Source organism: Trachypithecus francoisi, unplaced genomic scaffold (assembly GCF_009764315.1).
Source record: "Trachypithecus francoisi isolate TF-2019V2 unplaced genomic scaffold, Tfra_2.0 Lachesis_group2, whole genome shotgun sequence".
Lineage (NCBI taxonomy): Eukaryota > Metazoa > Chordata > Mammalia > Primates > Cercopithecidae > Trachypithecus > Trachypithecus francoisi.
Window position 1 is genome coordinate 119764919 of NW_022681465.1, and position 142235 is coordinate 119907153.

Consider the following 142235-nt stretch of genomic DNA (forward strand, 5'->3'; position numbering starts at 1 on the left):
CATGTGGCTGATCTGTGGACCACATTTTGAGGAGGGAGGATGCGAGATCACAGATCCATCATTGCATGGTTTCTTCCCACACAGGGCCAACGAATGGCTATTTGGAAGCAGTGGCTACTCAAGGCCCCTTAACTCTCCCTGCTGCCACTAGGTTTCCAGTTCAGGCTGAGATTTCCTTCTCTCCCCCAACAGTGTCAGACCACTGACACTGAATGAATGAAGGAAGGAAGGAAGGAATGAATGAAAAGAGAACGCAGAGATCAGGTCCGGCATATGCTCCAGGGGAAGGGTTTGGTTCATCACACCACCCTACCCCAGACCCTGTGCTGGTGCTGTCCCTTCTGAATCCTCCTGGAGGAACCGGCACTGCGGTTCCCCTCTATTTACACAGCAGGAAACTCCATTGACTCTGCTTTTTGAACCCGAGTCCTCACCATTCTCCCCCGGGTTTTTTCAAGCCCTGTGCCACCACAACCTTGGAGAAAGGGCCAGTGACAGAACCTGGGGGAAGTTCAGAGTGAGTTTCCCCTACTCAGGTCTTATGTGACCTCAACTACCATCTCCTTTAATCCAGCAGCCACGGAGGCAGTTGCTCTGTATTCCTGAGGAGGAAACTGAGGCTTTAAGAAGGAGACAATCAGCACAGTCCACGTTGGCCAAGTCACAGTGCAGGCCCCATCTGCCTCTGCCACAACCCTGCATGTTCCGGAGGGACCTGGCTCAGAGCAGGTGCTCTATGAATACCCACTGAAGTGAACCACAGGGGCAGATGGAAGCAGGGACAGCCACCGCCAGCCTCAGTAGTTTCAGATGCCTGGCACTGTGCTAAGCCAGTCTCCTGTTTCTCAGCTGATCCCCAGGAAAACGCCCTCAAGTAGGTGTCACCGTCCTCTTTGTGCAGATGTGCAAAAGGGGCGGGGGCTCTGAGAAGCCCAGTGGCTTTCCCAGAGAGGCACAGCAGGGGCAGAGGTGGGTCCACCTTATTAGGCTAGGATGCTCGACCTCTTCCCTTCCCCAACAGTATTAGGCCCTCACTCAGAGCTAGACGCTGTGCACAGCCAAAGTCTGTATCACCCCCCACTCAATCACAGCTTCAGTGAAACTGTTTACAAATGCGAAAAAAGGGGCTCGGAGAAGCAGAGAATTTGTCCGAGGTCATCCAAAGAGACGGAGAAGAAATCTAAGCGGGAGGCTTGAAGGAACGAGTACTGAAGTCGTTAGTGGACTCCCTTCCCTTCCGACAGCCTCGACTCTCCGCCCCTTCCCTGCCGGCCCTCAGGCCCCTTTAACCGGGTGGCGGAAGGGGCGGCCGGGCGGGCGGCGCCCAATGGGCTGCGCGGAGCGTCACTTCCCGGCAGCGGGAGGCGAGTGGCGAGTGGCGAGTGTCAGGGGGACGGTCGGCGGGGGCGGGGCGGCCGGAGGAGGCGTTGGCAGCGGGCTCGGACCCACGCGGCGCCGTGGCCCGCCTGGCCTGCAGCGCTCTCACCCCCGGCGGCGGCGGCACGATGCCCTTTGACTTCAGGAGGTGAGTGTGGCGACCCCGGCCACTCGGGAGTTTCCTTCGCGGGCAGAGGGAGCGCCCCGGCACGCCGCGGACCCCTCCCGTCCTGTATGCAAAAGCGGCCCCCCGCCCTGTGCATGCCTCGGCAGGCCCCTAGGGACCCCAGGCGAGCCCCCTGCCGCACACGAAGCCAAGCCAGAGCCGCGGAGGCCCCCTCGTGCAGAGGGAGACAAATCCACCCACCTTCCCTCCGCCGAGCCCCCTCCCCAGCCTGCCCTGATACCTTGCATTCCCCTCCCCCACACTCGGAAAGAGATTTCCTCCCTCCCCCAAGATGGGAACAGCCCTTACACCCCAGCATCCCTCTCCTCCCTCTACGGAGACTCCTTGGTGGACCCCACCCCAGCTGACAGGTGGGGCAGGGCACCTGGAATGAGCCCAGAGGGGCCTGGGGCCCCCTGCAGCCTGCCGGCAGCTGGAGGGTTTTAGGTTTCTGTAGCCTGAGGCTCCCCCAGGCCGGGCAGATCTGGAGGCCTACCCCCGCCCCTCCCCCGCCGCCCTCAGCCCCAGCCCTGTCCTCTGGGTATGGGGGCACCATGGGAAGGGGAGGAGGCGCCTTGGGCAGGGCTCTGCAGAAGGGCCACCGGGGTCTGGCCTTGGCTTTCTGCAGTCACCACAATGGGCCCTTTGTGGGGTCCAGCTGCCTCATGGTCTAGGTTGCACGGGGCATTCTGGAAGCCTGCTGGGGAAGAGATCTCCACCAGAGGTTCCTTTGAGGTGTGGAGTCCCAAGGGATGTTCTGGCCTGAGGCAGCCACACTTGGTTTTTGGCTGGGAAAAGAGCAGGGCTTTAATGCAGGGAGGAGCTGGATTAGAATCCTGGCTCTGCCCTTTCTACTGAGCAGCTCGGTATATTCTAGAAGTTAGGGGCAAGGGCTCTGGGTTCAGAACTTGTCGCTGCTCGGCTGACTGACCTCAGCAAGTCTCTGAGCGTTCTCAGTTTCACCACCTGCAAGTTGGGGCTAAAAATAAGGTCTCCGCTGTGACGCCTAAGTGCATGCAACACCCTTAACAGAGTCTGGCATGATTTAGGGCTCAGAAATAGGGCATTAGTGGATGGGGGTGTTCTCCAGGAGGGGCTTTCCATATCCACAAAAGAGTGATTAAGATGCCTGTGCCACAGGAGGTATTTCTACCCCTCCTCTTACGTGTGAAGGCAGTGTAAAGTGACAGTCTACCCAGGGAGAAAGGCCCTTAGCCTGCCGTGACCCCCATAGCATGGGATATATTGGGGTTTCAGCCCAAAGAGGACACCGGCCTTGGACCTGTTGATTGGCTGACATGGTTTTCCGGCTTGTCCTGGTCACTGATACCAGTTAGCAAATGTTTGCCGGCTTATTGCCCCTGCCAGGCGGCCCTGAGGCTAGCCGACCCAGGCAGTTTTGAACAAGGAAAGCCCCTCTGATGGAATTCAAGGCCAGTCCTAGTAGCATCATAAGAGCTGTGGTCGGCACATCAATTCCTGGTTCCACAAAGCCTCCCCTTTCCCAGGCGGACCATAGAGATTCCTGCCTCCTCCTCCCTCACCCCTGTGTGATTCAGTAGGTTCTGGTGATTTTGAGCTTGTTGGAGAAATTGATGTTTTTGATCTTTTAATCCTTTCTCCCTGCACCTCACCCTTCCGTCTTTCTGAGGAGGAAATGAGGCTCCAGGAATGAGGGCCTTATCTTGGACTTTATGGGTGCTAAATGGGAAAGGTAGACTTGGGTCTCAGGTCACACATGGCTCCCAACCATGTGCTCCTTGAATTGGTGGCTTGTGGGGGCAGGTAAGGGAAGTAAGGAAAATGGGTGAGGCCAGCTCTAGCCTTTGGCCTTGATAGGGGCCTGTATCAGGCATTGATATTTAAAGAGAGAAACGCTCAGCTGTGAGAAGCTGGCTAGTCTGGGGCTCCCTTGGCGTACTTCAGGTCCCTGAGTGCCCAGATGCCAGGGGGCCCAGCTTAACTAGGAAATACTCCCAGGGCTTGGGCTCGCTGCGGAATGGTGAGAATGGATTCAGTGCTTCACATTTGCACCTTGGAGGATGAGCCATGTGTACCCAGCAAACCTGCACTCTTTAAGCTCTGTGAACTACAAGGCTCCAGGACCTGGGTTCTACAGAAGGTTCTACCATCCCCACGTGCCTTCTTGCTCTTCAGTGTACATTCATCGAGTGTCCACTCCATGCTCAGCCCTCTGCCACAGGCCCCACCTTGGGGAAGTGGGTGGCATGTGGCCTGGCTCTCTTTGCATTCCGAGAGAAGGGAGGAGGGCTTGATGGGGTCCCAGGAGTGGGGGTGTGTGTGAACTGGCACGCAAGGAGGATCTACCACTGTACACATACTTTGGGGTGCAGACATCGAGTCCCTTGTCACCTGAGGGAGGGAGGTTTTTTTTTTTTTTTTTTTTTTTGAGATGGAGTCTCGCTCTGTCACCCGGGCTGGAGTGCAGTGGCCGGATCTCAGCTCACTGCAAGCTCCGCCTCCCGGGTTCACGCCATTCTCCTGCCTCAGCCTCCGGAGTAGCTGGGACTACAGGCGCCCGCCACCTCGCCCGGCTAGCTTTTTGTATTTTTTTTAGTAGAGACGGGGTTTCACCGTGTTAGCCAGGATGGTCTCGATCTCCTGACCTCGTGATCCGCCCGCCTCGGCCTCCCAAAGTACTGGGATTACAGGCTTGAGCCACCGCGCCCGGCCGAGGGAGGGAGTTTTAATCTTCATTTTAAATCAAAGAAGAGGGGAACTCCACCAAGTGGAAGCCGTTTGCTCTGGCCATGCAGTGCATGAACTGGTGTAGCTGGGATTTGAACTCTGCGCTGTTAGCTCCAAAGCCTTAGATCTGGGAGAAAAGGGAGAGTTCGGAGGGGCCCACCATCCTGTCAGCTCTTTTAAGAATTGTGGGGAGTGGAGAGGGTTATACCATGATTAGACCTCCTCCCCCAGTTCAAGACCAGGGAGAAAACCAGTCTTCCTGCTCATGTTCCTCTTCTTAAAGTCAGAAGCAGGAAAAATAGTGCACTCTTGCCCTTCCCTACGGATATTTCTGATTTTCTTACTGCCTGTAGAGCCTGGTGCAACTGAGTTCTGTGTTGTCCTGTCTGTGAAATGGGAATGAGTAGAGTACCTACCTAAGTAGAACAGTTGAGGAATGAGGCGGTGCGGAAAGCATATAGACACAGAGTAAGCGCCCCATCCATTTTGGCCGCCATATTTATTTGTGTCATTTTATTTAAGCACCCATCATCTCCCAACACACTATATAATTCACTTAATTATCATGCTGCTTCTCTCTTCCTCCCATTAGTACATGAGCTCCTGAGGGCAGAATAAAAATCTGGCTTCTTCAAGGTTGCATCTCTAGCACCTAGAACTGTGCTTGAGCCAGTGTTGATCCTTGGAGATGCCTCTTGAAATCTGTCAAGGAAGCCATAGACATGGCGTGACTTGATATGCCAGCTTCAGTGGGCAGATTTTCAGCCATTAGTGGAGAAATCTCCCTTCTCCACCCTTGAATCTGCCCTTTCTAGATTGTTTTTGGGGTTAAGGAAGGAGGCAGAGCTCAGGGGAGGGAGGCTGAGCTTTCAATGATTTATTGTGTTTGCTTTGCTCTTGTTAAAGTGTTTCGTTAATGGCTGGATGTTGCAGTTGTGGAACTGACCTTGTGACCCACATCCGTGTGTGTTATTCCCAGTTCCGGCTGGCCTGGGGCCAGTAGCACCTGCTGCCTCCTGCACACCAGCCCAGGGTGGGTGAGGAGGGAAGATAACGGCATCCGGAAGCCCTGTACCCAGGCGCAGTGGTGCTTGAGCACTGCTTTCCGGGAGGTGCAGGTGGCTGCTGTCCCACAGTGATAGCCCCCACGTTGAAACCTCAAGACCTGGGGGGGTGCCGCTGTACTGGCACTGACCAGATGCGCCCTGGGACCATTGACTTCCCCTCCCGGAGCCTCCATTTCTTCATTTTAAGGAGGGAATGTAAACTTCACTGCCTCACCTGGTAGAGTAGATGGGGGCAAGTGCAATGTCCCTGCAGTGCAGGATCAGGCCGTGGGGCCCAGTGCAAAATGAAAATGTGGAGTCCCTTTTTGAAAAAGTATTAAGAATTTCAGGACGGCAGCAGCAGAGCATTCAGCCAAGCATGGACCCCTCTGAGTGTGTGACCCTGTGTGCCTGCACAGGTCCTGCGGCCCTGATGGGCTGGCCCTGCTGCAGGGCCTTGGTTTGGCCTCTACCACTTTTCAGTCTGGCCTTCCAAGTGGTGTCTCCCCCTCCGGGATAGCCCAGACCTCCGCAGGACTCCTAGTGAGCTTTCCAAAGTTGATCTGATATTTTCATGTCCTGATTTCAGCCTTCAAATGGGTCTCATTGCTCTGAGGATCCAGTGTGAATTTCCTTTTTTAAAAAAATTATATAGAGATGGGGTCTCGCTATGTTGGCCAAGTTGTTCTTGAACTCCTGGCCTCAAGTAATCCTCCTTCCTTAGCCTCCCAAAGTGCTAGGATCACAGGCATGAGCCACTGCACCTGGCCCAGTCTTAATTCCTTAGGCCCCAATAAGGAATGGGACCCTGGTAGCCCCATCAGTTCCTCCACGAAGCTAAGCCCCAGCCACCACAGGGGCCTCTGAGCACAGAGTTAACATTTAACAGAGAGTAGCTAACATGAATGCCTGTATTTCTACTTTGTTGTTTCTTCCAGAAAGAATTCCAAGGAAGCTGACAAGAACATATACTTTACAGCAAGTTTTAAAAAATATAAATAGGGGCCGGGTGCTGTGGCTCATGCCTGTAATCCCAGCACTTTGGGAGGCTAAGGCAGGCGGATTACCTGAGATCAGGAGTTCGAGACCAGCCTGGCCAACATGATAAAACCCTGTCTCTACTAAAAATACAAAAATTAGCCGGGTGTGGTGGCACACGCCTATAATCCCAGCTACTCAGGAGGTTGAGGCAGGAGAATTGCTTGAACCCAGGAGGCGGAGGTTGCAGTGGGCTGAGATCTTGCCTCTGTACTCCAGCCTGGCTGACAGAGCGAGACTCTTGTCTCAAAAAAAAAAAAAAAAAAGTGTAGGCCAGGCTCACACTTGTAATCCCAGCACTTTGGGAGGCTGAGGCGAGGGGGGAGGATTGCTTGAGGATTGCAGGAGTTCAGGACCAAGCTGGCCAACATAGCAAGACCCCATCTCTATGGAAAAAAAAAATAGCTGGGTGTGGTGGTGTGCACCTGTGGTCTCAGCTTCTTGGGAGGCTGAGGTGGAAGGATCATTTGAGCCCAGGAGGTGGAGGCTTCAGTGAGCCAGGTTCATGCCATTGCATTCCACACTGGGTAACAGAGCAAGACCCTGTCTCAAAACACACACACACACACACAGGCTTAAAAATCAGGGCAAAAAGAAGATAAAAATTCGACTAGAGAGAAAATTATGTGAAAAGGTCAGTATTTCGTGTTTATTGAACATTTGCTAGTGCCAGGCACTGTTGTGAGGATCTTACTGTATCAGCCCATTTAATTCCCCACAGTCCTACAAGGCAGGCACTGTTGTCACCCCACTTTACAGATGAGCCAGTGGAGGTGCGTCAGAGTTCGGAAACACGGTCGTTCCTGTTCCTGGAGCTGGGATTGGAACACTGCCTTTTGGCACCAGAGCTCCACTGTGTCCTGTAGGTTCATCTCTAAAGCTTTCTCTTCTCCATTCACTAAATTCAGAGAGAACTGAGAACTCTTCTAATTGGATTCATTGGATTTCTCTTCACTAATCTTCACCCAGCAGTGCTCATTAAGAAGCTTAAAGCCATCAACTTTTTCCCCTTTCCCCCCCAGCCTCGTGTAGCCTGACACCTGATTCTGAAATGGTCTTTAAAGACCCTCACACCAGCTAATGGCATCACCCTCGAGGGGCTCAGTTTTCCCGTGCGGGCCGCTGGGGTTTTCCAGCTTAGAGCATCATGTTTACCTGCTTGCTGGGATATGGAATAAGATGGAAGGTCCTCGCCTCCCAAAGACAGTTTGGATTCCTGACTATGGTGCTGTAGTAGCAGGAGACAGGGCTTTAGTCAGCTGTGTCCTGATTAAGTTACATTCCCCATCTGGTAATCCTTTCATATTTTATTTGGAGTTACTCCTAGCCAGTTTTCATCAGGCGTGGGAGAGACAGGGTGTGAAGAGGGCGTTTGGGGTGAGGCTTACCCGGTACATCTAAATTAGTGAGTCTCAACCCTGGCTGTACATTAAAGTCTCTCATGTGATTCTAATGTACAGCCAAGACTGAGGAGAATCGCCCTGAATTGGGAGAACCAATAGGAAGCAGTGCTGAGAGCACCAGGGAAGCCAGGTCGTAGGCGGTGGAGAGCCTTGCCTCGGGAGGCTGGGGCATGGAGTTCCGGTCCCACCCATCACTCCTGCATGACCTTCGGCAAATCTGTTACCCCGCCAGTAAAGTGGACAGTAAGGGGCCATAACTTTCTACTAATATCCTTGCTCTTCAAAGTGCAGTCCCAGATGCCAGCTTCAGCAGCACCTCGGAGCTTGTTGGAAGTGGAGAATCTCAATGCCCACCTGGAATCTGAATCTGTGTTTTAACAAGATCCCCAGGTGATTCATGTATTCATTAAAATGTATAAAGCCCTGGTCTGTATGATTGATTTGACTCAGCGTCCGCCAGTCTATGTCCCTCTATGCCACACTGGCTGCCTCACTAAGGGCTCTGAAGAGTCCAGCACGAACGAACCAGAGCTGTTTGGTTCGGCCCAGCATTACCACATGTATAGTCTCAGATGCCCTGTTGTTTATGGAGCAGCTAGTACCATTTCTCAAAACACAGTTTGGGAAACATAGCCCTAATTGATCCTTTAAGGAAGTGGCAATTAGCTTAATTGTCTGTTGTCAACTTTAACTTTTAGGTCTATTAACTTAATTACATTGATTATATATGTGGGAAAAGTACAGGACAGGAAAAAAACCTCCAACGCTTGGCTGTATTTGTTTTAAAAAAAAATCTTGACCCACGGAGAGGCAGGGTGAACTCAGGGTTCCCTATACAGCCAAGAGCCAGGGGACATATGGGGCCCTTTACAGATACCTCCTCTCCCTCTGAGTGGGCATGATCCTTCCTGTTTTATGTCCAGGGAGACCGACCCTCAGAAATACTGGGTCACAGCCGGTGCATCTGACAGGGTAATCCTCATGCCCTTGACAATTAGCCTTCCTCCTGGTACCTGCCAGGCAGCACAGCTACACAGGAAGGAAGATCTGCTTGAAATGGACAAACAAACCATTCTGTTTCTCCAAAAGGTAGGAACCCTATTTGAGATGAGAGGCCTGGCTGTAATTACAGTTAGTATAGTCAGAGGACCCGGATGTCCCTGATGTACTAAGGACTGGTGTTGTGATAGCCCCTCCATACATTAGCTTTCCTTTCCCAGATTCTGGTCTGGGTCTTGAATACCTTTGGAGGAGAAGTAATGCTTATCTTATTAGCAATGCCTTACAGCCCTTCAGCTTGTAATGTCTTGAGCAGTGGGCTAGGCATGTCATTGGACTTATAAAATCACACTGGCCTTACAGACAGACACAATGATTCATGATTTATTTTCTTTGTTTTATTTTTAAAGTTAGCATATGATAAAATTAATGTGTGTTTTTGCACTGTTCTATGACATTTAAGACTTACCATGTCACCACCACCACCATCCAGATACAGGACAGCTCCATCTCTATCACCCCTCACATCTCATGCTGTCATGCTGTAGTCACACCATTAATTTGGTTACTTTTTGTGTGGTAAGAATACCTAACATCAGAGCACCCTCTTTTTTGAGACAAATTTGTTCTTGTTGCTCAGGCTGGAGTGCAATGGTGTAGTCTCGGCTCACTGCAACCTCCGCCTCCCGGGTTCAAGCAATTCTCCTGCCTCAGACTCCCAAGTAGCTGGGATTACAGGCATGTACCATCATGCCCAGCTAATTTTGTATTTTTAGTGGTGATGGGGTTTCACCATATTTGCCTGTTTTAGATACTTCATGTAAGTGGAGTCATGCAGTATTTGTCATCCTGTGTCTGCCTTATTTCACATGACATAATGTCCACCAGGTTCATCAGTGGTGTCACAAATGACAAGATTTCCTTTTTTAAGGCTGAGTAATATTTCAGGGTGTATATATACCACATTTTCTTTGTTAATTTGTCCATTAATAGACATTTAGGTTGTTTCCACATCTTGGCAGTTATGAATAATGCAGCATTGAGCATGGGAGTGCAGATGTCTTTGAGATCCTGATTTCAGTTCTTTTGGATAAATACCCAAAAGTGGGACTGCTGGATCCTATGGTGGCTCTATTTTTAATTGGTTGAGAAATCTTCCTCCTGTTTTCCATAGTGGCTGCACTATCTTACCTTCCCACCAACGGTGTACAAGGGTTCCTTCTTCCCACATCTTGCCAACACGTCTTTGGTTTTTCTGGTAATAGCCATCCTAACAGGCATGGAGTTGCTATTTCATTGTGATTTTTATTTGCATTTCCCTGATGAATAGGGATGTTGAGCATCTTTTCAAGATCTTGGCCATTTATATGTCTTGTTTTGAGAACTATCCATTCACATTTTTTTGTGCTTTTTAAAATTGGGTTTTTTTTGCCCGGGCATGGGGACTTATGCCTGTAATCCCAGCACTTTGGGAGGCCAGGGTGGGTGGATCACCTGAGGTCAGGAGTTCGAGACCAACCTGGCCAACATGGAGAAACCACATCTCTACTAAAAATACAAAAATTAGCTGGGCGTGGTGGCATGCACCTGTAGTCCCAGCTACTTGGGAGACTGAGGCAGGAGAACTGCTTGAACCTCCGGGAGGCGGAGGTTGCTGTGAGCCGAGATTGTGCAACTGCACTCCAGCCTGGGTGACAGAGTGAAACTCCGTCTCAAAAATAAAATAAAATAGGGGTTTATTTTTGCCCCTGAGTTTAAGGAGGTGCTTACATATTCTGGATATTAGCCCCTTATCAGGTATATGGTTTGCAAATGTTTTCTTTATTAATTCAGTTCTTAAATGGGAAGCCAAGGCACGGAGCTGGAATGGGAATGGCCGGGGACACACAGCTGCTGAGGTGCGGGGCTGGGATCCCAGAGCCTGGCACCTCACACGGTGCTATCCTGCCTTGCTGATTTTTCTTCCTGTTGATTTTTATTATTCTTCACTAGATCTTCTCTCCCCTCCAACTTTCACACCAGGAGTTACCGACATATAGAATTTACGTAGAGTATCCTTTGAGAACTTTGGGAAACCCTGGTGATATTTGGCTGTGTTGATGTCTTGCGGGGTCCAAGAGTATGTTCATGGTGTGCAGAAAGTGTCTCCAAGTCTTCAGGGGAAAGTCGTATGTAGCGGTCCAGCCCTGGCCACCCTTTCCAAATGGCCTTCTACCTTGCACACCCCTCTGGGGACTGACCACAGGTCCCCTGGGGAACGCTGTCAAGTGCCTTTGGAACCGACCCTCACATTGCTCTCATTCGACAGAGCTCTCTGGATTGAAATCCCTTCCTCAGTGTTTACCAGCTGCGGGGCCCAGGACAAGACACTTTGCCTCTGCAAGCCTCAGTTTTCCTCATTTGCAAAGTAGGGTGTTCATACTTTCTTTGCAGGGATTTTGTGAGGGTGAGATGAGCTCATGTGGAATGTGAGACAAGTGTACTTGGAGGCGGGAGGACATTTCCCTCCTCTGCCTTTCCTGGCGGCACAGTCCTGTGCACCTCACTGAGCTGTGCTAGATGTCAGTGGTGGGTCTTCTGGTAGGTGGACGTGGTAAAACCAGGGCCCCCGGAGTTTGCAGGGCACAGATGCGATCACATGGGAACACCTGGGATGGTCAGACCCAGAGTTAGACCCCTCTCCCTTTGTGGTACCCACACGGCCGTAGACGTCCAACACCAATCTATGGTAAGGGAAAAAGTGGCCAGAGGGTCACACACTCAGGCGCCCCCCATGTATCAGCAGGTACCTCAGTAGGTGATTGGGCAAGATGTGGGCCATGGCCACCTGGAGCGCAAGGCCCTGTAGGGAAGGGACAGCTGTCCTGCAGCTCTGTTGCTTACTGCCTACAGATGCCCTGATTTTTCAAGAGACAGTGAAAATCTGATAAATTGTGTGAAAATGGTTGGCCACTGATCCCAATTTTATTTCTGTTAAACACCAAACAAATCCTTCTGAGGGCTGACGATGGCCTGTGACAGGCAGGGTGCTGCCTCGGTGTCGCACATGACAGTGTGACCAGGACAAGCTCAGGGTGGGCAGGACCTTGGGTTCCCGGGAGGTGGCCTGGTGGGTGGACGTGGACTTGAGGCTGGAGGCAGAGGAGTGAGGGACTCACAAGTCAATTGCTTTGGGCACAGGCAGTCTCGGGGGCCCATCCCACACTAAGCCCCATCCCACCCTGGACCTGGCCTGACCCTAGGACCTTGATTCCTTCAGGTGTCAGCTGGGGCTCCCCTCCTCTGATGGTGCAGGAGTGGCACCACCGGCCCCTGCCACTGGACCTGCTGGCCTCTTTGCTGGTCTGAGGGCTGGCCCAGGTCCCTTTAGAATGACACACCCTTTCTGCAGATCCTTCAATATCTTCAGCCCCCGGGGTGTCTGTCAGGTGACTTCCCAGAGCTATGCTGTGACAGCAGTAGGGCCTACAATAGTCCCTACTTATCGAGTGCTAGACTAAAGGCTTTTCTTGGATTCCCTCAGTCCATCCTCAAGTCAGGTAGGAGCCGTTTCCCATTCCCATTTTCCTGAGGAGGACGCAGAGGTATCACAAACAGCAGGTGATGCAGCTAAGACCCAAGTGCCTGTCTCTAGGCCGAAGCTGGCTTTCTTAGCCAGTTTCATGCCCCAGGAGGGGAGGGTTGTTGCCTTGATTTTCTTGCAACCCCTCCATGGATACCCCCCATCTACTCAGTTGTGTTTACAGTCTGTTGCCTTGGGAGCAACGCACTGTAGAAGTCGAAGCCTTGGGGGCCCTGGTTACTGGAGAGGAGGCCGGGCCTGGTGACCATTTCCTACCACCCTGTGCATCTGTGGGCAAGAGATTATGCTGAGCCCCTGCCGGGGGAGTCAGGAGGAAATGCAGCACTGCCTGTGGGCAGCGGGCAGGGCTGGTCATCTTGCCGGAGGACGCTCTGACCAGTCCCCAGGTCCCCTGTCCACAGACCAGGAGCAGGCTGGGCCATAGACTCATCTGTTGGTTGAACACATGGATCAAAGGCCTGTGTGCCAGGTGTCATTTTAGAAACTGGGGACATAGTGCTGAGCCAAACAATCCCAGCTCTTCAACTCATGATTTAAAATTCATGCTTTAATTCTGGTATTTTGCTTCTCTCTTTTAACTAAATACACTTTTTATTTTGGAATAGTTGAGATTTACAGAAAAGCTGCAAAGCTAGTACAGACACCCTACATCCATTCCGTGAGGGTCCCCACCTTCCATTACCACATTCTCACCACTCAGAAGCTGACCTTTGCTCATGAATATTCTCTAAATTCTGCGCTTTATTTGGATTTTGCCCATTTTCCACTGATGTCCTCGTGGCACCCCAGGATCCCATCCAAGGTCCCACATTTGCATTCAGAGCCCATGTGTCCCCAGGCTCCTCTAGGTGAGGGTAGTTTCTCAGTCGGTCCCTGTTTTCTATGACCTCGGCAGCCTTGAGGAAGATAGTCCAGGCATCCTGTAGAATGTCCCCAGCCTGGGTTTGTCTGATGTTTCTTCCTGATTGGACAGGGTTATGATTTTGGGGAAGCATCCCCAGAGGTGAAGTCCGCTTCTCAGCACATCCCATGGGGGTCCATGGCATGCACTTGACCTCTCTGGTGATGTCGGCCTTCAGTACCTGGTTAAGTCCTCATTTGGGTTGGTGGTCTTTCTCCCCCTCCCACAACCCCCCGCACCCGCCTTTCCTGTAAACTGACCCTCCTGGAGGCAAGTGGACTGACTGCCAGCATCTAAAATCCCTTGTGTGATGCTACGTGACTTAACAGTGCCTCTTTCCGCGCTGTCTGTGCAGGGCGCCCAGCACTGGGTACTTTCACTCACTTCTGAGCCCAGCAGCGTAAGATGGGGCAGGAGCAGGAGCAGGAGCTTGTAAGAACCCATTGTCCTGCCCGGCCTGCCCCTTGTGCCAGGCTGAGGTCAGGCGGTTTACAGTTCTGACCTCATTTCACCGTCATTACACACCTGCAGGGTGGGAGGAACTGTCTTGGCTCTGAGTCGGGAGAGGGCAGAGCTAGGGTTGCAGCTGGTCTGGGCCCCCACTCCACAGTCTTTGGGTTATGCCCTGTGCCCTTTGTAAGAAGAGCCAATAAGAAGAGCTATAGGAACCATGTCATAAGAGTAACCTTCAAAGGACTAGGAAGGTTTCTCCTGGCACAGGGAAGTGTTTTAAGAGGTGAGCATGAGACTTGACCCAGAGTCTTTCAGGCCCTTTACGTGTGGTGGGCCTGTCTGGAGCTCGTTGCTGTGGATTCAGGAGGTGACTCTTGACTGCCATGAGGACTACATAAGTTTGTCTCTGAAAAGCCGTTAGAACTGTGCCTGGCATCTGTTAGGTGCTTGCTATCTGTTCGTTACAGAAAAAAACACCATGATATCCAGGCTGTCAGAGAAGATTTATGGACGAGTAGGAAATTGGACTAGAGATGCTACCTTTGTGTTAGCCTAAGTCAGCTAATTCCTGTAAACAACCTGCAAATCTCAGTGTTGTAATGCAACATGCATTTATTTTTTGCTAAGTGTAACTTATGCTGGGACTTGATGACTGCTCGTGAAGTCCCAGCAGAAGATGGGGTGCTCTGCTCCCCCGGGTACTCAGAGGCCTTGACTCCTTCCGTCTTCTGGCTCTGTCCTCCTCTGGGGTGTGCTGGATCCTCTCCTTGGCCTGGCAGTGGTGGGGAGAGAAAGGAGGATGGGGACAATTGGGTGACAGGTCAAGATGTGGGGCCATCACTTCTGCTCACACTCCTTTATCCAGAACTCAGAGACCTCGTCACACCTAACTGCAGGAGAGGTCAGCAAATACAGCCTAGCATTGAGCCCAGGGGACGAGGAAAGAAAGGGCTTTCATGAGCATGTTAATAAGCATGTCTCTACCATGGTAACTGAAGTCAGTGGTTTTCACCCTTCCACTATTCTGCTACTATCATCATAATTTTTGGCAGATTCCTAAACAGCATGTGTGATATATATATATATATACACACACACACACATATATACACACACACACACACACACACACACACACATATATATATATATTTGTTGTTGTTGTTGTTTTGAGAGAGAGTCTTGCTCTGTTGCCAGGCTGGAGTGCAGTGGCATGATCTCGGCTCACTGCAACCTCTGCCTCTCGGGTTCAAGTGATTCTTCTGCCTCAGCCTCCCGCGTAGCTGGGACTATAGGTGCACACCACCACACCCAGCTAATTTTTGTATTTTTAGTAGAGACAGGGTTTTGCCATGTTGGCCAGGATTGTCTCGATCTCTTGACCTCGTGATCCGCCCACCTCAGCCTCCCGAAGTGCTGAGATTACAGGCATGCGCCACTGCACCCGGCCACATGTGTTATTTACTTAATAATTTTTCTTTGAATTAATCAGTTTTTGAACCTAACACTTTTATTGCTGAAAGGTGACCTTATAACATCTTTGAAAATGGAAAAGCAACATCACCTGCTGTAAATTGATACAAATAATTGCAATGTGTTTTGTTGTCACTAGCTTCTGGTGCCTGGTGAAGTTGCTGGGTCTGTTAAAAAGGAGATATTAGTGGGCTGGGCAGCGGTGGCTCACGCCTGTAATCCCAGCCCTTTGGGAGGCCGAGGGGGGCGGATCACGAGGTCAGGAGATCGAGACCATCCTGGCCAACACGGTGAAACCTCGTCACTACTAAAAATACAAAAAAAATTAGCCAGGCGTGGTGGTGGTCGCCTGTAGTCCCAGCTACTCGGGAGGCTGAGGCAGGAGAATGGTATGAACCGGGGAGGCGGAGCTTGCAGTGAGCCGAGATCGTACCACTGCACTCCAGCCTGGGTGACAGAGCGAGACTCCGTCTCAAACAATAAAAAAGGAGATATTAGCAAGTGCTAGAGAGAGGAGATGTTGAAGACATAGTAGTACTACCCTGAGACTTTCTCGTTGATATTCTGAGCATACTCAAAAGAGAGCTGAACAGGGAATAACTTCTCACGGTGAGATCTGATGTCATTTAACCACCAGGGAAGTGGGGTTCATTCCTTTTTTCCCTCCATCAAAAATTTATTGCAGGGATTCTGGGGAAAATAAGACAGACACTGTTTCCACCTTCCTGATGATTCCAGGCTGTTGGGGAAGATGGGCGGAACAGCAGGGAACAAATCATTGCACAGGTGGTTATTTTCCGTTGTGATGAGTGCTGAGGAGGAAGGAAAAGTAGATGCGGTGATAGAGAGTTTACAGAGAAGGAGCTAACTGGATTAGCTTGGCTAACTAGTACTCTTCCTCAAAAGAAGATCTTCCCAGACTGCCTCTTCAACCTAAGCTGGGTCACTTGCCACCCCTTTTCTGGCCGCACCTTTCTGTGACGCCTAGACAGGTCCTTCAGATCACTTGGCACAATTAGCACGGTTGCAGTGACTTGTTTACGCGGTTTGTCGTGTCTGTCTGCCTTGATGGAGTCTAAGCTCTCGAGAGCAGGGGCCATATCTATTTGTTCATCACTGGATCCTGGTGCTGAGCCAGGGTCTGCACACTGTGGGTGGTCAGTAAATATTGATTGAATGAAGTAGAGAGACAGGGAGGAAGGGTCCAGCTGAGACCCTCCTGCAGTGTGGCAGAGGGGTTCACCTCTGCAAGGATGGAGGACTTCATTGCCATAGCCCTTTGTGTTTGGAAAATGTTTCTAGTTTTCTCCTAAGTGCATGTGAAAGACGTTATTTTGACTGAGTCCCGAGGAATTGGGAAGTCAGACATTACTGAGGCCCTGCCTGAAGGAGGGGTGAGTGGCCCACTACCTGACCTGATGGGAGGCCACCACATGCCACCTCCCCTTGCTTGAAGCCATGTTAGTCCCCAGAACAGGAGTAAGGCAGTCGGGAGGGAGAAGACACCTGACATTCCACCTTCACTCCTGCCTGGGCATTAGGATTCATTGTAATTATTCCCATTTTGAGGAAATGGAGACCCAGAGAAGTTGCAGACCTGGCTCAGGGTCATACCTCTGGCAAAGTAACAGACCCAAGTCCTAGCTCTACTTTCTGATCCCCAGAAAGTGATGCTTTCAGTTAGAGCACCTAACCCTGGAAATCTTAGTTGCCTGTTTTTGAGCTGAGCAACTGTGCTCTCTCTAGCAAACTGGCCGGTTTGCCTTACCACCTGGGGCCCTGTGTGGATCCAAGAGAGTCAGATTCAGGTGGCCTGGGAATCTGCATTTTCACCAGTGTCCTCAGTGATTCTTAGGGTCAGGCAAGCTGGGGAGACCCTGAATAAGGGTTCCCCCATCATGTTCGCAGTGTAACTCTGGAACTGGGTACCACAAATCTTTGTTAACCTAGTAATGACCATCACAAAAGCGAGTGATGGGTCTAAGACTTCAGGAAACCTTTGAAGCTATGTGTGCATTAGGGAGCATTGTTTTCTCTGCAGATGAGGAGCTGAGGCTTCGGGGCGTTGAGAGTTATGGGTCACACCTGCGGGAACACAGCTCTTCTGAATTGGAATCCTATACCTTTTCCAGCTGATGGCAGGAGTCATATGTATCTTGGTGAATGTTAGGTCCTCACATACCCTCAGTGACAGCAGCTGTGGGTCTCCTGTCTGTCCTGGTGCGTAGCACAAGACCTCACCCACGCTGTCTGCACTCAACTTGTTTCTGGAAGGCAGGGAGGAAGGAAACTGCCAGTGCTAGACATTTGCAGGGGAACGGGGGTGGGTAGGTGGTGATAGTAGAAGGAAAAACATTCACTGAGCATCTCTAGGGTATCAGGAGCAGTGCTACAGACTATAAATATCATCTTCTTCAGTTCTTACCCATGAAGTTGGGGCTTTTATTTGTCTCATTTTACAGGTGAGAGAACCGAGGTGGAGTGATCTGATCTAGTGTTGGGTGTGTGTCAAAGACCTGGGCTGATTAGAATTAGTAAATACAGAGGCTGGAGGGGTCCCGGGATGGGTTCACTGTCATCCTGATGTGCCCAGCAAGCCAGGTGGCAGGAGCTGGTTCCACCTTTCGGGCCTGCCTGACTTTCCCCAGTTCAGCTTCCGTTGGCCAAGCTGCAAAACTGGGTCACACTCAGAGCCAGGTGATTGGTCAGAGCTAAGTTAACCCTGAGTCAAAGGAGGGCATGAGAAGGTTCGCCTACCCGCCTCCTCCCTGCCGCGCCCCACCCCACCCTGGGCCAGGCCCCTCACAGTGGAGCCACACAGGCACGTCACCCTGCTTGGGCCTCCGCCTGCCCCACACTCACCGGAGCATGACGAGTCAGCCACCTGGGATTTGGCTGTTCTAGAGGCACTGTTCCATGCTGCCAGGCAGACCTGGGACAGCTGGGCTGAGGGCTCAGGGGAGTAGAGGGAGGTGGGCACAGTGTAGTGCGGAGAGGCCTAGGGCTTTGGAGTCTGGTGGACCTGGGTGCTGGTCCTGGTGCTCCCACCCACTCGCTGTGTGTCCTTGGGCAGCTCACTTCACCTCTCTGAGTCTGTTTTCTGATCTACAAATGGGGATATAACCCTGACTCCAAGCGGTTGCTGTGTGGAGTTAACAAGAGCCTCCTATAGCCCTAGGTCTTATTTCGGTGTGGGGCCCCTCTTTTCTTCCTGCATTTATGAAACTTCCTGACACATTTGGTCTTCTAAAGAGGAGGATGCAAACTGGTGGCATCAGAGGTTGAGTTTTGCCCACAAATGTGATTATTTGGCCCTTTTAATTTAAAAAAATTGAATTTTATGCCAGCATTTTTGAATGAAAATATTTCACATAAAAATTTGGATTTCCAGCCAGGCGCAGTGGCTCACACTTGTAATCCCAGCACTTTAGGAGGCTGAGGCGAGCAGATCACTTGAGGCTGGGCGCTCGAGACCAGCCTGGCCAACACGGTGAAACTCCATCTCTACTAAAAATACAAAAATTAGCCGAGTGTGATGGCATGTGCGTGTAATCCCAGCTACTCAGGAGGCTGAGGCACAAAAATCACTTGAAACCGGGAGATGGAAGTTGCAGTGAGCCGAGATTGCGCCACTGTACTCCAACCTGGGCAACAGAGCAAGACTCCATCTCTAAAAATAAATTAAAAAGCCAGGCGCAGTGGCTCACATCTGTAATCCCAGCACTTTGGGAGGCCGAGGCAGGCGGATCACCTGAGGTCAGGAGTTCAAGACCAGCCTGAGCAATATGGTGAGACCTGTCTCTGTTAAAAATACAAAAATTAGCCGGGTGTGGTGGCGTGCACCAGTAGTCCCAGCTACTCAGGAGGCTGAGACCGGAGAACCGCTCGAACCCTGGAGGCAGAGGTTGTGGTGAGCTGAGATTGCGCCACTGCACTCCAGCCTGGGTGACAGAGCAAGACTCTGTTTCAATAAAAAATAAAAAAATTGGATTCCCAATGCATCTGGAAAAATGGACCTCAGTGGCCACATGGCAGCCCAGGGCTGTTGCGGGGCAGACCTCTTGGACCCTAAAACACAAGATGTGTGAGCCAGGATCAGGTTGCAGGGCCTAGCCAGGGAGTGGGGGTGTGGTCACCTCAGGGGCTTCAGGTGCCCGAGGACCCCTCTGAGACATGAGGACAGTCTTCCAGTGTGACTGACTTAATTTCACCTAGTGAGGAGGTGGCTGTTAGAGTCTGCATGCCCAAGACAGGCTCCCTGGGTAAAAGGGCTGCACTTACTGGCTCCTTGGGCCAGTCACTGACTTGTCTGTGCCACTTTTTCTCTTTTGCAAAACAAGAGTAATGGGTTGTTAGTGCGAGTGCCCCGACATATGGTCAGCACCCCACTCATGTCAGCAGCTCATATGAGTCCATCCCAAGTAGGAGATTTGTCTGAGATCTTTAAGAGATGTCTTCCTAAAAGTTCCTGGAGAGATAGGCCTGTGTCTGGAAATCCCAGGCTCTGACTGTGATCAGGCCTCCGCCTGCCGGTAGGTGAGCCAGCCGGCACGAGACCACCAAAGCATCGGGTACATTGCCAGGTGCATTGCCATCATTTGGTTAGGAGGGAGTGTCAGTGTTGCATTTTTTGTGCCCCCACTTTGGGCCCTGTGCTTAAAGACACCATCAAGGCCACCCCCTGATAGCCTTGGGAATGGATAGAGCTGCAAAGAGTGAGTCCCAGAGGCAGCTTTTTGTTTTCCAAAACCGGAGCAGGGTCTGCCCAGGTGCTTATTAGCCTGCAGGAGCTGGTTTCTGCTGGCTGATGTGAAGTCAGAGAGGTCTCCTGGTTCTCACTCAGATGCTTCCTCATACGGTCTTCTTAGTGGGCTTCATGCTGACAGTGGATGCCAGGGACCCAGGCAGGGAAGTCTCCCTTTTGAAAGGAGCCACTGGCCTTTGGGAAATAGTAGAGACCAGTGATTAAGAGCTTGATCTCCAGAGCCCCTCATTAGGCCATCAGTGACATGAGAACAGAGTTCGGCTCAGCCTTGTTCACTGCCAGGTCCCTAGGACCAAGGACACTGAGAGTCCTTTTTTAAAAAACGTGTTGAATAGTAAATGAGCAGGGTCTTCCTCTTGTGTCTGAACCTCAGCTCTCCTACTTGAAGCCTGTCTTGACTTGCCAACAACTTACTGTGTCATCAACGGGGACGGTAATGGTACCTTCCTCCTGGGGGGACAGTAGAGTGTCAGTGAGATAACGTGTACATCACAGCATGGCACTCAGCCATGGGACGTGCTCAGCACATGTGGCTGTGTTGACTTTGGTTTGCCCAGGTATTTCTATGTGTGGACCTTGACACAGGTCCACACAGGACTCTGGCCCCATGGGTGACGGTGTTACAGCTGTCCTTTTGGAATCTTCACCTCACCTAAGCTCCCTGGCAGTAATAGCCCAGAGGAGAGAGGGCATGTGGGTTTGGCCAAGGGAGAGAATCTCTGGGGAAAGTCACCCTGTTTGTCCAAGAAGCACCTGTGTGTACGTGTAGGTATCAGTGTGCAAATGTGTGAAACTGCGTGTTCTTGCCTTTGCTGTGGGCTCACGAGGTGGTTTGCCACATGCTGTTGTTGCCTGGAAAGGTATTCCGCAGGATGCCATGTGGTATGATGTCCCTGGCCCCAGCAGTCCCAGTGACTGGTGAGCGGCTCCTGGGTCCGCTCCTGCCTCCAGTAGAAGCAGCCACAGGAGTCCCTGCCGCAGCCCCCATTGTGCCGGGTGCTAGCTTTCAGAAATCCCTGCATACCCGCAAGGGCTCCTGTGCTGGGGATGGAGGTGGAGGAGCTGGTCAGGCCACCCAGAGGCATCTTCCTCAGTGGAGCCTTCTGCCAGGTACCTCTCAGCTGTTTTACAGGTGACTACTTCGCATTTCCCTGCCTCCGTTCCCGCAGCAGCCCTGTGGGGAAGGAGTGGCCCATTTCACAGATGAGAAACTCGAGGCTCACAGAGTCAGTCTGCACAACTGGGGCTGGGGGCAATGTGCTGGTTAAAATGCAGATTCCCGTCTGCCCCTCACTCCCCGACCCTGGAGGATGGGATGTGGGAATCAGGGCCCACGCCTTGGTGTTCTAAGCAGCCTCTCCAAGGAGCTGCGATGTCAGGAGAGTGGGAAACAGAAGCAGGAGCCTTGGGCCGGGCCTTACAGTTCGGGGAGCGTGCTCTGGCCCTGCTGTTTGCTCAGTTGGGGTAATAGAGTCAGCTGCCTGGGCTTCCTTCAGCCTCCTCAGCTGTGAGCTGGGGAGAGTAGGGCCCACCTGCGAAGGTCCTGGTGAAAATTCCATGCTCAGTTCGTTTATCTCACTTGGGATAGTGGAATGCCTGGAGAGGTCAGTAAAGTGATTTGTTGCTGTTATTCCACATGGGATTTACTACAAAAGCAATTTCAGAAACAACCAAAATCCATGTGCATAATTGACAGTAGTGTATCTGCTCATCTCCTTTGAAGTGGGAGTTTCACAGGATGGTGAATCCGGGTTGCTCTGCCCCCATTTTAGAGATAAAACTACAGCAGGCAGGGCAGGTGGCTCACGCCTGTAATCCCAGCACTTTGGGAGACCAAGACAGGAGGATCACCTGAGCCCAGGAGTTCGAGACCAGCCTGGGCAACATAGTGAGGCTCCATCTCTAAAAAAAAAATAATTAGCTGGGCATGGTGGCCTGCACCTGTGTTCTCAGCTACTCAGGAGGCTGAGGCGGGAGGATCGCTTGAGCCCGGGAGGTTGAGGCTGCAGGGAGCTGTGATCGTGCCATTTCCACTTCAGCCTGGACAACAGAATGAGACTGTCTCAAAAAACAACAAAAAAAGAAACTACAGCAGGCCCTCGAATAATGTTTTGTTATAAAACATTGATGAGAAAAAAAATTATTTCCTGGCTGGGGCCACTGTCTATGTGGGGTTTGCACATTCTACCCATGTCCGCGTGGGTCTTCTGCAGGCACCCCCACCCACCTACCCCTGGTTTCCTCCCACATCCCAAACCTGTGCCTGTCAGGTTCATCAGCACGTCCGCGTGGTCCCGGTGTGGATGTGTGAGTGGGTGGGTGTGTGGGCGTGTGGGTATGTGGGCGTGTGGGCATGTGTGCCCTGTGATGGGAGGGGGTGTGTGGGCGTGTGGGCGTGTGGACATGTGTGCCCTGTGATGGGAGGGGGTGTGTGGGCGTGTGGGCGTGTGGACATGTGTGCCCTGTGATGGGAGGGGGTGTGTGGGCGTGTGAGTATGTGTGCCCTGTGATGGGAGGGCGTCCTGGCCAGGGCTGGTTCCCGCCTTGTTCCTGAGCAGCTGGGATGGGCTCTGGCCACCCATGACTTGGAACTGGAATAAGTGAGTAAACAGTGATCTTACTTGTTTTGACAAATCTTAAGTGTATGTACAGCTCACATGTATTTTGATGTCTAAATACATCACTAGTAGAACACTAGTAGAAGTGTTTTGATCTTTATTTGGAAGTTTGGTGTTGTTTTTGTGACCAGACATATGCCTGAGGAACTTAACTCTTGATTATATCCATTAGCCTGTGGGGAAATTGTTTTTCATCTTATGCTGTTTCCCTCAAAGTCATGGTTTCCAAGAACCTACTGACAACCTTAAGTGAGGCCTTGCTGTGCTGAGGGGCCACTTGGGATTCACATGGGTGTTTAGCTACCATGGCTCTGGGGCTCCTGAGATGGACCCCTTCGGAGAGCTGCCTGGGCTGTGTTCCCCCAATGGACAGGGGTAGGTGTGGGTTCGGGTGTCACAGGTCACTGCACCACCTACCACCTCCCCGGAGTGGCATTTCCCAGAACACCAGGACACACTGCCGGATGGGAACGATGACACTGGTTTCCAGGAGAGCAGTGGGGGTGGGAGAGGAAGCATGCCTACCTGTCTCCCATACCTGATCTGGACCCAGAGAACACGGTCCTCAGGTGCTGCACGCCCCATACCTCTCTGCTAGGGGCTCTACCCACAGCCCTTCTGCTGAGACGATCTCAGGCCTAACCAGGACCTTGCTGGCCCATTTGCTCACTCAGTCGTGTAAGAGGTGTCTGTTGCATGTTTACTATGTGCTGCGCCCTGCGCTGAAGCTAGGGTATCCGGCTGACCCCACAGACATGGTACCCACTGACATGGGACTTACACTTAAACAGGGAAGATGGACAGTTGGAGGATCGAGAGTTTTCCCAGCAAGAATATCCAGGGAACTCTGGGGATGTTCTGATCCAGCCTTAGCTCGGAGCGCAAGGAGATCCTCCCCAGGATGCTCAATTCCAGGCCTTAGTGAGGAGCAGAGCTGGTTTGGTGCTGGGGCAGGGAGCCAGGCCCATCCAGCACATGGTGCACCAATGAGGGAATGCACCAGGCAGGCAGAGCCTTCGGGCGTGGCGAGGAGTATGCCCTGTCCTCAGCACACAGAGGCCAAGCCTTGTGTGGGGGAGCTGGATTCTGTGTGGGCTGTGAGTGGCCCACTCAGCCTGTGCTTCGGAGGCTGGCCTAGGTGCAGCCCGGTGGGGGCCGGGCCAGCGGCTGCCAGCTCCTGTGGCGTCCAGTCTTCTTGCCAAGAGGCCTCTTTAATTCACATTTTCCACATCGACTTGATGTTTTGAAAATGTTGACCTTTAGTTCATCAAATGTCACTTATTAAATCGTAAGTCACATCCCATTCAATTAAAAAAAGACAATGGACTGGTGACTCAATGCTTGGTCTCTTGGCAGGAAAGACCCTGAAGCATTGGAGGCCGGAAGAAGTCACGTGCCTTGTCAGTGATCCCTGCATCCCTGGGGTGGGCAGCATGTCATTTCTGTGAGAGGCTGGACTGGAGGGAGAGACTGGGTTGGCAGCCAGGCTGGAGAAGCTGTGACAAGACTGGAATACCAGGCCCAGGCAGGTGGACTTGAAACTTACTCAAAAGAGCCCTGTTGGAAAGGTGGGGTTTGGTCCGTCAGGCCAGTGAGGAGTCAAGGCCGTGTATGCAATAGTGCTTGACTGGAAAAGACGCAAATGGCAGAATGTATACAGGCAGGGAGTGAATCAGGGGGCTTGCTGGAGAAGGGCCACTTGAGAGATGAGTTGGAGTGAAGTCAGTAGAGGTGAAGGGATTCTAGCCAACGATTCTGCAGCCCGATGAGAGGCTGGGAGGTGGGAAAGAGCAGGGGGATACAATGGGCGGGTGAGATGGGGCTGCATGTGCTGCCTCAGGCACTGGGGAGCCCTAGCAGGTTCTTGAGCATGCGTGTTGCTCAGGAAGAAAAGTAAGATCAGGTGAATGTAAAAGCTCCCTACAGCTTGCGGGAAGAACTGAAAGTCTGTTGGTTTGGGTTAGAATGGTTCCCAAAGGCTGTGAGGGGAGGGTTCTCCCTGCTGAGATGACTACGCCTTATTCAGACCTTCATGGAGATGAAGATGAAAGACAGACCTGGAGGCCAACCTGAGACTGAATTGTAGCCTTGCGCTCCTACCCTTGCCCCTCAGTACCCCCATTTATGAGGTGGAGAAACAGTAATCTGCCTCAGGGTTGTGCGAAACATAATTAAGCCATGCGTACACAATGCCTGAAGCATGTTGCGGGTGTGTAGACAGCATTGGGGTAGCCAAGGGTTGGGGTCCCTGAAAACCCCACCACAAGAAATTCACAGTTGGGGAATTTAAGAGCTTTTTGAAAAAAACAGTGTTGAGGCCCCAAGGCCACCAGTAGACCTTAGGAACATGATGTATGCTGAAGTTCATTAAAATAACACAGTAAAGAGATTAGCTACCATCTTTTATGTATCTTAAATTAGGGATAAGGGGAAGTTCTTTAAGCTTCAGTTTCCTCATTTGTAAAATGGGGCTAGTGACTGCTTCACAGGGCTGTTGTGAGGATGAAATGAATGGGGCTGAGACACTTGGCATTGGACGTGGCTGGGGTAGGGTCTCAGGTGATGTCCCTGGGATGGTTCGATTCGTTGTCATGCACCATCCTTCCTCACTAGAGGAGTATGCGTTTCTGCTCCAGTAGTTTCAAGGAGATGCTTATAAATATGTGTTCCCTCCTTGCAGACATGCCTGGGCTAGGAGACTTCTCTTAAGCCTGGGACTCACTGCCTTGTGTGCAGCAATGAACGGTCACAGCTCTGGCCCCACCCTTTGCTGGCTTTGGGACCTTGGGCAGGTCCTTCATCACCCTGGGACTCAGTTTCCTCATCTGTAACAATGGGCTAATAATGATGCCCCCCACCCACCCTCAAGCATTGTGTGAGGCCAAAATGAGACTAGTGTACATGAATTGCCAATAAGGGCTCAACCATAGCCACGTGGTCATGGACCCCCTCCTCCTGGGGTCCCACGTAGCCCCAGGACCCCAGGCACCCCTCTAACATGCAACTCAGCTTCCTCCCCGGGTTCTTGTCTTACAGCTTATGTTATGGTTCCTGGAGTGAGAGGAGTAAAATTGGTCTCCCCATCTGCTCTCTGCTTTGCCTTCCTTTTCACTTTTCATCTCCCCAGGCTGTTCATTTGCTCATTCATTCATACGTTCACTCACTGACACATTTACAAATATTTATACTGGTCACTGTGCTAGGCACTGCGAGACCCGCTGGTGAACGGCAGAGATATGGCCCCTGCCCTCATGGAGTCCTGGGCTTCAGCAATTAAACATCCAATTAAATGTATAATTCTCAGTTAACATGAGACTATAAAGGAAAAAAGCAGGGGGCTGTGAGGCCTGCGTCTTCTAGGGGATCGGGGGAACCTGACTGCAGTGGTATTTGACGGCTGTCTGAAAGGTGCTTAGGGTTCACTGGGCCACTGAGAGACAGGGAGGCCCAGGTGGAGGGAGAGCATGGGCAAAGGCCCTGAGGTGGGAGGTCACAGGTTGGCTGACCGAAGTGACTGCCGGACAGAGAGCTGGGGAGTGCCAGGGCTGGAAGACTCAGCTGGCCGGGCTGTGTAAGCTGCATAAAACACCATAAGGAGTTCATCCTAAGAAGCTTCAGCCCTTACATGGTTGTGAGCAGATCCTCACAAACTCTTAATGGGAAGGGAAGAGTGGAGCCATTCGGAGTTTCAGGCGGTGTCCGAGCAAGGGGGCGGTGGTCTGCACATCCGCACACTAGGCCCTTCCTCTTCAGTCACATGCTAGAGGAACAACTCACGATTTGCACTTAGTCCTGAATCCTGGTGGTGACACAGAAGAAAGTCATAGACACTCGGGGTGGGGCAGAGGGGCCCTCATTGAGTCCTCTGCTGTCATCCAGCTCTGATAATTGATTCTAATCCAGGCCACTTCTGAGAATGCGAGGAAAAGGCTGTTAGCATAGGCCCTACTGTGCACCTGGCAGACCCAAGTTCTTCGTCTCAGCTGACCTTACCAGCCCCCCCGCAGGCATGGGTAGGGGTCCCCTGTTGTCCACAGAAAGAAAACAGGGCTGGGAGCTTGTGAGGGCCCTGCCCAAGATCCCGAGGCCCCTGCCAGCCAGGTGTTGGGGGCCAAAGTCAATGCTTCCCTGCCCTGTGGGTAACACAGGGGAGAGCATGTTACTGTTTCTGAAGTACTTTGGACAGTCACACCAGGTCAAAAGCTCTGTGTGGTCAAAAGCTACAAGGCCTGTGGCTAGGGGAGCCGCACCGAGGACATGATTTTGAGGCTTTCTTAGTCCAGACTTGCCTTCATAGCTTCCCGGGATCTCCCAGGTCTGGGTGGTCATCGGCGCCCTTACCGGGGAGGGCTCTGCTCCCCTAAATGCCCCTGTGCACCTGCCCCAGCCCCTTCCCTCCTCCTGGTGCTTGGGTCACGCCGTTCCCTGTGCATGCCAGTCCCCTTACATGCACATTTTTCCTCTATGATTTTTCCTGTTTTGATGAGACACTGCTCTTGGCCGTGCTGGTTCCCAAGAGGGGACGAGGCCCCAGCCCGGCCAGCCGGTCATTCAGGAACTTTGCTCCTAGGCCCAGCCCCACACCCAGCCGCATTCCACCAGGGCCAGAACCTTTGAGCTCCATGTGAATGGGGCCTGTCCCACCCACCCCCAACTCCCATGGCCACCTCCTTATCGCCCTTCCCAACGGATGGAAAAGGCTATATTCCAGCCTGGAATTAGCTTGCCCCCATTTCTCTTTTCTTCCAGACTGAAGGGTGGGGGAGTTTCCTAGAGTTCTTGGTCCCGCCGGCATCTGAGCCCATGGCGTCAGGACCTGCTTTACAGGCTGCTGTGAGGGAAGCAAAAGGAGTGGGGGTGCCTATCAAATACATTAGCTGCTTGGTTTGTTTATTCATTCATTTGACAGATGCACAGAGCACTTACTCTGTGCCAGGCATTGTTCTAGGCACCAGACATTAAAAGATTAGAAATTAAAAGTGTCCTGGAGCCAGGTGCAGTGGCTCATGCCTGTAATCCCAGCACTTTGGGAGGCCAAGGTGGGCGGATTACTTGAGGTCAGGAGTTCGAGACGAGTCTGGCCAACATGGTGAAACCCCATCTCTACTAAAAAATACAAGAATTAGCTGGGTGTGGTTGCGGGCGCCTGTAATCCCAGCTACTCGGGAGGCTGAGGCTGGAGAATTGCTTGAGCCCGGGAGGCGGAGGTTGCAGTGAGCTGAGATCATGCCATTGCATTCCAGCCTGCGTGACAGAGTGAGACTCTGTCTCAAAAAAAGAAAAAAAACCAAAATGTCCTAAAGGTCACAGTGCCATCCCAACCCTGTGAAGTGTGGCTGCTCTCATTGGCTCCACTTAGCAGGATGAAACTGGGGTTCAGAGAGTTGCTGCAGATGCCTGGTGCTGCTGGTCGCTTCTCTGCTACCTCTGAGGGAATCACCTTAAAAGCCTCCTTCTTAGGGCCCCTGGAGCCCTCCGTAGCCCTCACACCTCCTGTGTGGAGCCTGGGCTGGATTGCAGCCCTTGCTCCTGTCCTCTGCAGGTGCCCTTTGGCAGGGGACAGCCTGCCCAGCTGTACACGTGGCCTTGCCAAGACCACAGCATGGCCCATAGGTGGTGGCTTCAGGATTTGGAAGCCAGGTTTCTCTAACTCCAAACTCCACAGTCAGTGCTTTGGGGTTCTGGATTGTTTGTCGACTGGGTTAGCTCTGTTCTATTTTTCCAACTGTTTCTTGCCTTTAAGCTGTGCTTTGCCTACAGGCCTTTTCTTAATTATTCAGCTCTGCCAGAGGTGCTTCTGTTGAAAGTACTTGTCCTGAGAAGTTTCAAGCTGTTAATCTTACCTTTAACGCATATTTAACTGTCCCATGCTCCTATGTGTTTGTTCATTTCTTATTCATTCTTTCACCGAACAGCGTTGGTTCAGTGCCAGGGAGGGGCAGGCACAGAGGTGAACAAGACGTGTCTCCAGCCTCAGGTCGCTCAGGGGTGTGAGACAGTGCTCTCAAGTGGGCTCATCAGTTCCCTAATGGGGCAGCAGAGGAGGGCAGGAGGGTGTGGAGAGGTGTGGCAACCTTGAAGGACTTTGGTGATGATGATGATCACAGCCAGCCCTGAATAGGGTTCTCTTTATGCCTGCACCGTTCTGCTCCCTCACATCTGTTAACATGCTTCATCCCCACACCCAGTCATTAGGAACAGCCTACACATTGGGAAGCCAAGGCACAGAGAAGTTAATTAACCTGCCCAGGGTTGCTCTGAGCCAGGGCAGAGCTGGGGTTTGAACCCAGGCCTCCCGGCTCCTGCACCTGCCCCCCTCATCACTGCACCACACTGCATGCACGAGAGCTCTCTGGATGCAGGGATGGGAGCATGTGTGCAGCCTCAGAGCTGTGACCGTGAAAGAAACAGACTGCTCCGAGGCTTTGCTGCAGAATCTGGGCCAGCAGGTGTCTGGGAGGAAGCCACCCTTGGGGCAGGTCCTGGGGTCAGGACAAGGAGAGGGACTGGTGCTTGAGTGCTTCTGGATCTGCAGATCCATGGTGGGGCTTCTGAATGATCTTGTGTGAGGAAGGAGTCCAGGGTGTTAGCCACGCCTGTGTTTCTTTGTGAGCACAAAAACATCTTCCATAGCCAGAGTTCCACAGTGTTTGGAGCTCTGCCTGAGGGCCTGGGCTGGCGTTGTGTGAGGAGGAAGGGCCAGCGAGGGCGGATGTACGCTCAGCCAGCCTCGGCCAGAGACCGGCCCTGGCAGTGACCGCCTGGGGTCACTCTGGGTGAAACTTACCCACCCTCCCGGGCACTCTGCGCTCTGCTTCAAATCCACCACCGAAAATAAGCCGAGTCCTGCCGTGGCCTGCGGGGCCTGTGGGGTGTGTCCTCCATCCGCCTTGCTGACCTCGTCCCGTGCCACCTGCTCCTCCCTACGTGCCAGCTGCAGTGGCCACTGCTGCTCCTGACACAGGCCAGCCTTACACCTACCTCAGAGCCGTGGCCAAGTGCTGGCCATTCCCTCTGCTCAGAACGCTCTTCCTGGGCCCTTGGCAGAGTGGGTGCCTCCCTTCCCTCGGGTCTCTGCCCTGACCTCACCCAGCCTGCAGTGCTCTCCGTCTGGTTCTGTCAGACCCCCCTGTTCTCCTTCATAGCTCCTCCCACTCTCTGGAACAGTCCCATCTCCTTTTGGCTTGTTTATTATCTGTACCCTCCATGGGAACCTTGGTTCCTCAGAGCACAGGCCTGGCCTGTCTTGTTCGCGCCTGTTGCCGCAGTGCCATCGATGGAGCCTGGCACTTGTGGATACTGACTACTCGTTGGCTGAATGAATGAACCTCAGTTGCCTCATTTATAAAATGGGAAGCATCACACTGATCTACTAACGTTGGGGTAAAGATGAAAGGCATGTTATTTGGGTCAAGGTACCCAGCACCGTGCCTGACACATAGTAGGTACTTAGGAATTGGTAAATAATGCATGTGTCAGCCCAAGTGCAAATTACTGGCCCTGTTTAGCCAAAGTGTACACGGCGTAGCTCTGTTTTTTGGCATTGCCACGACAGCCTGGTGCTCCCCGGCTCTAAAACTCAGGGTGATAGGCAGGGTAGAATAAGGTAAGGGCAGAAAATAAGAAAAGAGGAGGAAGTGAAAAGGAAAAAGCCCTTTGCAGTGTGGACTACTTTTCAGTAGAAACGTAGAAAGACATAGTTTACCTCAAGGCCTCGTTTTGCCCACTGGAAAGTTTATAAATTCCTGCCAAGAACTTTTATTTATTTATTTATTTATTTATTTATTTATTTATTTATTATTTTTAGATGAAGTTTTGCTCTTATCACCCAGGCTGGAGTGCAATGGCACGATCTTGGCTCACTGCAACCTCTGCCTCCCGGGTTCAAGTGATTCTCCTGCCTCAGCCTCCCGAGTAGCTGGGATTACAGGTGCACACCACTGCACCTGCTAATTTTTGTATTTTTAGCAGAGGCAGGGTTTCACCATGTTGGCCAGGCTGGTCTCAAACTCCTGACCTCAAATGATCTGCCCACTTCAGCCTCCCAAAGTGCTGGATTACAGGTGTGAGCCACCTTGCCTGGGCAACTGAGACTACATCTCAAAAAAAAATAAAATAAAATAAAGGATGGCACTAGGTAAGGGGGGAGATAAGGAAGTGCAGTAGAGGAAGATGTAGGTGGAGACTTCCTTACGGCATCGAGACCACACAAATGGGCACGTGTTTATAGAAAAGCCTAGTGGTGAGGACGGCAATGGTGATGAGCACTCCTGAGCACAAAGGTAGATGCCCTTCAGCTGTAAAATCCCATTTCCTTGAAGAATTCTCCGCAGCAAGCTAGCTGGCCAGCCTTGACTTTTGTCTTCCTGAAGGGAGCCTGGTTCTCTACTGACTCAGCAGGGAACGTGTCCTTTAGTGACACTTATTGATGTCAGAATGTGAAAAACTTCCCCAACCTCAAATTTGGGACGTCCTTACCAGTGTTTCTCAAATTTCAATCACTCTAAGGCCACTATCACAGTTTGTGCCGCACCTACATCTACTCATACTGTTATATGCTTTGTATTTTATTTAAATGGACTCACTTTTTTAAAAGTTTGCATAGATGAGTTTTAAAAGGCAAACCCTTTACCTCATCTCTAAAAATGGAAGACCTGCCATGAGTCCAAGGTACCTGTGAAAGTCAAAGCAGTGAGATGAATGTTCTATCCTAGAGCTATTGCTGGTAGACGGTTCCGGGCCTGAAGTCTAGCCTTCTATTTATTTATACATACATGTATACCTACATACAAAGTCTCCCTGTGTCACCCAGGCTGGAGTGCAGCGGTGCAGTCCCAGCTTACTGCAGCCTCAGCCTCCCCATTAGCAGGGACTCCAGATAGCACATCACCATGCCTGGCTCATATTTGTGTTTTTAGTAGAGACAGGGTTTCGTCATATTGGCCAGGCTGGTGTCGAACTTCTTGACCTCAAGTGATCCGCCTGCCTCTTCCTCCCAAAGTGCTGGGATTACAGACGTGAGCCATCGTGCCTGGCCTAGTGTTCTTTTTATTAAAAAGTGTGATTATTAAGTGTAAAAAGACCTACTGGCACCAAATGAGATTTTTTTCCTAAACTCGATTATGAGAATTGAAAGAAAAGTGGAAAAATAATCGCTTCTTCTATGGGTGATTTGTGTTATTTGCTGCCCTCTCTGGTTTTCACCTAAAACCGTCTTAGGCATACCCACTGTGCAGCCTCTCAGAACCGCCCACCTCCTTCCGGAGGGCCAGGAGACAGACTCCTTGGGCACGTCCATTCGTACCTTCAGGCTGAGTGGCCAGGAGTCCTCCCGTGGCCCAGCCCACCTCTCTCTTCCAGGAATTCAAGTCAGCGTTTTTGTTGGTCCAGATCTGAAGCCACTTCTTCCACGCAGCTGCCCCTGATCTCTCAAGTTCATAGCATTTTGGCTCTTTAAAAAAAAGAAAAAGAAAGAAAAGAAAAAACCAAACGTGTGACTTTCTTAGAGGTGTTAGAATTATCCTCCTAGTATGTTATTATTCTGACTTAATTCCGAGAGCAGGACTTTGTCATATGGAGCTGGTACCTACTATGTCACAGCACTGCATGTGGCTCGACAGACCAGGGCTTTTAATCGTTTTTGACATCTACTCTCTGAAGAATACATTTTATATCACAACCCAGTGTACAGTGTATGAAAACTCAACATGGCCAGGCGCAGTGGCTCACGCCTGTAATCCCAGCACTTTGGGAGGCCGAGGCGGGTGGATCATTTGCAGTCAGGAGGTTGAGACTAGCCTGACCAACATGTTGAAACTTTGTCTCTACTAAAAATACAAAAGAATTAGCTGGGCATGGTGGTGCATACCTATAGTCCTAGCTACTCGGGAGGCTGAGGCAAGAGAATCGCTTGAACCTGGGAGGTGGAGGTTGTAGTGAGCTGAGATCATGCCACTGCACTCCAGCTTGGACCACAGAGGGAGACTCCAGTCTCAAAACACAAACAAACATCTCAACAGTGCTTCTCTTACTACACGCAATGACAATACATATTTTGTAGTTTTTTGTTTTTGTTTTTTTTGAGACGGTGTCTTGCTCTGTGACCCAGGCCAGAGTGCAATCGCATGATCTCAGCTCACTGCAACCTCCGCCTGCCTCCAGGGTTCAAACGATTCTCATGCCTCAGCCTCCTGAGTAGCTGGGATTACAGGCACGCACCACGACAGCTAGCTGATTTTTGTATTTTCAGTAGAGACGGGGTTTCACCAGGTTGGCCTGGCTGGGTCTCAAACTCCTGGCCTCAAGTGATCCGCCCACCTCAGCCTCCCAAAGTGCTGGGATTACGGGCATGAGCCACCACACCAGGCCATCTTTTTTTTTTTTTAAATGCTGGTTGCAATCTACTACTTTGATTTCTTAACCCACTGGTTGTCCTCATCTGCGGTTGGTAAAAACATTGCTGTAGGGGGTTAAAGCATGAACCATATTAACAGGTCCCCCCGTCTTTTATTTTGAGCACCTATTATATGCTGGGCACAGTGCTGAACACTGTTTCATTTTATCATGACCATGTTTTGCGTATCAGCCCACTGAGTCTCAGAGAGGGACATCACTTAAGCCCAGCTCACACAGCAAGTAAGAGCAAATTAAGATTCCAGCCTGGGTCAGCCTGGTTTACTTTCACGTCCTTGGGGCCTTGGAGCAGTTCCCTTGTATATCTGCCACAGAGCCTTGCTCAACGCTCTTCCCAGAGGAAGTGATCGAATAAAGGAATCAAATATCAAATTGCTATAGAAATTCTTTTTTTTTTGAGACAGAGTCTCACTCTGTCACCCAAGCTGGAGTGCAATGGCACAATCTTGGCTCACGGCAACCTCTGCTTCCTGGGTTCAAGCAATTCTCTTGCCTCAGCTTCCCAAATAATTGGGATTACAGGCACCCACCACCACGCCTGGCTAATTTTTTATATTTTAGTAGAGACTAGGTTTCACATGTTGGCCAGGCTGGTCTCGAACTCTTGGCCTTAGGTGATCCACCCGCCTCGGCCTCCCAAAGTGCTGGGATTACAGGCATAAGCCACTGCACCTGGCCTATAGAAAGAAATTCTAAAACTGTCTCTTTAATATTAACCTAAGCCAGTGCAAAGAGTTCCCAAATGTGGCTGATGACTTGTTTTTCTTTTTCTTTCTAAATGTTTAAGGAATTTTTTTAATTGAGGTATTGTAGATTGTAAAGTGTTCTTAAGTATACAGTTCAATGGCTCTTTACCTGATACTCCCATGTGGCTACCCCCAGATCAAGGTGCACACCACTTTCAGTGCCCCAGAAAGCTCCTGCATGCCCCTTCCCAGCCAGCACCCCCGCTGCGGGGTGACCCGTCTCCTGACTTCCCTCCCCTTGCCTTAGTCTTACCTGTTCTTCAGGTCACATGCGTGGAATCATATGATCTGATCAGTGTGTGCTGGACTTCTTTCATCCCATGTCCCATCTGTGGGATCCATTCTTGTGGTCGGATCAGTGCTTCATTCTTTTTTATTGTTACAGTACCTGATTGGGGTACTTTTGAGCTTATTTTTTATTTCATAGAATATTTTGGACATGTAGAATCACATAAAGAATAATATGCACCTACCTCCCATCCTAAGAAGCAAACCTTAAGCTCCTATATTCCTCTTCTGCCTGCAGTTTCCATTTTGACCCATCTCCATCCCATCCCAGGAGAAATACTCTTCTAAATGTGGTATTCATCCTTCCCATGCAGGTTGGGAAATTTGTACTACCTATGTACCATTTCTTAACAGATCCTTTATTTGAGTGAGTATACAGTTGCTTTTTCTTATTTTGTATTGCCGAATCCAATTAAATTTTAATGTAAACGTTCCAAGTGTTTCTGGGATTCAGAACCTCAGCTCCATGCTCTAGAGGTCAAGAGAGTTGGAGCAAAGTCCAGAAGGAAAGGCCAGCTGGGGAGGCAGGAGGAGAGCAGGGTGGGGAAGAGAAGCGGAGAGAAGTGGGAGTGGGAGGGAGATGCTCACAGCCCTCAGAGAGCAGCCATGACCTGGTGGGGGCCCCTGCCGCTGCCCTAGATTTTCTCTCATCTTGGACCTATGCGAAATGCACCATGCCCCTCTTTGGGGCCTAATTTCCTGTGTCCACTGGTGCCACCTCTTTGCAGAGGCAGCCTTCAGAGGGATTTGTTGGGAAGAAGGAGCTTCTCCTTTGGGAAGAAAATGCTTGTGGTCCTCCATGTACCCTACACCCTGCAGCTGTGTCGCAGGGGAAGCACTCCCCCATGGGGGCCAGGCACTGTGCTAAGCCTTTCCCTGTACTAACATGTGAGCCCCCTCTGAGCACGCCACTGAAGTGAGCACTGTTTGACAGCCTGAGAAACGGAAGCACAGGGCAGTGAAGGGAATTCCCCGAGGCCACAGCTAGCAAGTGGCAGAGCTGGGACTTGAACCCAGAAAGGGCAACTCCAGGCTAACCGCCCGCCCTGTACTCTCCAGCCTATTGTCTAGTAGAGGCAAGGGAAGCCCAGGGGCCTTCCCCGACGCTTATCTCATTCTGTAACTCTGCATTCTCAGTGGAGGTTTTCTTGACTCTAGCTCCAGGCAGGCAGAGACTGCCTTTGTTTGGCTCCCGTTTTTATCATTAGCAGAGCAGGTGCTAGTGATAGTTGCTGAACGGGTGCTGGATGAATGCATGAACAAATGCATGAATGTGGAAATGAAAGGGGATGCAGATAGAGATGATGCAGATGGAGATGATGCAGAAGGAGAGCAGTGGCCATGCAGAATCTTTGCAGACCTTGGCTTCAGGCTGTGGGGGATCTGCAAGCCAAGGGTTTGAATTCCAGATCCAGTGCTTGCCAGCAGTGCCACCTTGGGTGACCTTTATCGTGCTACCTGGAAAGTGGGGTTGCTGGCAGCCCCTCCCTCCTGGCATCAGTGACACTGCATGGTCAGGGTGTGATCCCTTTGGGTACAGGCGGGGGTGGTGGACCTCCCAGGTGGGCAGGTCCAGTTTGGATGAAAGGCCAAGGACGATTCACAGGAGAGCACAGGAGTCCTTGCTTAGCCCCAGCAATTCCACAGAACCTGCTATGAACTGCTGGCTGCTGCCTGTAACTTTTCCCTGTCCCTATTTCCACTCTTTGGAGGCCGCAAGAACAACTGCTGGCTGGCCTTGGCCACTGCCTCAGTGTTCCAGCCTCTGCCGTCATTTGACACCAAGAAGATAGCCAGGCAGGCCTTGGCTCACTGCAGAGATGTTACTCCACCCCCGAGTGCTAGCCGCCCCCCAGTCCTCTGGGTCCTGGCTGGGCTAGGCAGGAGGGCACTTGCCTCTCGCTTCTCTCTCTACCGTAGCATGAACCAGCAGAGGGGCTCTCAACCCTGGTGCTGGGCAGTGGGTCTGGATTTCCCTGTCTGTCTGCAAGTATACCCACAATTTCCCTTCCCTGCTCTCTGGGCTCAGCAGGGCTATTCACAGGAGGCACGGAGGACCTCTCCCTCACAGGGAGCAACTGACCTTTTTTGAGCACCTAGTGAATGCCAAGGCTTCTTTCTACATTCCAATTCGTGATCTCATTCGTTTCTCAAAATCTCCCTAGGAGGGAGACATAATGCCCCTCCCCATTTTACAGATGAGTAAACTGAAACTCCAAGAGGTTCAGCCAGTTGCCTAGCAGAGTCAGGATTTGAGCCGAAAGCTAGGTTGTCTGTACTCCCCTCCATGCTGCTCTGCAGAAAAGAGAAGCCCTGAGAAAGCTCAGGAAGGTAGTGACAGTCGCAGTGCTAGTGACGATGGTAAGCACAGCTCACATCCACCATGTGCTTGCTACGTGCTGGGAGCTGCCATTCATGCCTTACGTGCATTTCTGCGTTTAATCCTTACTTCTGTGAGGTAAGCAGTATTTTAACCCCATTTTACAGATGAAAAACACTGGCGGGTCAGAGAAAAATCTGTCTAAAGTCATGCAGCTAATGCATGAGACAGTAGAGCCCCTGGCTCTGAAAATCCATGGGGATTGAAATGCCAAGCACACTGGTTCATCCAGACAATGGGATATTGTTCAGGATTGAAAGGTAATGAGCTAGAAAACTGTGAAAAGACATGAAGGAACCTTAAATGCCTCTTACTAAATGAAAGAAGCCAATCTGAAGAGGTTCTATACTGTATGATTTTAACTCTGTGACATTCTGGAAAAGGCAAAACTATGGAGACAGTAAAAGATCAGTGGTTGCCAGGGGCTGGAGGGAGGGAGGGATGAATAGGCAGAGCACAGAGGATGTTTAGGGCAGTGACACTGTGTGTGATACTGCAGTGATTGATGCGTGTCATTATACATTTGTCTAAACCCAAGGAATGTGCAGCACCAAGAGTGACCCCTGATGTAAAGTATGGACTTTGAGAGACAATGATGAGTCAGTGTTCATTCATCAGTCATAACAAATGTCCCCTCGGGTACAGGATGTTGATAGTGAGGGAGGCTGTGCATGTGTGGGGACAGGCAGGATAGGGGAAATCCCTATCTTCTGCTCAATTTTGCTGTAAACTTAAAACTGCTCCAAAAAAAAAAATCTTATGTTTTAAAAGAGGGACAAAAGTAAAACAGGTTCACGATGCACTTGGTGCTTGAGCCACCACAACCCCAGCAGTGATGTGCAGTGGGGTGTGGCTCTGCTTTGTGTGGGGGCTTCCCTGGCTGGCTTAGCTGTGGGCTCATCTTTTCCAGGCCTGCTGTCAGGTGTAGTTTGAAATCCAGTTCAGGAGTGCACCCTGCATGGGGAGCTAGAGGGAGGCAATGGTTGCTGTTGTGTGACTAGCAGAGGCTGAGGGGATGGCAGGCATGCCAGGGCCCTGACAGGGTATAGACAGATCTTCCGCCCTGGGGAGGAGGAAGGAGGAGGTGAGGGGGGGTGACAACTGCATTCTTTGGTCCCCATTCCCCAGGACAGTGTGTGCTCAGGGGAGGCTGGCCTCACCCCTGCCAGGGAATTGCAAAATTCAGCCTCAGTTGAATGAGTGTCCTTTGGAAAAGTACATTTTGCTCAGGAGCCAAGTAAAACTGAGGACTCTGCAGCCAGCACACTGAAGTCGCTGGCCATGACTCACACCGAGTGGGATGGGGAGGGCCGAGTTGGGAGGCAAGCCATGGCTCTCTGGTGGGTCCAGGCTCCCTCTGGCGCCAGACCCCTCGGCTGGGCTCAGGTCCCTCAGCTGGGATATTTTGTGTGCCAGAGGCAGCAGCCTCAGATGGCTTTGTCAGGGTTCAGACTCCCCTTGCTGTTTAGAAAAGATGTTGTCTCTAAGAAGTCATGGAGAAAATGAATCACTGTAAAAATCAAATTTTCTTATCCACTTGCATTATTGGTTTAGAGATGGCTTCTCTCCAAGATAAGTTTTTGGTAGACTGCAGATCAAAATATTTAGGGGCATCTGGGGGTGTCGTGAGAAGAGCCCCAGGTGGGACACTCGTTCTTCCTTGTGACATTAGGCAATTTGGTACAGCTTTCTGGATCAGTTTTTGCCTTTAAGATGCATCTGGACTCATCAAACCCAGAAAGTATGGAGCAAATGTTCCTATTCCCATGTCCTTGGCAGACATTGCTAATCTATCTCCGGGCTCCAAAAGAGTCAGGTCTCAGCCTTAGCAGCCTGGCAACCACTAGACTTGATCCCTGCGATGAAACCTCTTGACCACACAGGAATTCCATGATCTTGAAGCTCCCTTCTGGCTCTATAACTTTTATGTTTCTCTCTCTTCTTGTTATATTTTTCATTCTACTGACTGTTCTGACACAAAAATACTTCATGTTCAAGATTTAAGGCCAAGTTCACAAACTGATAATACTCAGGCCACATCTGACCCACAGAAGTGTTTGCTTTGCTTTGCGTATTATTTTATTTTTTAAATACTTGGCATCATTTTTTAATTGGTGATTTCACCTCATTCCCCAGATTTCTGGTTTCGCTTATCTGGCTGCCCTGGGACCCCTTGGTTCCAGCCATGTGCCAAGCTGGGAGGCTTTCTGTGGACTCCACAGTTTGCCACGGGCCACACCCAGCCCACTTCTCTACGTTCCAGTTCCTGCCTATTCTCCGTAGACATTTTTCCACTCCAGAGAAGTATACTTCTGTCCCACGTGTGAGGCCTGGCCGTCTCTCATTTGCTGATGGGAGCTGCTGGGTGACCAGTGCTTGGGTCTGTTAATTGACTTGGGGATGCTGACGTTTCCTGGAGTCTCTTTCAGAGGGAAAGGTGTTTCCTCTCTATGAATAATAACTGCCTGATGAATTAGTTTTACATTTTTATTTTCTCATGTGGGCTTTCCTTAAACCAGGGGCTCAGTTATGCCATGAACTGTTGAAGAAAGCACAGATTGAGGCAGATGTGGGAAATTTAGCAGGGGGAGCGGGGAACAGAGCCCTTCCCTCCCTCTCGCAGCCGCTCCCTTCCTCCCCGCCTGCCTGCCTGGATCTCCTCTGTGGAGCCTCGTTGCTGGTGGGTGGTGAGGAAGCCAAGTGCCTCCCTGAGGGTACTCACCTGCACAGCTCAGGTGAGCTCTTGACTCAGGAAAGACCCACAGTCTTCCCTGGCTCAGTGAGCCTTTTGCTGCTTAAAGATGACGCTCCCCACTTAAGCTCACAGTGCCAGCCCCTGGGGAACCCCAAGACGTGTAAGACAACCTCCTGCCCTTGAGGAATTCACAGCTTTGAGGGGAAGACACCGATAGTATTAACGGGGCAGTGTGGGCTGTGCTGTTCATTTGTGAATGCAGTCCACGCATGCTCAGTGACATCAATCACAGCATGTGCCCAGTAATAACAGGGAGACCTCAGGGGCTGCAGAGGGCCCCATGGGGGCACTTCATCCGGCCTGAGGCTGATTGGAGATGGCTTCTCAGAGAAAGGGCCTGAGGCTGATTGGAGATGGCTTCTCAGAGAAAGGGATGCGTGAGCTGAGTTTTCAATTGCCTGAGGCCTCTGACCTCACTGGCCACTCCAGCTGTATCAGCCTCCCTGCTGTTCCCTGGTGTTCCAGGAACCTGACGCTCCCTGCCTCAAGACCTTTGCACTTGCTATCCCTTCTGCCTGGAATGCTGTTCCCTGGCTGTCCCTGTGGCTGTTGTCTCATTTAATTCTATCTCCATTTGCGTGTTATGATCTCCTTGTCTGATGAGCCCTATCCGAAGGGCCCTGGCATTCCACTATTTCCTTAACCTGTTTTATTTTTCTTCATAACACTTATCAGCACTGATATATATGAGTTTATTCACTGTTGGTCTCTCCCACTAGGAGATAATCTAGGTGAAGGCCGGGAGATTTGTGTCTGACCTCTGATGTGCTCCCAGCACCTAGATCAGTGCGTGGTCCACAGTAAGCACTCGGTGATGCAAAGTACTGTGAGCTGCTGGAGGAGAGAGGGGGTGATGCAGACAGATGGCACCACGCTGGAATAGCAGTGGTCTTTGGGGAACAAAGAATGTTGGCGGGCAGTGGGGTCGGAAGGAGGGACAGATAACAGCCAAAGACAGATCTGCTAAGACAGGCCCTGACTGTGTCTCTGTTTTCATTTATAACCTGCTTATTATAGAAAAACTGACAACACTGAGATATGCCCAAATGAAAGTGATCACCAACTAGCCTCTCAGCCAGGCCGACAAGGAGAACATTCTGACCCCTTTCCTAAGGCGCTTTTGCCTGGGATTGTGTGGAGAATCTCATCTTTTCATTTGTGAGCCAGATCTTGCTTTCTAAAGCGCACAGCTGCCTGCCCCTTCAGGTTTCTTCGCTGTGCTCCCAGCCCAGTGCAGTAGCCTTGTGTTCAGATGGACAAGGACATGTACCCCTGCTTGACCATGAGATAGAGTAACCTTGGGCCTCAGGGGGCCACGAAGCTGTGCGAGAACTTCCACCCTTTCTCCTCCAGCCTCGTCCCCATGTGTCTGCCTGTACTCAAGGCCTCAGTCTGAGTCACTGTCTCTACACAGTCTTTCCTGAACCTCAGTTTTCTTTTTCTGTAAAAATGGGGATGAAGCCAGTGTTTATACCTTGAATGGTTTTGAGGATCAGATTTGAGGATCAGATGAGACAATATGAGTTACTACTTGGGTTCATGGGAGGTGCTCAGTAAATAATCATTCTCCTTCCCCTCTTAAAATCTTAATCCTGCACTGCGCTTTTACCCCAGGCCTCCCCAGAACTCAGCCTTGACTTATTTCTCAAGGTCACTGAGAGTGTTGTCAAAAGGTGGTCTCAGGCCAGGCTCGATAGCTCACACCTGTAATCCCAGCACTTTGGGAGGCCGAGGCAGGTGGATCACTTGAGGCCAGGAGTTCGAGACCAGCCTGGCCAATATGATGAAACCCTGCCTCTACTAAAAATTCAAAAATTAGCTGAGCATGGTGGCACATGCCTGTAATCCCAGCTACTCGGGAGGCTGAGGCAAGAGAATCACTTGAGCCCGGGAGGGGAAGGTTGCAGTGAGCCGTGATCGCACCACTGCACTCCAGCCTTGGCAACAAGAGCAAAACTCTATCTCAGAAAAAAAAAAAAAAGAGAGAGAGAGAGAAAAAGGGTGGTCTCATAGCACAAAGCAAAGCTGAATCAATTGGGCAGGTGGAGGCCAAGGGACACTTGGGTTTTCCCAAAAGGGGCACCTTTCACAGGTATCTTGGCATGGCTCCTTCCCCTAAATACTCTCCTCCTAAACTTAAAAACACTGACACCAACAGTTTATTTTTTTTAAATCTCTGTGAAAGGCCGTGCCTGGCGGGGAGCCACAGGCATGAGAATCCAGTCCCCGGAATAGCTCCTGCCGCTCAGCATTTAAATGCCGTCTGTATTTTTATCCGATGATGGGTCACTTTTGAAAAACCCTGCTCATGCTCTGCCCCTCTAAGAATACATTTCCATTTATAGCATCTGCACACAGGATGTTGTTGTATCCCGGTGTAGGGCCAGGAGGCCGTGTCCTGTTTCCAGTGAGTTGGAAACACTTGGGGGGCTCTTGCTCCCCCCGGCCCAGCACTCCCTGTGGCCTTGACAAGTGGGAAGCCTGACTGCCGGCCAAGCCCTGGCTGCCTTTCCTCTTCCTGTGCAAGCCTGAGCTCATCTGTCTGTTGCAGGTGGGGGAGGCAAGTGAGGGTGAGGGGCCCCTCTCCAGCCTTGCCCAGCCAGGGCTTCCAGGTGACACAGCACCACATTTCCTCAACTCCGTGGACCCTGCATCCTTCACTCACTCACCCAGTGCCACGGCCCGCTGTCAGCATGGGCCCTGCATGGCACAGGAGGGCAGCGATGAGTACAGAGAGCCAAGGCTCCCAGGGCCCAGTGGGGAGCTTTTGGGAGGCCAGGGAGGATCAGTGTTCAGTCTCCAGGAGGAGACTGGCCGGGGTTCCAGTCCTGACTCTGCTTCTTGCTAGCTGTGTGAGCTTAGGCAAGTGGCTTGGCCTCTCTGAGCCTCAGTTTCTGCATTTGTTGAAGGAACCTCAGGAGTAGTAGGGAAGATTCTGTGAATAGAGTAGGCCAAGTGTCTAAGCGGTGCCTGGCCCATAGGGTAGGAGTCCAGGAAATGCCAGTCCCCTTTCCCGTCCCTCTGTTGACCTGTGGTAAGTCAGGTGGGTGCAGGCTGAAAGTCTTAGGAAATCTGCTTGAAGTTAGAAATAAACACATGCCTTACACCTTAGGAATTCTAGCATGCATGGGCGTCTTCAGAACTGTGCTTTTCAGCAAAGCAGATTCCTGCCCTGCCTGCCGCACCCCATACCAGTTCAGTTCATTCTACAGTGGGGCCCTGGAATCTGCATTTTTTTTTTTTTTTTTTTTTTCGAGATGGAGTCTCGCTCTGTCCCTCAGGCTGGAGTACAGTGGCATGATATTGGCTCACTCACTGCAACCTCTGCCTCCTGGGTCCAAGCAATTCTCCTGCCTCAGCCTCCCAAGTAGCTGGAATTACAGGCACATGCCACCACAGCTGGCACTTTTTTTGTATTTTTAGTGGAGACAGGGTTTCACCATGTTGGCCAGGCTGGTCTCAAATTCCTGATGTCAGGTGATCCGCCCGCCTCGGCCTCCCAAAGTGCTGGGATTACAGGTGTGAGCCACCTCACCTGGCTGGAATCTGTAAATGGAACCAGCTTCCCACAGATTCTGAGGCAGTCGTCCTTGGACCACACTTTGAGAAATGTTGCCTTCTTCATCCATTGCACAAGTGTTTCTTTTGAACCTACTCTATGCCAGGCACTCTTCTAGGCCCTGGTGATAGAGACAGATGGGGTTCCAGCACTCTGGTGACTTATATTCTGATGGAGTCAGGCAGGGAGCAGATACACATAACTCAATGTCAGGGAGTGATTTTAAGTGCTGTGAAGAAAGAAGAGGGCAGAGGCTTCACGTGGTGGCTCACGCCTGTAATCCCAACATTGGGAGGCTGAGGCAGGCAGATTGTTTGAGCCCAGAAGCTTGAGACCAGCCAGGGCAACATGGCAAAACCCCGTCTCTACAAAACATACAAAAACTAGCCAGGTGCAGTGGTGTGCGCTTGTCCTAGCTACTTGAAAGACCAAGGTGGGAGGATCACCTGAGCCTAGGGAGGTCGAGGCAGCAGTGAGCCTTGGTCGTGCCATTGCACTCCAGCCTGAGCAACAGAGTGAGACCCTGTCTCAAAAAATAAAAAATATTAAAAAAAAGAGGGCAGAGTAAGCACAGGCTCCCCCGAGGAGATGACATTTGAAAACAGACTTAAGTGAGGGAGCAAGCCGTACAGAGATGCAAGGACAGAACCTTCCAGGTAGAACGATAATTCATTCAAGTTCTCCAGCTGATGAGTGGCAGCAAGTCAAGGCCTTTCCATACCTCCTCTGCTTTTTCTTTTACATGCTATCTGTAAGGAGTGCTTTTTTAGCTGAAGTAACAGAAAACTGGACTAGAAGAGGTTTAAATAAGAGTTTTTTTGTTTTCATTTTTTTTTTCTCGTGTCACAAGAAGACTGGAGGTAGCTTGCTGCTGGTGTTGGCTCAGCATCTCAAGGATACGGGAGTTTTTATCTCTGCTCTCAGCTGCACTTTTCCCTTAGGGTCTCAGAGGAGCTCCCCCAGCTCCAGATGTTATGTCTGCACCCAAGACAGGAAGATGGGGTTGGGGTAGAAGTGTTAGTGCCAGTGATGTGTGACACTTTGATTAATAAAAGCAAAAGCACTCTACCCCCAGCAGGCTTCTGCTTATTATCATCAGTCAGAGCAATGTTATATGGCCACCCCAGGCCACAAAGGAGGCTGGGAAAATGAAAGTAAGTGGTTAGGGTTAAAGGGAATCAGAATCCAACAAGGTCTACCTATTGCCTATGGATTTTATTGAGACAGGATCTCATCCTGTTGCCCAGGCTGGAGTGCAGTGGTGCAATCATGGCTCACTAAAGCCTCAAACTCCTGTGCTCAAGTGACCCTCCCATCTCAGCCTCCTGAGTAACAGATTACAGTCATGAGCTACCACACCTGACTAATTTTTAAATATTTTGTGGAGATGGGATCTCGCTATGTTGCCCAGGGAACTCCTGTGCTCAAGCGATTCTCCTGTCTTGGGATAACAGGCATGAGCCACCACGCCTGGTCACATCCTTTATTTATTGAAGAAACTAGGTCATTTATTCTATAGAATGCCCACATTATGGATTGGGCTTATTGAATCATGTAACCTGTTCCTGGTATTTTTTGTAAACTGGTGGTTAGATCTGGAACCTTGATTAGACTCAGGGTCAGTTCCCTTGGCAAGAAGCGTTCCTGGGTGCTGCTGTGTGCTTTGTATTATGTCACACTGAGAGGTACAGAACAACTGGCTTTCGTCTCTTGGAGATGCTCAGATGGATCACTGCGTTCAGGCAGGGGCAGCCTGGTCTATCTGTTAGGAAGTTTCCTGTCATTGCTGGTTATTGTCTAGATCCAGGACTTCATCAGGGGACGCACAAAGAGGATTTTTCTAATTCTCTTAGTCTTTCTGCATACATTCTTTGAAGTTATTGTATAAAACAGAACTTTGCCCTCATCAACTATTTGGCTATCTAGAAATACATTTTATACCAAGAAAAAAAGTCAGAGTAAGTGCGTTCTTTTTATTTACCAATTTTCAGAATAATGAGTTGGTGGTGTAGGATCTTAAAGGTGTCCAACAAAGCTCGTTACTTGTTTTTAGGAAGTATCCTTATGAACTCATGGATCACTTAATGTATGGGATGTATTTTAATTATGGCTGTTAAAATGTTTTATTCAGACAGCTTTATTGAGGTATAATTGACTTACAATAAATGTCACGTCTGAAGTGTACAATGTGAAAAATATGACATATGTATACATCCGTGAAACCATTATCACAGCCAGGATAGTGGATATCTACACCACACCCCAAAGCTTGCTCCTCCCTGTCCTTTCCGCTCTCCCTGAGCAGCTGATGATCTGCTGTCACTCTAGATTAGTTGGCATTTTCTAGCATTTTCTATAGACAGAACCATACCATATGTACCCTAGTTTGCCTGCCATTCAGCATCATTATTTTGAGAATCATCCATGTCATTGCATGTATCAATGCTGCACTGCTTTTTGTTGCTGAGTAATATTCTATTTTATGAATATGCCACACCTTGTTCATCCATTTGTCTGTTGATGGACGTTTGGGTTGTTTCTATCTTGTGGCTCTTATAAATCAAGCTTCCATGACTTTTCATATACAGTCTTTGTATGGGCAGATGCTTTCATTTCTCTTGAGCAAAAGCCTAGAGCGGAATGGCTTGATCATATGGTGAATGTATGTTTAAGTTTTTTTTTTTTTTTTTTTTTTTTGAGACGGAGTCTCGCTCTGTCGCCCAGGCTGGAGTGCGGTGGCCGGATCTCAGCTCACTGCAAGCTCCGCCTCCCGGGTTTACGCCATTCTCCTGCCTCAGCCTCCAGAGTAGCTGGGACTACAGGCGCCCACCACCTCGCCCGGCTAGTTTTTTGTATTTTTTAGTAGAGACGGGGTTTCACCGTATTAGCCAGGATGGTCTCGATCTCCTGACCTCGTGATCCGCCCATCTCGGCCTCCCAAAGTGCTGGGATTACAGGCTTGAGCCACAGCGCCCGGCCTGTATGTATAAGTTTTAAGAAATTGCTGGGGCCGGGTGTAGTGGCTCACGCCTGTAATCCCAGCACTTTGGGAGACCGAGGCGGGTGGATCACTAGGTCAGGAGTTCAAGACTAGCCTGGCCAACATGGCAAAACCCCATCTCTACTAAAAATATAAAATTAGCCGGGCATGGTGGCGCATACCTGTAATCCCAGATACTTGGGAGGCTGAGGCAGGAGAATTGCTTGAACCCGGGAGGCAGAGGTTGCCATGAACCAAAATCATGCCACTGCACTCCAGTCTGGGCGACAAGAGTGAAACTCTGTCTCAAAAAAAAAAAAAAATTTAATGAAGCCTAATTTATCATTTTTCTTTTATTAATTAAACTTTTTGGTGTCTCATCTAAAAAGAAAAATCTTTGCCTAACCTAAGCTTACAAAGATTTTCCCTTATGATTTCCTCTGGAAGGTTTATAGTAAGTCTGACATCAGATCCGATTTTGTTCTTTTTCACAGTTGCTTTGGCTATTCTAAGTCCTTTGTATTTCCATATGAGTCTTAGAACCAGCTTGTCAATTTCTACAAAAATACCTGCTGGGATTTTGATTGGAATTGAGTTGATCTATGGATAAATTTGGGAAGAAATGCCATCTTTACAATGTTGAATCTTCTGACCCACTAATGTCTATATTTCCACATTTACTTTTGCTTTCATGTCTTTAATTTCCCTCAGCAGTATTTTCAGTATATGGGTCTTGTACTTTTTTCTCAAATTTATATATATATATATATATATATATATTTTTTTTTTTTTTAGACAAAGTTTTGCTCTTGTTGCCCAGGCTGGAGTACAATGGCATGATCTTGGCTCACCGCAACCTCCACCTCCTGGGTTCAAGTGATTCTCCTGCCTCAGCCTCCCGAGTACTTGGGATTACAGACATGCGCCACAATGTCCAGCTAATTTTGTATTTTTAGTATAGACAGGATTTCTCCATGTTGGTCAGGCTCGTCTCGAACTCCTGACCTCGTGATCCGCCCGCCCGAGCCTCCCAAAGTGCTGGGATTATAGGTGTGAGCCACCGCACCCAGCCATATTTAATATTTTTATACATCTCCTAAGAAGAATAGAAGTAACCATTCATATAAACTTTTGGTTTCCCTTCTGTTGCTTCTTTTTGAAGATATAAGCAAGACCGTACATTCATTTTTATCACTACACCCCACCCCCCTGTCACAGGGACACACACATAAAATGTAACAGAATGCAGTATTCTGCCCTAGCCTTTTCCTCTTACTGTATCCTGGAGATTCCCCATGACAGTGTCATTCTCCCATACAGTTGTATCACCCTCTGCCTTATGGGTGATCTGTAGTGTCCCCTTTGGCTGGATGTTTGGATGGTCTCCAGTCATTTGCTGTTACAGCTGGTGCTGTGGCGAATAGCCTTGTGCAGACGTCATTTTATATTTTCACTTGGAGTTCACTGAATGCTGTTAATGGGCCAGGCCCTGCATGACCCACAGGAGATTCAAAGACACATCTGACCCAGCCCAGCAAGGGTGGAAGATCCTGCAGCCACCCTGGGGCTGGGCCAGGTATAGTCCCCAGAGCCTGTGGAGATCGGGGAGCTGCCTTGGGATGGGGAGTGTGGTTTGTCTGGCTTTCTGGAAGCCAAGCTGTCAGATTTACTCCTCTTCCTCTCTGTCCAGACTTGGTCTTTGTGGGAAGGAGAGGAGGGGAAAGGCCAAGACTTTGTGGTCAGAGAGGGTTATCACAGATGGGAGAGGTCACATGTGGAGATGACTGGGGTAGAAGTGGAGGCTGCTGGGGCTGGGAGGCCATGCCGTGGGCACCAAGGTCTGGGGAGAGAGCTGCAGGGAGAAAACCTTATATGTGTTGGTGACATCAGCATTATGTGCTCTGTAGACCAGGAGTCGTCACCTAGATCTCTCATAAATCCAGGCCTTCACTCCTTCACCTGCCAGCCTGTCTCCCTCTTCTAGGCAGGCATGTGGCCCAGGGGTGAGAAGAACTGTTCTACTGGCAGACTGTGCCAGTTCAAGTCTTGGCCCTGCATCTTGGGCAAGTCAAACAGAGAGAATGCTACTGTCTGCCACACAGGGTTATGAAAGTGATCTGAGATACTGAACACAAAGTGTAAGCCTGAGGCCTTGTGCGCAGTAAGCCCTCGCGATGAGGGTAGCAGCAGTCATAGCTGTGATTGTTATTATTATTATTTATTATTATTGTTATTATTATTCCTCCCTCAAAGCTTCTCCATCTGGGCTAGAGACAGAGCTGGACCTTTTCTCCTTTGGACAGAGGGAGAGAGTGGTGTGAACTCATCTTAGTACTATGAATGTCAAGGTCAGGATTTGAGGGAGGCGATGAGAATGATTCTAGGGCACCCTCCCGCCTGCCTCCACTTGGCTCTAGTGTGTTCATTTGCCTTCGTGCCCCCCAACACACATATATGCATGCACACACATCTGCAGGCACACACGTATCCTAGTAGAGCCCCCGGGCCAGTGGTTCTCAGTAAGGTGGAGGGAATGAGTAGGTGGACAAATGAGTGAGTTTTTCGCCTCCCTGGCACTCGGCACCGAGGACTCCGACAGGCTGGTGTCCAGGGCTGACGAGCCAGAGTTTCAACTAAAAGCCTTGATGGCTATTTTTGGGACAAATGACCCACCACTTCCAATGACTTGCTCCTAAATGGCATCTAATTTCATTAAGCCTTGGAAACAGTGACATCACAAGTGCCTGCCCGTTAGCCGCCCACATATGGCGAACCACAGAGTGATCCGAGATTCGTCTGCAAGAACGGGAGAACTAAGGTCCCAAGCAGCAAAAGTTAAAATAGCAAAGCTGAGGCATTCTGCTATGAAAAGAAATTACAGATGAAATCCATTAGTCAGACATTTCCAGCGGCAGTTTCCTTGCTTGGGAGCAGGGGAAGACGTGTTTATTCGGGGTTGGGCTCTGCAGCCATTCCTCACTCTGTAGGCTAGATGTGGCCCGGAAAGTGGATTTCTGTTAAGGAAATCCTATGTTCTCATTGACTTTTAGCACTGACCTTCCCATACATTCTCATGGAACTTGCTGCATCCTAAGGCGCGAGGAAGCTAGAGACATGGATTTGGCACCTTTTTGATTAACATAGTGACACTTGTACTTACCACACCTTTATAGTAAGTCACAAAGTAAATTCAGATGGACTTCATCTTTTCCTTGTGGGTTCCTTTGCATTGTTTTTTTTCCAAGTGAGCACTGCCTTCTCAGGCACAGAGCAAAAAGGGAGAGGGAAGCACTGCCTAACTCCAGATTGCTGGTCTCCATGGAGGCCATTAAGGCCGTGGCCGTGACATCGCCCATCCGGGGCAGGAGCAGCTGGAGGCCCCTCAGAGAGAGCATGGGATCAATGGGAAAATGCGTTTCCATATGGGAAGTTTTATTCCGCACACAACAGAGCTTCCCAACCTCAACCCTCTTGACACTTGGGGCTGGTCATTCTTTGTTGTGGGGGGACCTTCTTGTGTGCCATGGAATGTTTAGCAGCACCCCTGGCCTCTACCCATGAGATGCCAGTAGCACCCCCATACCCAGCGATGGTCCAAAAGACAAATGTTCCCTGAGAGGCAAAACCTCTCCTGACATAAGCACTATCAAGGATTGATGGGAAAGCTTTTTATTGGCTTGTTTTTATTTATTTACTTTATTATTTATTTATTTATATATCCGAGGCAGAGTCTTGCTCTATCTCCCAGGCTGGAGTATTGCAGTGCCGCGATTTTGGCTCACTGCAACCTCCCCCTCCCAGATTCAAGCAATTTTCCTGCCTCAGCCTCCCCAGTAGCTGGGATTACAGGCACCTGCCACCATGCCTGACTAATTTTTGTATTTTTAGTAGAGACAGGGTTTTGGCATGTTGGCCAGGATGGTCTCGATCTCCTGATCTCAGGTAATCTGCCCGCCCTGGGGCTTGTTTTTATTTTTAAAAATTATTATTTTATTTACTTATTCTTGAGACAGGGTCTTACTCTCACCCAGGCTGGAGTGCAGAGGCATGATCTCAGCTCACTGCAGCCTCGACCTCCCTGGGCTCAAGCAATCCTCCCACCTCAGCCTCCTGAGTAGCTGGGACTACAGGCAACCACCACCACACCCAAATAATTTTTGTATTTTTTTGTAGAGACAGGGTTTCATCATGTTGCCAGGCTGATGTCAAACTCCTGACCTCAAGTGATCCACCCACTTCAGCCTCTCAGACTGGGATGACAGTGTGAGCACCACACCTGGCTTTGTTTTTGTTTTTGGTACTCTTGAGTTTAATTGTACTTTCAACTGAGCAAGGCACACCTCTTCTTGAGGCTTTGGTTTTCTCTTCTGTAAAGTGAACGGGTTGGACACAGTGATCTCAGAGTTCCTGCGAGAGCTGACCATGAGGACCATTGAGGGCAGGGGGCCCTGTGGAGTCTCTGGGTCCTGTCCCAGCAGGGGATAATCCACGTGCCCAGCTAACCCCAGTTCCCACTCCCATTCCCTTGACCCCTGGCATCCAGGTTAGTTTTTCTTAAGTCCAGTTGGTTCCTCCCTTGCTTTAAGTTTGACCCATTTTCCTTTTTAAAAAGCAAAAATGTGGCTCGATGCAGTGACTCACACCTGTAATCCCAGCACTTTGGGAGGCCGAGACAGGCAGATCACCTGAGGTTGGGAGTTGGAGACCAGCCTGACCAACATGGAGAAACCTTCATCTCTACTAAAAATACAAAATTAGCCAGGCGTGGTGGCACGTGCCTGTAATCCCAGCTACTCGGGAGGCTGAGGCAGAAGAATCGCTTGAACCTGGGAGGTGGAAGTTGCAGTGAGCTAAGATCACGCCATTGCATTCCAGCCTGGGCAATAAGAGCGAAACTCCGTCTCAAAAAAGAAAAAAAAAAAAAGCAAAACTGTCTAAGTATCCACAAAAGTAGAGAAAACAGTACAGGGACCACTGTGTACTCATCGCCCAGCTTCACCACCGCCCATCTTATCTTAGTCTCATGTTTAAGGCCAACCAGTGGGCCTTATGCTTGTACAGATCCATTCGTGGACTCAGTTCCCCAAGGGCCTAGGCTGGGCAGAGAGGAGGGCAGGAGAGGAAAGATCCGGGACCTGCCCTTGAGAACTCACACACTCCAGTGGCCAGGGAGGGCCGGGAGGGAGTGTTTCTTCAATAATAAATATTTATTATCGTCCATCCTTTAGCTTTCTGTGTTTGAGGCTAAGCAGTCCCATTCTTTTTCTTCCAAATATTTTCCACCCAAATGGGCCTGATTTGTCCCCACACTGACCAGGACCATAAATTAGATCCAGATTCAGATCTCTGCCATGGCACTTCATAGGTGTGTGAGCCTAGCCAAGTCTCCAACCTCTCTGAGCCTCATCTGTAAAATGGAACAGTAATCCCTCATTTGCAAGTCAGTCAAGACAATTAGATGTGAACATGCTGGTCAAAGGCCCCTGTGACCGTAGTACATAGTAGGTTTGCTGTAAGCATCCCTTTCCCTCCTCCATTCTCTTCACCCTTCCCTCCACATTCTCTTGACGGAGAGCTGGCCACAACTGGTCACATCACCGCAGCGAGGGACTGACTAATATCAGTCAGGGAGGACGGCTCACTTCCTGGTCTGTCACATGCCTGGGGTTCTCACCAGCCTCCTGATAACCCATTTTCTTAGTGACATTCATGCTGACTCACTTGGCTTGTGGTCAGTTCTGAAACCAGGGTCTTTTTGAGCTCTCCCTTTACCCCACCACTGCTGCTCAGCGTGGCTCTGTGGCGTGGGAATGGAGTCAGCATCATAGTACGTAGTGTTGAGGTGGCCAGTCCCAAGGAGCCAGGAGCTTTGCTAGATTGGCAGCTTCATGGGGTGGTGTCTGCCTTGATCACTTCCATTTCCCCACTCTCTAGAACACTGCCTGATATACCAGGTGCTTAGCACATGGCTGGTGAATGAATTAACAAATTTCGAACTGGTCCCTGTCTTCCAGGTGACTCACATCTGCTCTGGGGCAGCATCTTTGAAAAAGCAGATGAACAAAACCTTGAGACCTTCATCTAATTTACCGAAAAGTGCGCTCTAAACTGGTGACTCCCAGGGTACAGGCAGTGGAAGGACCATGCCCTGTGTACTCAGACTTGGGTTTGAATCCTAGCTCTGTCACTCACTGGCTTGGTGACTGTGAGCTTCCGTTTTCTCCCTGGAAAAATGAGATATAAGTATTTTCCAGGGTTTTTGTGAGAAATAAATGCAAATATGTTTGTCAATGTGCCCAGCATAGAATGGAGTGATTATGGTTAAGCATCATTTACTCTTTCCTTTGATTGCCTTCTGTAGTTTTGGTCCAAATCTCACCTCCCTCTTAGAGCTTCATCATCACCCAGCCTGCCTCCCTACCCCTGTCCCCATGCCCAGCAGAGACTTACTCTGCCTGATACCTAGGAGTCAGCAATCATTTGTTAAACCAGCACCTCAAATTCAGATGCCTACAAGGACCACCCAGGTGTGAAGACAACAGGCTAAGTGGGATGGTGATGATGAGGATGATGACGGTTACTCTTAGAGATGGTAGTCTCACTCTGTTGCTCAGGCTGGAGTACAGTGGAATGGTCATAGCCCACTGTAGCCTCAATCTCCTGGTCTCAAGTGATCCTCCCACCTCAGCCTCCCGAGTAACCGGGATTAAAGGCATGCTCTAAGTGTGAATAAGTGATACCTCTGTCTTTGATGATTTTCTAAATTTCCATTTGAAATACTTTTTTAGCTTTTTGTTCTGAAATAATTTCAGACTTTTCCCCCAAACTGCAAAAATAGTACAGAGTTCCTGTATGCCCTTTACCCAAGCGTCCCCAAATGTTAACATCTTACATAATCACAATGCCATGATCAAGAGCAGGAAAATCCATTAGACAGTGTCACCGGCCAGTCTGCAGTTCGTACTCAACTTTCTTCAGGTGTCCCACTGATCGCCTTTTTCTGATCCAGGATCTCATCAGATTTAGTTGTCATGTCTCTTTAGTCTCCTTCCATCTGTGACAGTTCCCCCAGCTTTTCTTGTGCTTTCTGACCTGAATGCTCTTGGCAAATGCCAGCCAGTTTTTGTTTTGTTTTGTTTTGTTTTGCAGACTGCCCCTCACTTTGGATTTGGTTGATGTTTTCTCATTATTAGATTGAAGCTGTACCTTTTAGGCAGGATTCCCCAGAAGTGGTGCTGTGTCCTCCTCAGTGTGGCATATCAGGAGGCACGGGGTGCTGATGTGTCTCCATGCTTCCGGTGTCCACTGTGTTCACCTGGTTCAGATGATGCCTGGGCCAGGCACAGTGGCTCATGTCTGTAATCCCAATACTTTGGGAGGCCGAGGCGGGCAGATCGCTTGCGCCCTGTAGTTGAAGACCAGCCTGGGCAACATTGCAAAACCCCATCTCTACAAAAAAATCAAAAAATTAGCCAGGCATGGTGGCGCATCCCTGTAGTCCCAGCTACTCGGGAGGCTGAGGTGGGAGGATCGCCTGAGCCTTGGGAGATTGAGGCTGCAGTGTGTCATCACATCACTGCACTCCAGCCTGGGTGACAGTGAGACTCTGTCCCTCCAGCCCCCACCAAAAAGATGATGTCTGCTGAATTTCTCTACTGCACAGTCACTCTTTCCATTTGGTAATTAATAAGCATTTTCTGGGGAAGTGCTTTGAAGGTATGTCAATATCCTATTCTTTATCAAACTTTTGATTTGTTCATTTCTTTATTTCTATCTATGTAGATTCCTGCCTTTCTGTTTTATCCAATGGCTTATAATCTGTGATGATTGTTATTTATTTTGATGCTCACATTGTCTATTCTTTGGCCAGTGGGAACCCCCTCGAGGGCCTCACCCTGTAGCCCAGGCTGGAGTGCAGTGCTCACCATAGCATTAAACTCCTAGATTCAAGTGGTCCTCCCACCTCAGCCTCTTGACAAGCTAGGATAGAGGTGCCACCACCACGCCCAACTTTTGTTGTTGTAGTCTTTGTTGTTGTTGTTTGTAGAGATGAGGTCTTGTTATGTTGCCCAGGCTTTTCTTGAACTCCTGCCCTCAAGCGATCCCCCTGCCTGGACCTCCCAAACTGCTGGAATTATAAGCATGAGCCATTGACTGTGTCTGGCCTCTTCTTGTCCTTTTGACAGTCCTTTTCATTCTTTGAACACTTTCTTGGTTTCTGACATAAGAAGGTGCTCCAGGCCCATCTTGTATTTTTCCTGCCCAGCCTAGAATCAGCCATTCCAAGGAGCTCTGACTCCTTAAGTAGAGAATAGTGATTAGAAGCCAAGATTTGGGTGCTCATTACACTCACTGCTATTGGGCTGTTGCTGTTGCTGGATCTTCTCTATGGAAAGAGTGAGGAAATGTATGTATATGTGATATGTATATATGCATGTGCATATTTCAGTATTTGGGTATCTTGAAAATGATTAACTCATACTGATATTTTCATTACCACTCTAATACCATGTTTTCACCCCCCTTCCCTGACAGTGAGGCACCTGGCCCCACTATCCTTGTACATGTACATGTTTGACCAGTCTCTCTGTATGTAACAATCTCCTATCTCTTCCTCACCCTGACTGAGCTTAGACACCCTGCCCTGAGCCACCGCTGCCTCCTCACCCAGAGCAGCCTCTGACTTCCAGTTTTGAAACAATGGTTCTTATATTTTTTATTTTTTAATTTTTATTTTATGTGTGTTTTGAGATAGAGTCTCACTGTGTCACCCAGGCTGGAGTACAATGGCACCATCTCAGCTCACTGCAGCCTCAACCTCCCAGGCTCAAGTGATCCTCCCACCTCAGCCTCCCGAGTAGCTGGGACTACAGGCGCACACCAGCATGCCCAGCTAATTTTGTTCATTTTTTTGTGGAGATGAGGTCTCTCTATGCTGCCCAGGCTGGTCTCAAACTCGTATTCTCAAGCAGTCCTCCCACCTCAGCCTCCCAAAGTGCTGGGATCACAGGCATGAGCCATTGTGCACAGCAGTTTCTGTATTTTTTAAATCGCGAGGCCCAGTTTCTGCTTGTTGGCCCCTGATGGTGACCTGGACAAAAGCTGGTTGTTAGCCACTTGGGATATCGAGTCCCAGGGCACTGCTGTCAATTCAGCTTTAATCTGTATGGGAACTTTTAGATCCCCTGTGTACCCCCTCATTTAATACTCAGAGAAGCTGAGGCCCAGCAAGGGCCAGGGATTTCCTGCAGGTCCAAGACCAAGTTGGGGTGGAGTGAGGACGAGAACCCTCCCGCTGCAGCCCTTCCCCACTGCCTGGCTACTTGCTACTCATTTCTCCAGTCTTCTTAGGAGAACCCACGTGCCCTCCCCACTGGCCCAGGCTGGCCTTCCTATGACACGAAGCGGACCACATCCTTCTCTAGCTCTGCAGGGCCTCTCTGCTCAAATGGTCACCACCTAGGCCCCGGGCCTCATGTCATCTGCAGACACGTTTCATTTGTCCTGTAGAATGTTGGCCCACCGTTTGAGAATGGTGAACTTCCACGTCAAATTCCCTTATTTTTGGCTTCTCTTGGAAAATCAGTAGATCTGTCCTCCTGAGCCTGCATGTCTGCCTGGCAGGCATCAGCTGGGGCTCAGTGATGGCCACCCGCTGGGTTCTTTTCTCTCCATTCCCTCTCCCCACCCCCACCTCCCAAATTTGCTGACCTCTCATAGTCTCCCACAGTAGACCGCCCACCGGCTCCCATCGACACTTGGTGTGAGACTCCCTAGCCACAGCCTGGCCCTCAGGACCCTCTCCTCCAGCCGCGCCCCAGCTTTCCATCCTCCTCTCCCTCCACGCCAGGCCATGCCCCATGCAGGAGAGAGGACGGTGCCCAGCTTCCTGGGTTCGGTCCTACTGTGTCTTTGCTTCTGCTCCTCTCCTTGCCTAGGCTGCTCTTTCCCTCCACCCACCTCCTCCTCCTGCTCTGTGCACACATCACCCCTGTAGGAAGCTTCACTGAGGACCCCAGGCCAAGTCAGGTACCCCTCCTGAGTTAATCCACCACCTCGTGATGAGGATGCCACTACCTTCTCCTTCTGTTTCTTTGCCTCTACTGCTAACCTACAAACTGACTGGGCCAAGGGTTGATTTTTATCTCCTTGCCTGAGGGCCTAAAAGAGGGGGTGCGTAGTAGGCGCTGTGTAAATGTTAGTCAAACAAGCGTTAATAATAATAGTAACCACAAATATCCACATGGCATTTCTGGGTGCCAGGCTCCGCCTCAGTACATTATATGTGCGCAGTCATTCGAGCCTCACCACCATGCTGTGAGATAGTTACAGTTGTTGCCCCCACTTTATAGACAAAGAAACTGAGGCACAGAGTTTGAGTGACGGACCCAGGGTGGCACAGTAGTGGTCATGGTTGAGCCCAGGCACCTGATTCCACAGCCCATACTCTTACCTCTCACACAACTCTGTGTTAAAGTGGCCCACACTTTCTGACTAAGGGATGTGAGTAAGTATGGACAGGTGAGTTGCAGAGACCCCCGACCTCCCGACCACACCCCAGCCCCAGCTTCTGGTACCCTCAGGGCCCCAAGCACAGGTGACTGGGAGCTAAGCAGGCGGCAGAGAAAGTGGTATCTTTTAAATGGGCAGCCCGCAGGAATTTTTCTCCCCTGAGGTCTTAGGAAACTGAGCTTGTTTCACGTGTAATTAGGGTGAGCACACTGATTCAAGCATCAGCCCTTACGCAAGGTTTCCAAGGCATTGCGTCGGGTTTAGCCAGGCACACTCTTGTTTCCTAATCACCAAAGAGGAACCACACACCAGCTTGTCACCCCGGAGGGCTGGAGCCCCTGGCCTCTCCAGCAAGTCAAGTTCTGTCTGAGCGCTGAGAATGCCATGTGGACTGAGGAGGGTTCTGTCGATCAAACTCTGCTGTGGGAGAACTGACTGCCGCACAGGTTCAAGTGAAGGAAAGGAAGCCAAGTGCATGGGGAGCCTCCCCTGCGAGCTCTCTGCGTCACATCCTTTACAGACTCTTCTTTCCCTCACTCCTGTCTGTGGCCTCGCAGGGTCTAGTGGTAATGAATGGTCCCATATTTACAAAGGGGGAAACTTAGGCTCAGAGAGGTGAAGTCGTTTGCTGAAGGTCACACGGTGAACAAGAGGACCAGCCGAGATTTGAACCAGGGTAGTCTGATTCCAGGGTCTTAACTCTTAAATAGCTGCTGTTAAAGCAGAGCCAGAATTAAACCCGTGTCTGTCTGATTCCAAAACCCTGAATTCTCCCACCACACCACACGATTTCCCTGAGCTCTGGTGGGATCCATAGGAAAGAAAGCTATCTGTCTGCTTCTGGGAGGGACAGAAACCACACAAGACAGGAACCAGAGCCATCACGAGCTGATGCTGAGACTGTGGGCTCCTGGCAGGACTTTCTGTTCACCTCATGCCTTAGCATTCTTAAGAAAAATCTCCATGAGGCCGACAGCAGGAGCTAGGGGGGCGCAGCAGGAGTGGAAACAGGAGGAGGCAGGAAAGGGAAGAGGGGGAGGAGAGGTGACGTGGAGCAAGAATGCAGCATCGTCACATAACTCGAGCAGGGCTGTGCGTTTCTCCGCTTCCTCTAGCGTCAGCGTCACCCCCGACTCAGGGGTTCCATTCACTCCTTAATTATCCAGTGCCTACTATGCACCAGGCCCGTGCTAGGGTTTGGGAACGTGGCAGGGGACAAAACCTAACGAGGCGCCTGCCCTTGCGGAAGTCACACTCTGATGGAAGATCCACCGATGATTGGGAGGGTCATCTGGTGGCTCACGCCTGTAATCCCAGCACTTTGGGAGGCCAAGGTGGGCGGATTGCTTGAGCTCGGGAGTTTGAGACCAGCCTGGGCAACATGGCAAAACCCTGTCTCTACCAAAAATACAAAAATTAGCCAGGCATGGTGGCGCATGCCCGTAGTCCCAGCTTCTCGGGAGGCTGAGACATGAGACTCACTTGAACCCGGGAGGCAGAGGTTGCAGTGAACCAAGATTGCACAACTGCATTCCATCCTGGGTGACAGAGCGAGACCCTGTTAAAAAAACAAAATGTTATGAAGTAGAGATGACAAGGGGACGTGATCTAAGGGTGTTGTGGGGAGCAGGGATTCCATCAGAGAGGCCTCCCACCAGGCATCTTGGAGAAGGTGTCCTGAAAGAGCAGAAAAACTGTGGGAAGAACCATGGTTTGCTGAACCATGTGGCACATGAGCCAGAATCACTGCCTGCTGCCTTGAGACCCACCCTTTGTGCCCACCTCACTCCTGTTCCATTTGCTTTCCGCAGGTTTGACATCTACAGGAAGGTGCCCAAGGACCTTACGCAGCCAACGTACACCGGGGCCATTAGTGAGTAGCCATCCTCTGGCCATGCCCTCTGCCGCCTCTCCACTGCCCATGCCTGCTCTCTCTATGCAGACCGTCTGAGCCAGGGAGGAAAGAAGGAAAGATAGGAGGGAGGGAAGAAATGCTGAGTATCTTACGGGAGCCCTTCCAACATTTCTTCACTTAATCTCTATCCTTACTGTAACCCTGCAAGGTATAGGCACCATCTGGAAGAACACAAAAGAAATTGTCAAGAGTAGGTGCCAGGCCAGGCGTGGTGGCTCACGCCTGTAATCCCAGCACTTTGGGAGGCCAAAGCAGGTGGATCAATTGAGATCAGGAGTTTGAGACCAGCCTGACCAACATGCTGAAACCCTGTCTCTACTAAAAATACAAAATTAGCCAGACTTGGTGGCACATGCCTGTAATCCCATCTACTCAGGAGGCTAAGGCAGGAGAATTGCTTGAACCAGGGAGGCGGAGGTTGCAGTGAACCAAGACCACGCCATTGCACTCCAGCCTGGGTGACAAGAGCGAGACTCCGTCTCAAAAAAAAAAACCCCATAGCTGCCCCTGGGAGAGGAATTGGGCCTAGGGATAGGAGAGAGATTTACTTTTCTCTTTATACCTTAGAAACAATTTGAGTTTTTCACCAAAGCATGTTTTTATCCATTAAAAAAAAAAAAATCACGATCTCATCCAGATTTGGGGTTCTGAAGACCATTCTTCAATAAAAGGAACCATGGCTCCTTGGAGAAGTGCCTGATTTCAGGGCCAGGCAGGGTAAGGAAAGAGGAGCCTGGAGCACCTGGTGTCAGCAGGACCTAGGAGCCAACTTGAAAGCCAGCCTGTGACAGTAATAAAATAAATAATGACATTATTGGCTTAGAAGCCAGAGAATTAAGAAGGAGTTCTGTGAGTCCTAATTAATATCAATAAATGGGGGAGAAGAGACAAATCCTTCCAGAAGATTTCCAAAATATACAGGTTGAATATCTCTTATCCAAAATGCTTAGGACAAGTGTCTCCGATTTTGGATTTCAGATTTTAGAATATTTGCATTATACTTATCAGTTGAGCATCCTATACCCAAAAACCTGAAATCCAAAATGCTCCAGTGAGCATTTCCTTTGAGCATCACGTTGGCACTGAAAATGTTTCAAATTTTGGAGCGCTTAGAATTTCGGATTTTCAGATTTGGGATACTCAACATGTATGTAGCTTTTCTCCCAGCCAGGTGATAGAGTTTAATTCCCCTCTCCTTGAGTGTGGGCTTAGTAACTCTATTTCAAGGAATAGAGAATGGGAAGGAAAAATATGTGGCAAGTGCCAGTGAGGAACCAGGTGAGGAAGGTTGGCATCACCAGTGATAAGCCACATGCATATCATGAGCCCCTGACAGGATGCACGGAGGCATCTTGCCTCCATGGGATCGTCCCCAAAAACCGCAGTTCAGTCTAATCATGAGAAAACTCACAATCCCAGGTCAGGGGACATTCTATAGCATACTTGACCAGTACTCTTCCAAAGTGGCAAGGTCTTGAAAAACACCAAAGGACAAGGAACTGTCACTGATGAGAGACTAAGGACCCAGGATGAAAATGCAAAGTGGACTCCTGGATCAGTTCCTGAAACAGAAATCAGGAGTTTGTGGGGAAACTAGTGAAGCCCAAATAAAGTCCATAGCCGAGTTCATGGTACTGTACTAATGTTAATTTCTTCATTTTGACAAATGTAAGATGCTAACATAAGGGGAAGCCCAGTGAAGGGCATATGGGAACTGTCTGTACTACCTTTGCATCTATGATTATTCTACAAGTAAAAAGTTTTAAAAACACACCAAAGCCACCTTGAAAACAGGAGATGCTTTCGCCTCATTTTCCCAATGAGAAAATGAGCTGAGAGAGGTGAGTTGAAATTTCACAGCTCACAAAATATGGAGCCATGACTCATACTCAGGTGGGCCTCCTTGCACCCCACATGCCCCTCAGTGCCTGGTGTGGGAGAGGGACCTGCCCCACTGACGGTCCCAGCCCTGCTGCCTGAGCAGGGTCCTGGGCCGGGCAGTCAGCCATACTGGAGTCCATTTCTCCTGGTTCAGGCCGTTCTCAGTTGGGGGAGGACCTTGGGGATCCGGCTGGGCTTGTTGAAGCTGCAAGATGCCTTAGAGAGCCCTGAGGAAGGGATAGCACAGCCGCATGGCAGGATGCATGTCACATAGGCTCCATGTTCCGGCAGAGCAACATTCATCCTCCCATTTAGCAGCAGTATGACTGGGCAAGTCACTCCCCTCTCTGAGCCTCAGTTTCCTGATCTGGAGATTAAATGTGTCCCTGGACATGTCTCGTGCAGGGCACGTGCTAACCCCTCAGCGCACGGACGACTCTCCTTCTTATCACTGTCCTCCTGGAGCCTGCAACCCATGAGGACCTCTGGCCCGAGAAGCTGTGCAGCTTTGTGCCTCGACCCCCGAGGAAAGGATATGGAGGGGACCATGAGAGGAAAGAGACTTGGTAGTTTATGAACCTGATCCAAAAAAATCAAATGAGGTTTCCTGCCCCATTTCTACCATCCACCAATAGCTCCATCCTCTTCCCTCTTCTCCATCTCTGCAGTCTCTCCCTTGTCTGGTATGTTTAACAGTCAGGTGTGTATTTATTTTTCTAGAGTTTTAAAAAAAATATTTAGGCTTTTTTTTTTTTTTTTTTTGAGACGGAGTCTCGCTTTGTCCCCCAGGCTGGAGTGCAGTGGCACGATCTCGGTTCACTGCAACTTCTGCCTCCCGGGTTCAAGCAATTCTTGCGCCTCAGCCTCCCCGAGTAGTTGGGACTACAGACGCCTGCCACTATGCCAAGCTAATTTTTGTATTTTTAGTAGAGACGGGGTTTCACCATGTTGGCCAGGCTGGTCTCAAACTCCTGACCTCAAGTGATCCACCTACTTTGGCCTCCCAAAGTGCTGGGATTACAGGTGAGAGCCATTGCGCCTGGCCTATTTAGGCTTTGATATACGTATATCACTGATTGAAACACAAAAAGGAGCATACTCTGCACACTGTTCTTCCCTTGCCTTTCTTCCACTGATACATCCTGGGCACCTTTCCTGCCAGCGGATAAATAGCCACCACATTCTTCTTTCCAGCTGTGTCACATTCTGTTATCTGGCTGACCTACGGGGCCTGTGGCCAGCCCCTGAGGGTAGACATTCCCCATTCTGGTTTGTTGGACATCCTTGTCCATATCTTTTTGTATCCTTGTACAGTTATTTCTGTAAGGTAACTTCCCTAGAAGAGGAATTACTGGGTTAAAGAGTATGAGTGTTTTGAAACTTACAAGGTCCTGCCAAAGGGCCCTCCAGGGACATAGTCTGATAGACAGTTTCAGCCACAGCACAGGAGACAGCAAATTTCCTTACACAAGAGGAAAGGCGTGAGGCATAGGAAACCAGCCCTTAGCTACCATTTAGTGCACAAATATTTATTAACCAGGTCCTTGGGCCAGGCGCCATGCCAAGCCCTGGGACTGTGCTGATGAACGGGCTTCCATCTTTGTCCTTGAGGAGCACACGGCCAGGCAGGGCAGGCCACTCGGACACACACCATTTCATTACTTTGCGATAGGTGCTATTAATAACTGAAGGAAAGATCAGGGCATTGGAGACTCACAGCTCAGGGTTTAAATTTTGCCTCCTCCACTTACGTGACTGTGTGACCTTGGACAAATTCCTTGGCCTCTCGGAGCCTTGGGTCTCAGGTCCAGTGCCCCCTTTGGCTGGCTGTACCAGGTTTCCTACCAGCAAGCCTTCTCCTGGGGTCACATTCCTACTCTCCAACGCCTGAGTCAGTTTCAGAAGAAGTCTGGAGTCGGAGAGCCATAGAGTCTTGCCCAAACATGGACTGAAAAACCTTCATCAAGAAAAGCCTTCAGTATCAGAAGGCCTTTCTGGTTGAAATAGTTTTTACCTTCTGTCGTGTTTTTCATTCATTCGTTCAACAAATATTTATTTTATACCTTATCTGAGCCAGGCACTGTGCTAATCCCTGAGGCCACAGTGGCATTGAGATCTGGTCTCTGTCCTCCTCGTCTATCTGGGGTAAGGGTAACACACGCCATGAATGCGTGTAATTGGGACCTTTGGACCACCTGAATCTCTGCCAAGCAGACTTGGCACTTACTGTGTCCACCTGCTGGGCTGACCAGGCTTCAGTCCGAGCCTTGAAAAAGCACACAGATCTCAGAAGGAGGCCTTTCCATCCGCATCCCCCTGGCTCTGGTGTGGATGGAATTAGAACCCTGGGACACGTCTCCAGGCATGGAGCACAGAAAGTAGCTAGGAGGCCTGGACCCAGCCAAGTCAGCACCGACTTTTGAACACTCCCTGTTTTTTTCGTTTTGTTTTTTTGAGACAGAATTTTGCTCTCGTTGCCCAGCCTGAAGTGCAATGGCTCACTGCAACCTCCACCTCTCGGATTCAAGTGGTTCCCATGTCTCAGCCTCCCAAGTGGTTGGGATTACAGGCGCCTGCCACCGCACCTGGCTAATTTTTGTATTTTTAGTGGAGATGGGTTTTCACCGTGTTGGCCAGGCTGGTCTCAAACTCCTGACCTCAAGTTATCCACCCGCCTCAGCCTCCCAAAGTGCTGGGATTATAGGCATGAGCCACCATGCCCAGCAACACTCTCTATTTTGTGCCTGTTCATCATTACAGCATCCAATGAGTTGTCAGGGCTTGGGGGAGGAGGGTGCAGAAGATTCTGAAATATGGGTCCTATATGATCCTGGTCAGAAAGTTGCAAGCTTCCAAAGCAAGGATGTTTTGCCTGCTCAGTTTTCCAAGAGGTTTAATAGCCTCAGTTTGCAGGTGAGAAAGGAAAGAACAGGAGCCAGGAAATTTGGATTGACAGCCGATCTCTTCCAGTGGATTTGTTCAGCAGCTGGAGAAGACAATTTGAAATTAATCCCTCTGCCATTCGAAAACGAAAGAAAACACAGCCACTCAGTAAACTGATGTAGAACCTGTTTCGAAATAGATTGCTGAGTGAGCAAAGCTTGGTGGAAAAGAGTGTGCCCATTACGCTGCTGTTCGCTTAGGGGGATATATATATATATATATATATGTTTAAATGTCCATGGATGGACACACGAAACTGTAACAGGGAATCGGGGGCTGCAGATCAGGAGAGACAGACTCACTTTTTTATACAGCTGGATTTTTTTTTTTAATATATAATATGCATCATTAACTATTTTTTTCTTTAAAATTTTTTGTTTGTTTCTCACTCTGTCTTATGGTGCTGATGATAACTCCTTTTTTTTTGTTTGTTTTTTTAAGTAAAACCTTTAAGTGCTTCCCCAGTACAACTTTTTCAAAGTTTGGGAGAAACTGCGAGTAATTCTAGTATCCCCCATGTCTCAGGGTGGTTGGAGAGACTCAGTGAGCAGTCTGGGGACATCCTGCCTTTCACTTGGAGCCTAAGTTCTTGAGGTTCCTTTTCTCAGGGCGTTGGCTCTAAAACACATGGATTCCAGTCCTGCCTCTCCTGCCCCCACACAGTGAAGCCTTGGGCCAGCCTCCTTGTCTCGCTCTGCCTCTACACCCTTAACATGGGCACCGCCCCCCTTAAGGTGGGTGGGAGTGTGAGGTGACAGGACATCTGTTAATGCACTCATGACAGGGCACATAGTAGGTACCCAGCGAACACTCTTTCCCCTTCCCTCGGAATGGATCTTTGGCTATTTGTTTTGAAGACAGACAGAAAGATGGCTATTGGCTTTGAAGATAGATTGATCAGTCGATCAATGACTGTTTTAGATATAGGTAGATGGGCAGATAGATATACATAAATAGATACAGGCCGGGTGCAGTGGCTCACGCCTGTAATCCCAGCACTTTCGGAGGCCGAGGCGGGCAGATCACAAGGTCAGGAGGTCGAGACCATCCTGGCTAACACAGTGAAACCCCATCTCTACTAAAAATACAAAAATTAGCCGGGCGAGGTGGTGGGCGCCTGTAGTCCCAGCTACTCGGGAGGCTGAGGCAGGAGAATGGCATGAATCCAGGAGGTGGAGCTTGCAATCAGCCAAGATTGTGCCACTGCACTCCAGCCTGGGCAACAGAGCAAGACTCCATCTCAAAAATAAATTAATAAATAAATAAAAATAAATAAATAGATACGGAGTAAGAAAAATAATAGAGATAACTGGCTGTCACATCCATGATGCTGGCTCTGCCATTCCAGGTGCAGGCTGCAGAGAATACAGCAGAATTAGCAAGAGGAACGGGGAAGTCTTTGCAGGAAACTGAGGGTCAACCAATGTGTCAAATCACTTTCCCCAGGTCACCAAACCCTTCCCACATCTCCCTGATGGAAGTCCTACTCATGAGCTGATGCTCAAGTAATTGTTACCTGCTGGGCTCTGTTTCAAGCTCAATCCTTATATTACTGAGATCCTCAGAGCAGCCCTATAAGGCAGGCACTACCATTGCTGCCATTTACAGGCAAGGAAGTGGAGGCACAAAGAAGCTAAGTAACTCACTTAGGGCCATGCAGCAGGTGAGCAGTGAGCGTGGTACTGGGATGTGAGCCCTTGCCCACTAAGCTCCTCTGGGATAAACTTAGGTGGGGCGTATTCAGCCCTCATTTTGTATCCTGGGAGCTGACTCTCTGCCATACACAATACCTATTAGTGCCTCCCATATTCCCAGCCCCAGGCCAGGCACTGGAACTCCAGAGTATTTGTCTTTCTGGATATGAATCTAGTGGGAGAAACAGCCACAGATAACCAATAAAATGTGGAACATGTTCAAGGAGAGGCTGGGAACACAGAGGAAAGAGTGACCAGCTCCACCTCTGGGAGTGGGGGAAGCTTCCCATCCAAAGGGACATTTGAGTCGGGCCTGGGAGGATGAGTAGGAGTTCACCAAGCAGAGAGGATAACCATGGAGGAGGAGGGATGATGAGTCTAGCAAAGGAACAGAAATGAAAGGCATGTTTAGGGAATAGCATGTAGCTCGGTGTGGCTGGGTGGTTGGACATTGTGGGGAGTGTCAGGAGATGGGGCTCGTGAGTGGAGTTGAGGGCCGGACCCTGGGGCACTTGTTATGTCCTGCCTCCAAGGAGTGACTCCAGGGTCCACCAGCCCCAGTGTCCTTAGGCAGATGAGAGAAAAACAGCTGACATGGCCAACCCCAGAATTCTGTTCTACACTCTCTGCATTTTAAACATTTTGGACCGGCCGCGTGCGATGGCTCATGCCTGTAATCCCAGCACTTTGGGAGGCTGAGGCAGGTGGTTCACTTGAGAACAGGAGTTCAAGACCAGCGTGGCCAACATGGTGAAACCCCGTCTCTACTAAAAATAAATAAATTAGCTGGGTGTCGTGGCGGGCACCTGTAATCCCAGCTACTCGGGAGGCTGAGGCAGAAGAATCACTTAAACCCAGGAGGTGGAAGTTGCAGTGAGCCAAGATTGCGCCACTGCACTCCAGCCTGGGCGAGAGAGCAAGGCCCTGTCTCAAAAATAAAGAAATAATAAACATATTGGGCTATTCTTCATTTCCATAAAGAATTATTTCTTCTCTGGAAGCACCGCTGTCTGTAGCCTCATTTTCCTCCTTCTAAGGACAGGGGCACAGTATGGATGGCACTACAGAGGATGGTGATAAACAGCAACGGACTCTGCCTCAGCCTCAGAACCAGAAAGGCAGAAAGGAATGGTGGGGCCTGTGGCAAACTCGTGGGCTCAGACCCTCTGTGGGAACAAGGGTTAGATGTTCTTCTGGAGAAGGCAGAACGCTGGCCTTTTATGTGAAATATGCTGATTGTTCAAGGTGGACTCCAAATTGTGAAATATGTTATCACTCGAGCCAAACGGAACACATTTGTTCCTCTACCTTCGGCTGGCCTCTGCATTAAAGAGCTCTCCTGGAAGGAAGTGGGGCCAACCCCAGGAGGCTTGCTCATGTTGGCAGGTTAATTCACACCTGGAGGCCAGAACAGCACCCCAGAGGCAGGGCGTGGGGCTGCTTCATATTGAGGCTCGAGTCAGAAGGGGCTTTGGAGGGTCTGTGGGCAGGTCCCCACACCCTTGTCCTGGGGCCTCATTCCTCTTTCCTCTAGGCTGGTCTTCCTTCGTCAGTGCCCACCACCCTTAACAGTTTGCATTTCTGTTGTTTCTTCCAGTCTCCATCTGCTGCTGCCTCTTCATCCTCTTCCTCTTCCTCTCGGAGCTCACCGGATTTATAACGACAGAAGTGTAAGTCATACTTCCCCGATGGGGCATTCCAGGACGTTCTGGGACCCCAGACAAGAAGAGGGAGGGGTCTTTGGCCAGGTGGATCACACCTGTAATCCCAGCACTTTGGGAGGCCGAGGCGGGTGGATCACCTGAGGTCAGGAGTTTGAGAACAGTCTGGCCAACATGGTGATACCCTGTCTCTACTAAAAATACAAAAATTAGCTGGGCGTGGTGGTGGGTGCCTGTAATCTCAGCTACTGGGGAGGCTGAGGCAGGAGAATTGCTTGACCCTGGGAGGCAGAGGTTGCAGTGAGCCAAGATGGCACCACTGCAGTCCAGCCTGAGTGACAAAGCAAGACACTATCTCAAAAAAAAAAAAAAAAAAAAAAAGAGAGAGAGAGGGAGGGGTCTTAAAAAGAAGAGAAAGTTCCAAACCTTCCAGCTTCTGTCTCCAAGCCTGTGGCATCGGTTGCTCTTCTGTTTCTTAAAAGGACTAGAAAGTCAGAGCAAAAGTGAATATTGCCTTGTTTTTAAAGCTGAAGAGAACATTTTGGTTCTGTTCCGTGGGGGTTCTCCTGGGTTCACAGATGAACAGAAATAATTTGCTCATCTCTGCCATCCCTTTGTTAGGCCAGTGGGCTTTTTTCCCTCTGAATCATCACAGGGTCATTTGATGTGAGAACTGAAGAGTTCAGAGAAACCAATGGATACGGCTTCCTACCGGAGGGGGCGAGGTTGCTGACATCAGCACCCGGCCCCCTGGACGAACCCCCTTCCCATTTCTCAGGCCCACACTTGGTGAGGAATTAGTGCAGGTTTCCTGGCAGTGGGTGACGCAGTTAATCCATCCCTGATTCCTAGAATTATCTGTTGTCTGGATAACCCAGTAAACGCTCTGGGGTGTGTGTAACAGAATGCCATTGGAATTATGCAGTCACGACCTCATCGGACGCCCCTCTGAGATGGAATTAGACCCAGGAGCTTCCTGCCTTTGGCACTGGCTTGAGGCTTCAAAGCCTCTTCGCTTCTGTGTTTACAGCCCGGAAAGTCATCACAGAGCTGGGCCCTGGCCACCCACTCTCCTGCTCAGCACTGGAATTTTCTTTTTCACTAATGGGATTTCTTGGTTTCCTTTGCCTCCACTCAGCCACAAGACAATAGGAAACTAAATACATAGCTGCTTAGCCCAAGACAACTCTCATTATACAAGCATTACCACCTTTAGTTCTCAGACAGCCGCAGGAGGGAGCTGTCCCCTCTTTACAAAGAGGAAATTGAGGCCCAGGGAGGTGGAAGGACCTGCCCACAGCCATATAGTTAGGAGGTGGCTCCCAGCCCACCCTGTCTCCTGAGCCTACGTGTGTTTGGCCAGCACACTGAGAGGCCTATGAGATGGGAGGGCTGGTCTCGCCTTGTTTCTGGGTATACCTTTCAGCCCTCCCCTGGTATGGGAGAGCTTGCCTTTCCTGATCACTCTGATCCTGTTTTAACCCTGATGGCACCAAAGCCCAGGGGACCTTTTACAATGGTGGGAAGAGTACTGGTTAAGGCATTGGGAGACCCAGGGCCAGGTCTCTGCTTAATTACTACTTTGCTGTGTGACCCTAGGCAAGCTGCCAAACCCCTCTGGGTCTCAGTATTGGTAGCCAAATGAAGGAGAGTAGACCAGAGTCTGAGCTCCCTTCCAGCTCTGGGAGAGGTTGGTCTGCTTCCCAAGACATGACTGTGTGGCCACGCAGGGTTCGAAGAAGGGATTTTATTCGCCCCAGGCCTCCAATGGGAGATGACCATATCCAAGTCAAGCATCTTCCCTCTGTACAGCTTCATCACTGGACATCTCAGGATCACCCTATCACAAATCAGAGGTCGAAGCAGGGAGAGCAGCAAGGGGTTGAGACTTGCTGATGTTATGAGGTACCTGTTGTATGCCAGGCACCCAGTGGCCTCTGCAGGCTGTACCCCACTCTCTAGGAGGGGACCTGCTAGGCTTGGCAGGCCTGTCATGTTCTGAGCAAGGTGACAGAGGCACACATGTGTCATCTGCTGAGACCAGGCACCGGAAGGTGGCTTTATGTGTTTTGGGCAGGAGCACCAGCAGGTGCAAAGGGCCTGAGGCAGGGATTACCTGGTACATGTAAAAGGCAGGAGGAAGGCCAATCAGCCAGGACAAAGTGAGCAAGCAGAAAGGGTAGGAGGTGGAGCAGGTAGGACGGAGACGGACCAGGCCTTTTGCACTGCCAGGTAGAATTGGGACTCACTTCTTTTTTTTGGAGACAGAGTCTTGCCCAGGCTGTAGTGCAGTGGCATGATCTCAGCTCACTGCAACCTCTGCCTCCCGGGTTCAAGAGATTCTCATGCTTTAGCCTCCCGAGTAGCTGGAATTACAGGCAAGTGCCACCATGTCCAGCTAATTTTTGTATTTTTAGTAGAGACAGGATTTCACCATGTTGGTCAGGCTGGTCTCGAACTCCTGACCTCAAATGATCCACCTGCCTCAGCCTCCCAAAGTGGTGAGATTACAGGCGTGAGCCGCTACGCCCGGCCTGGGACTCACTTCTTGATGATGAGCTCGTGGATCCCAGGGCCGGATCTGCTCACTCACTGCTCTGTGGCTTCACACGTGGAGGAGCTGAAAATGCCAGTGGAGGACATAGTCAGCAAGCAAACAAGACTAGACTGTATCAATCAGGGGCAAGTACTCCAAAGACAAGGACTAAAGCAGGGCAGCAGGTAGAAAATGAGACAGCTGCAGGCACAGGATATTTTATGAGGCTCAAACAAGATTATTTAGCTGAAAGCTACTTAATATAGTGCCGGATATACTTTAATATCACAAGGTCCGTAGCTCTTCGTGCATTTATTCATTTCCTACATAGTTCCCGTCTAACTCTAAAAAGGTTTTAAGGCCACTCCGCACTAGGCATGTAAGTACTCAGTGAATGTGAACTCCTCGTCCCCTCTTCCGCTTTGAGTTAAGAAGATGCCTCTCTTGCCTGCTGCTGACAGCGTGTGGGGTGGCATTCCCAGCTCATCCCACTTGAGGTGGGGCACTGAGGCAATGGGCCGCCGCCAAGTGAGTTTTGACGTCACAGCTTGAGGCTCGAGCAGGTGGGGCCCCACCCGCAAAATGCCTGGGAGCACTGGGGAAGGGCCCTTCCAGCAAGCCCAGACAACTCATGCAGTCTCCCCAGGGTAGGGCTGCTGCTTTCTGAAGAGCATTTCATGTTCCCGCTGCTCCCCGTTCCGCTGCGTCAGGATTTCCTCTCCCTGTCTCCCGGGGGCAGCCTGGATGCTCTGACCCCACCGAGTCCCCGGAGAGGTACAAAGCTTAGATGATGAGGGGAGGAAGGGGGCCGGGTGCAGTGGCTCACACCTGTAATCCCAGCACTTTGAAAAGCCAAGGCCAGAGGATCACTTGAGCCCAGAAGTTCAAGACCAGCCTGGACAACACCGTGAGATCCTGTCTCTGCAGAAAAATTTTAAAAACATTAGCTGGCCATGCACGCACACACCTGTAGGCTCAGCTACTTGGGAGGCTGAGGTGGGAGGATCACTTGAGCTCAGGAGATCCAGGCTGCAGTGAGCCGTGATGGCGCCATGGCATTCCAGCCTGGGAGACAGAGTGAAACCATGTCTCAAACAAAAACAAAAACAAAGCAAAACAAAACAAAAACATGAGGGGACATTTTTTGAGCGTTTGCCTTAAGTCTAATCCTGTGCTAAGTCAGCGGCTGGAGAGAGGGAGGGAGGCAGGGATGAATAGAGAGATCTGTCCAGAGCTGAGGCCAGAGGCTCCAGCTATGAAGGTACAGTGACCCTAATGCCCCCTTCCCCCCTTCCCTCCCTGCTGCCTCCTTACCAAGGTGCAGGAATTGCCCAAAGGGCTTCCTCAGGGTGAGCCCTAGGACTTACTAAGCAATCGAGAGGAGAAAGCATTGCATCTTTGGGGTCTTCCAGTTGTCAGAAGCTTGTGACCCCAGGAAACCCTGCAGGTTTGGGAAGAACCGAAGGTCACAGTTCTCTTTTTCTGAGTGGCTGGCCCTCTGTGGCAGGTTTGTGGCTACAGTGGGGTCAGTGCCCCCTCCTGTCACCGTGAGATTGTAACTTAAGGAAATGAGGTCACCGTTGGTTGGATCAACATGGCTCCAGCCCCAGCCTGTGGTTATCAGTGACATAAGACGCTTATTCTGGCCTGGGCCTGGTTGGCGGGGAGGGGGAGGCACATTTGTTTGGGTGGTTGGGCTCCAACCTGGCTTTGGACAGGCTGGTAATTATCCCTGGGAAAGAGGCTCCACAGAGTGTTCTGAAACTCCGTGTTTTCAGGGAGCAGGCCCCTCCTCAGGCAACCTGGCCACAGAATGTTCCAGTCTCTGACTGCTCTTAATGATTGTTAACCTCATGAGGTGCTGGGATTATAGGCGTGCGTACTGCGCCCAGCAGGTCAGCACTTCATGATGGTCATCTCCTTGATCATCGCAGGAACCCTCGAGGTAACTACTACTGTTCACCCCATGTTATACCTGGGGAAACTGAGGCACCAGGCGGCCAAAACCACATGAAGCAGTAAGTGGTGAAACTGGAGGCAAACCCAGGTCTGTGCTGCTAAAGCCCAGACTCAGCACCTCTCCTCTGTTTTACCCCACTTCCCTGCCCTGAGCATTTCAGGGCCCCAGGCTCATGGGAGCCACCACTTTTTGGTTAGAATAGTTGACTGGAAGACTTGGATGCACCCTTCTAGGGTGAGGTGGCCAAACAGGCAGCCTGGGAGGTGGGAGCTTGGAGGTCACCTGGAATCGTATTCTCCCAGGCTCCCCGTAGGAGGCCCGGAGTGGGGAGCAGTAGCTTAACCAGGAGGAGGAGCTGGAAGTCTCCAGGTTGCCTGCCTTGAGCCTGGGTTGTGAGCCAGGCTGGGTAGAGGGCCCCAGGCATCCCACTAAGGAGCATGAAGGACATTGCTCTTAGCAATAGGAGGCCTGAGGGCATCTGAGTGTGGAGTGAGGGGTTTATGTCTCAGGCAGCTCACCTCCTGTGAAGATGGGTTTGGTGTGGGGCCACCCAGAGGCCAAAGCCCTGCTGGGAGCTGGGGGATGACCCAAGTCAGAGGGGCTGAGGGTGCTGGGACTTTGGCTGTGGAGCAGGGGTGGGCAGAACCCAGTGGCTGGCTGTCAAGGGATGTATTTTAGACATCCACGCGGGTGGTACTAGATGCACATACTTCGACCTGGACGAGTCAGGATTTGAAACTCAAGGTTCCAGAGTGCGTGCTTGCAGAATCTCCATCCCTCCCTCCACCCCACCCCAAGCCCTTGCGGCGGGCCTCACTGCCGCCTAAGTTTCCATTTGATCAAATTTTGAAGCATGGAGGTCAGATACTTCAGGCAGGAATCTGAACTATTTAAGGGCTCTTCTAAAAGCAAATAAAATTGTTTTGTATAGATGTCATCGAACTCATGCCTCAGACTAGAATTTCAAGGCCCTCCACCACATTCCATTTACACTCCCCCCACCCACACCTCCCCGGCCCTTGCGTACCTCTCCCTACAAGGCCACTGCCCACCCACACCCCACCCTCCCACACACTCGCCACGCTGGGCCTGACTCCCTGACGCCATCTGGCGTCCCCCACCTGGAATGTGCTCCTGACGGCTCCACCAGCGCGTGCCTTCCCTGCGTCCTGGGAGTTCTGCTGAGGACTCCCTTCTCCACTCAGGCTCATTCCACCGAAGTTTGTGAGCACAAACTCTGTGCTGAGGCTCGTGGAGCCCCCGTCCTGGGGGTGTTGATGGGGGTGGGGGAGGCTTGTGGGACAGGCGCAGCTGGACCCCTAAGCACTCCTGTACCCTGCAGGCACCTGGGCCACGGTGGGGGGGCACACCTGAAGATTATGAAAAAGGACTAGGATGCCACCGGCCCCTCAGTTTTTCACCGATTCCCATCCCATCCAGGCAGTGCAATGCCTTGGAAAGAGCATGGGCTCTGGGCCCCCTGTCCTTGAGCTGGGATCCTGCCTCTGCCTCCTCCTGGTCCTATGATCTTGGCCAGCCATCTGTGCTCCTCTGAGCCTGGTTTCGTCGATGTGAAGGGAGAACAGTACCCTTGTTAAACACTGGATCAACTCATTGAGCATCGATATTAATAATAATGATAAAACAGTAGACATTTATTGAGCACTTACTGTTTGCTGAGACCACACTTAGCATTGCGCTTGTTCTCATTTGATCTTCTCAGCAACCCCATGGCATAGATACTATGATTGTCCTCATTTTACATCTGGGGAAACTGCTGGACGGGAAACCCCTTGCCCAAGTCAATCAGCCAAGAGGTGGCAGAGCCAGGATTTGAACCCTGGTAGCCTGGGCTTCCCTCGCGATGCTGTATTTTCTTTACCAAGAAGGGTCTGGAATCAGCACTCGAGACATAGAGATGAGTCTCACACATGCACACTCACACACTGACTCACACTCACTAACATACACACACTCGTTCACTCACTCATTCTCCTGCCCTGGGGCAGCCAACAGCTTGACCTGGCAGTCCTCCAGCAGCCCTGTGAAGTAGATGGAATCTTTATCCTTATTTTCCTCTTTCTCTCTCCTTTCCTCTCTCCCTCCTTCCTTTCCTTTCTTATTATTTTAGTGAGGTATTTGTAACTTACATACAGCGAAGTGCACAAATCTTAAGGTAGAGGCCTAATGAATTTTCACCTGTGTTTACACGTGTAACCATCACTCAGATGAAGACATAATACATTCTATCACCAAAGAAGGGTCCCTTGAGCCCCTCCCAGTCAGTAGCCCCCACCACTACTATTCTGACTTCCATTGCCATAGATTAATTTTGCCTATTTTCAAACTGATTGAAAGCTTTTCCAGTTTTACACATGAGGAAACTGAGGCTCGGAGAGGTGAAGCAGTGTGTCCTGGGTCTCCCAGCTTCTAAGTGGCAGAGCCAGGAGGTGAGCCCACACCTGTCTGCCACTGCCTCCATTGGCCTTCCCACTGCCCACACTGGTGACAGGGGAGTCAGGCCCACGGAAGTCCTCAAACCACAATGAATCCACAAAAAACATTTCCTTTTCTTCCAGGTGGGTTGATTTCTGGCAGCCCGTTGGCCTTTTAAAATCAGTTCAGCCCTAGCCAATGAAGTTAGTTAGCCTTGGCAGGCCCTTGCCATGGGGTGGCTGTGGGCGAGCCTGTGGCGCTGGCTGGGGTGGCAGGAAGCCAGCAGCCTGCGAACATTTGCCTTGGACACGAAGGCGGCTTTATTGACCTCATCAGGCAGCCCAGGTGATGGAATTGTGTTTATCCCACAGCCTGGGGGCCCTCCAGGAAGGAGCCTGGGAGCAGCCAGTTCTGGCCTTACATAACCAGCCTGGCCAGAGTGCCGCAGGCCGTCCCTGCCCAGCACCGCTGCCCCCTTGTTCTGGGTGGCCCTCTAGTCCGGCGGAGCCTGTTCTGTGCTTATTCTGGTTAGGAAGACAGGGACCCACGCCTGGGAGAGGCTTCCTGGGGCCTTGTGGGTGAGCTCACCTTGGCACCACACCTGGGATTCACTTTGCTCTTGGCTGAGGTCACCTCCAGAGGGTTGCCAGTGGATGACATCATCCCACAATCCCTCAGTGCTATGCAGAGGCCCAGCCTCGCCTGGTGGGAAAGGTGAGTTGCTTCAAGGAAGAGTCCCAGGCGGCTTCCTGGCTGGGAAGGGAAGCCGAGGCTCTCCTTAGTTGACTGTGTGTTAATCACCCAGCAATTTCATTATTCAACAGCTCTCCAGAGTTGCAAATTACAGCTGGGGTAGAAATTGGGTGCTGAAGGCCAGGGCAGAGCATTTGGCTGTAGGGAGGCCAATCCTCTTCGGGCCTGTTACCGGCGGGTCTTTGTTCTTAGATCTGGGGTTCTTGGCCTCACGGATTCCAAGGAATGGAACCTTGGGCCATGCGGTGAGTGTAATAGCTCTATTGGAAGCCGTGGATCACGGAAGACAACTGTGGAACCCAGCGACCAGTGTTCAGCTCAATTAGGATGAACCCGGGCACTTAGCCATGCAGGAACAACGGCGAGCCTCTAGCCCGGTGGGGAGCGGCAATGGGCGCCTCGCTGGAATAGAAGCACAGCAGACACCCTGCTGGATCCAGAGGGGTAGAAGTCAGCGGCGGGTCTGTGACGGCTGCGATCAACAGTGGTGGACTGCGAGCTAAAGCTCAGCTCGAGCTGGAACAAACGTGGACCAGAAGAGTGTGCAGTTGCAGGATTTAATAGAGTGAAAACAGGGCTCCCATACAAAGGAAGGGGACCCAAAGGGGGTTGCCCGATTCGGCTCGAATGCCTGAGTTTATATCCCGGTCATTGTCCCTCCCCCTGTGTTCTCAGGCGATAGATGATTTGGCTGTTTCTTTACCTCCTGCTTTTAGCCTAATTGGTATTTTAGTGAGCTCCCTTTACTACCTGATTGGTCAGCTGTGAGCTGAGTTACAAGCCCCGTGTTTAAAGGTGGGTGCGACCACCTTCCCCAGCTAGGCTTAGGAATTCTTAGTTGGCCTAGGAAATCCAGCTAGTCCTGTCTTTCATAGCCTCCTGGGCTCCTGTTTGCCCCTCTCCCTCCAGCTTCTTTGTTCTTGGTGGCCTCTGATTGGAGCCAACACTACAAGCAAGGTCAAGCGCAGACCCGTGTCTCCCCTCTCCCATCCTAAGGCTTCCCAGGACCAGGGCCCTCCTTCATTTTCTTCCTTGACCCTGATGCTGAGGAGAGGGCTGGGAGGCAGCCTGAGCTGTGGAAAGCCTGGGTTGAGATTCTAGCTCAGCTACTTGCTAGCGTGTGACCCTGGGGATGGGACACACCCTCTCTGAGCCTGTTTCCGGTTTTAAGATGGGGCTCAGGGCATTTCACAGGCGCACACAGGACGGCGTGAATGCGTGTCGTCGGCCTCCTAACTTAACGAGTAGGGGCCCATCTGTTGCACTCTTGTCTCTGGGAATATCCTTGTGGGCCCCACAGAGAAACAGGCCCCAGGCATCTTTCAGAGCCCACCGTTCCTTGTGAACAGCATCATACCAGGTGCTAGGGGTGCAAAGATGTGGTCTTAGTAAAAACGAAATTCCTTTGCTTTGGTCCTACTCATTCTTTCCCTAAGATGTGGCCATTTACAAAGCTCTCTTGGAGTCTTCATTGCTTAGATAGGGGGGCAGTTCTCTTTTGTTTTACAGCCGAGGGACTAGACCCAAGGGGCCTAATAAATGTTTAACCACAGCCCACCACCTGAAGCACTGCCCCCTTCAGCTGCCCCCTCCCCCCGGCCAGGCCTTTAGATTTGGTTCCCTCTGTGTGGGGGGCATTATGGGGAATCAGATGCGGCCATCAGACATCCAGCAGCTACTCCGGGATGCCTCCAAGACACCTGGGCTCGGCACAGCCTCTGTCTCTCAGTACCTCTCCCTCCTGCTTGTCCTGCTCCTCTTCTAGAGCCTCTCAGCCCAAAGAATGGGTCCAGGAAGAAACACAGCTGTGTGTCTGCATTCCCCCCTCACCTCACCTCCCTCTGCCCCAGTCCCATCCATCAGCAAGTCCCGCCTGCTCTAGGTGGGTTCCTGCAGCCCTCCCCCTCTCCATTCCCATCCCACCCCATCCAAGGCGTGCCTCATGCCTGTAATCCCAGCACTTTGGGAGGCCGAGGTGGGCAGATCACCTGAGGTCAGGAGTTCAAGACCAGCCTGGCCAACCTGGTGAAACCCCATCTCTACTAAAAATACAAAAATTAGCTGGGCATGGTGGCGCGAGCCAGTAGTCCCAGCTACTTGGGAGGCTGAGGGAGGAGAATCGCTTGAACCCGGAAGGCAGAGGTTGCAGTGAGCTGAGATCGTGCCACTGTACTTCAGCCTGAGGGACAGAGCGAGACTCTGTCAAAAAAAAAAAAAAGTCTAAAGGCCTCATGCAGCCTCCTTACACTGCAACCATGGTGACCTTCATTCAGTTCCCCAAACCGCCGTGCCCTCCCCAACCTCCAGGCCTTTGCACATGCTGCCAGGATGATGCCTACGCATCCCCCAGACCTCAATCACACCTCAGAGAAGTCTTCCCAGCCCCTTCTCCTCAAAGGTCAGTGGCCCTGTAGTCCCTCTTACAGCCCCCTGCAGCTTTCTGTCAAAGCAGTAATCAGCGTTGGGAGTGGCAGCATATTTATTTAGGAGCTGAGTGATGTCTGGTTCTTGTGTCTATAAGCTTGATGAGAGCAGAGACAGTGTCTGTCTGATTCAGTGCTGTTTCTGGCTCCTGACAGGTAGTAGGTGCTCAAAAAGTATTTGTTGAACAAATTTGGATCGCTAGCAGATGCCAACACTGTGCTGCTGACAGCAAGGTGACATGGCTGTCTGTGGAGCCACCTGCCCCTAACTATGGCCGATGCAGTCAACAGAATAATGACTCCCTGCCCCCAGTGATGTCTAGGTCCCTGATCCTGATGCATGTGGCCCTGTTACCTTGCATTCAAAAGAAACTTTGCAAATATGATTACATTAAGGATCTCAAGATGGGGAGAGGATCCTGGGTTAGCCAGGTGGGCCAGATGACGCACTTTGGGAGGGTTGTGAGGTGGGGAGTGCGGAGTGGTGAATCACGAGGTCAGGAGTTCGAGACTAGCCCGGCCAATATGGTGAAACCCCGTCTCTACTAAAAATACAAAAATTAGCTGGAGTGGTGGCGCGCACCTGTAGTCACAGCTACTTGGGAGGCTGAGGCAAAAGAATTGCTTGAACCTGGGAGGTGGAGGTTGCCGTGAGCCGAGATCGTGCCACTGCACTGCAGCCTGGGTAACAGAGCAACAGAGACTCTGTCTCAAAAAAAGGAAAAAAAAAAAGGTGGGGGTCAGAGAAGGGGGAAGCTGCTGGCTTTGGAATTGGGAGAAGGGGCCACAAGCCTAGGCAGCACCTAGAAGCTGAAAAAGGCAAGAAAATGCATTCTTCCAGGAACACATCCCATTTTAGACTTCTGACCTCCAAAAGCGTAAGACAATCAATGCGTGTTGGTTGAAGCCGTTCACTTTGTGATAGTTTGTTACAGCAGCCACAGGAAATTAATACAGCCGCCCAATTGTTTCTCAGAACCGGTTCTGCCCTGAGGGGTGAGCATCAGGGAACTCCTGGCTTCCCAGCTGGGGGAGGGGACCTCAAGACAGGAGGCTGTAAGCGCCTCTGTGCCTGTTGGCGCCAGGCCCTAATCCCTCATAAGACCCCTGTTTCTCATTTTAGTGTTCAAACCACCTTATTTGTAGTGAGTGGCATTATCCCTACTTAACAGGTGGGTTCACAGAGGTGAGCATAGCAAGTACCAGAACCAGGATTTGAATTTGAATCTGTCTGACTCTGAAAGATATGCTCTTACCACTATGCTATCCCACCCTACCTTTTCTCTCTCCTGAGCCCCAGCCCTCCTCTCTTTATTTTATTTTATTTTATTTTTTGAGATGGAGTTTCACTCTTATTGCCCAGGCTGGAGTGCAGTGACGCTGTCTCCGCTCACTGCAACCTCAGCCTCCTGGGTTCATGATTCTCAGCCTTCCAAGTAGCTGGGATTTCAGGCATGCACCACCACGCCCAGCTAATTTTGTATTTTTAGTAGAGGCGAGGTTTCACCATATTAGTCAGGCTAGTCTTGAACTCCTGACCTCGGTGATCCACCCACCTTGGCCTCCCAAAGTGCTGGGATAACAGGCGTGAGCCACTATGCCCAGTCCAGCCCTCCCCTCTTAGGAGGTAAGGCTGCATTTGAAGAGTGCACCCTAGACCCATGCCTGAGGGCACAGAAGGTGCAGGCTCTGCCCAGATGGAGTCTGGGTTATCTAAGCTGTGGTTGCCAAGTGAAGTGGTCCCTGGCTGTCCCCTGCAGCTGAGATCTTCATCCCCATCTCAACAAAGGTTCCTATACTTGTCTCTCCCCTAGTGTGAACGAGCTCTACGTCGATGACCCAGACAAGGACAGCGGGGGCAAGATCGACGTCAGTCTGAACATCAGTTTACCCAATCTGCACTGCGAGTGTGAGTACTCCACACAGTCCCTCCCTCCAGCAGGACACCTCCTCAGGGCAAATGCATGTGTGCAGAAATGGCAAGATCTCCAGGACAAGCCGAGCCAACATATGGTTCTCCCTGCTCTTTTTTGGAGGAGAATATAATTGAGTATGCATGCACTTGGAGGTTTTCTGGCATAAAAAACACAAGACACTACTCATAGGGGTTACCTCTGGAGAGCAGCTGTATGGGTGCAGGGAGGTGGGGAGTCTCTTAGGGTCATGTTACAGCTTCGCAGCAGAGCCTGAGAGTCTCATGCAAGTGACTTGTTGAGGGGAGGAAGCTGTAAGGGAGTGAGAGATGCAGGATAGGGCAGTGTAAGAGGATAAGCACAGATGTGTGTTCAGCTGAAGTCCAAACTCAGCCTGATCTCACAGGATGCTGGGGGGTGTGAATGACACCATAGCATTTGTCACACCCAGTAGCAATGGGACCAGGCTGTTACTATCCATGTCATTGGGTAATGGCTGCAGAGTGGTGTGTGTGGCAGGGGTCACATCACCTCCCAAGCATCTCAAGCAAGAAGACCTCTGGTCAGTCAAGAGCATTCATCTGGAGAAGAGTGCAGCTCTGAGTTGTTGGCGGCCGATTCCTATAGAAGCCGGATGGGTCCACTGTCCATGAGAGAGTGCAGGACAGGGCTCTAGAGCACCTGTGACAGGGGAGGGCTGGGACATTCCTTTTTTGACTTCACACCTATTTTGTTTTAACCAAAAGAATGAATTCTTTTTTTTTTTTTGAGACGGAGTTTCACTCCTGCCACCCAGGCTGGAGTGCAATGGCACAATCTCGGCTCACTGCAACCTCTGCCTCCCGGGTTCAAGCAATTCTTCTGCCTCAGCCTCCCGAGTAGCTGGGATTACAGGTGCGCACCACCATGCCAAGCTAATTTTTGTATTTTTAGTAGAGATGGAGTTTCATCATGTTGGCCAGGCTGGTCTTGAACCCCTGACCTCAGGTGATCCACCCACCTCAGCCTCCCAAAGTGCTGGGATTACAGGCATGAGCCACCGTGCCCGGCCCAGAATGAATTAATTCTACAAAACAATACTCATTTGAAGTCTGATTTGGAGTCAGATTCTGGCTCCTTTGCTGGCTAAAACTGTGACCTTGGCTAAGGTGACTCTCTGAGCCTCAGGTTCCTCATCTGCAAAACGGGCTTAGTAATGTCTGTTGTCTGAGGTTCTTGGGAGAATCTAATGCATGGTCCCCAGACTTCTCAGTGAGTAGACTGGGCGCCCTCTCCTGGACTGGGGTTCCAGCCGTCCCTCCGCCCAGCCTGGTACGGAGCCTGCTGCAGGCCCTTCTCTGCCCACCCCCTCTTCCTGTTAAAGGACACAGCTAAGAGAACACTGGGTGCACCTCCGGCCAGAGATAGGGAGAGTCTCAGCCCTGTCATTGCTTTTGGTGAGATTTACGTCACAATTTTGAATCCTCGCCGGGCCCCAAGCCAGGGAACCTGTCGAAATAGGTCGGTCTTATTTTTTGTTATTTTTTTTTCTTTCACTTAGAAAAATAATCCATCTGGCAGATTCTCATTCAGGAGTGACTGTATCTCTGGAACAAGGAAATTCTTAGTCAGACCAGAGGACTGGGACCAGTGGGGTAGGAAAGGGAAGAGATTTGGTTCCAGGAGGGGCCAGGCAACCTCCACCCCGTGCCCTGCCATGCCCTGCTGGATCTGTGGGCTATAACCTGAACCCCCAACCCCCTCACCCCTGCTAGATCCCAGCATTCTGGCTTTTCTTTAAAAGAACATCACATTTTTATTGTAGGAAAAAATGCATGCTCATCATTATACTTCTCGAAAACACAGGGAAGCAAAAGAGATCACCCGTAATTCTGCTACCTGACAGCAGTGTTGGTGACATTTTGATACCATTCTGTCCAGCTGGCCTTCCTCTCTGTGTTTCTGAACATAGCTGAAATCGTGCTGCATGTATGATCTCATATCCTGCTTTTAAAAATAATATTCTTCATTATACAGCTAATAGAAGAATACATGTTAATCTTAAAAAAAGACATACATTCAAAAATACAAAAATAATATGTTTTTTAAAAAGCAAAAGTACCCCTCCCCTGTCTCCCTTCTTGTCCCAGTCTGCCATCTTCCCCAAAGGACACCTCTGCTAGAAGGTGGGGTCCCTATTCCCCACCCCTACGTGTGTGTGTGTGTCTGTGAACACATATTGGGTTTGGCTTTTTTGTTGTTGTTGTTGTTGTTTACATAATTAATTGGGAGCCTACCATGTGGGAACCTTCTGGAGTGTCTGGGTTTTTTTTTTTTCTAGCTAGTGTCTTGAAGCTGTTCTCATTATTACTCATCATATGAGTAAAATAATAACAGCTGCCATTTATTCTGTTCTTCCAGGCCAGGCCCTGCCCTGCATCCTTTGGCTATATTAAATGCATTGGGATTTGAGGTGTCTTAGCAGAATGGCTGAAGGGTGTGGGCTCAGAAGCAAATCCACCTGGATTTCATTCCAAGCTCTGATGTTTCCTAGCTGTGAGGTATCTGTGCCTCAGTTTCCCTTGGTGTAGAATGGGACTGATAATACTATCTTCCCCACAGGGGTGTTTAAATGGTATTTCATTTGTTTGTTTGTTTTAAGACAGAGTCTCGCACTATTGCCCAAGCTGGAGTGCAATGGCATGATCTCAGCTCACTGCAACCTCCACCTGCCGGGTTCAAGCCATTCTCCTGCCTCAGCCTCCTGAGTAGCTGGGATTACAGGCGCCCGCCACCATGCCTGACTAATTTTTTGTATTTTTAGTAGAGATGGGGTTTCACTATGTTGGCCAGGTTGGTCTCAAACTTCTGACCTTGTGATCCACCCGCCTCGGCCCCCCAGAGTGCTGGGATTACAGGCATGAGCCACTGCACCCACCCAAGATGGTGTGTTCTTACATGAAAGGCACCTAGAAGAAAGTCTAGCACATAGTAAGTGCTGTTTTACTTTTCTTTTCTTTCTTTTTTTTTTGAGATAGACTTTTTCTCTGTCGCCCAGGCTGGAGTGCAGTGGCATGATCTCAGCTCACTACGACTTCCGCTTCCTGAGTTCAAGTGATTGTCCTGCCTCAGCCTCCAGAGTAGCTGGGATTATAGGCACCCACCACCATGTCCAGCTAATTTTTTGTGTTTTTAGCGGATGTGGGGTTTTGCCATGTTGGCCAGGCTGGTCTCGAATTGCTGGCCTCAAGTGATCCTCCCACCTTGGCCTCCCAAAGTGCTGGGATTACAGACGTGAGCCACTGTGCCCAGTCCTGTTTTACTTTTCTTTAACCCTCACAACAAGCCTGTGATAGAAGAGGAAACTGGGGCACAGAAGTTAAGTAACCTGCTCGAGGTCCCAGTGCTAGTAACTCAGCCACTGATCTGCTCTGAGCCTGCTCCATGCACCTGCATGTAGCCAATTTTTTGTACCTACCTGCTGCACGGCACTGGGAAAGAGGGCTGTTCCTCTGGCTCCGGTGACAAGCAGTTGAATTGCTTCCGATTGCCACAATTTCAAATAAGGTTGCCTGAGCAGCTTTGCACACACATCTGGACACACATTGTGTATCTAGAGGACAGGCTGCCAACATTGGAACTGCTGAGTGCAATGGGGACCTGCTTGTGTTTTCTCTAAACTTCACATTATGCCATTGGCATTTCCCATGTCCTGTGGACCGTGAGGGTCATTTTGAATGGCTCCAGCACGTTCCGTTCTATGGATGGGTCCTCATTTACTTCTCCATCCTCATCGAGGAGCACAGAATTGTTCCCATTTTTCCCTTTTAAGGTTGGCACTCTTTAAAATTGCTTCCAGCTGTTCTTCCTCCGTATGGCACCTCCTTTTTAGCGCTCCTGCCAGGGAAATTCCTGCATTTCCATAGTTCACAGGAATCCTCTCACTGCTGGCTCGTTGGACCATCTCTGGGGGTGCAGTTGGCATTGGCCTGCCCGTTTTACAGATGGGGAAGCCATCTGAGTCACAGTGAGGTGACAGAGGGCAGGGCCTGTCTTTTCCCTTTGTGCATCCCTGGTGCTTATCATAGGGCCTGGTAGCATAGGCAATGGGTAAAGGAATGTGTGAATGAATGAATAAGTGAATGATGGATGAATGGATGGGGGCCTGAGCCTATTCACCCCGTAACTATCTGAAGGCCGGGAACGGTGGCCCACACTTGCAATCCCAGCACTTTGGGAGGCTGAGGCGGGTGGATCACCTGAGGTCAGAAGTGAGACCAGCCTGGCCAATGTGGTGAAACCCCATCTTTACTAAAAATACAAAAAAATTAGCCGGGCGTGGTGGCGGGCACCTATAATCCCAGCTACTTGGGAGGCTGAAGCAGGAGAATTGCTTGAACCCAGAAGGGGGAGGTTGCAGTGAGCCGAGATCGTGCCATTGCATACCAGCCTGGGCAACAGAGCGAGACTCTGTCTCAAAAAATAAATAAATAAATAAATAAAAAGACTATCTGAGATCCAAGAGCTAACATTTATTAAGCACTTTCCACCTCGCATCCATCAGACCCTAAGCATTTTCTACACCTATGAACTATTTTATCCTCATAATCTTCCAAGGAAGGTTCAATTATGGTCACCCCCCATTTTACAGAGAAAGAAACTGAGGCACCCAGAGGTTAAGTACCTGAGGCAGAACCCAGATTCAGAGGACCAGTATGGCAGACCCCCAGGGTGGCCCCGGGACCCCTACTATGCCCTGCCTCCCCTCGGCCTTACATTTAGCAGAGTCATTATCCTGTCCCCTATAGTCTTTGGACCCCAGACCATGAGCTCCTGGAGGTCCCCAGCCCAGCCTGTCCCTGGAATGGATGAATGAAGGCTCCCAGAGAGAACAGGCTGGCCCCCATCCTCCTGTGTCTCTGGGTTTGTGACTGTTGTCTCCCTTTGGCTCCTGCAGTAGTCGGGCTCGACATTCAGGATGAGATGGGCAGGCATGAAGTGGGCCACATTGACAACTCCATGAAGATCCCACTGAACAATGGGGCAGGCTGCCGCTTCGAGGGGCAGTTCAGCATCAACAAGGTACGGAAGCCCTGCCTCAGCCCTTTCTACCTGCTCCCCATTCCTGCTGTCTCCTTGCTCTCTGGAAACTGGTTGTGGAGGTCCGCACTCACTCGACCTGACCCCGACACAGCCCCCGGTGAGCAAGGGTTCGTGTCCAGTTGCCTGGCCATCCCTGCTGAGAATCTGGATGCAGGGGTCCAGGCTTCCTGGAGTTTTAAGCCCCTGATGGCTGGTTCAGGAAGGAGCTACTCTTCTCCCCAATGAGGGAGACAATGGTGAGAAGACCTGAGGATTTGCAGCCGCCACCCCTGGGTTCAAGTCCCAGTTCCACCCCCTCTTGGCCCCTACAAGTCACTTGACCCATTTCAGGCTGAGGATGTGATAGTGATAATAATATCAGGATACCACCCACTTCACAAAGTTTGTGTGGGGATTAATATATGAGCTAATACAGATTCATTCATTCAAAAAAAATTTTGAATAAGCACCTTCTGTGTTGCCTGGGTCAGTGATAGCTCTGGGGCAGCGTCCCTGGGCTGGTGCGGCTGCCATTCTGGTCGAGGGAGACAGTCTACAAGCCAGAAAGCATCAGGGATGCTAAGTGCTGAGATGAGGAATAAAGCCAAGGGGTGTGAGCGAGGCGGGCTTGAAAGTACCTTGTCAGCTCTGAAGGGCCATTCAAGGTTCACTGTTGTTTTGTCCCCAGAACCAGGAGCTTCAGATCCTAAGTCAAGTGGGTGAGCGCAGTGCCCTTGGGAGGGCCGAGGCACTCGGTGGCAGCTGGCAGGGTTTTGCTCAGCACGTGCCGGCCCTCCTCGAAGCTCGGTACTTTCACAGTGGAGCCTCTCAACAACGCTGTGAGGCAGCACCATTTGACAGGTTAGGATGCTGGGGCGCAGAGAGGTTAAGTGTCTTGCCCAAGGTCACACAGCAATCCTCCTGTCCCACAACTCCCCTTCCCAGCACCAGGCAAACTGAGCCACTTGCCACTCCTGGCTTCTCCTTGTCCCTCCTGCAGCCTCTGCTCAAAACGCCCTTCCTCCGGTCCCTGACACCTGAGCTGGGGTTGCAAACTCACTGGCCACATCCAGCCCAAAGATAAATTATGTTTGTCCAGTATAGCATTTAACTGCATCAGAACCAGTATGAAAGGATCAAGAGTCCAGATTTCTGGCTTTTAAAAGTCAGAGGCTCTCACTACATTGGGTCCGTGTTCCCATTATGGCAATGACCTGGCACCTATGGGCAGTGCTCCCCTTTAGAGAGGGCATGTGCTGTCCCTTCCCACGGTCGTTGGCGGGCAGGCGGAAGGCCAGGCCTGGTCATCTTTCAAGCAGGGTGGACTTCTTACGTGATGGTTCAGGACTCCGTTAAGTGCTAAAGCAGAAGCTGCAAGCAGAAGCCACAAGGCCTTCTTAAGGTTTCAGCTGTTGCTGGGAGAAACCTGCCGCGTGTTATGGGTTAAAGTGAGTCTCGTACCAGCCCGGGCCTCAGGAGAAGGGACTACCAGGAGGCAGGGATGCTGAGGGTCGCGATTCACTGGGGGCTGTCTCTGCCTATGAGCTGCCACACAACACCTTTGCCATGCCCCGTAATTTGGATTTTATGGTGGTTGTGATGGAAAGCCATTTGAGGGTTAAACAGGGAAGCAATGTAATCAGATTTATGCTTCAGAACTGTACTATCCAATAGGTTGCCACCAGCCACATAAGGTTATTTAAATTAATTCAAATTAAAATATACAATTCAGGCATTCATTCTCATCAACCACATTTCAAGTGCTCAAAGCCATGTGCTGGCTGGGGCCGCAGCGCTAGTGCAGACAGAAGGAAAGCACTTCCATCACTGAGGAAAGTTCTGCCGGACAGCACAGCCTTAGAAGGATGGCTTTCGCGGCCGGGCGCGGTGGCTCACGCCTGTAATCCCAGCACGTTGGGAGGCCGAGGTGGGCGGATCACGAGGTCAGGAGATCGAGACCATCCCGACCAACACAGTGAAACCCCGTTTCTACTAAAAACACAAAAAAACAAAATTAGCCAGGCGCGGTGGCGGGCGCCTGTAGTCCCAGCTACTCAGGAGCTGATGCGGGAGAATGGCATGAACCCGGGAGGTGGAGCTTGCAGTGAGCCGAGATCACGCCACTGCAGTCCAGCCTGGGTGACAGAGTAAGACTCTGTCTCAAAAAAAAAAAAAAAGTTGGCTCGGCAGCTCCATGGGGCTGGGCTGGAGGGAGTGGCAGGCAGTGGTTGTGGCAGTGGAACTGGGGAGATGTGGTGGGATTAGGGAGATAGAGTCAATAAGACTTAATGAAGAATCGGATGCGGGATTGAGGGCACATGTGGAATCAGAGAAACCTTTGACATCTTTGTCTTGACAACCATGGTGGTCCTGTTCCTGGACGTGGAAGCTTAGAAAAGCCTGGACTCTATGGGAAGGAGGTAGGGCTGGGCATTGCTCATTCCACTCTGGCTTCCTTTGGGGTTCCCATTAGGTGTCTACAGGGAGAGGTGACATTGGAAGTTGGAGGTGTGGAGGGTTCAGGAGGGGGTTCTGGACCACAGATGTTGAGGTAGGAGTTGTCAGTGAACAGATGATGTTGGAAGTCATGGGTCCTCAAAGTGGGGGCTCCTCAAGCCCCCAGGCCAGCAGCATCAGCATCACCTGGGATATTGTTAGGAATGCAGATTCTCAGGCCCCCCTCAGACCTACTGACTCTGTGCTAGAACAAGCGCCGCCCCCCCGCCCCCCCATAGATTCTGATGCCACTGAAGTTTGAGGAGCATTGGTTTAAGCAAGATTACCTAGGGAGAGGCCGTAAATCCTTGTTCTAAACCTGGGGTCCACAGACACCCCCAAGGAGAGGGGATTGAATGCAAGAGATCTATGAAGTTGGATGGGGGAAAAACTGACGTCTTTGTTTTTGCTAAACTCGAATTAAAGTTTAGCATTTCCGTCTGCGATGAAAGTAGGCCACAAACCATAGTAGTATTAGCTGTGCCTGGGACCTCATCACCAACAGAAATTGCCGATATTTATAGCACGTTACAGTTGTTGCAGATAATTTCCAGAGACTGTTTATATGCATCACTGTTTTAAAATTACAGTGATTGGCCAGGCGCAGTGGCTCACACCTGTAATCCCAGCATTTTGGGAGGCCAAGGTGGGTGGATCACTTGAGGTCAGGAGTTCAAGACCAGCCCGGGCAACATGGCAAAACCCTGTCTCTACAAAAAAAAATACAAAAATTAGCCAAGCCCGTGCTTGTAGTCCCAGCTACTCGGGAGGTGTGAGGGTCTTTTGAGCCCACGGAGGTGGAGGCTTCAGTGAGCTGAGATTGCACCAGCATGCTCCAACCTGGGTGACAGAGTGAAACCCTGTCTCAAAAAATAAATAAATAAAAATTACAGTAATTATTAGACCCACCACTGGATCTTGTTATTTGATGCATCAGTAAAGCAGCATATTCAAATGTGTTTTTTTAAATATTTTAATTACTATTTAAATATAGTCTTTTTCCTTTGTAATCCTACGCATTTTATGCATTAAAAACATTTTAAGCATTTAAAACATAGGTATCATTGACTGGCAAAGGGTCATCGTGGCACCAAAAGCCTTAAGAACCTAAGGTGTGGAGAGAAGTGCAATTTGAGGACTGAATTCTGGCGCCCCCTCCCCCCAGTCACTTCGAGGTGGGGAGATGGGGGGTAACAAAAGATGCAAGAAGGGGCACTCAGACAGGAAGGAGGAAGCAAAGGCTGGGTGGAGCCTGCAGCCTGGAAAGGAACATATGTATAGCTATCAAAGAGCAGGGCTGGCGCTGCCAGGCTCAGGAAGGCAGGGCCGGAATGGACAGTGATCAGTGCTGCAGAGAGTGCTCCAGAAAACGCTGATGATGGGGAGTGGAGGGGCCGCTCGCTACAGGAGCCACGTCCTTACGAAGCAAGGGGAGCCAGATGCAGGCCGCAGTTGGGGGTTTAAGGCCTTGGAGAGATTCATAGTGCGCGCAGGCAGGTGGGGGGATTGGTGGGGGACCTCTGCTGGGCCTCCATACCCTCCCTCTGTCCGCACTTCATCTTCTTGGGGAACCACTGCTCACCCACAGGCCTCAGCTAATGTGGGTCCCTCAGGGGAAGTCCTCCCTCCCCTTCCCTGCCCACCCACTTTCACTCCCCACCACGCCCCTCATCACACTGCGGCTGCTGCCTGTGCCTCCTCTTTGACTTGGCCCCTCCCTTTAACCACTCCACTCAGGCTTCTCTGCTACTGAGCGTCCACCTTATGCCTGGCTGTGTGCTTGGTGCTGGGCTGCAGTGGGAGAGAAACAGCCATGCTCCCCGCCTTTGGTGGTCCGGGGTCTATAGTTGGGGGGAAAGCTCAGATAAACAGGAAATGTGTAATTTTGATAAAGCAGCCATGAAGAAAATGACGAGGAGAATGAGAGATGGAGACCCCTAAAGTTACAAAGGAAGCCCTCTCTGAAGACTGAAGATGAAGCTGAAGATGCACAGATGAACAGACGTACACTCACACCTCCTCATTGTGGGCCCCCCACCCCCAGGGAGATGCAACCACCTGGGCTGAAAAAATATATATGCCCCAGATGGTGATCAAGAAGGGATCGTGCTTATTCAAGCACCTGGAGTGACAACGCACGAGACAGCCCCGCCACCAAGCCCTCCCACCTCTTGGCAAACATGCCCAAGGCTGTAGTCTGCTCCCCTTCGAATGGGCTGTGCTGGTGCCCCCAGCCAGCTCTGGGTGAGCTTGTCCTTTGGGGTCAGACAGACCTGTGGTCAAGGATCCTGGCTACCACGGTCACTGGTTGAATGACTCTGGGCAGTTTAGCTTCTCTGAGCCTCAGGTTCCTCATCCGTAAAATGGAGACAGTAATACCTCACAGGCTGTGAAACATGAACAAACTCTGCCGTAGAGACTGGACAGGCATCCTGGCCTGCCTTATCTCCCATCAGTGCAAAGTTTCCATGACCTCATCAGCTGGCACACACCCTACAAGTGCGCCTGTGAAAGGCACATGGAGGGTGTCCAAGAAATGGGCCTTCTCTGGTCAGCAGAGTGCCAGGGAGTCTGTGAAAGACTCACACCAGCCTTTCTTAAACCTGTGTTACTGCCACGTACTGGGTTCTTACCCAGCCCTTTCCACATACGAACTCCTTTAGTCTTCACAGTAGCCCGGAGGAAACTGAGGCACAGGAGATTAAGTGACCTGGTCAAGGTCACACAGCCAGGATTTTAACACAGGCAGCCTAGCATCAGGGCCCTGACCCCCTGAGCCCACTACCTGTGGCTGCTGCTCCCAATATCTTGGTTACACATGTCATGACCAACTGTGTCTGTGCCCTGGGTCACAGCCTCTGCCCCAAACTCCTGGAGGGAGTAGAGACCGTCTCCTACCCCAGTCCAGCCACTCTCCCTCGTTAACTATCTGTGCCTTTGAGGAGTTGCCCATCAAGAGGTGCTCAAAGAAGCCACAGGTGTCCGTGTGCTGACGGCAAGGTCAGCAGCCAGCCCCCACACCTCTCTCCCAGCATCAGGCTGAGACTTGTCCCATGGCCTCCTTATCTGGCCCCCAGGAGGTTGGCCAGCAGCCAGATGTCAGAGTTTGCGTGTTTTGAGCAGCAGCGGCAACCCCACCTGAGACCCCCCGGTGACCTCGTTTCATCAGCCAGCCCCGCAGGAGGAGGACGGGATGGGGTGAGGGGTATGGGGCCTGGCTCCAGCTATATGTTTTTAAAATCCATCAGAGACACTGACGTAGGTTCCTAAGTCACAGGCTCTAAAAGCGTTGCTGTTTCTTTCTTCAGCCCAGCATGTGCTGGCATGAGTCAGCCACCTGTGATGGATTTGGTGTGGAGCGGGAGTGGGTTCCTGAGTCACAGCCTTGCAGGGCTCGGCAGGGGTGGCAAGTGCTGAGGGGCCAGCCTTCTTGACTCACTTCACTCCAGGAGCACGAGGCCCAGGCCCCAATCCCAGTTCTGAACTCTGCCATGGCCCGATCTGCGGGAGGCCCTGTGTCACCGCGTAGAAAAACTCTGGGAGGACACACGCCTTATGGCTATGGGTTTCTTACTCCCAGGGATGGTCAGCAACAGGGTCTTTAGTCTGACTGTGTCTCGTGACTGTTTTATCATAAAAATGTACCCAGGCATTATTTTTATCAGTGAAAATGAGGCATAAATGTTAAAACCCACACTGGGCTTTCCCTCACGCCCTGCCTCTGAGTGTTCCCTCTTCCGGGAGGGCCCTTCTTGGTTGGCTCCGATGACAAACATATTCACCCTACAAATCTGACCTGAGGCCAGCTGCGGGCTGCTTTCGTGCATCACCTCCATGAATCCTCCCAGTAACCTTCTGGCTTTACGCCCATTTTGCTGATGGAGAAACTGAGGCATGGAGTGGTTACTGACCTCGCCTAAGGCCCCCCAACTAGGAAGTGGGGTGGGCTTGAGGCCATGTGTAGAACTCAGAGCAACTGCTCTACCGTGGGTTACTGGGTCCCTGAAGCAGGTGATGCTGTCCCTCGAGGGAGATCTTGCCACGCTGTTGTTTCTGCTCCGCTCCTGACCCAGCAAGTGTCCCTTCTCCACTGTGGCCTGCGGCATGCTCCACTGCGAGTTTGCTGAGGCGGAGGCCGTGGGCTGTCAGCTTGATGCCTTCCCTGTCAGTCACAGGCTCAGGCCCTGCTGAAGTAGGGATATTCCTGCAGGAAGTCCGCAGCTTTGTGTTTGAAACAGACATGCTTACAAAGTCAGACTTCGATGCGCTGCTGCACAGTAAAAAGCTGTATTCCCTCCTCGGACACAGCTCGCACACTCTTCTTCATTGGGCTGGGATAAGGTAACCCCTGAGTTTTTAGTGTGGCATTTGGAGGCCTTTGATAAACAGCCCCAACTCCTCCCTTGTGCCTCTTTGTTTCCTGCTGCTGACAGCACCCCGACCCCCATCTCATTTGGAGTTCAATAATACCAGACTCTTAGTTCCTTAGACATGCCCGCATGCTGGGCAGTTTCTGTACTCTGCACCTGTTCGTGCTGTTCCCTCTGCCCAGATGCTTTTCCCTCTCTTCCTTAGTAATGCAGACTCATCTTCAGAGCCTTAGCACAGGATGTCCTTTCCCCTGGGAAGCCCTCCCTGAATATAGCCTGCACCCTCCATTGAGCCGGGGGCCTTTCCCTGTAACCCCCATGGTCTGCAGATTCCTCTGGGTCAGGGTGGATCCCACAGAGTCTCATTGTCTGTTCCAAGTCTGTGTCACAGGGGCTTGGCCAAGGCCAGATTCTTGTCTGCTCATCTCCCCAGTCCTGGCACCTCCTGAAGGACTGGCGCCATGTGGCCCTCAGCCCAGGCTGCGGAGGTAGATGGCATCCGGCATCAGAGGAGGGGGCAGCGCGTCCAACAGACGTGAGCTCAGACTGCAGCTCTCAACATGTGACCTTAGCAAGGTTCTTCACTGCTCTGAGCCTCCATTTTCTTTTCTGTAAAATGGGAATTATCAGATCACAAAGTCGAAGGATTCAGTGTTGTTTAGTCGTTCATTCATTCGAGAAGTGTCAATTGAGTGCCTGCTATGTGTTGGAGTCTGGGGAGCGCAGCAGGGTGTGGACCTGCTAATGCAAGGAGGCAGATGAGAACCAGATGGGTATGAGATGGCAGGTGATCCCAGAGGCTGTAGCAGGTAAGGGGATGGAGAATGGGGGCCAGGATGCTCTTGTGCACAGGTGGACATGGAGGGCCTCTCTGTTGGGCCCTGAGGGGCCGAGGGAGGGCCATGTGGAAGAGGGTCCCAGGAAGGGGTCAGGCACAAAGGCTTGAAATGGAGCCACACTGGATGCTGTTCCCGGCACAGCAGGGAGATCATGCAGGAAGCAGCAGAGGACATGGTGGCAGGAGGCCAGGAGGTGGGGACACGATGCTTGACCAGTGGCCAGATGTGGCCTGTGGTCCACCCCGAGGACATGGACTTGGACTCTGAGAGAATAGAAGCCGTGGAGGGTTCTGGGCAGAGGAGTGATAAGATCTGATGTAGGGTTTAAAAAGATCTTACCAGTCATTACTGGGGAAAGGCCCAGGCTGTGGGGAACGTGGAAGCTGGGAGCCCAGGGAGGAGTCTGCCATTCTTCTCCATGAAGAGACGACCTTGGACCAGGGCAGCAGAGAAGAGGTCGGGTGCCAGTTGTGTTTGGAAGGTGGACTGACAGGGTTTCAGCTGAGGGATGGGATGTCGGGAGTGAGACGGGGGTTCCGGGATCATACCAAGAGTTCTAGTCTGAGCATCTGGGCGGTGGGGACGGGGAGGAGGAGGAGGAGGAGGAGGGACTTTGTGCTGAAACAGGGAGAAGCTGAGGTGGCTTCTGCCACATGGCTGTCACCAGCATCCTTCCTTCTATAAATACTCATCTGGCACCTCTTGCTGGCTTGGCTCTCAAGGGCTTGAGACCTGGGGAAGAGATGAGGCTACCATAGTCTGTCTATCAGGGATCCCCTGTCTAGGGCACTGGAGCAAACTTGGGTAGGAAATGATAGGGATATTGGAGTCCGAGGAAGCCCCGTTAGTCTGCAAACTCAAAGGTCATCCCCCAGCCCACTGTGGGGTCAGCCACACAGAATCCACAGAGCTGGAGGGGGAGCAGCTGCCATGAGTCCTGGCTTTGTGCCCGTTGCCCAGATGTGCACTTCACATGCCCCCTCTCACCAGATAATCCTGGCAGCACCCTTGGAAGCTATGGTAGTGCCCCCATTCTGCAGATGAGGAGCCTGAGGCCCAGAGAGATGGGATGACTCCTTTGCACAGTTGAAAATGATACAAGCAGGATCCAAACCCAGATCTGCCTGATTCCAGTGTCCTCCCTGGATTACACAGGGTGAAGCCCCAGTGTTCCACCCCCTAGAGAAGTTGACCAGACTCCTGAAACTCAGCATTTCTCCCCCAGGTCCCCGGCAACTTCCATGTGTCCACACACAGTGCCACAGCCCAGCCACAAAACCCGGACATGACGCATGTCATCCACAAGCTCTCCTTTGGGGACACGCTACAGGTGAGCAGGGGACACTCGAGATGGCATGGCTGGGAGTGGGCCTTCTGGGGCTGTGTCACCCAGTGCTCTCTGTCCTCTCTGGGGACAAGGAAGAGCTACCCTTAAAGTGACATCTGAGCCAAGCCTGGAAGGGTAAGAAGGGTTTCACCAGGAACAGAACAGGGAAATGGGTCCTAGGCAGGGGGTGTCTCAAATATCACCCCTCTCCTATAGCACCCAGCTGGTGGTTTTCATATGAAAGACCCTCAAGGTTACATTCAGAAAAATGGATCAGTAAGCGTATGTGGCATGGTATGTTGTTCTGTGCCGAGATGCCAGAGGCCCAGGGCACAAGGGCTCGCTCAACAGCTGAGAGGGCCCAGAAACACTTGCCTGAAGTGGGAGCCAGGAGGTGGGGTGTGTGGGGTGTGAGAGACCCATGTTAGATTGAGGAAGGTGGAGACTGAAGGTCTGGTTGGTGACTCAGAGCACCCATCTGCAGCAAGGAAGATGGACCCAGGAGGCAAGACTATAGGCAGGGAAGTGAGAGAAGGGCCCAGACCAAGGCAGGGTAGAGGGGAGAGGAGCAGAGGAGGAGCTGAAGAGGGAGGAGCAGTGGTCTCGCATTGCCGCACGCAGGGGCAAAACAGAAGGACACAGAAACCACGGTCCCAAGTTTAGTCATTAGTGGGTTGGAAATCTGATTTAAAAAAAAAATGTACAAAATTAGCTTAGGGCCCATCCATCCATTCATTTTCTGTCCATCCATCTATTCAACAAATATGTATGAAGTACCTACCATGTTCCAGGCCTTGCATACCTCGGTGAGGACAAACATGGTCCCTGCTCACCTGGAGCTTCCAGTCTACAGGGGAAGACAGATGTTAATCAAATAATGGTATAGGCCGGGCGCGGTGGCTCACGCCTGTAATCCCAGCACTTTGGGAGGCTGAGGCGGGCGAACTGCTTGAGGTCAGAAGTTTGAGACCACCCTGGCCAACATGGTGAAACTCCGTTTCTACTAAAAATACAAAAATTAGCCAGGTGTGGTGGCGGGCACCTGTAATCCCAGCTACTCAGGAGGCTGAGGCAGGAGAATCGCTTGAACCCAGGAGATGGAGATTGCAGTGAGCCGGGATCGTGCCACTGCACTCCAGCCTGGCTGACAGAGTAAGACTCCTCTCAAAAAAATAAAAAATAAAGATAAAAATAAATGGTACAAATAAATGTGAGAGAAAGCCATGACACATGACAATGGAAGAGAACATTCTAGCCTTGTTGTCTCCGTAACCACCGTTCTCATGGGTTAGAAATGAAGTCTTCTCATGGTCAGTCTCAAGACAGCAAATAGACAAACTTCCTTTTCCTTGTTGAGGAATTGCAGCTCCTTCCAGGTGTTGAGGAATTGCTTGTTGAGAACATGCAGTTGTGTGAAGTGCTCAGTAAACATCAGACTCCTGAGACCAAGATCAGGGATTACGCCACCCTCCCTGCTGCTGCCCGCCGCTCCTGGAGTGGCCATCTCCACAGAATCATGTCCCCACCTACCTCTCTGATGTCTCCTCCTTCCTTCTATTCAGACACCTCACTTCCTTCCTCCTGGGGGCCATGTGGGCCTGTCTCCAGACTCAAGCCTCTGTACATGCTGCTCACCAGTTTAACTTCCCACTTTCCTCCAGATCTTGGTGTCAATGTCATTTCCTCCAGGAAGCCCTCCAGGGTGTCTAGCTCAATAACCCCTGTTAACTATGCCCGTGGTAGCATGCTCCATTTACCAGATATGCCTTGTCCTTCTTTAGATGTTCCTTGAGGCCAACCTGGTTTCCCATTGTCCTCAGAGAACAGGTGGGATGTGGTTTTCAGTCCCACTCTACAGCAGCCCACACTGCTGCCCGGAGGAGGGTTCTCTTCACACCTGCTGTGTGTTCTGTGCAGCAGACATGATGGGGGGCCCACACGCTGGGGCACCCCTGCGTGGACTCCTCTGTGGACCTTTCAGAAGACCCTGGGATCTCAGGAGAAACCTTCTGGACCCAGAATCCACGTTCACTTGAATTTTCTGTGTGGCTTCATGGAAAGAGTCCAGCTTAGTGTCAGACAGACCTGATTTCAGAGTTTAGCTTAGCCACTTACCAGCCGGGCAAGTTTGGTGTCTTTCCAAGCCTTGATTTGCTCTTCTGTAAAATGGGCCCAATGATACATCATTTGGGGCATGCAATGAAATTATATGAAGGGGCCAGGACAGAGCAGCACATAGTAGGTGCTAGAGATGGGAAACAAGCTTGTGCCTACTGTGTGCCAGGCCCATGCTGCCTCTTGCTCGCCACAAATCTGCTGGAGCCCCCTTTTACATACTGGTAGGGTTCCTAGACCAGGTGGCACCTGGTCATCCCCCACAACCAGGGCCAGGCCTGGAGGTGGAGGTGTCCTGGGGACCATCCCTCGCTGAATTTTTCCACAGGTCCAGAACGTCCACGGAGCTTTCAATGCTCTCGGGGGAGCAGACAGACTCACCTCCAACCGTATGTATCCCTGCTGGGAACAGCCTTCTGCTCCAAGATGCCCAGTACAGCAGGCAGGGATGGGGGAGGGCAGAGGGGTGGGGGTGCCTGTCCAGCACCCACTCCAAGGCAGGGAGGCTGCTCACGCGCCATTCCCACAGCTAGCCAGTGGGAAGGTAGACCCAGCCCCATCTGACGGAGAAGGAAGAAGGCTTGTCCCAGGGAAGGTACATGCCATCCCTTGGCACAGGAGATGCACGCACATGGTGGATCCCAGCTATTACCATTATTGTTGCTGTCATCACAGCAGCATCATCCTTAGTTGAACTAATTACCTAAGATCCCACAGGGAGCTACGGCAGAACCAGAATCTGTTCTGGCTCCAGGTCACATCCTGAGAACAGGTCTGTGAGTGGCCCAGTCAGTTCTGACCACATGGCTGCCTCCCCCACACCTCACTCTCCTCCTGCTCAAACTCCTCCCATCGACAGTGGCTCCTCCTAGAGTCCTCATCCTCCTCAGCTCCCTGGCACCTTGGCCCAGATCAAAGAAAACAGCACATCTCCACACGCAGACAGGAGAGAATGCATACCTGTGCGTGCACACCAACACACATGAGCTCACATGGCCTCAGACACGTGCACAGAATGGGCCCAGGAGGCCTGTCTGCTCAAGCAGACTCGCAGACCCACTGCTGCACAGGGTACCTGGATTTTTCTTATTTCCTCACCTGAGCTCACCTTTTAATCCACGTCTTTTCTTATTGTTTCCTGAAATGTGTTTGCTCTCCCATTGTCAGGGATCCAAGGCAAAGAAAACATTCCTCTGTGACCTGCCCCCTGACAAATCAAACCTCATTTTTCTGTGTCCCTGTGAATCCTTGTCCATAAGCAGAAGTCACTTTTCTTTTTTTCCAAGGCATGGATCGCAGTTGACTGTCTGCTTTTTGTACCTGACCTTATTACATCGCCACGATTTTCTTAGCTTCCAGTTGTAATGGGAGCGCAGTTGTCCATCGTGCAGCTCTGCTCTGCTTTTCTTTCTTTCTTTTTTTTCTTTTTGAGACGGAGTCTCACTCTGCCACCCAGGCTAGAGTTCAATGGCACAGTCTCAGCTCACTGCAACCTCAGCCTCCCGGGTTCAAGCAATTCTCCTGTCTCAGTCTCTGGGTAATTGGGATTACAGGTGCCTGCCACTATGCCTGGCTAATTTTTTGTATTTTTAGTAGAGACAGGGTTTCACCACGTTGGCCAGGCTGGTCTCGAACTCCTGACCTCAGGTGATCTGTCCCCCTCTGCTTGGCTTTCTTTTTTTTTTTTTTTGAGACGGAGTCTCGCTCTGTCGCCCAGGCTGGAGTGCAGTGGCCGGATCTCAGCTCACTGCAAGCTCCGCCTCCTGGGTTTACACCATTCTCCTGCCTCAGCCTCCCGAGTAGCTGGGACCACAGGCGCCCGCCACCTCGCTTGGCTATTTTTTTTTTTTTTTTTTTGTATTTTTAGTAGAGACGGGGTTTCACCGGGTTAGCCAGGACGGTCTCGATCTTCTGACCTCGTGACCTGCCCGTCTCGGCCTCCCAAAGTGCTGGGATTACAGGCTTGAGCCACCGTGCCTGGCTCTGCTTGGCTTTTCTAAGGCATTGTCTTCTCACTGGAAGCATCTACTGTTTTCGGTGTTTCAGTGTGGCAGTAATGCCTCTGATATGTACAGGGCTGGCGCTGTGTTACCCGATTGCTTTCCAGCTGTGTCTGGTTCCCATTCATGCTGCCTCCAGCAACGGATAAGCATACGGCAGCATCTCCTTATTTGAATGCAAATGTCTGGTTGTAATAGAGGTAGATGATTCTTGGTGTGGTGCTATGGTCATTGTCGTTTTGTGTCATGGTAACATGCCATCCCACGTTGGCCATCCACAAATGTTTACAGCTATGATGGACGCCTCAGCTGCTGGACAGGAAAGAGGATCAAGCTAAGAAGCCCAGAGCGTGCAAGCAGAGAGAAGGTGTGGACAGAAAACCTTGCCTTCTCCAGGGCTAGTGACGAAAGTCATCTCAGGCTGGCTTAAGTGAAGAGAGAAAAGTATGAGATCAAGCAATGGACAGCCGGGGGAGGGCTGGCTTTTATTTCCTCGGCTCCCAAGCTCAGTCCCCGGCACTGGGCCTTTGCCTTTGTAGGTCCCTCTGTGCCCAGGTCTTGCCGTGGGGGTTGCTTCTTAGCTTTAAGGTCTCAGTTCAAATGCCACCACCTCCAAGAAGCCCTCGCTGGTCACCCTATCTAATGTAACCCCCACTCCTAAGGACAAACCTGCTTTTTCTTCCTAGCATAGACCACTCTCTGAAATCACCTTGTTCTCCCAGTCATCTGCTGCCCTTGGCTGTTGCACCAGCTAGAACATAGCACTCTGCCTTGCCCACTGCTTTGTCCCCAGGACCCAGCCCTGTGCCCAGGGTATAGTGGGTATATAATCGATTATTAGAGGCCTGGAGGCCACTGTGGAAGAGCTCTGGCCGGATGGTGGCGCAGTGCGGTCGTGAGGACCTTGGCCTCCATTGTCACGCTCCACTCTTTCCCAGCCCTGTGGTCTTGGGAAAGTCATTTAACTCTGCTAAGCCCTAGTTTTTGCATCTGTAAAGTGGGAAGAATCCTCTCCACCTTAAGCCTTGCCATGAGGATTAATGAGATGCGTGTACAGAGTTTAGTACACGGCTTGCCACATTGTGAGTGCTCAATAAATGTTGGCCGTTCTCTTCGTTGTCATCAACAGCTAACTTCAGGAACGAGATTCTCTAGGGCAGAATCTAAGGAGAACCTTTCCTATATCAATTGTGTCTGGTATTGTGATACTGAATTGTTTAACTGGTCCCAAATGACATAACTGGGATGAAACCAGCTTGTCATGTATATGTAACACATAATATAGGCTGTCATATATATGTGTGTGTGTATATGTGTATGTAAGTTTACACACACACACATATATATGGGCTGCTGGTTTAAAAACGCAGATTCTGGGCCCCACTCCAGTGGCGGGATAGGGATGAAACAAGATTGGCCATATGTTGGTAATTGCTGAAGTTGGGAAATGGGTACGTGGGAGTCCGTTATACGATTACCTATGTTTTAGATTTGAATTCTTCCATAAGAAGATTTTGCAGGTAGGGGAGGAGGGAGTGAGCCTGAAGGGAATGTGGGCCGGCCTAGACCAGGTTGGAGCCAGCAGTCTCTGGGAATGGTCAACTCACAAGGAGTCCACATGGGTGTAATTAACTGCAGTGTCTCCAGTGGGCACTTGGCAAATTGTATCAAAGGCCTTAAAAATGGTCATTGCCTTTGAGTCATCAGTTGTACTCATAGGAGAGTAAGCTAAGGAAATAATTAAGAGAGTGTACAAAGATCTAGGAAAATAATGTTCATTAGGTCATTGTTTGTAAGAATGAAAATGAGGAACCACGTCAGTATTCAGGCATAGGGGGTTGATTGAGCATGATAACTGCCCAAGATGAGCGAGGAGTGTCAGGACCTTGCTGGCAGTCAGGCAGCAAACATTTATTGAGCACCTACTATATGCTGGGCATTGGGCTAGGTTCTGGGGATAGAGAGATGAATAAAACAAACTCTCTATGGAGCTTATGTTCTGTGTCTTAGACCTGAAAAGTTGTTCACGATGTTCAGTTCTTACAAAAAGATACAGTATGGTGCTATTTTAGGAAAATATAAATGTATATATAAACATGTCTGGCAGTTTATATGTAAGAATGTGAACCATAGTTTTCTGATGGTGAATTTATGGGTGATTTTTTTTTTTTTTTTTTTTGCCCTTGGTGATCACCTGTGTTTTGTACAATTTTTTTTTTTTGAGATGGAGTCTCGCTCTATTGCCCAGGCTGGAGAGCAGTGGCAGCTCTCTGCAACCAGCAATTCTCCTGCCTCGGCCTCTCTAGTAGCCAGGACTACGGGTGTGCACCACCATGCCTGGCTAATTTTTGTAGTTTTAGTAGAGATGGGGTTTCACTATGTTGGCCAGGCTGATCTTGAACTCCTGACCTCAAGTGATCTGCCCACCTCAGCCTCCCTAAGTGCTGGCATTACAGGCGTCAGCCACCATGTCCAGCCTTGTACAAGTTTTAACAAGAAATATTACAGGGGTGATTTTGATAAGGCATTCACTTTTTCATTTCTTCACATTTTTAACCTAGGGCAATAGGCATTTGGACACCACTGTCAAGCATGGTCTTGGCTCTTATTTTAAAAATGCAAATACTGAGCTCCACCCTTGACCCATTTAGTGGGCTGCTCCTGGAAAGAGGTCCAGGTGTCCTTTAATCCAAATGATTCGACTGCTTCTGACATCTGAGAACCATTACAGGGTTGAACAGAGAGATGTTGGAGTCTTCATGGACTTGGCTCTGTGGCTGCAGGACTTTTCTCAGGTTTTCAGAGGAACCCACTCAGAACAATTCAGGAAGCACTTCCTTTGCTTACTGAGATGTGGCTTTGGCAGGAAGGGACAGGAAGGGAGTGTCGGGGCAGGGAGGGAGTGTTAGGGCAGTGAATGAGGTCTGCATCCCCAGCCTTCTTACAGAAGAGGACTGACTCGACTATGCGACCAGGATTAGAACCCACAGGCCTAAATTGCTGTGTTATTTTAGCTCTGTAGTCCATGACCCGAGATTCTGGAAGGCCCATGAGCTTCCTGTAAGCATCCCAGAAGGCCCAGGACAGTTCATACCTTTCCTGGGTGATATCTGGCCGCTCTGGGCCAGCATTCTATTAGCCCAGCATTGGACTCCAGTTACCTCATGCTTATCAGCAGCTGATTCATCTGTGCTTTCATTCATGCCTCTGTCCAGTCATCCTTCCATCCGTTCATTCATTCAGTAAGCATTTGCCACGGTCCACTTGGTACCAGGCCCTGCACGGGGCTCTGGGGACACAGAGATGAGTAAGGCTCCATCCCTGCCTTCAGCAGCTCCCCCATCCAGGAAGAACCGATCTGCCGTTGCTTTCTTTCCCCATTTTCCCGTGCAGTTTTTCTGGTTTATAGGCTCTTTTCTTTTTAATACTGAAACATAGTTTGTTTTAAAAGTAAAACTATTCAAACAATATCAGAGGTTGTACAATGAAATGGGATCTTTCTCAAATCCTGCCTTCCTCCCCAGAAGCTAAAGCTGCCCGTGGTTCCTTGGGCATCTTTCCAGATAATTCTCATATATGTACATGGATAGAGAGTGCCTCCCCCTCCCCCAATCCATGACTTGGTTCTTTTCCCTGTTGGAGAATAGCTGCTCCTAGCACCCACTTTTTTTTTTTTTTTTTTTTTTTGAGATGGAGTCTTGCTCTGTCACCCAGGCTGGAGTGCAGTGGTGTGATCTTAGCTCACTGCAACCTCCGCCTCTCAGGTTCAGGCGATTCTCCTGCCTCAGCCTCCTGAGTAGCTGGGATTTTTAAATTTTTAGTAGAGACGGGGTTTCACCATCTTGGCCAGGCTGGTCTCGAACTCCTGACTGCAGAATATCCACCCGCCTTGGCTTCCCAAAGTACTGGGATTACAGGTGTAAGCAACCGTGCCCAGCCAACACTCACTCTTTCATGGTTGCTCTGTCGATGGACGTTTGGGTTGTTTCCAGAATTTTAATGTATACAGTGCAGGAGGAAGATCCTGATGGATAGAGTCTCCCAATTCCCGGTGTGCAAGGGGAGAAGAAGAAGAGCAGTTGGTTGGTGGTAAAACTGTGGGGAATGAGCCCCCTGTCGTGCCCAGGGGGTTTAGGATTAGGACTGAAATGGCACAGAGCTGTCAGCGGGCAGTGCCCGTCCCCCTGCTTCATTCTGCTGTGTCCTTCCCGCAGCCCTGGCCTCCCACGACTACATCCTGAAGATTGTACCCACGGTTTATGAGGACAAGAGTGGCAAGCAGCGGTACTCCTACCAGTACACGGTGGCCAACAAGGTACGCGAGCGATGGCTGGGCCGAGCTCTGTGCGGCGGCGCCCTCTGCTGACGGAGAGCAGAGACGACAGGCGGCTGCACGGACGCACTTTCTTCCGGTTCCTTTCTGGAGGCCTTTCCTGGGGGTTAGCTTGGGCCAGGCTCTGTCTCTGGGTAAAGGTGAAAGGCCTAGTCCCTGCCATGTGGCAGTCTCAGAGTCAAGGAGAACAGATCTACCAGGAGATAGGGTTTGAGAAAGAGCAGGTAGGCCCCGTCCTACAAAGGTCCTGGGGTTGCAGGGCTGTTTCTCAAACAGCCCTGCATCTGGTCCGAGTCCTTTAGACACAGACCCCAGGGTGCTCAACACACACAGACACTCCTGCTCTCAGAGCACAGGCACTTTACCCAAACTCATGAGGCTGCTGAGTCACACCAAGATGGCTATTGATTAATTTGCTGTTGATTGACAGAGGTGTCCCCAGGACCCCAACACTCAAAGTCATGGAGAAGACACCAGGCCTTAGTGGGCAGCAGAGCATGGTCAGAGTCTGCAGAGTGGGATGGCCCAGAAATTAGTAGTCTCAAGCTAAGACAGCCTTGGGCTTCCCCGGGGGCACCACATCAATGGGACATGAATACTTGAAGCCTGTTGGTTGAGATGCCCCTGCTAGACCCTGGTGGATGGGTTTTCCCCACTTACCACCGGGACTGTCCTTTTTCTTCCATTCCAAGGCTGCCCAAACCCTTTATAAGTGATACCTGTTTCGTTCAGTTAATTATAACAATAATAGGAGGCATAGCTGTCAGTCATTGAGTACTTCCTGGGGGCTAGATGTGCTAAGCTCTCTTACATCTTCTCAATCATCATGACAGCTCTGATGTTGAGACTGTTATTGAGCCCATTTTGTTGATTTGGCCATCGAGGCACTGAGAGGTGGTTGTAGAGCTATAAAGTGGCTGAGTGGGGATTAGAACAGGTTTTCCTTGAGCTCCAGAGCCTGGCTTCTTGGTCACCTCATGCCTCAGTCTAAGGAAGGGGCTGTGAGTCTGCCCACCTGCGAGCTGCTCTCTGTCCAGTGACTTAGTCCCTCTGTTCTGACTTGCCCTAAATGGATGTTCCTGGGAGCTCTGTTTCTTTTATTCACTGTTTCACAAGGGGCATCTCATTGTAACCCTCACATGCTCATAGCAACTAACAGATGAAAAAGCACAGATGCAAGCTCAGGACCACACTGCAGTTCAAATTCCAGCTCAGACATGCACTAGCTGTTGACCCGCGACATGTCACATAGCCACTGTGTGCCTCAGTTTACTCATTCATAAAATGGAGATGATACTTTATAAGATTGCTGTCACGTGAGGCAATGTTTTCAAAAATGCCTAGCCCACCAAAAAATAAAAACCTTTAGGTAAATGATACTGTTGCTATTTTTCACTCTTTTTCTCTGTCCCTCAGCTCTAGGCTGTGACTCAGACAGTCAACCTACCCCAGAAGCTCTCCTGGAGAAAGCTGATCTTCCCTTACTCAAAGCTCCTTTTCCCAGTGCTTTGGCGAGGCCGAGCAGCCAAACAGCTTGCTCAGCTTCTCTGTGGCTGCAGCCGCACTCTGCCCTGGGAGCAGGCAGCAGTGACCCAGTGGGAGGTCAGGGCTCAGTGTTACCTCTGGAGCGGCCTGGGCTCCTCAGGTTCAGCATTTGGGGTTGGAGGTACCCCAGTGGTTCAATATGGTCTCCAGTTGTTGCAGATTTTAGCACCCTGAAGTGCCTGAACTGGAGAGATCCCAGGGGTCATCGTCCCAGGCCCATCAGTGTTTAGATGGGGAAACCAAGTCCCTGAGGGAGGGAGGGGCTGGCCCAAGGACGCACTGTTAGCTCAGCCCCTTAGTAGCCTTAGTCCCTGCTGTGTGCATTCTTGGGAAGGTTGGTGGCAGGGCGGGGCCTTCTGGCTTTGCAGTTCAGTCCATTCCTCTGAAGAAGCTAGTGCACTCCCCACACGGCATTTACACTCATCACACACACACACACACGCACACACACACCGGGTCTCCTGCTTATCCATCATGTGTGGCTTAGAATGTCCCCTCCCCAGTCTCCCAGATGCCTCCTGGGAGAATGGGTCATTCGTTCATTTGTTCATGGCCCCCTCAACTCTCCATGACCCTCCATCCAACATGCGTGATGTCGCAGTGTTAGGGATATTCTTATGTCTTCCTCCTTCTGCAGACTGTGACTCCCTCTGGGGAAAGGGCTGGACTTGCTCACCTCGGGGTCCCCAGCAGCCAGCCATAGACCACCACAGTGGAGGCGTTCAGCAAACCATTGTTGAATAAATGAATGGATTTCGCATGGCCTAGGGGTTGAAGGAGGCCATAGGCCTTTACTCAGCCAACAATTACACTTTTCCTTTTACAGCTCTGCTTTCTAATGTATTTTCTGATTCTGGTGCTGCTTGCAGCTCACACGGTCAATTTCTAAACAACCAAGGGGGTCAAAAATGCCCAGCTGTGCACAGCAGAGTCCAGGGCCTCCAGGGGAAGGGATTGAGAGAGGGAGTGGGGAGTCTGGCTTTGTGGAGCAGAGAGGGAGGGAAGTCCTTTCTGGAGGGTTACTGGGGGACCCACCCACCCTGGGACACAGTTTGTACTTCTGATTCTCATATCCTCTACCCCAGGAATACGTCGCCTACAGCCACACAGGCCGCATCATCCCTGCCATCTGGTTCCGCTACGACCTCAGCCCCATCACGGTCAAGTACACAGAGAGACGGCAGCCGCTGTATAGATTCATCACCACGGTGAGTGGCCTGGGGCAGTGGGCTGGGCCCTGAGCCAGCCACCCTGCGCCTGCTCTGGGCCCCTTTCCTTGGTGCCCGTCACCTGTTCTTGCTGAAACAGGATGTAGCCTACAGGGCTAGCGGCTCTGGCTGCGCACAGGAGGCTTCGACCCGAAGGATGCTGAGAAATGTTCTCAGAAATACATCAGTATCAATGACGTTTTGTCTAGAAAGTATTTTCCAGAGGCGAATGCCCCGAAATCCATTTAATTCCTGAAGCAGATCTCCATATGGTTCCAGAAGATGTTTAGGATTGTCTCCAGTTTTTCATTGTTATGGAAATTATTCTTAGCAGAGTTTATCCTTTATGTGTAAATTTTGCACCAAAGATTTAACTCATTTTTTTTTCAGGTCTAATTTCCAGTTGTAGCTGCTGATAGGGTCAGATTTTTCTCTTTCCTTCCTCCCTGTTCTCTCTTTTTTGCCGTGGTCTTTACCACGTCCAGTTTTCTCTAGGGCAGCTTCAAGCTGATGTTAGTTTTCCTTTATGCTGATTATTTCTATCACGTCTACTGTTTCCTGGCCTCCCATTCAGAAGGTCCTTGGGGTCAGAACAGGAGGGCCAGGGTGCCCTACTTCACCCAAGAGGCCCAGGAGGCACTGAAGAAGCCAGAGTTAGCTGAGATGGACGAGACAGGGTGGCTATCCCTACTTCACAGATTTGGAAACTGAGACCTAAAGATAAATATAGCATTGGGAGGCCCTTATTTTTCTGTACTTCTTTATACTTGTAATGATGGTTCAAGATCAAAGGTCTTGGCTCTTTGATTTCCCACAATAACTAGGTCAGTATTAGTCAGGACTCTGTTACCGAAGATCCAGAACCAGACCTTGAGCTGGCCTGAGGAGTAGAAGGTCTCAGGCATGGCTGGATCCAGCCTCAAACATTGCCAGGAATAGGTCTCTGTCTTCGGATCTGCTTTCCTCTATACTGACTTCATCTTCAAGTAGAATTTACCAGTAGAAATGGCCTCTTTCTCAGTCATTCTAACCAAGTCCTAGATAGGACAGTGCTCTCACTGGCCCAGCTCAGGCCTCATGCCATCCTTGTGGCCTGGGAAATCAAATGCTCTGGTTGGCCAGGCTTAGGCCCTGTACCTGCTCTGGTGTCAGCCCCATCCAAACCACAGGGACAGACATTGTGAGGAATGAGGTTCCTCAAGAGAAAAGGCAGGGGCCAGCTACTAGAAGAGGAAAGAGTGGGTGCCAGGAGGCAGAACAGTGGGATGCTGTGACAGGGCCTCTGCCTTCTCATCTGTGTCGTAAGAACGATCATCTCTGTTCCTGCCACCTCCCAGGGCCTTGTGGGACTCAGAAGATCGTGAAAGGAGAAGCTCTTTGTAGATACGAAAGCCAAGTAGGACGGGGCACAGTGGCTCACACTTGTAGTCCCAGCACTTTGGGAGGCTGAGGCAGTAGGATCGCTTGAGGCCAGGAGTTTGAAACCAGCCTGGGCAACATTGTGAAAGCTTATCTCTAAGAATCTTCTTAAATTAGCTGGATGTAGTGGTGTATGCACCTGTAGTCCCAGCTACTTAGGAGGCTGAGGTGAGAGGATCACTTGAGCCCAGGATTTTAAGGCTACAGTGAGTCATGATCATACCACTGCACTCCAGCCTGGGCAACAGAGTGAGACCCTTTCTCTAAAAAAACAAAACAAAAACCCCCACAAAACAGACAGAGACATACAAAGGGTGTCATAAGTCTGGTGCTTACATGAGCCTCAGACAGTTTTTTGCTGTTCTCTTTGACCACATAAAAGTTAAAAACTTCTGTTCAACAAACGGCACATAACATAAAGCAAAAACGCCACACACAGCCTGGGAAGATACTGGCCACACATATGGGAAAGAGGTAGACTTCAGAATTCATATGTAAAGAACTCCTAGAAATCAGTAAGAAAAAGTTAACAACCAGGCCGGGCACGGTGGCTCAAGCCTGTAATCCCAGCACTTTGGGAGGCTGAGGTGGGCGGATCACGAGGTCAGGAGATCGAGACCATCCTGGCTAACATGGTGAAACCCTGTCTCTACTAAAAATACAAAAAACTAGCCGGGCGAGGTAGCGGGTGCCTGTAGTCCCAGCTGCTTGGGAGGCTGAGGCAGGAGAATGGCGTAAACCCGGGAGGCGGAGCTTGCAGTGAGCTGAGATCCGGCCACCGCACTCCAGCCCGGGCGACAGAGCGAGACTCCGTCTCAAAAAAAAAAAAAAGAAAGAAAAAGTTAACAACCAAAAAAAAATAGACAAGGCCAAGGACCAGCTCTTCACAGAGGAGATGATACTGGCAGTGAAAAGATGCTCAAGTTCACTAGAAATTGGAGGGATGAGATTTAAAACAAGACTCAATTCAGGCCAGACATGGTAGCTCAAACCTGTAATCCCAGCACTCTAGAAGGGTGGAAGCAGGAGGATCACTTGAGGCCAGGATTTTGAAACCAGCCTGATTACCACAGCAAGACCCCATCCCTACAAAAGAAAAGTTAAAAAGTTAGCTAGACATAGTGGTGCATGCCTGTAGTTTCAGCTACTTGGGAGGCTGGGGTGGGAGGATTGCTTGAGCGTGGGAGGTTGACACTGCATTGAGCCATGATGGTGCCACTGCACTCCAGCCTGGGCAACAAAGTGAGACCTGGTCTCAGAAAAGTGAAAAAATTAAAAGACCCAATTGAATCCTATTGGACTGACAGAAATTGAAAGCTTGGCCGGCTCACACCTGTAATTCCAGCACTTTGGGAGGCTGAGGCGGGCAGATCACCTGAGGCCAGGAATTCAAGACCAGTCTAGCCAACATGGCAAAGCACTACTAAAAATACAAAAATTAGCAGGGCATGGTGATGTGCACCTGTAATCCCAGCTATTTGGGAGGCTGAGATGGGAGATTCACCTGAACCTGGGAGGCAGAGGTTGTGATGAGCCAGGATCACTTCACTGCACTCCAGCCTGGGCAACAGAGTGAGACTCTGTCTCAAAAAAAAAAGAAGGCCAGTCATGGTGGCTCATGCCTGTAATCCCAGCACTTTGGGAGACCAAGGCGGGTGGATCATGAGGTCAGGAGATCAAGATCAACTTGGCTAACATGGTGAAACCCCGTCTCTACTAAAAATACAAAAAGTTAGCTGGGCGTGGTGGCGGGCACCTGTAGTTCCAGCTACTGGGGAGGATGAGGCAGGAGAATGGTGTGAACCCAGGAGGCGGAGCTTGTAGCGAGCCGAGATTGCGCCACTGCACTCCGGCTTGGGTGACAGAGGGAGACTCCGTCTCAAAAAAAAAAAAAAAAAAAAAAAAAAATTGAAAACCTGCTACGACAAAGGTTGGGAAGATGTGAAGCCACGGGAACCCACATGTACTACTGGTGTGCAGGGACGTGGATGTAGCTACTCTGAGGGGAGATGCACAGACCCCAGGACCCAAAAAATCAGGGGATTTGTGAGCAAATGATTTCACCCAAGACCCCACAGGATAGCACACCCCAAGTGGGTCTTGGTGCTGATTCTTACTCCAGCTCTCCTACTTCATTCCCACGATAAGCCACACACAGAGATACAAGTAGGTTCCCTGGTGCCTCCATGCAGGTCTAGACCACTCCTCAGAGGCCCTAGCACCTGTAGCATTGACTGTAACAGAGAAACCCCCTCCATCCATGCCTCACAGTAGGGTTCAGAAGGCTCTTCTCTGTCCCTGTTTCTGTTTGCTGTTGTATGGAAAGCAGCTGAGACTCTGGGCATTAAAAATCACCTGGTAATGGCCGGGCATGGCAGCTTATGCCTGTAATCCCAGCACTTTGGGAGGCTGAGGCAGAGGTATCACTTGAGGTCAGGAGTTCAAGACCAGCCTGGTCAACATCACAAAACCTCATCTCTACTGAAAATACAAAAATTAGCCAGGCATGGGGGTAGGCATTTGTAGTCCATGACTCCTTCTTCTCTTCCTGTCCTTGGCCACCAGCCTGTCCTCCATCTCTGCCCCACCCACCTCTGCTCAAGCATGGGCTGACAAAGCCCCGGGCTTGTGGGCCACACTGCTGCAGGGAACCTCCTGACATCATTAGCCTGGTGGTTCTTCCGAAGGCCCCGTGCCACCACCTTGGTTGCCATGGTAACCGTGGGGTCAGCTCTGAAGGAGCCAGCCGGCTGGCCATGCCTGGCAGATGGCGTCATTGTGGAGCTTCAAAGGCCCTTGTCACAGGGCAGCAGATGTGGGGATGACGCCAGCACCCAGACACACACATACACACACGGCACAAAGATCCCTGGGAGCCCTCGGAGGGTGGGGTGGGGCTGGGATGGAAGTGGAGGCACCTGCTGTGGCTTCTCTTTCTCTCTTTTTAAAATCAAACACTTGCGTGCAAAGCCCCTAAACAGCAAATGGGGGCCTCTGCAAATAGCTCCTTAGAGGGGCTGGAGACGAAGAGGGGCTTAGGTCAGGATGTCGTCATGTGGCGGCTGCGGGGCTGGGAGGCAGCTGTGGGTGGGCTGGAGGGAGGGAGGGTAGAGGCAGGTGGGGCCTCCCAGATGCATTGCCAAGTGTTAAGTACCTGGCTGCTTCCGGGTTGCCCCCCCGCCCAGGGTCTCACTGTCCCAAAAGGGCTTGTGTATCCCCAGCCTAAACAGTTTTTCCTCCTGGAAGTCTCTAGCCAGGCTTCCTGGAGCTCCTCTCTCTCGGCACGTGGGGCACCTTGCTCAGAGTGATGTTCTGTGCTCTATCAGAACATTCCAGTGCTAAGGGAGTAAACAGATCATGTTTGACGACATGCAAGTAATCCCCTCCAAAGTGCTCCCCTCCCACACAACACATTTGTCCCCTGCCACTTGCTGAAGCTCCCTTTTTGAGATTGAGATTGCCTTCAAGTGGTTTGTGGTGACAGACTGGATGGCTTCAGAGGTGTCAGATCTCTTTCCTTGCGTGGTTGATTTTATTTTGGAGGAACAGCCAGAAGTCACAAAGCGCCAGTTGGGCCAGTATGGCCGGGATGGTTTTTGCCCACCAAGAAGTACCGGATGGCGATGACACCCTCCTGTTGTGTGCTACTCAAAACCTATCATTCTTGAAGATTTGTGCAGCTCACTTAACTCGAGTGGTGCTCAGGGCCCTTGGCCAGGGCTTAACTTGGGTATGAGGGAGAGTTGCTACAGGGAGCCCCACCCACAGATGTTCCTCTCTGCTGCCCTCCTTCATGCTTTCTAACCAGGGGACTAATCCCCCAGACTTTAGATTGCCCTGCCTGGTTGCCAGGCCTGATGATGACCTCCGGGTCTGACTTACCTGTGTCCCCAGCATCCAGTGAAGGGCCTGGCCTGGACACAGGTGCTCAAAAATGTGTAAGGGGCAGCTGCCTAAAGAAGTGATCATATTTTCAGCTGGGCGCAGTGGCTCACACCTGTAATTCCAGCACTTTGGGAGGCCAAGGTGGGCAGATCGCCTGAGGCTAGGAGTTCAAGACCAGCCGGGCCAACATGGCGAAACCTCGTCTCTACTAAAAATACAAACAATTAGCCAGGTGTGGTGGTGCATGCCTGTAGTCCCAGCTACTGTGGAGGCTGAGGCAGGAGAATCACTTATACCCGGGAGGTGGAGGCTGCAGTGAGCCAAGATCATGCCACTGCACTCCAGCCTTGTCTCAAAAAAGAAAAAAAAAAAAGAGATCATATTTTCCCTAGCCAGACAGGATGAGGGGAAAAAGTGATCATATAGCTACCCCTATTAGGTAATTACATAGTTACCTCCTTTAGCCCTCCCAGCAACCCCTCAAGGTAGATGATTTTGTTCCTGTTTTATAAATGGATTAAACTGAGGCTCAGAGAGGTGAAAAAACTCATCCAAAAACACACAGCCAGCAAATGGCAAGACTCAAACGTGACCCCAGTGCCTGCCTCTGCAACATCCCCTACCCCCAGCACTGTCTCGGGAGCCTCTGTCTTCCAAAACAAGGGCTGTCAGGGGTGTTGCAGCAACAGAGCCCCCAGAAGTCATAGAACTCCCGGTAAGACAGACACCAGGACCATTTGATACAGTGACTTTCATCCTGGGAATCAGGAAGAAATATTAGAGCAGGAAACAAAGTTTTATTTTATTGTGAATATGCATGGTGAAATCACAGCTTCACATATACAAACCATTAAAAAAGCCATCGTCCATCTGAGGCAGATTGGCTGATAGTTTGCAAGTTTTCCTGCCCATATCTGATACCTTTTGTTCATCTGTTTAGGCTTCTGCAAACATTTGCCAGAAACTAAGGCAGCAAGGGCTGGGGCAGGAAAGAGGGCGGTGGGCATTAAGAAGAATTGACAAGGCCGGGCGCGGTGCCTCACGCCTGAAATCCCAGCACTTTGGAAGGCCGAGGCCGGTGGATCATGAGGTCAGGAGTTCAAGACCAACCTAACTAACATGGTGAAACCCCGTCTCTACTAAAAATACAAAAATTAGCCAGGCATGGTGGTGTGCACGTGTAATCCCAGCTACCTGGGAGGCTGAGGCAGGAGAATCGCTTGAACCAGGGAGACAGAGGTTGCAGTGAGCCGAGATTGTGCCATTGCACTCCAGCGTGGGTGACAGAGCAAGACTCCATCTCAAAAAAAAAAAACAAGAAGAAGAATTGACAAGAGACAAACTTCAAACTGAGAAGGTTCTACCCACTGAGATGATGTGAGTTAGAAAAATGATCGTCTTGGCCCTGGAGTGGCAGGATAGCCTTCAGAGCTCCCATATGCAGCCTCGGTTCTCTCCTCTCTGCCCCCACTACCCTGCTCAGAGTTCCCTCGGGGTCTCCCTTCCTTGGACCATGAGCTCCGACAAAGCCAGGTTTAGTCATCGCTGATCTCTAGATCCAGTGCATCACTGTGGGAATAAATAGGTGTCAAACAGTGAGCAAATAGAAGGAGAGTTGTACGCCTTGGTACACCCCCCACCAAGACGATCTGTTCTCCAAGGGACAGAACAGAACCCATATTAGGAGCTTGGTGATTCAGGTCTGGAAATGTGCAAAACACTTCAGTTCAGATCCTTCCGTGGTATTCTGAGCTGAACTAGATCTTCAAGAAGGTTGTGTTCCAGAGACAGATTGCTCCAAACTGGGTGTGCACACAGACAGGGGCCTCCTGGCGCACGCGCTCCCAGAGCAGGTTCGGAGGCGGAAGAGGAACATGAGACCGAGTGGGCTCCATTTTGCACACCAGGCTGGTTTTTATAGATGCACAGCTTCTTACTTCACAGCCCTTGCTGACGGGGATCCCTTACGTCAGGAAATTTGGTACGTAAACCTTAACAGAATTGAGAAGACAGATTCCCTGCATGGGAGCTATCTGTACGTGAAGAGAGGGGCTAGGAAGAGTCTTCCGGCTGGGAATGAGGCAAGGTGGGCTAAGAGAAAAAGCAGGCCCTTGGCAGCCTCCCAAACCTGGCTTCTAGTGATCCTTGCTTACTCGGTAGCCTTGTGACCGTAGACAAGTCATTCCCTCTCTGACCTTCTGTGTCCTTGTCTGAAATGAGGGTCACCTAGCAGTGGCAAGGATTGAATGAGAAAAGAGGAGAAGGTGCCATCTCAGACCCAGCACATAATAGATGCTCAACCAAAGTGAATTCTTTCGAGGTGGGGTGGGTGGGTATTTTGCAGCCCATAGGAATTGTGAAAATGTCAGGGGGAGGCCTCTACTCTCCCGAGGCCCCCAGAGCTTTGGAAGGCCTGATACCACACCCTCTCCTCCCCCATTCCCAGCCTTTCCAGGGCCCAGTCAACCACTTCCCTTCCAGGACTACACCCCCAACTTCTGCCTCCTCCACGACTTTGGTGTTCTCATCCCCGGCTCCAGCCTGTCTGCCGCTGCTGGAGCCTGATGAGACTCCAATTCATTATTTATTTCCTCATGCCGCGCCTCCTCCACACGCTTTTAAAGCAGTGCTGAGTGAACAAGGAAAGTGACTGAACAGTTCCTGGGCACTTAGGGTGCAGCAGGCAGCTGGACAGTGTCATCCCAGTCCCTGCAGTGGGCCCCATTCTACAGATGGGGGAAGCTGAGGCTCAGAGAGGTGAACTGGCTTTCCCGGCCAGGGCCACAGAGCTGGGATTGGACCCCAGGAGTGTCTACTCCAAAGCCCACAATCTCACCTCCCACGGCGGTGTGTGTGGTGCCTCTCCATTGCACGCTGTGGGAGAGTAATGGGGAGGGGGGTACTAATGCACTGGGAAGGCGTTTGTGCTGGTGGAAAAACAGGCGTTTAGCTCCCCCTCCAGTGTGCCTAACACATCCTTCCCCTAAGGAATTAAGAACCATAATGAAAATGTAAGGGAAACACACACGCACCTCTTTTAAAGGTAGACAGGCTGACTTCATTCTAGTCACAGTGGGAGGCCAAGAAGCTGACGGGGCCCCTGGGAGGAAGTTGCTGGTGGGCACAGAGGGGCATTATCGGGTAACGTCTGATGAATGCCGCTTCCTGCACTGCCCTCAGACTCACTGGGGCCCAGGTATTGAACTGTCCTTGTTTCTGTTTCTGGAGCTGTGGCTGCTGCCCAGAGCAGTGGTGCGTGCACTGGCCGAGGTGGCCCTTCCTGGCTCAGCGGCCCTGCTTCCTCATCCGCCACAGGGAAGACCCCGCCCCAGGTTCTCCCCAAGCCTTGAGGCCTGGTTGGGAGATACAAGAGCATGGCAGCGGCAAGGGACCAAGCCACTCTCAGTCAATGCCACCACAGTCCTAGGGGGTGAGGATTAGTCTTCCCTTTTTTTTTTTTGAGACGGAGTTTCACTCTTATTGCCCAGGCTGGAGTGCAGTGGCGTGATCTCGGCTCACTGCAACCTCCACCTCCCGAGTTCAAGCCTCCTGAGTAGCTAGGATTACAGGCACCTGCCTGCATACTCGGCTAATTTTTGTAGTTTTAGTAGAGACGGTTTCACCATGTTGACCAGGCTGGTCTCAAACTCCCGACCTCAGGTGATCCACCCGCCTCGGCCTCCCAAAGTGCTGGGGTTACAGACACGAGCCACCATGGCCGGCCAGTCTTCCCATTTTTAAAAGCCACAAAACAGGCACCGGGAGCTAGGGTGGCACAAGAGCACATGGATGGAGGGGTCCAAGCCAGTTCTGCCAGCCTCCAAAGCCCAGGCCCTCCATGGCATCGCTTTCCAGGTGCAGGGTCTCCAGGCGCAGCAACTTAGTGGAGAGGGGCACCTCCTGCCTGCCCCATCTGGGGTCTCCCCCTCCAGGCCCACCTTTTCATCAGCACTGCCTTCCCCACGCCCCCAACTGACTCCCCTGAGCAAGCCACCTTTGCCCCTGCCTTGGGTGTGGAACTCTGTGCCTTTCCTGAGCAGGTCATTCGTTCCCTCACTCTGGAACCCACCCATCCGCTCCTCATTCTTTCACTCACTTCTTTACTTATTCAACAACCGCGTCTTGTGCACCGCCCATGTGGTCAGTTATGTCTGCTATCTTCTCTCATTGGGCATTCAGGAAAATGAGAGTTTTCCCAATAGACTTGAGGTGCTGAGATTTAGGGAGCTCCCTCACTGGCCAAGGGTGGAACCCACTTCTGGCCTAAGGTGCTGTGCCCCGCAGGGACGTTCTTCATCACAAACACATCTTGGCACTCACCTGAGGACACCCTGTCTGGGCCTCAGCTACCCGATCTGTTGAATGGGTTGCTGGGTAACTTCAGAGGGCCCTTGGAGTGTGTGGGCCCCCGGCAGCCACAGAGAGTCTGCCCGTGGTGCCTGGGACACTCTTGCTGTCCTGTTCTTATATGACTCATCCTGCCCTCTGCTAAAAGTGCTAGAGAGAGAACGGAAGTTGAGACCCAAAGGTGTGCTCTGGGGAATAAGTAATATTTTACTGATGTTTCTGGTTGAGTGGGTCTCAGGTTTAGAAAATTCCAGATCTTAACCACAAGGTTAGAGCCTTCCAGTGAACTGAAAGATAAGATCTGGTTTCGTTTACTGAACGTCTAAGTGCTAGGTGCTCCAGATGTGTTTTCAGCAGAGCAGCAGGGCTTTTCCCGCTTTATTTTTGTTTTTATTTATGTATTTATTTATTTTGGCAACAGTCTTGCTCTGTCACCTCGGCTGGAGTGCAGTGGCTGAATCTCGACTCACTGCAACCTCCACTTCCCAGGTTCAAGCAATTCTCATGCATCAGCCTCCCGAGTAGCTGGGATTACAGGCGCCTGCCACCATGCCCAGCTAATTTTTGTGTTTTTAGTAGAAACAGGTTTCACCATGTGACCAGGCTGGTCGCAATCTCCTGAGTTCACGTGATCCTCCTACCTTGGCCTCCCAAAGTGCTGGGATTGCAGGCATGAGCCACTGCACCCGGCTGGCTTTCCTGTTTTATAGGTGAAGAAACTGAGGCCCATAAAGGCTGTCTCATGGCTAGAATTAGCAAGTGATGCCACGATGCAGCCTGCAAAGGCTGGGTGCTCTCTGCTGCCATGGCAGGAAAGCCGGGTGGACTCCCCAGCCCTCACCTCGTGCCACCCTCACCATGTCCAACAGGGAGGTACGCACCTCCCAGCCCCAGCTTTGCCCTGGGCTCCCCTGGAGAGGCCTCGTTTCTCTGTGTGAACAACAGGCTGTGGGAACTAAGTATCAGGACTGCAATTTGCTTTATTTTCATTTTAATTCATTAGTGTTCCTCCCAGGCCCCGTCCCCACAGCCCAGGGACATGCCAATCACCGTCTTCCCTCCTGCCAGTGGCACCCCTGCCCTCCCCTCTGTGAGTTCCTGAGATCCCGCCAGCATCTCCTCCAGCTTCAGAATATCTGCTGTTGGATCCCATTGTTCCCACATCATCCCAGGAATCCTCAATGGCAAAGCCTGTCATCTTGCTGCCACCCATGTAGGGCCTGAATTCCAAGGCAGATACACCACCTGGCAGAGCCTCATGGCTGCATCTCCCCATGTTCCAGTAGGCATGGTGACCTTCTAAGACAGGGACAGCCATGACCAGCCACTTCCCTGAGCGAGTTCAGGTGTGGAAATGCCCTGGCGCTGGACATTTCTGAATCTTTGCATATGTCAGAATCCAGGAAGTGCCATTCCTGGGAGTGCCAGAACCCCCTCCTGTGACTACGTCACCTCATGCCAGTCACCTCCTACTGACTGCCAGTGTGTTGGGGAGGCCTGAGGGATGAGAGATAAAATAATGAAAGCAGGGCTGTGGCAATGTGGGCCTGGCCGCTAGAGTTCTCTCAGCATTTTTTGTTTGTTTGTTTTAAGTCACGGAACCAGGCATGGTGGCTGACACCTGTAATCCCAGCACTTTGGGAGGCCGAGGCGGGCAGATCAGTTGAAGTCAGGGATTCGAGACTATCCTGGCCAACATGGTGAAACCCCATCTCTACTAAAAATGCAAAAATTAGCTGGGCATGGTGATGGGCGCCTGTAATCCCAGCTACTTGGGAGGCTGAGGCAGGAGTATCTCTTGAACTCAGGAGCAGAGGTTACAGTGAGCCAAGATCACCTCCAATCTGGGCGGCAAGAGTGAGACTCCATCTCAAAAAGAAAAAAGACATGATCTTGCTCTGTCACCTAGGCTGGAGTGCAGTGGTGCAGTCATAGCTCACTGCAGGCTTGACCTGGGCTCAAATGATCCTCAGGCCTCACCCTCCAGAGTAGCTGGGACCACAGCCACCACACCTGGCCAATTTTTTTTTTTATTTTTTGTAGAGATGGGGATCTCACTGTTTTGCCTAGGCTGGGCTCAAGCTCCTGGACTCAAGCCATCCTTCCATCTCCCGAAGTGCTGAGATGACGGGCATGAGCCACTGTGCCGGCTGAGTTCTCTCAGCTTTGAGGGAAGCCCCCGGAATGTGACAGGATTTCCCCTCCCCTCACCTCCTCAAGTGAACAGTGACCAGCCCCTTCAACAGATGCGGGGTGATGGGGGCACACTGACCAGTATCAGTAGATACTCAGAGGGAGTCTGCCTCAGGGTTCCCCCTTAGCCTTCAGGCTTGCAGTCACTCACCCTGTGACTGAGCCAGTTGCATAGCAGTTTCCATGCCCCAGGGCCTCAGTTTCCCCTCAGGCGATGTGCTTTCCTGTGTACCTCAATATACACACTGTCTCCCTCTGGTCTGGGCCAGCCCCATGAAAGGAAAGTTGAGACTGGGTGCCAGGTGTCTGTGAGTCATAAGCATTCGGGTTCCAAATTGTGTGTAGATGAATACAGATGTGTTTTGTGTGTGTGTGTGTGTGTGTGGTTATTTTTTAGTTTTTGCTTCATTGCTCGTAAGTCACATTTTCCTATCTTCTGATCCAAGCTCTAAAAGCGTTTTGTGGTATAAAATCTCCCATCATCTGATCCACTCTACCGAAATAAACCAGCTCCCCTGCCGTCATCTTCCCTGAAAAGTACCCCTGCGTCATGCTCTAAGGCCGGCAGGGAGGGGCCTTGCCCACTTAAAACACTTCACCATAATCCCCCCAGCGCCCCCCAGTCCTCTCCACTCCCTAGGGGGCCGCTCCAGTTTCCTGGGCTGTTATTACTGGAGGACCAGCTGCTTCCTGCCACCCATCCATACAGACCTGGTCTGTCCGTCCTGGGCCTCACAGTCCTCTGCTTAGCTCATCTCATGGAAATATCATTTTAAAAAATAAACACTGGTTTGATTCGCACTTCCCTCTCGCCTTTGCTGTGTCTCCTGGCCTCCCACCACTGGGCACCAGTTCATCTATTAAGGTGTTCTTGGCTCCCAGAGTTCCCCAGAGGTTGCAGGTCAGTGGCTGGCCGTCCACCTGTGGTGCCTCTGGGGCCGCTAATGGCCTCTGGGGCCACACAACTGTTTATTTCTTCTGAGTCCTGTGGTCATTTAAATGCCCCTTAAATGTGGCATGGGGGGAAGAGCGAGTGCCCCATGTACTGTGTGACCTCGGACAAGTTATTTCCCTCTCTGTACCCCATGGGTACTCAGTGAAGAGCCATCTCCCTCATGGGCTGTAGGACTCCTGCTCCTCCGAGACCTATGGCTGCTGCTAGGATAGGAGGTGTTGGTTCTTATGAATGACATAAAGTAGATGCTCAAGAGGAAAATATGTTTAAAATTTTCTTGCAAGGCCTGGAGCAGTGGTTCATGCCTGTAATCTCAGCACTTTGGGGGGCTGAGATAGGTGGATCACTTGAGCCCAGGAGTTGGAGACCAGCCTGGGCAACATAGCGAGACCTCACCTCTACAAATTAAAAATTTTAAAAATTGGCATGGTGGCACCACCTGTAATCCTGGCTACCCCGGAGGCTGAAGCAGGAGAATCACTTGAGCCTGGGAGCTGGGGTCTGCGGTGAGCTGTGATCACATATTACACTGCAGCCTGGGTGACAGAGTGAGATCCTGTCCCTACAAAGCAATAAGTTTCCTTGCAAACCTTCTATGAACTTCATTTGTCTTCCATCATCCATGCTTTGATTCTCTGAAGTCATCAGAAAGCAGTTTGTAGGCCATAACATTTTGAGTAAAACATAACGTTAGTTCGATTAGTCCCAAATGGTGTCCTGACCACTGCAAAGCTTTGTGATTCAATTAGGTGGGTGTTTTGCGCCTGAGAAGCAGCAGGGTGTCACATTAAGAGCACAGACTCCAAAGTTTTGAACCCCTATTCAGCCACTTGCTGTGGCATTGGACGAGGGATTCAGGGGCTCTGTGCCTCAGTTTCCCTGGCTGTGAAATAGGTCTAAGAATAGTACCTACCGCCTAGGGTTGAGATGGGGATTCACTGGGAAGGTAAGTATTGTGTATTTTCTGGTGGTTAGTAGATTATGATGTGGCAGGCAGTTATGAAGCACAGATGTGACAGGTGACATTCATTATCTCCCTGCTACCGCCGTTCTCAACCAGCGGCAATTTTGACCTCTGGGGACATTTGGCAATGTTTGGAGACATTGTGGTTGTCACAGCATGGGAGAGGGGGGATGACCGGCATCTCCTGAGTAGAGGCCAGGGATGCTAAAATCCTTCACTGCAAAGGACAGTTCCTGTGGCAAAAAATTCTCTGGCCCCAAATGTCAATGGTGCCATTAGAAACCTTGCCCTAATAGAAGCTTTCTGGTAGCACCAAAGGCCTCTCTCTCCTTTGTAGCACTTGCCTATGTTATAATTTTGCGTTTATTCATATGATAATTTGCTTACTACCCATCAAATCCCAGGACGCCACTTCTTGGCTGTGTGACCTTGGGCCCCTGGGACTGCCTTTCAGAACCTCCATTTCCTTCATCTGCAGATGGGATTGTAAATATGTGATAAATCCAGAGTTGAGGTTAAGACCCCAGGCTCCAGGGTTAAGACGTACCTGTGTTCAAGTTGCATCTGCTACTTACGTGGTGAACTTAGGCAAGTTACCTAATAAACCTCAGTTTCCTCCCCTGTGAAATGGGTCTAATAATTGCCTTCCTCATTCAGAGGGTGAATATGGGAATTAAAGGAGCTCATAATGGTAATAATTATTTTATTATTATTAAATCCACCATCCAATAACTGGTTTCCTTTGAGCCCTAAGTATGTTCCAGACTCTTGGTGACTATGTAGTGGGCATTATGGGCTTAACGGGGCAATGTCTGCCTTGCAGAGCCCATCATCTCATGGTGTGGGAGGGGTCTGGCCTGGTGCATCCTCCAGCACTGACCTCTGACACTCCCACCCCACCCCTGCCCTCTTGCAGATCTGTGCCATCATTGGCGGGACCTTCACTGTCGCTGGCATTCTGGACTCATGCATCTTCACAGCCTCCGAGGCCTGGAAGAAGATCCAACTGGGCAAGATGCATTGACGCCGCACCCAGCCTCACAGCCGAGGACCCTGGGCATCGCCAGCCTTGCCTCCAGCACCCTGTCTCCTTTGGCCCTCAATCTGGCCCCAAATCTGGCTGTGTCCCAAAGTGTGTGTGGGAGGTGGGGAGAAAGTAGAGGATGGCTCCATGTTTCGCAGCTACCTCTTTTCCCCGTGTTTTATTTTAGACAAATTACACTGCCTGAAGTTGCAGTTCCCCTTTCCCTGGGGAGCCCCAAGAGTAGAGTCAGGCAAGGGGTGGCGAGTCCAGGGATCTTGGGGACCCCTCCTAGGAGAGCTGCAGTCTCTTCCCTCTTAGAGGAATATCCCAGAACGCATATCGATCAGCTCTCAGCCAGGCTTCGACAATCTCGCGGCCCCCGCAGTGTGGACACACTAATGATTTGGTTTCTCCCCTGGGCAGCACCAGACCTGGGCTGTCAGCTTTGGGACCAGGCTGCCCAAAGGTACTCCTTTATACACCCGGCACCTTCCACGAAAGATGGTACTTCCCAAGCAAACCCCTACAATTTGTCACTATAGATGGAACCCTGACTTCTGCCCCATCCCTTCCTGCCCAACCTAGAGCCCAGGCCTCAAGCCTTTACCCCCACCCCGTCTTGTTCTTCCAAGACGCAGATGCCCAGTTGCTCAGCAGCAGCGGTTGAGACTTGAATCTGCCCACCAGTCACAAGGCGGGTCACAGATTCCTCTTCCTCTCTTCTCCTTGTTCCTCTGAACCCCCCACCAATGTGCCTCAGCCTGTGTGCTGTGTGGCAACAGCATTTCTTGGTGAAGGGGCTGGTTCCCACTGCCAAGACCTCCCACCACTCTGCTGGGATCTGCAGTGGTAGGGAGTGGGGGTTGTGTGAAGGGGAAGTCATCTTTTCAGATCCAGATAGACGTGGTTTGTGCACTTATGTCCAGATGGGAAGCATCCTTCCTGCGACCCTAAAATCATCGTGCAGCCTCTCTCAGACGGACGCCATCATTCCCAAGGCCTTAGGTGGAGGAACAAAGGAGGCCAGCCCTGTCCTGTCCGTGGACCTCTACCTTCTGGACTCCCTGTGGGTGCAGAGCACTTGGGTCTCTCTACAACCCAGTCTTGGCCCGCTTGCCCCTGTGCTCCATCAGCTGGTCACATGCCAACACGTGCCCAGCCCCTGGGGCAGCTCCAGGGTGCCCCACCTGCTCCTGAGGTGGGTCCCTACCCTGCTGCTCCTCTTCATCCTTTCCCTTTTGTCCTGAAAGGGAGGAGCAATGGTCCAGGCTTAATTCCACCCAGGGAATTTTAGCTATGCCCTCATATCCCAGGGAGAGAGCCACATGCCTGTTTTCCATTTATAGCAAGATTGTTTGCATACTTTTGTAATGAAGGGGAGTGTCCAGTGGAAGGATTTTTAAAATTATCTTATGGATAGCTCAAGTCTCTGCCATTTGTAATTTTTGGCTCTAAGCTCCAATTGGAGAAGCTTTTCCTTGTGCATATGAGTTGACTGATGTTGTGAGTGTAAATGCATTTGGCTATTTCTGGTATCTGTGGCCACTTGGATGGATTTCTTTTTTTACATTCTGTTCCTCAGTTACAGAAAGGAGTCCCTTTGGTGTGTGAATATGTGTGCCTGTAGAGGGTGGGGCAGGGTGGGGTGGGGATGGAAATGTGTGGCATGCACATGAGTTGAAATTCTACTTTTATGCATTTTTTTGGAAAAAAAAAAAAAACTCGGAGGACATAGGGGATGTCAGTTTCCTATGGAAGAGACACCTCTGACCTGTTATTCTTATAATCAAAGTCTCAAGGGAAAAAAATATTTTAGTTCTTTCCCCACTCACTGGGTTCAACTAGATTAAAAGGCTGATTTTCAGAAATATTATGGTGTGATTCTTTCTACCTTGATTGGGGCTGGGTAACCCAGAGGCCGGAATCACAGCCAGAATGGAATTCACTTCTAGAGGAGAGAAGATAGAAGAGTTGAAACGGAGATCTGTGAGGATGATCAGAAAGTCAAACACCCTCTGGCCGGGCACGGTGGCTCACGCCTGTAATCCCACACTTTGGGAGGCCGAGGCGGGTGGATCACCTGAGGTCAGGAGTTCGAAACCAGCCTGGCCAACATGGTGAAACCCCATTTCTACTAAAAATACAAAAATTAGCTGGGCGTGGTGGCAGGCACCTGTAATCCCAGCTACTGGGGAGGCTGAGGCAAGGAGAATCGCTTGAACCTGGGAGGTGGAGGTTGCAGTGAGCTGAGATCGCACCATTGCACTCCAGCCTGGGGAACAGAGCGAGACACCATCTCAAAAAGAAAAAAAAAAAGAAAGAAAAGAAGAAAGAAAGTCAAGCCCCTTAGATGAAGCCCTCCCTTTATTAAGCCCTCCAGAATGTTCTTGGGTCTACCACCTTCTAGCTGTGCAGCCTCAGTCCAGGTCCTTAACCTCTCAGTGCCTCAGATTTGTTGGGTGAAAACGAGGATAGTAATAAAACTACCACATAGGGCTATTTCAGAAATAGAATCTCTAGTATGTGCACAGAAATATCAGAATGAGATTGTCTATGTAGAAGAGTGTTTATTGCTGGTACACAGTAAGTTTTCAAAAGTAGTGATTGTACCATTACGAACATTCCCAAATAGGATATAGTCTTCTTGAGAACAAGACTAACATTCTTCTTTAGAGCTCTGAGCTAAGGGCTCCATAAATGAAAGGGATTCGTAAATTCTTGATTTCAAAGGACCTGGCACTCCTTCTTCAACCCTAAGCTCAGCAGTGAGAGATCATCATCAGCTATGAGCAATGGACTTCCATGGATCTTTCCCATCTTGCTGCCCAGTCCTACGAGACTTTCATTGGAACAGCACTAACGTGGATAAACACACCAGAGATGAATGTGAGAGGAAATCAGTCTGCGAGAAACTCTTCACTAACTCTCCCCATGCTCTCGCTCTTACATACTGATACTTGAGTTATGTGTGTTCCCAAACCTGTTCATACCAGTTGTGCTTTTATACTGGTAGGATGTGATTTGGGGAACTATTAGTTAAACCAATGAACTGTGAGAAATGAACCTAGTGAAACTAAGTTGAATGCTTTAGAGAGACTTGATTAAGGTGAGTTGTTACCCCTCCTCCCTCAAAATGTCACTGAATTAGAAGTGAACAAGACTACTGTAAAAGATTTGGGAGTCCGGGCGTGGTGGTTCACCCCTATAATCCCAGGACTTTGAGAGGCTGAGGTGAGAGAGCTGCTTGAGCCCAGGAGTTTGAGACCAGCCTGGGCAACATGATGAAACCCTATCTCTAAAAAAATACAAAAAGTAGTGGGCGTGGTGGCACACGCCTGTAGTCCCAGCTACCCGGGAGGCTGCGGTGGGGGAAGCGGGGGAGTGGTGGAGGCTGCAGTGAACCAAGATCTAACCATCGCACTCCAGCCTGGGTGACAGAGTGAGACTCTGTCTCAAAAAAGAAAGGGAGGGAGGGAGGGAGGGAGAGGGAAGGGGGCTGTGGAGAGGGAGAGAGACAGAGAAAGGAACAACTGAAGCTTTCTGGTTGGTTTATGTAGGGAAAGTGAAGGTGAACACTGATACAGGCTTCTCAGTGGTAAAGCCTTAGCCCAGGGTCACTGTCGAATGTGTTTTACGTTGGCATACAACATTTAAGGGATGGATGCCATTTTTTTTATTTCTCCTTTCAACGAACTTTTCCAATTGTCTAACCAGATGTGGATTACAGGGGTTTCACATAAAAGGATTTCTAAATCAGGATTACAGAGCAAAACCCTACAGGGGTGTGTGATAGGCTGGGAGCTGTCGTGGTCCAGGCAGAAATGGCTTCCGTGGGAAGGTGTTGCAGAAGAGGTGTCTCTGGAGATGTGCTTCATGAGGAGAGCAGCTGAAGTGCTGCAGCCAACACTGGCTGGGGTGGGTGAAACCTGGGAAGAGGGGGTGAAACCTGGGAAGAAATGGGGTGTGGCACTAGGGTTCATAAATAGTAGCTGTGGTTAGTCTTTTTTGTTTGTTTGTTTGTTTTTTGAGATGGAGTCTCGCTCTTGTCACCCAGGCTGGAGTGCAATGGCGCGATACCGGTTCACTGCAACATCCGCCTCCCAGATTCAAGCAGTTCTCCTGCCTCAGCCTCCTGAATAGCTAGGATTACAGGCGCCTGCCACCACGCCCAGCTCATTTTTGTATTTTTAGGAGAAACGAGGTTTTGCCATGTTGGTCAGGCTGGTCTTGAACTCCTGACTTCAGGTGATCCGCCCACCTCAGCCTCCCAAGGTGCTGGGATTACAGGCATGAGCCATGTCACCCAGCCTGTGGTTATTTTTTGTTACTATATGTTAAAAATAATTTTTAAATTCTTGCCAGAAACAATGTGGCAGGCCACTGGAGGTCTGAATCCCTTCTTAAGAAACTGGTGTTTGTTTGTTTGTTTGTTTGTTTGTTTTTGAGACGGTGTCTTGCTCTGTCGCCCAGGCTGGAGTGCGGTGGTGCGATCTCGGCTCATTGCAAGCTCCGCCTCCCGGATTCACGCCATTCTCCTGCCTCAGCCTCCCAAGTAGCTGGGACTACAGGCGCCCGCCACCACACCTGGCTATTTTTTTTTTTTTTTGAGAGGGAGTCTCGCTCTGTCGCCCAGGCTGGAGTGCAATGGCCGGATCTTAGCTCACTGCAAGCTCTGCCTCCCGGGTTTATGCCGTTCTCCTGCCTCAGCCTCCCGAGTAGCTGGGACTACAGGCGCCCGCCACCTCGCCCAGCTAGTTTTTTTTTTTTTTTTTTTTTGTATTTTTAGTAGAGACGGGGTTCACCATGTTAGCCAGGATGGTCTTGATCTCATGACCTCGTGATCCGCCCGTCTCGGCCTCCCAAAGTGCTGGGATTATAGGCTTGAGCCACCACGCCCAGCCTCAGCTAATTTTTTTGTATTTTTAGTAGAAACAGGGTTTCACCGTGTTAGCCAGGATGGTCTCGATCTCCTGACCTCGTGATCCGCCCGTCTCGGCCTCCCAAAGTGCTGGGATTACAGGCATGAGCCACCACGCCCGGCAGAAACCGGTCATTTATTCCAGAAGGTTCATTAGCTGCTGCCGCAGTTAGATGCAGTAGTCCAGGAACGTGAGTGGGGATGTGTGTGGACAAGAACACTCACTGGAGACCCTTTTTTCTTGCCCCAGCAGTTGTTTCCTGTCAGTTATGGAGTGATGAGGTCATTCACTTCATTCTGGCCAGTCATTGATATGATTTGGCATTCTCTGCATGCCAGGCAAGAGTGACTGCTCTTCAGGCCAGATCTTCCTTCGAGATGGATGTTATCTCCTTTTTAGGAAGGAGGAAACAGAGAGACCTGGTAACTTGGCGTGGCCACACAGTGAGTCACGCAGTCAGTAAAGATGGAATTCATACCCAGGTCTGCCTGACTCTGGGATTATGAAGAATTACATGGTTCCACCTCAGTCCCAAGGTCATCTTTGCTGTGCCAAAAGGGAAAACTGGAAATAGGGGTGGTCAGAGCAGGAGGTGCTTTTTTTTGGTTTTGTTTTTCCTGCAGAAAAAATTAAATTAAACATTTGCAGGGATAGCGTTCTTCACAATTTTTTAAATCTTCAAAATGTAATTTTAATTACACAAATAACACAGGCTTATAAGCCCACTGGAGGAAAATCATAAAATACTAAAAAAAGTAAAAGGGGAAAAACGAAAGTCACCCATAATCCCACTAATCAGAGATGATCTTTTTTTATTATTATTATACTTTAAGTTCTAGGGTACATGTGCACAACGTGTAGGTTTGTTACATATGTATCCATGTGCCATGTTGGTGTGCTGCACCCATTAACTCGTTATTTACATTAGGTATATCTCCTAATGCTGTCCCTCCCCATCGTCCTCCCCACAATAGGACCCGGTGTGTGATGTTCCCCTTCCTGTGTCCAAGTGACCTCATTGTTCAATTCCCACCTATGAGTGAGAACATGCGGTGTTTGGTTTCAGAGATGATCATTTAATGATGACATTTTAGTGATGCCTTTTGATAAGCAAAATGGTATCATACTGTTCATATTACTATGTAGCTTAGCCCTCTCTTAACAGACATCCTTCTAGGTTAACAAATATGGATCGCATTATTATCTTTATGGGCTGCAAGATAAATAATAACAATATTGAGCATCTAATGGTAGATTATGTCCATCCTTTATTCCCATCTCACTCAGAGCCTCAGTTTTCTCACCTGTAAAAGGGACAATTCATACCGTTAACAGACTGAAATGAGGTAATGCTTGTAAACCTGTTAGCACAATGCCTGACAGTAAATGCTCAGCCCATTAAGAAGAGCTATTATTATTCATCTAATAAATAAATAAATAAATTCCGACATTTATTAAGTTCTTCCTCTGTACCAGGTATTATGCTAAGGGTTCATTTAATCCTGACACCAGGCTGGATTACAGGTGGCACTTTGGGAGGCTGAGGCAGGTGGATTGCTTGAGGTCATGAGTTCAAGACCAGCCTAACCAACATGGTGAAACCCTGTCTTTACTAAAAATACAAAAATTAGCCGGGTGTGGTGGTATGCGCCTGTTGTCCCAGCTACTCAGGAGGCTGAGGCAGGAGAATCACTTGAACCTGGGAGGTGGAGGTTGCAGTGAGCAGAGATTGCACCACTGCACTCCAGCCTGAGCGACAGAGTGAGACTCTATCTCAAAAAAAAAAAAAAAAAAAAAAAAAAAGGCCGGGCACGGTGGCTCACGCCTGTAATCCCAGCACTTTGGGAAGCCAAGGTGGGCAGATCACGAGGTCAGGAGATTGAGACTATCCTGGCTAACACGATGAAACCTCGTCTCTACTAAAAAATTAGCTGGGCGTGGTGGTGGGCACCTGTAGTCCCAGCTACTGGGGAGGCTGAGGCAGGAGAATGGCGTGAACCCAGGAGGGGGAGTTTGCAGTGAGCCGAGATCGCACTACTGCACTCCAGCCTGGATGACAGAGTTAGACTCCATCTCAAAAAAAAAAAAAAAAAAAAAAAATCCTGACACCAAACCAATGAGGTAAGTACTTCATTATTCCCATTTTCTCAGATGGGAATAAAGTGAGTGACCAAAAGGCTGAATATCTTCTCCAAAGCCAAAGAGCCAGGAAATGGCAGAGATCCAATGGCCCAGGCGATTTGGGTGCCAGTGCTCAAGCACCTCCCCATGCAGCCACTGCCTCTGAGAAATAAAAGTACTCACCAGACACTTCCTCTGTGCTAGGCGCTTGAGTTCCTGTGCATGTTTCCGGGAGTGGGTGTGAGACAAGACAGCCAGTCCCACTACATCATGTAGTTAGAATGACAGCCTCCAGCTCTTGTCATCCAGGATGTCATTGTGCCTGTTTTAATTTTACTGAACCACACAGCATGTTAAAAACAAAACAAAACAAAACAAAAATTCTTCCCTACCCTGCTTGATCATGGATACTCCTTGATGATCTTGGGTTCACAAGATCTGTCTTCACATGGCTTTCCTTTACCAGTGAGGCTCTGAACTTCTTGGGAGCACTCCTTCCCAGATCTCTTTAATCAAGCCTTGTACCTGGTCCATGTGGGTACCAAATAAATTGATGAGCAAATGAATGAATGTATGAGTAAATAAGTAGCTGAATGACAATAAATGGATATGTAATAGAGAAGTGAGTGAATAAACAGAACCAGTGAGTAAGTGAAGGAATGAATGAATGAACTTGGGGCAGGGCATGGGTTTGACTAACACCTAAGGACTGTTCTGAGGAGAACCTCTGACCTTTTCTGTGTGTGCACCGTCAGGCCAGCGTCTGCTCCTGGGTTGCTGATGGGAAATGACTTCCTTTCTTAGGACTGCCAAACGAAGAGGCACTTGGGTCCAGTCTGATTCTACAACCCCACTCTTCCAAACAGGGCTAAACAACTAGGGGGGAGTTTTGCAGAGCCAGGTGTTTGATTCACAACAATCCTCAAGCATTAGCGCACCTCAAAATCTTGGGGGGTAGGGATGAGGGAAGAATGCTTGCTTTAAATTCAGATGTGTCCCATCCTACCACTGTCTGGTTTTGTGGGACGGTGGTGGAGCCTGAAAATCTGTAATTTGAACAGGCTTCTCCGTGATTCTGAAGAAGCCGCTCTATAGATGGCATTTGGAGAGCCTCATGATGTTTAAAACATGGGACAGGCGGGGCACAGTGACTAAAGCCTGTAATCTTATCACTTTGGGAGGCTGAGGCAGGAGGATCACTTGAACCCAGGAGTCCAAGACCAGCCTGGGCAACATAGTGAAACTCCATCTCTGCAAAAAATAAAAATAAAAAAATTAGCCAAGCTGGGCACAGTGGCTCACACCTGTAATCCCTGCACTTTGGGAGGCTGAGGCGGGCGGATCACAAGGTCAGGAGATCGAGACCATCTGGCTAACATGGTGAAACCCCGTATCTACTAAAAATACAAAAACTTAGCCGGGTGTGGTGGCGGGCACCTGTAGTCCCATCTGCTGGGGAGGCTGAGGCAGGAGAATGGCGTGAACCCAGGAGGCAGAGCTTTCAGTGAGCCGAGATCACGCCACTGCACTCCAGCCTGGGCGACAGAGTGAGACGCTGTCTCAAAAAAAAAATAAAAAATTAGCCAAGCGTGGTGGCGTACATCTGTAGTCCTAGCTACTTGGGAGGCTGAGGCAGGAGGATTGCTTGAGCCCGGGAGGCTGAGGCTGCAGTGTTTTGCACCGCTGCACCCCAGCCTGAGCGACAGAGTGAAACCCTATCTCAAAATACAAAATAAAAATTAAATAAAACACCAGACAATATATACGCCTAGACGACCTCTGTAGCCTCCTGTGCGGAGAAAAACGGGGGCAAAGAGAGTTTGCGGTAGGTGACACACTACTGACAGGTGTGCCTATTAAAAGAACACCAGTAAGCCTCTACTGCAGGCCCTACACAAGTAGGCCCTTGTCCTCACTGGCATCGCGCTCCCGGTGACCCTAGGAACGAGACACTGCGATCCCACCCCAAGCCGCATGGGGCGCTATTCTGCTTCGCTCTTACGGAAATGGGGCTTCGATGTCTTTCTGCGCTTGCGCGGCATGGAAACTCATTTCCGGCCTTGCGCACTCAGGGTCTGGGGCCTTGGTGGCCGGGTGAATGCGTGGAGGCTGGGGTTTTCTCGGACTCTGAAGCCCACTGCCCCGTTAGACCCTGCATGTGTGGCGGGGACACATGTCACCCCACAGCTCTCTTTGCGTGACCTCCCGACCACTCATTCCTGCCTAACCCTAGTATTCCTTCCTTAGCCTCAAGGTCCCAGTGCCACCCTCTCCCCACGACCCCTTTAGTCAGGCATGCGACCGCCACACGTCCCACTTTGTGTGATAGACCACTCGCATCTCTCTCTCCTCCCTCAGTTGCCTTTTCAGAGGTCACCTCCCCCGTAGAGCCTTTGTGCGGGGATGAGGAGGCGTGTCTTGGATCGAGAACAGGTCCCTGTAACCCACTGAGCGCCCCTTCATTCCGTCTCTCTCCGCCCTTTGTAGAGGGTCACCATGAAGTTCAATCCCTTCGTGACGTCGGACCGCAGCAAAAACCGGAAACGTCACTTCAATGCCCCCTCACATGTGCGCAGGAAGATCATGTCATCCCCGCTCTCCAAGGAGCTGCGGCAGAAGTACAATGTCCGCTCCATGCCCATCCGCAAGGACGACGAGGTCCAGGTACGTCTCCCTCCGGCTCTAGTGGCGCTCGGACACCTTTGCCTGAGAACGTCTCGGAGCAGTCACAGACTCACATGCCTCAGGACTCTGGCAAGTAGATGTGTTAGGCCAGAGATAGGATTCAGAGCCACCGGAGAGTGCCTGCGTTGCTTTAGAGCATTTAACTATTTAATAGTTATAGTAAAATTTAATAAAACAGTATGTCAGCCAAGCAAAAACCTGCTTTTTTGTTTGTTTTGTAGACATAGGGTCTTGCGATGTTGCCCAGGCTGGTCTCGGAACTCCTGACCTCAAGTTATCCTCCCACCTCAGCCTCCCAAAGCACTGGGATTACAGATGTGAGCCACCGTGCCCCACCAAAAATGCTTTTGATTTAAACTTCTGGCTGCTAGTTTGCCAAGTGTTGTTGCACAAGGTGGCTTGTTGAAGCAGACTTTGTAGGGGAAAGTGTTGCAGTGAGAGTAGTGTTCTAGTGTATTTGGGTGTAGTGGGATTGATGGACAGGGATTTGTGGGAGTTGGCCATGTGATAGCATTGGATTTGGCAGGAGAAATGGTCAAGATGCAGCGAGTCACTCTTTCATAATTTCTAAAAGAGTGGCCCATGTGAGAACGTGCAAGCCTTCTGTTCTCTGTGATTGGAGCTTAGAATACATGAAGGGGGAAGGGAGTTGGCCATGAGTGAAATAAACAGGGGCTGGATTCATTCCTCAAAGGAATATTTATGGAGCACTTACCAGACATTGTTCTAGAACAAGATTGACAAGGCCGGTGTTCTCATGGAGGTCATGTTTTAGAGCAGGGTTTCCTAGCCTCAGCGCTATTGATATCTTGGACTGGATAATTATTGTCGGGGGGTGGGGGGGGCTCTCCTGTGCGTTGTAGAATGTTTAGCAGCATCCCTGGCCTCTCCCCACTAGATGCCAGTGGCATTCCCTCCCTTCACAGTTGTGACAAGCAAAAATATTTCCAGATATTGCCAAATGCTCCCTGGGGGACAAAATCAACTCTTCCCTCACTCAGTTAAGAACTATTGTCTTAGAATGAAATGACATAAGGTGATGAGACCTGGTGTATCATCTGAGACACTGGGACTCTTTGAAGGTTTGGGGATATGTTAAGGAAGAAAAAATGTGGAGTTAAGCTGGGAATGTGACAGGAAGAGTGGAAAGAGTAGTTCAGAGATATGATCAGCAGTTTCAACCCCCTCTGCCCTGGATCCTTCCCATCAGACATGTTCTAGAATAGGGGAATTGCAAATACTTATAGGGGATAGTAAGGATAGCTCTCACTTCCCTTATTTAGGGAAGTGAGCTGAAAAGAAAATGGCAAACTGGAAAGCTCAAGCCTCACATATAGGATATAATCATCTACCTTGAGCCCGTGGGTGCCTGGGGGAAATGCAGGCCCATTGTTAAATTCTTGGATTTTCAAAGAGAGCTGGAAAATTTGGATTCACTTCCCTAGCCCCACATTTCCTTCCAGCTATTACTCTGTTCTCTATTCATAACCAACCTCCTCAAGAGAGCTATTTCCACTTCCTCATCTCCCATTCACTCTTGGATACTCTTCAGTCTATTCCCTGTGCCCACTGCATTATAGAACCTACTTTGGCATAGATCACCAATAACATCTTCGTGACTGAATCCAATGGACACATCTAGCATCTCTTTCTGCTCTGTGTTCTCTGTGTAGGTAGAGAATAGGTAATAATCCATTCTTAGAGCTTTAAGTGTGTGCTCTGTGCTAACAACTCCCTCTTTTATATCCTAGTCCAGACCACTTTAGACAACCTATACATCCGACTACCTACAACACAGACCTAAAGATCTGACTACCTACAGAACATCTCTATTTAGGTAGCCCATTGACATTTCAAGCTTCTTATCCAAGAGTACTCTTGATCCTAACACCCTCTGCCTCCAGAATCCAACTCTCCTTCCATCTTCCACATCTCTAGTAAGTGCCATTTGTATCTCCCCAGTTGCATATGCCCCTAAACCTTTGTTATCTTTAACAATGCTCCTTAACCCCCTCTTGTAATCCACCATCAAGGCTTGTTGATTCTACCTCCAAAGTAAGTCTTGAACCTATTTCCAGTCCAGTTCAAGGCAGCATTGCAGCTCCCTCTCTTACCTTTGTCCATTTTCCACAGAGTGGTATTATTTGCAAATCAGGTCCTATTTAAAACCTTTGACAGGCTGGGCATGATGGCTTATGCCTGTAATCCTAGCAGTTTGGGAGGCCGAGGCAGGTGGATCACCTGAGCTCAGGAGTTTGAGACTAGCCTGGGAAACATGGTGAAACTCCATCTCTACTAAAAATACAAAAAAATTACCCGGGCGTGGTGGTGCACACCTGTAATCCCAGCTACTTGGGAGGCTGAGGCATGAGAATCGCCTGAACCTGGGAGGCAGAGGTTGCAGTGAACCAAGATTGTGCCATTGCACTCCAGCCTGGGTGAGAGTGAGACTCTGTCTCAAAAAGAAAAAAAAAAAAGGCCAGGCACAGTGGCTCACGCCTGTAATCCCAGCACTTTGGGAGGCCGAGGCGAGCGGATCACGATGTCAGGAGATTGAGACCATCCTGGCTAACACGGTAAAACCCGTCTCTACTAAAAATATAAAAAATTAGCCGAGCGTGGTGGCGGGCGCCTGTAGTCCCAACTACCTGGGAGACTGAGGCAGGAGAATGGCATGAACTCGGGAGGCGGAGCTTGCAGTGAGCTGAGATTGCGCCACTGCATTCCAGCCTGGGTGACAAGCAAGACTCCATCTCAAAAAAAAAAAAAAAAAAAACTTTGGCAGTTTTATATCTGCCAAAACTGACCTGTGCATTTTACTGTATGTAAATGATGCCTCAGTTAAAAATAAAACGATTTCAAATTGTGTTTATTGCTGTGAAGAAAATATAAAGGATGCTACCATATTAATTAAAGGACCTGAAAAGGCTTCTCTGAGGAACTAATAAATTTAAGAGAAGACCTGAAATTAGCCAGGTGCTTACCAGTGGTGCCTGATGTGCTTATAAAATCTAAAATCATGGCCAGGCGCAATGGCTCACACCTATAATCCCAACACTTTGGGAGGTTGAGGTGGGTGAATCATCTGAGGTCAGGAGTTCAAGACCAGCCTGGCCAACATGGTGAAACCCCGTGTCTACTAGAAATACAAAAATTAACCAGGTGTGGTGGCACACGCCTGTAATCCCAACTACTCAGGAGGCTGAGGCAGGGGAATCGCTTTAACCTAGGAGGTGGAGGTTGCAGAGAGCCAAGATTATGCCACTGCACTCCAGCCTGGGCAACAGAGCGAGACTCCGTCTCAAAAAGAAATCCTGGCTCCACACCTACACATTTACCTGTAGTTCCACCCCTCCTTATTTTCTTTCCCTCCTGTTACAATAAAAGAAATATCCCAGGCCTGGTGCAGTGGCTCACGCCTGTAATCTCAGCACTTTGAGAGGCCTAGACGGGTGGATCACTTGAGGCCAGGAATTCGAGACCAGCCTGGCCAACATAGCGAAATTCTGTCTGTACTAGAAATACAAAAATTAGCTGGACATGATGGCACATGCCTATAATCCCAGCTACAAGGGAGGCTGAGGCAGTGAGATATCACTTGAACCCAGAAGGCGGGGGTTGCACTGAGCCAAGATCACACCACTGTACTCCAGCATGAGTAACACAGCAAGTCTCTGTCTCAAAAACACAAAAAAAGAAATATCCCTATTTCTGCCTAAGCCTAATTCATCTGCCGCTGGGTGCTGCTCCATTCTTCTCTTGGAGCTTTTTTGGTCCCTTTTTTCTCTGTAGTTTCTTTTACCCTCTTGCTCCATACTTGTTCCTTCCCATCAGCATTTAAACACAATCATGTTTTCCCTTCTTTAAAAATAAAAAAAGTTCCCTTAGCTTTCCATCCCCCTCCAACATCTATCCCCTTCTCGTCTTCAGAGCCAAGCTCCTTTGGACTGTCTTTTCTCACCTTCACCTTCTCACCTGGTACACTCATCACCTTACTGTAAATGGCTTCCATCCCACTGCTCACTGAAGGCGTTCCAGCCACAGCCACTGGTGATGACCTTGTTGTCAGATCTGTTAAATACCTTACCCTCTCTGTACTTGATGGTCCCGCAGAATTTGGCATTCTTCTCTTGGCTGCTCTAACACCACACTTGCATGGTTTTCCATTCTTTCTGGCCACATTAATTTCTCACAAGCTCTTCCAGAATGCTGGCTTTTCTCACATGTGTATATTCTGCCCTTTTCTCATACCATCAGCTCCTTGAGCAAAATGAAGCTTCTAATTGCCTCTCTGTGGATGACTCCCACGTCTCTATTGCTGGCCCAGTTGGCATTCCAGCTGTGTCTGAATTCTCTATTAGAACGTCCCCAGATGCCTCAGATTTAGCATGTTCCAAACTAAACTATTTCCTCCTAAAATATGGGGCTTCCCCTATGTTCCCTGCATCTGGCAAAGGCATTTCCATCTACCTGGTTGTCCAAGCCAGACTCTCAGTATCATCCTTCCCTCTTCATCCTCACCTCTCCAGTCCAGTCGATCAGCCCAGCCTCTGTGCATGGTGTTTAATAAGCTCTTGCAGCTGGGCATGGTGGCTCACACCTGTAATCCCAGCACTTTGGGAGGCCGAGGCAGGCGGATCACTTGAGGTCAAGAGTTCAAGACCAGCCTGGCCAATATGGTGAAACCCCATCTCTACTAAAAATACAAAAGTTAGCCGGGACTGCTGGCGTGTGCCCATAATCCCAGCTACTTGGGAGGCTGAGGTGGGAGAATCACTTGAACTTGGGAGTTGGAGGTTGCAGTGAGCCAAGATCATGCCATTGCAGTCCAGCCTGGGGGACAGAGCGAGACTCTGTCTCAAAAAAACATAAAATAAAATAAGCTCTTGCTTCCAAGGAAACCCTAATCTAGTTGGTTTTTTAATAGAGTAGATTTTTAGTACAGTAAAACAGTCCGTGAGATTTTAATTTTTTTTTCTGACTTTAAAATATTTGTATAAATGTAGAAATCTTGAAATTTAGAAGAATATAAATCTGGCCGGGCGCGGTGGCTCAAGCCTGTAATCCCAGCACTTTGGGAGGCCGAGACGGGTGGATCATGAGGTCAGGAGATCGAGACCATCCTGGTCTACACGGTGAAACCCCGTCTCTACTAAAAATACAAAAAACTAGCCGGGCGAGATGGCGGGCGCCTGTAGTCCCAGCTACTCAGGAGGCTGAGGCAGGAGAATGGCGTAAACCCAGGAGGCGGAGCTTGCAGTGAGCGGAGATCGCGCCACTGCACTCCAGCCTGGGCGACAGAGCGAGAGTCCGTCTCAAAAAAAAAAAAAAAAAAGAAGAATATAAATCTAAAAAACAGTCATCTGTAATCCTACTTCCTGCCTAATGGCAGCTGTTACCAATATTTATATATATTTTATCCCACCGTGTCATGCAATATATATGAAATGTGTGTGTATATATACATATATGTATGTATGTATATACATATATGTGCACATATGTAATATATATTATATATATACACATACACACATACAGGTTGAGTATCTCAAATTCAGAATATTCCAAAATCTGAAACTTTGAGTGTCAATGTGATGGTCAAAGGAAGTGGTCTTTGGAGCTTTTGGGATTTCAGATTTTCAGATTTGTGGTGCTTAGTGAGTAATGCAGATATTCCAAAATCCCAAAAACCCTAAATCCAAAACACTTCTGGTCTCAAGCATTTTGAATAAGGGATACTTGACGTATATATACATATAGTTCAGAGTGTATTCTATATGTAGTTTTGTATTCTCCTTCTTTCTCTAAAGCTCATATCGCACATTTCTGTGGGATTCAGGTAAAAAAATCTCCACCCAGCCATAACACAACATAGATTTATACCAGACAAGTAGCTAATTTTTGACTGCCAGGATTAAGCTGCTTTTGTGCAAAGTTATATGTTTAGCCCATGTGTTCCTGATGGTTAGCTTCCTCATTATGATCATGCATTACAAAAGGAGGGGGATTCACTTTTGTATTTTCTCTTAGGTAGTTCGAGGACACTACAAAGGTCAGCAAATTGGCAAGGTAGTCCAGGTGTACAGAAAGAAATATGTCATCTACATCGAGCGGGTGCAGCGTGAGAAGGCCAACGGCACAACCGTCCATGTGGGCATTCACCCAAGCAAGGTATGATCAAGGACTGAGTGGCAATAGCAGCCATGGAGTGTGTCAATACTGTTAAAAGTTATTGGTGTTTGGTACTCCCTGCACAGGTGGCTGAGGCAGGCCACGTGGACTTGATTGATTCAGTAGCTTTGTGATATCATCAAGGATCCAGATTTTTCTTCTCTTTTCTATTTTGCCTTTCTTGGTGATGGTGTCCTTTTTTTTTTTTTCTGAGACGGACTCTCACTCTGTCACCAGGCTGGAATGCAGTGGCACGATCTCGGCTCACTGCAACCTCTGCCTCAGCCTCCCGAGTAGCTGGGACTCCAGGCACCCACCATCACGCCCAGCTAATTTTTATGTTTTTAGCAGAGACGGGGTTTCACCATGTTAGCCAGCATGGTCTCGATCTCTTGATCTCGTGATCCACCTGCCTTGGCCTCCCAAAGTGCTGGGATTACAGGCGTGAGCCACTGCACCCGGCTGATGGCTGTCTAAGCTGGTTGCAAGAGGCTTCCAAGTGTTCCAGGCATCACTTCCTCCAACATATAATATTTAGAGGGATAAGAGAGAATATATCTTCCTGTAGCCCTTATGCCTACCTAGTGGAACTGCTACTTCTCCTTTGTGTTCCTATTTTATATTGTGTTATAGGATCTGTTTTCCTTCCAGAGTTTCAGTTCCTTAAAAGTTGAATGACTGGCTGGGTGCAATGGCTCTTTCCTGTAATCCCAGCACGTTGGGAGGCCGAGGCGGGCGGATCACGAGGTCAGGAGACCATCCTAACATGGTGAAACCCCGTCTCTACTAAAAATACAAAAAAATTAGCAGGGCATGGTGGCGGGCGCCTGTAGTCCCAGCTACTCGGGAGGCTGAGTCAGGAAAATAGCGCAAACTCAGGAGGCGGAGCTTGCAGTGAGCCGAGATCACGCCACTGCACTCCAGCCTGGGTGACACAGCAAGACTCTGTCTCAAAAAAAAAAAAAAAAGGCTGAATGGCTGAGGTCTGTCTTATGATGTCTATATTGCTCAATAGCTGGTGGCGATGTGTCAATAAAGATCTGTTTTCTCACTCCCAACAGGTGGTTATCACCAGGCTAAAACTGGACAAGGATCGGAAAAAAATTATTGAACGCAAAGCCAAGTCTCGACAAGTCGGAAAAGAGAAAGGCAAATATAAGGAAGAACTTATGGAGAAAATGCAGGAATAAATAGCACCTGTTGTGCAACCACGGTTTAACCGGAGATTTTGAGGCTAGTGTTTCTTTCGAACTTTTCAGAATGTCTCTGGAATATTTCATTTCCTGTTTTGCTACCTGTGGCTCTGTAAATCTACTTTTGCAATTTTAATTAATAATTTTATGATTAAAAATGGGAAATGCTTCCTAATTCCAAATAGTATTTGCATTGTTTTATAAATAAATTCCACTTACTGGCCAGGCGCAGTGGCTCACAACTGTAATCCAGCACTTTGGGAGGCCGAGGCGGGTGGATCGCAAGGTCAGGAGACCGAGACCATCCTGACCATTTATTATTCATAAATAAATAAATAAATAAATAAAATAAATTCCACTTACTATCAATTCCCCTTTGCCAGTCTTTTCCTATTTAATGTGTGGAATAGCAAAATCGCAGGGATAGAGTGAAATGGCCCTCCTCTTGCCGGGACCCTTGTGCCGATAGAGTAGAATGGGCAGGGCTCTAGTCCTGAAAAAAGAAATATATAGATATAGAATAGATATAGATATAGAATACATATACATTCTATATCTATAGAAATATATAACATATAAAATAGAATATATATGTATTTATATAGAAATACATACAGATAGATGATTGATAGATAGATGGATAGAGATAGATAGATAGATAGATAGATAGAGACAGGTCTCATCATCTTGCCCAGGCTGGTCTTGAACTCCTAGGCTCAAATGATCCTCCTGGGTGCCTCTCAAAGTGTTGGGATTACAGGCATGAGCCACCATGCTCTGGTCCTTGATGGAGGGATTTGCACCACTCAGTAGCAGTCATAAGGTGCACTGGCGCACTCAGGGCCCCACTGACACATCGCAGGCCTGACAGATTGCTCTCTGGCCTCCTGACTTGTGCTTCCCCAGCTTTCTCTCCAAGTGCCAACTAAACCAAATCATGTAGCAGCTCCCTGACCAGGCTCATCTTCCCAAAGTTTTGACTTTGCAGTTGCCATTTTCATGTGACTGAAATGCCCCTTTTCCTCTGGAACTAACTTGAGAAACTGGCAGCCTACAGGAAAGATTTAACTGAGATACTGTTTTTCCCTATATTTTATAATTTTAAAAAATTTCCAACATTTAAAATGTGGGAGACTCCACAGAGAATCACCTGCTTCACCTGGCTGCACGGGGCTCTCCCTGTTTTGCAGTATAAAGTGCAGCCGAGGGCTTAGCGGTTCCCTATCCCACCTGTGTTGCTTCCACAGGCTTCTTGCCTGGCCTCCACTGGCCTCTGCATTAGACTCTTGATCTAACTTTCATTCTTCAAAATTTAGTTCCTTTGGCCAGGCACAGTGACTCATGCCTGTAATCTCAGAACTTTTGGACACTTGTGGGAGGATGGCTCGAGCCCAAGAGTTTAAGACCAGCCTGGTTAACTACTGAGACCCCACCGCTACAAAAAAATAATAATAATAGTAGTAATAATAAATAATATTTTAATTAGAAAAAAAGATTTGGTTCCTTTGAGAGGTATGTAGTGAATAAAGATTTTTTAAAAATTTATCTCCAGGGCCACATTCAAAATCCTGTCCCTGTGGGAAAAAAAAAATTTTTTTTTTGCAGCCAGTAGTGCTGCTTAGTGAGAACAACATTATCACCAGCCGTCGAGGTCTAATCCCAGCTCTGCCACTGAGCAGTCATCAGCCTTTGAGCAAGTTACTCATCTCTGGACTTGCAAACAGATGATAATAATACCTGCTCTGCCTTCCTATCTCATCAAAAATGCAAAGATAAAATGGCAAAAAACAGAGTCTCCCTCTTGCTTAGGCTGGAGTGTGGTGGCACTATCTCGGCTCACTGCAACCTCTACTTGCTGGGTTCAAGTGAACCTCCTGCCTCAGCCTCTCAAGTAGCTGGGATTACAGGCGTCTGCCACCACGGGGTTTCACCATGTTAGTTAGGTTGGTCTCGAACTCCTGACCTCAAGTGATCTGCCTGCCTCAGCCTCCCAAAGTGCTGCGATTATAGGCATGAACCACTGCACCTGTCCTAAAAAAAATTTAAGAGAGGGTCTTGCTCTGTCACCCAGGTTGGAGTGCAGTGGTGTGATCTCAGCTCACTGCAGCTTTGACAGCCAGGCTCAAGTGATCCTCCCACCTCAGCCTCCCAAGTAGCTGGGACTACAGGCATGTGCCACCACACCCAGCTAATATTTAAAATTTTTTGTAGAGATGAGAGTCTCAGTATGTTACCCAGGCTAGTAAAATTCCTGGCCTCACGTGATTCTCCTTCCTTGGCCTCCCAAAGTGCTGGAATTAGACATGAGCCACCATGACTAGCCTAAAAAATAATGATGTATTGATTAAAATGTATCCAACAGCCTTTTATGACTTTCTAGTAGTGGCTTATCTGACACACTAGAGTTTCTTAATAAATGTTAATTGAATCAGTGTTGTTTCCCATTTTGACTGATGAAGAAAATGAACTTAGGTTAACTGTCCAAATCATAGCATAAGAAATGAAGCCAAGATTTGAACCTGAGCCTGACTGCATCAAAGGCCATTCACTTCCCACATTAGCCACTTATCTTTAGTCTTCCTTCCTTCACTCTGTCAGCCTTTCACTGGAGTCTGATAAGAGACTGGACATTTATGTGGAACAGACAAGAACCTATGTGTTTGCAGCCAGTAGCGCTACCTAGTGAGAAAAGCATTATCACCAGCCATTGAGGTCTAATCCTAGCTTTGCCACTGGGCAGTCATCAGCCTTTGAGCAAATTACTCATCTCTGGACTTCCAAACGGATGATAATACCTGCTCTGCCTTCCTATCGCATGAAAAATGCAAAGATAAAATGGCAAGATCAGATGGGCCGTTTTTGAGTACTCCTTGAAAGCTGTGAGTATACAAATGTTAATTTCACTATCACTGTTCAGTTTACTTATATGTACAATTCTGACATTCACTCTGCACTCAAAGAGGCAATTATTTTTCACAAAAGAAAACAGTGAGTTTGGTGGGGCGCAGTGGCTCACACCTGTAATCCCAGCACTTTGGGAGGCCAAGGCGGGCAGATCACTTGAGGTCAGGAGATCAAGACCATCCTGGCTAACACAGTGAAACCCCATCTCTACTAAAAATACAAAAAAATTAGCCAGGCATGGTGGTGGGCACCTATAGTAGTCCCAGCTACTCGGGAGGCTGAGGCAGGAGAATCATGTGAACCCAGGAGGCGGAGCTCGCAGTGAGTCAAGATCACACCACTGCACTCCAGCCTGGGTGACAGAGCGCAACTCCGTCTCAAAAAAAAAAAAAAAAAAAATCAGTGAGTTCAAAAGCCACAAAACTCAAGATATGTTCTCTGACTTGGCATTGATACATTGAACTCACTGACACAAGGTAGACAGATACTGTCCTGTCCCTGGAGTCAGACAGATTGGGTTCAAATCCTGCTCTTGTCCCTGGGAGGTCATTTTTCCGATTTTCTGTTTTTCTATTTATGTAAAAAGCTGCCAGGCACGGTGGCTCACACTTGTAATCCCAGCACTTTGGGAGCCCAAGGTGGGAGGATCGCTGGAGCCCGGGAGTTTTGAGACCAGCTTGCATAGCATAGTGAGACCCCATATCGCCAAAAAAATTTAAAAACTAGCCGGGTGTGGTGGCCCATGCCTGTAGTCCTAGCTACCCAGGAGGCTGAGGTGGGGAGGATTGTTTGAGTTCGGAAGGTCAAGATTGCAGTAAGCCACGATGACACCATTGCACTCCAGCCCAGGCAACAGAGCGGAACCCTGCCTCAAAAATAAAATAATAAAACAGAGTAGGTGCCCATCATACAGCAGCTGTATAATCATTAACATGCTGAGCTATGTATCTAATTAATATGAGTAGGTTAACTAGTAAATTCTGAAATTTGTATTTTCTAATTTGATTCTTGTCTTTGTTCTCAACCAATACTTATTTTAGGACTCCAAGAGTTGTATGAAAGTCAGATTTCATACTAAACTCACAGCTCCTTACCCTATAGTCTGATACCTGGTCTGAGCTCCAGGCTCCAGCCATTACTTTCATTAGTAAATGTAAGTTATGATATCGTCTAGGAATCAGACTTGGCTTGTTTGCAGCAACTTATTCCAACAAAAATGACCAGTAAGAGCTTTGAGAGCTGTAATCCCCCTGTAGGTATCCAAATCGTACCACACTGCTTATACTGAGCCAGGTTTATAAAGTAATGCGTGATCAAGAGCAGGAACTAGGCCTTAATTTGAGTTCTAATCTTAGCTCTGTCAGTTCCTAGCTGTGTGACCTTGGGCAAACTGCTTAACCTCTCTGGACCTCAGGTTTGTCATTTATAAAATAGAGATAAAATTAGTACTTCATAGAGTTGTCAGACTTATTACTTGAGATAACTGTGCGTAAAGCACAGAGTGCTCAGGAAGTTGTAACTATTGTCTCTTAAAGGAGATTGGCAATGGAGTTCTTTCACAGGAACAGAAGGAAAAGTTTTTCTCTAGGGAGATGAGACAAATACTGATTCTTGAAAAAAGGGAAGAGTTTAAGGGCAACAGTGATGTGTTTGGGCTGCTGCAGGAAATGAGGATTGGAGAATGCCAGATGGGTGGGCCTGCCTAACAAAGTTCAGGCCATGAGGTATTAGCTTGTTTTCTGGAATGAATGAATTATACAGTTTTCTACTGACCTTTTCATCACATTTGCAGATGTCCATTCCCTTGAGTGGTTCCCTTCTGCTATGCTGGGAAGATGCCAAACTTTTAAACTTCAGATAACTGCTTTTGAATGTCTGCTTTCACATTGCATAGGCATGAGATGTTCGGCCACATAATTTTTTTTTCACACAAGGTTTCGCTGTGTCGCCTAGGCTGGAGTGCAGTGGTGTGGTTTCAGCTCACTGCAACCTCCGCCTCCCAGGCTCAAGCGATCTTCCCACCTCAGCCTCCCAAGTAACTGGGACTACAGGCACATGCCACTACTCCCAACTAATTTTTGTGGTTTTTGTAGATATGAGTTTTCTTTTTTTTTTTTTTTTTTTTTGAGACGGAGTCTCGCTCTGTCGCCCAGGCTGGAGTGCAGTGGCCAGATCTCAGCTCACTGCAAGCTCCGCCTCCCGGGTTTATGCCATTCTCCTGCCTTAGCCTCCCAAGTAGCTGGGACTACAGGCGCCCGCTACCTCGCCCAGCTAGTTTTTTTGTATTTTTTTAGTAGAGACGGGGTTTCACCGTGTTAGCCAGGCTGGTCTCGATCTCCTGACCTCGTGATCCGCCCGTCTCGGCCTCCCAAAGTGCTGGGATTACAGGCCTGAGCCACAGCGCCCGGCCGTAGAGATGAGTTTTCGCCATGTTACCCAGGATGGTCTTGAACTCCTGGGCTCAAGCAGTCTGCTTGCCTCAGCCTCCCACAGTGCTCGGATTATAGGCATGAACCACCGCACCCAGCAGCCACAGAACTTTTTATGTGAGTTGGATGGGCAAGTAATCGAATCTTTCAGGAACCAGACAGAACCCTACTAACCAAGAGTCCACCATTCTCTGATGCTGCAGACTTTGAGCAGTTCCTATCTGATAGTTTACCTAGAGGCTTGTTCATTGTCCTTTTAAACTGGTATTTTCTTAATTAGGTAAGTAGTGCTTATATATGGTACAAAATTAAAAGGTAAAGCAAAAAAGTAGATGGTGAAAAGTATGTTTCTTTGTCACCTTGAGTCTCAGTCACTCAGTTCGCTCCTGAGGCACTGTTTCCAGTTTCTTTTGTATCCTTCCAAAAACAGTGTTTATTATATTCATATACAATTGAATGTTTATTGAAAGTTTGATCCATGAGAAAGTCCTCATGAGAAAAGCAGGTCATCCAAATTTAACAGCAATATAAGGTTGATTTATTGTCTGAACACCATAATTACAAAAACTTGCAGAGTTATGAAAATGTTATTTGCCCATCAGAAATAACTAAATTGCTGGGTGCGGTGGCTCACGCCTGTAATCCCAGCACTTTTGGAGGCCGAGGCAAGTGGATCACGAGGTCAGATCGAGACCATCCTGGCTAACATGGTGAAACCCTGTCTCTATTTAAAAAAAATACAAAAAATTAGTTGGGCATGGTGGCTGGTGCCTGTAGTCCCAGCTGTTCGGGAGGCTGAGGCAGGAGAATGGTGTGAACCTGGGAGGCAGAGCTTGCAGTGAGCCAAGATCACGCCACTACACTCCAGTCTGGGCCACAGCGCGAGACTCCGTCTCAAAAAAAAAAAAAAAAGAAAAGAAAAGAAAAAGAAATAACTAAATCAGCCACGTTGCAGCCTATTCTTAGCAGGAGGGTGGCTAGTGCTAGAACAGGCTTTTAAAGGTCTCATCTTATGCAGCAGATGATGTCTGAATCTTGTGAAATTGTCTGTAATTTAGGATTCTTTGTATGCCGACTTATTTCTTGAAATAGGAGAGGCAGCATGGCTTAGTGGAAAGAACAGGAGCTTTGAAGCCATGTTCAGATCCGAGCTCTGTCACTGAAAACAGCTATGCTTTGGACAAGTTACAAATCTAAGCCTTTTTGGGCTGGGCGCAGTGGCTCACGCCTGTAATCCCAGCACTTTGGGAGACTGAAGCAGGTGAATCACCTGATGTCGTGTGTTCGAGAGAAGCCTGGCCAACATGGTGAAACCACGTCTCTACTAAAAATATAAAATTAGCCGGGTGTGGTGGCGGCCACCTGTAGTCCCAGCTACTCAGAAGGCTGAGATAGGAGAATCGCTTGAACCCAGGAGGCGGAGGCTGCAGTGAGCCAAGATCGCCACCAC

The 142235-nt window shown here is 50.0% G+C and overlaps 2 protein-coding genes across 2 annotated transcripts; both read left to right on the plus strand.

Moving 5' to 3' along the window:
- The first annotated feature begins 1320 nt into the window (after positions 1-1320).
- On the plus strand, positions 1321-120228 carry ERGIC1 (endoplasmic reticulum-golgi intermediate compartment 1). Its single transcript, XM_033180310.1, has 10 exons — positions 1321-1525; positions 57976-58037; positions 66195-66267; positions 78181-78275; positions 83216-83340; positions 92271-92375; positions 94816-94876; positions 100702-100802; positions 103451-103573; positions 118253-120228. The coding sequence occupies exons 1-10, from the start codon at positions 1506-1508 to the stop codon at positions 118358-118360; spliced, it is 873 nt and encodes a 290-aa protein (XP_033036201.1). The 5' UTR covers positions 1321-1505; the 3' UTR covers positions 118361-120228.
- Positions 120229-127433: 7205 nt separating this feature from the next.
- On the plus strand, positions 127434-135672 carry RPL26L1 (ribosomal protein L26 like 1). Its single transcript, XM_033180311.1, has 4 exons — positions 127434-127494; positions 127888-128064; positions 134119-134259; positions 135321-135672. Exons 1-4 carry the CDS (start codon positions 127441-127443, stop codon positions 135447-135449), a joined length of 501 nt encoding a protein of 166 aa, XP_033036202.1. The 5' UTR covers positions 127434-127440; the 3' UTR covers positions 135450-135672.
- The last annotated feature ends 6563 nt before the right edge of the window (positions 135673-142235 follow it).

What these genes read in the sequence shown, in the direction of transcription:
- ERGIC1 (XM_033180310.1), top strand. Translation starts at nt 1,506, where the DNA reads ATGCCCTTTGACTTCAGGAG. An exon ending in ATGCCCTTTGACTTCAGGAG is followed by an intron (nt 1,526 to 57,975) that starts GTGAGTGTGGCG and finishes TGCTTTCCGCAG; the next exon opens with GTTTGACATCTACAGGAAGG. An exon ending in AACGTACACCGGGGCCATTA is followed by an intron (nt 58,038 to 66,194) that starts GTGAGTAGCCAT and finishes TGTTTCTTCCAG; the next exon opens with TCTCCATCTGCTGCTGCCTC.
- RPL26L1 (XM_033180311.1), top strand. Translation starts at nt 127,441, where the DNA reads ATGGAAACTCATTTCCGGCCTTGCGCACTCAGGGTCTGGGGCCTTGGT. An exon ending in TCTGGGGCCTTGGTGGCCGG is followed by an intron (nt 127,495 to 127,887) that starts GTGAATGCGTGG and finishes CGCCCTTTGTAG; the next exon opens with AGGGTCACCATGAAGTTCAA. An exon ending in TGGGCATTCACCCAAGCAAG is followed by an intron (nt 134,260 to 135,320) that starts GTATGATCAAGG and finishes CACTCCCAACAG; the next exon opens with GTGGTTATCACCAGGCTAAA.